The sequence below is a fragment of the Tamandua tetradactyla genome, chromosome X (assembly GCF_023851605.1).
Source record: "Tamandua tetradactyla isolate mTamTet1 chromosome X, mTamTet1.pri, whole genome shotgun sequence".
NCBI classification, from domain to species: Eukaryota; Metazoa; Chordata; class Mammalia; order Pilosa; family Myrmecophagidae; genus Tamandua; species Tamandua tetradactyla.
The window spans coordinates 17,492,312-17,636,490 of record NC_135353.1 but is presented as its reverse complement, the minus strand read 5'-3'; the positions used below and the strand labels follow the sequence as shown (position 1 = coordinate 17,636,490).

General features: G+C 37.7%; 1 long non-coding RNA gene and 1 pseudogene across 1 annotated transcript; both read right to left on the bottom strand.

Annotated features, from left to right (window-relative positions):
• Positions 1 to 29,560: 29,560 nt before the first annotated feature.
• Positions 29,561 to 101,492, bottom strand: LOC143671695 (thiopurine S-methyltransferase pseudogene; annotated as a pseudogene).
• Positions 101,493 to 139,389: 37,897 nt separating this feature from the next.
• On the bottom strand, positions 139,390 to 142,596 carry LOC143671210 (uncharacterized). The gene is made up of 3 exons (XR_013169505.1): positions 142,395 to 142,596; positions 142,166 to 142,252; positions 139,390 to 139,590 (listed from the first exon to the last, which is right to left on the bottom strand). It is a non-coding gene; the product is annotated as an uncharacterized LOC143671210 (long non-coding RNA).
• Between the last annotated feature and the right edge of the window lie 1,583 nt (positions 142,597 to 144,179).

Here is a 144,179-nt window from a genome sequence, read left to right as displayed (position 1 = left end):
GATATTTCATTTAACATATTGTCCTGAAGGTTCATTCGCCTGGGGGTATGCCCCACAACTTCATTCCTTCTTGTAGCTCCTCTGTAGTCCATTGTATATATATATATATATATATATATATATATACACTATAGTTTCTCCTTCCATTCCTCAGTCGATGTACCTTTAGACCACCTCCATCCATTGCAAATCACAATCACTGCCTCCATAAACACCAGTGTGCAAATGTCCATTCATGCCCCCACTCACATTTCCTCCATGCATACACCTAGCAGTAGAGTTGCAGGATCATATGTCAACCGCACCCCTAGCCCCCCTGTGGGACCACCACACTGCCCTCCAGAGAGATTGCACCACTCTGCTTCCCAACCAACAGTAAATAGGTACATCTCCTTGTCCACATTTTCTCTAGAACTTTTAGATATTTGCTCATTTGTAAACAGTTTTATTTCCACATCATACAAAAAAAAAAAAACCTAAGTAAAAAATCAATGGTTCCTGGTATAATCACATAGTCATGCCTTCACCACAATCTGTATCAGAACATATAATTTTCTTCCTCAAAGAATCCCATACACCTACTCCAAATGCCAGTTTATTATTTTTTTGAGGATAAACACAGGAACTTTATTGTAAGGTATTTCTCATCCCATCCCTTATAATATTGCTGTCATACATTATATGATTCATAATCAATAATCATCTAATGTGTTACAGTTACTATTATTTAGAGCAGTTATTTTTATATCAGTTAATAAGAAAACTTAAAAAAATATATTTTATTTTCACTCATTCCCTCTCAAATGCTCTACCATTTTTTTTCAGATCTGAGCTTCTGACCCATGTCATCATTTTCTTTCTCTCTGATGAACTTATTTTAACATTTCTTTCAAGGCAGGTCTACTGGTAACAAATTCCCTCAATTCCATTCACTTTAAAAGTCTTTATTTCTTCTTCACTTAAGAAAAACTTTTTTATTGAGAAATCTTCACACACAGTCCATCCATAGTATACAATCAATGGCTCACAATATCATCAGATGGTTGTGTGTTCACCACCATGATCATTTTTAGGACATTTGCATCAATCCATAAAAAGAAATAAAAAGAAAAAAGTAAACTCTTGTCATGGTCAGGTTCATGTGTCAGATTGGCCAGGTGGTGGTACCTCTTTGTCTGGTTGCGCAAGTTCTGGCCTCTGTTGCTGTGAAGACATTTCATAGAATTAAATCATAATCATGTAAGTTGCATCCACAGATGATTCCATTTGTAATCAGCCAAGGGGAGTGTCTTCTTTAATGAGTGATTAATCTAATCACTCACCTACTCTAATTACTTAATCTAATCACTGGAAGCCCTTTAAGGAGGATTCAGAAGAGACGGGCTCTCTTCTATTCCTGCTTCGGCTGGCGAGCCTCTCCTGTGGAGTTCATCCAGAACCTCCAGTGGAGTCATCAGCTTCATAGCCTGCCCTACAGGTTTCGGACTCTTTGTTCCCATGGTTATGTGAGACACTTTTATAAATTTTATATGTACAGATATTTCCTGTTGATTCTGTTTCTCTAGAGAACCCTAACTAATACAACTCTCAGAACCTATCCCCCTTATCCCTCCCTCTCACTGACCACTAGTACTGCAATCTACCCAAGTTTTTTATCCTTTATCCCACCTGATTACTCATTCATTTATTTTTCCTATTTCTTTACCCATCTGCCCATACCCTGGAAAAAACACATCAGGCACAATGTTTTCACAATCTCATGACCACATTTAAAAGCTATATAGTTATACAATCATCTTTAAGAATCAAGGCTACTGGAATAAAGTTCAACAGTTTTAAGTACTTCCCTCTAGCCACTCCAATGCACCACAAACTGAAAAGGGATATACATATATTGTGTAATAATAAATTCCAGGATAACTTCTTGACTGTTTGAGAGCTCTCAGCCACTGAAACTTTATTGTGTCTCATTTCTCTCTTCCCCTTTTTTGTCAAGAAGGCTTTCTCAATCTCATTATGCTGGGTCCTGGCTCTTCTTGGAGTCATGTCCCACATTGCCAGGGAGATTTACACTCCTGGGAGTCATGTCCTACATAGTGGGGAGGGCAGTGAGTTCAACTTCTGAGTTGGCTTAGCGAGAAAGGCCACAGATGAACCACAAAAGATGTTCTCTGGGGGTGACTGTTAGGCATAATTGTAAGTAGACTTGGTTTCTCCTTTGTAGGAATAAGTTTTATAAGGTCGAACTCCAGGATTTAGGGCTCAGCCTATTGAACTGGTTGTCCCCACTGCTTGCTAGCATATCTGGAGTTTCCCAGATGGCGAAGTTTAATAATTTCTCCTTTCTCCCCAGTCCCCCAAGGGAACTTTGTAAATACTGTTTTATTTTCTGCCCAAATTACTCTGGGATATATTGTAGCATCACACTAACCTGTACAAACCAACAATATCTCACTCCCTATCCAAGATCCCATATACTTAATGGTGTTCAAATAAACTGACCATACAAGCTAAATTAGATAATGTGCTGCCCAACATATAAATTTTGTACCAAATAAACATCTCTCCCTTTGGTCTCACATAGAAGTTGAAGTTTTAAATTATGGCCCTTATCATCCTTTACCCCGCATTGTGTTTTACCCTTGTCCTATCCAGATAAGTTTCATTCATATCTCTCATAGAAGTCTGCCCACTTTTTCATCTTTTATTTAACATTAGCTGTATGGGTTAATGTTAATTTCAGAGCTTCTGTGCTCTAAATCTGAGTCTCAGGTGCCATGTAAATTCCCAAAGTTACAGGGAATGATCAGGTCATACAAATAGCTCAGTATCTCAGAATTTGGAAATAACAGTTACAACTGCTGAATATATGTGCCTGCTGTAATAGCCTACAATTTAGGACCCTTTACTATAGGCTCCACATGATAACCCATGCTCTCAACTTCAGTTCTCTGAGTTTGTATATTATAGCTAGTCCTTATGATTGAGGTATGATAATATTTGTCTTTTTTCATTCAACACACTACGATCAAGGCTTATTCACCGAGCTGTATGCCTCACAACTTCACTCCTTGAAGCTGCTCTGTAATACAAACTTCCATTCTTCAGTCATTGTACTCTTAGGCCACCTCCATCCAGTGGGAATTGTGAACATCACTGTCATACACACCAGTGTGCAAATGCTCATTCATGTCCCCATTCTTAGTTCTTACAGTTGTGTTTGCAGGATCATATGACAACCCCAGTGGTAGCCTTCTATGGAACCACCACACTGCCCTCCAAAGAAGCTGTGTGTCTCGGCTTCCCTAACAATAGTGAATAGGTGCAACTCCTCCACATTTTTTCTAGCACTTGTTTCTCTTTGTTCATTTTTTAACATATATTATTATTATATATTATATATTCACATACCATGTAATCATCCGAAGAGTACAGTTAGTGGTCAAAATATCATCATATAAACTTGCATTTATCATCACAATTGATTTTCTTTTGTGAAAAAATCATATAAACTAAAGAGCAGTAAGTTTCAAAGCACATCACAGCAATTAGTTGTAAAACAGATTTCAGGGTTTGGTATGGGTTTTATAATTCCAGAATTTTAGGTTTTCACTTCTAGCTATTCTAAAATACTGGAGACTAAAAGAAATGTCAATGTAATGATTTAGCAATCATACTCATTTAGTAAATGCCACCTTCTCTATATAACACCACTGTCACCTTTGATTTTTTTTTAACTTTTAAAAAATTTTATAGTATAACATATATATAAAGCAAAGAAATAAAAAAGCAATAGTTTCAAAGCAGTCTTCAACAAGTAGTTACAGGACAGATCCTGGAGGATGTCATGGGCTACCATATGATCCTCTCAGATTTTTCCTTCTAGCTGCTCCAAAATATAGGGGGTTAGAGGGCTTTAATACCTATTTACCATCACAATCGACTTTTCTTTCCTTCTTTTTTTTGTGAAAAATAACATATATACAAAAAAGATATACATTAAAGTGCAGCACCACAATTAGTTGTAGAATGTATTTCAGAGTTTGACATGGGTTATAATTTCACAATTTTAGTTTTTTACTTCTAGCTGCTCTAAGATAATACTGGAGACTAAAAGAGATATCAATTTAATGATTCAGTATTCATATTCATTTGTTAAATCCTATCTTCTATGTATAGCTCCACCATCACCTTTAATCTTTACATACTTCTCTTTAGGGTTGTTTGGGCTATGGCAATTCTAAATTTTTGAAATTGGAAGGGTCTTTCACTAATATGGGGTAGGGAGATGGAACTATCTGATGTTTTGGAGAGGCTGGGCTAAGTTTCAGGACTAATCAGGACCAGGGAACTATCTGGAGGTTGGAGGTTTCTGGAAAGTTACTCTAGTGCATGGAACCCTTGTGGAATCTTATATATTGCCCTAGGTGTTCTTTAGGATTGGCTGGAATGGTCCTGATTGGGAGTTGGCAGGTTATGATAGGTAGCAAGGTCTACCTGATGCTTGCGTTAAGAACAACCTCCGGAGTAGCCTCTCAACTCTATTTGAACTCCCTCTGCCACTGATACTTTATTAATTACACTTCTTTCCCCCCATTTGGTCAGGATGTAATTGTTGATACCATGGTGCCAGGTTTGGATTCATCCCTGGGAAGACTGTCCCACATTACCAGACAGAATTTCATGCCTGGATGTCATGTCCTACGTAGGGGGGAGGTCAATGATTTCACTTGCAGAGTTGGGTTTAGAGAGACTGAAGTCACACCTGAGCAACAACAGAGGTCCTCCAGAAGTAACCTTAGGCATGCCTATAGGTAGTCTAAGCTTCTATGCTACCTACATAAGCTTCACAAGAGTAAGCTTCATGATTGAGGGCATGACCTATTGATTCGGGTGTCCCTAAAGTTTTACACAGTATCAGGGGATTCCCTGATAAGGTTTAATAGTTCCATATTCTTTCTCCCCTCCCTCAGAGGACTCTGTCAATACTTTTTGATTATCTGCTTAATATACTCTAGGATGTTTCCAGGCAGTATCATAATCTATAAAGGATTAAAAGACCTCTTTCCTGTTCTGTGCTTCCTGTGTTTCAATTGTTCAGATGAGCTATACAGATAGGTTGAATTAGATTATGCGCTACAGAAAATTTCAGTTCCAGATCAAATAAACCTTTCTTCCATTGGTCTCAAAGAATATGTGTGGTTCTAAAATATAGACACTGTCTTCCTTACCCTTATGTTCTGAATCACTTTAACTCCAACCTATTCGACTTTGTTCTTATCTCTAAATATCAGGTTACATATATAATATAGCCTCTCAAAATCCAGAAATATTAATCACTGCTCTGGACTTAATGTGTCTGCTCTAAAAGCTTACAATCTAGGCCCCTGTTTTCTTATAAGCATTTTCTAAAGGTGACCATACTATGCTTGTTCTTTTGCTTCTGGCTTATTTTGTCTCTCCAAATATCCCACATTTTCATTCACGTCATTGCATGCTTCATGAAAAAAGAAAATGGATTTTGTAGCAGCACAACCTTTGTTCATAGGTATACACCATCGTTCACCAGTCTACTCTGTCAGTGCATCCTTCAGCCACCTGCATCCATTGGGCATCATATAGAGGGCCCAACATCCACAGTCCATCAGCGTTCTCAATTTTAGATAACTTCATTGATCCCAAGAGATGGAAAACGAATAAACACACCCTCACCAAGTAGAAAATCTAAACCTCCTCTTAACTCTTGTTCCTCACCCCATTATTTACCTCTGCTGTTGCTGTGGTAGTGCTGATGGTTTCCTTCTGAGCATAGCTCATAGCATGCAATAGCAGTTTTCCCCCTGTACCCTGGACTTAAAAACTATTTTTACAAGAATCATATCTTTGAAGTAATTCTTGCAAGAATTTACAGTTCAGGTGTAAATCATTGGGACGTGTACGTCTATACAACCCATTTCAATATTGTTCATCTTCAGTATGATAATATTACTTAGAGACCCACTGGAGAATGACCTTCACTCCTATCTATCCCCTTACATTGGAATTCAACCTCATTAGCTAATGGTTCACCCATCTCTAGTGTCTATGTATCTCTAAGTCCCCTCTAGTCTGTATTATAAACCTCTGATTATACCTTTATGCCGGTCATAAAAGTGGAATCATACAGTATCTGTCCTTTTGGTCTGGCTAATTTCACTCGGCATTATGTCCTCTAGGCTCATCCATCTTGTCATGTGCTTCAGGACATCATTTTGTTTTACTGCTGCATAATATTCCATTGTATGTATATACTGCATTTTGTTGATCCACTCATCTGTTGATGGGCATTTGTTTTGTTTCCATCTTTTGGTAATTGTGAATAATGCTGAATGAACACCGGTGTGCAAATGTCTGTTTGTGTCATTGCTTTCAGTTCTTCTGGGTATATACCAAGTAGTGCTACTGCTGGGTCATATGGCAACTCGATATTTAGTTTCCTAAGGAACCACCAAACAGTATTCCATAATGGCTGCAACATTATACATTCCACCCAGTAGTGCATAAGTGTTCAAGTTTCTCCACATCCTCTACAACATTTATAGATTCCTGTTTGCTTAAAAGCAGCCATTTTTATAGGTGTGAGGTGGTATCTCATTGCAGTCCTGATCTGCATTTCCCTTATAGCTAATGAAAAGGAGCATCTCTTCACGTGCTTTTGAGCCACCTATATTTGCTGTTCAGAAAAATGCCTATTCAAATCTTTAGCCCATTTTATAATTGGATTGTTTGTTCTTTTGTTGTTGAGTTGTATGATTTCTTTTTATATATAGGATATCAAGCCTTTGTACATCTGATTTCCAAATATTTTCTCCCATTGACTTGGCTGCCTCTTGACCTTTTTGACAAAGTCTTTTGAGGTACAGAAGCATTTGATTTTGAGCAGTTTCCATTTATCTTTTTTTTTTTATTTTGTTGCTTGTGCTTTGGGTGTAAAGTTTAGGAAGCTGCCTCCTATTGTTGGGTCTTGAAGATGCTTCCCTACATTTTCTTCTAGAATCTTTATGGTGCCAGTTCTTATATTTAGGTGTTTGATCCAGTTTGAGTTAATTTTTTTGTAGGGTGTAAGATAAGTGTCCTTTTTCATTGTTTTAGCTCTTGATACCCAGTTCTTCCATGTCTAGTTATTGAAAAGACTATTTTATTCCAGTTCAACTGATTTGTCAAAAATCAGTTGACCATAGATTTGGTGGTCTATTTTGGAACTCTCGATTCGATTCCATTGGTCATGCTTCTATCTTTGTGCCAGTACCATGCTGTTTTGACCACTGTAGCTTTATAATAGGTCTTAAAGTCATGGAGTTGTTAATCCTCCCACTTTGTTCTTTTCTTTTAGGACTGTTTTTGCTATTTTGGGTCTCTTTCTCTTCCAGATGAATTTGGTAGTTAGCGTTTCCAGATCTTCAAAAAGGTTGTTGGAGTTTGACTGTTACTGTGTTGAATCTGTAGATCAATTTGGGAAGAATTGAAATCAAGTATATTTAGCCTTCCTATCCATGAGTAGGGAATGTCTTCCCACCTATTGAGATCTCCTTTAATTTCATTTAGCAATGTTATGTAGTTTTCTGTGTACAAGTACTTTACTTTTAGTGGCTATTTTGAATGTAATGTTTTTACTAAACTGACTCCCCAGCTAGGTTATTGCTTGTGTATAGAAATGTTACTGATTTTGCACATTAATTTTGTATCCTGCCACCTTGCTGAATTTGTTTATTAATTCAAGTAACTTTACTGTAGGTTTCTCAGGATGTTCCAAGTGTAGTATTTCGTCTGCAAATAATGAGAGTTTTATTTCTTCCTTTCCAATTTGGAAGCCTTTCATTTCTTTGTCCTGCCTGATTGCTGTAGCTAGAACTTCTATCATAATGTTGAATAATAGTGGTGACAGTGGACATCTTTGTCTTATACCTGATCTTAGGGAGAAGGCTTTCAATCTGTCTCCATTGAGTATGATGCTGGCTATTGGTTTTTCATATATTTCCCTTATCATATTGAGGTAGTTACCTTTGATTCTTATCTTTTGGAGTGTTTTTATCAAAAAAGGATACTGAATTTTATTGAATGTTTTTTCAGCATCAATCGAGATGATCATGTGATTTTTCCCTTTTGATTTGTTAGTATGCTGTATTACATTAATTGATTTTCTTGGGTTGAATCATCCTTGCTTTCCTGATATAAACCCCACTTGGTCATGGTGTATAATTCTTTTAGTGTGCTGTTGGATTCGATTTGCTCATATCTTATTGGGGATTTTTGCATTTATGTTCATTAGGCAGATTGGCCTATTATTTTCCTTTCTTATAGCATCTTTATTCAGTTTTGGTATTAAAATGATATTAGCTTCATAAAATGGGTTAGACGGAGTTCCTTTTTCCTCAATTTTTTGGAAAAGTTTGAGCAGGATTGGTGTCAGTTCTTCATAGAATGCTTGAGAAAATTCCCCTGTGAAGCCATCTGGCCCTGGGCTTTCCTTTGTAGGAAGATTTTTGATGGGTGATTAAATTTCTTTACTTGTGATTGATTTGTTGAGATCTTCTATTTCTTCCTGAGTCAGTGTAACTTGTGTGAGTGTCTCTAAGAATTCATCCATTTCATCTAAGTTGTCTAGTTTGTTGGCATATAGTTGTTCATCGTATCCTCTTATGATTTCTTTTATTTCTTCAGGGTCTGTGGTAACACACCTCTTCTCATTTCTGATTTTGTTTATTTGCATCCTCTCTCTTTTTCTCTTCATCATTCTTGCTAGTGGCCCATCAATTTTATTGATTTTCTCAAAGAACGAAGTTTTGGTTTCATTGATTCTTTCTATTCTTTTTTCGTTCTCCCATTCATTTATCTCTGCTTTAATCTTTGTTATTTCTCTTCTTCTGTTTGCTTTGGGGTTAGTTTGCTGTACTTTCTCAAGTTCCTCCAGGTGGGCAGTTACGTCCTCAATTTTTGCTCTTTCTTTTTTTAAATATAGGCATTTAGGGCTATAAATTTCCCTCTCAGCACGGCCTTTGCCATATCCCATAAGCTCTGATATGTTGTATTCTCATTTTCATTCATATCCACATAGCTACTGATTTACTCTAACAATTTCTTCTTTGACTCACTGGGTGTTTAAGAGTGTGTTATTTAATCTCCATATATTTGTGAATGTTTTCATTCTTTGGTGGTTATTGAGACCCAGCTTCATTCCCTTGTGATCAGAGAAAGTGCTTTGAATAACTTCAATTTTTAAAAAACTTATAAAGACTTATTTTGTGTCCCAGTATATGATCTATCCTGGAGAATGTTCCATGAGCACTAGAGAAGAATGTATAACCTTATGCTTTGGGGTGCAATGACCCATATATGTCTGTTAGGTTTAATTCCTTTATCAAATTATTTAACTTCTCTATTTTCTTGTTGATCTTCTGTCTGCTTGTTTTATCTATACAGGAGAGTGGTGTATTGAGGTCTCCTACTATTATTGCTGAAACATCTATCACTGCCTTCAGTTTTACCAATGTCTATCTCATGCACTTTGGAGCTCCTTGATTGGGAGCATAAACATTTATGAGTGTTATATCTTCTTGATGAATTGACCCTTTAATTACAATATAGTGTCCTTCTTTGTCTTTTATGTTGTCTTTATATTTAAAGTCTATTTTCTCTAATATTAGTATAGCTACTCCTGCTTTCTTCTTATTTTTATGGCAATTTCACTGAAGCTTTAATTACCTCTGTTGGAAAAGTGACAAGAATTGAAAGAAACACAAGATAATCTTGGTCTCAAGTAACTACCTTTCCTCTGCCTTTCCTCTGAAGAACTAACAAAATAAATCCCCTTTTATTAAAAGCCAATTCATCTCTGGTGTGTTGCATTCAGCAGCTAGCAAACTAGAACAACTATAGGTAGGCTTAACTTTTCTGCTAAGCCTAAATAAGCTTCATAAGAGAAAATCTCAAGATAAAGAGCTTGGCCTAGTAATTTGGGAGTCCATAATTTTGACTTCCTTTTACAGTCAAATATCTGAAGAAAATCATTTAGACTTCCTCTCTCCAATTCGTCTTCTCTCTTTCTCAGTTGAACCTCCTCCAGTCAGGTTTTCCCCCTACCACTCCAATGAAAGTACTGAGGTCAAGGTCACTAACAACATCTACATTGCTGAAGCTAATGGTCCTTTCTCTGTTTTCTTTTTCTTACAGGATGCCATTTGATAATCTTCTGGATATTCCTCCTACCTCACTGGCTGCTTCGCCTTAATCTCATTTTCTAGCTCTACTTTTCCAGCATCACCAGAAAATAAATGTTGGCATGCCCCACTCCTGTTCCTCAACCTTTTCTCCATCTATTGCCTCTGATTCAGTCATTCAGTGATCTGATCCAGTCTTGGACATTAAATCTCACCCAACCTCCACTCGCTTGTTGAGAATTTCCTATGCTACAGAGTGTTGTCAGTGAAGGTCCTGAAACATTGGTGGAGGAGTTACTCAGGCTGCCTAACTATACTTCTGTCCCCTACCTGATGGTCTTGTTCTTTCCCTCCCATGGACCCCCTTCAACCCTTTCCCAGTGGCTTCTACAGTCCTCCTCTTTAATCAAGTCCTGGCCTCACTCTGCCCCTGACCTCCAGCAGATGTCTTCAGTGTCTACTTTACTGAGAAAATCATGCACCCCCCAATTTCTCTCCTATACTGCTTTCCCAAACCTATGCCTTCAAGTCACTGATGATCTCCTCCAAAGCCAAATGCAATGGTGGCATTTTTTTTTTCTTTTGGGGTTAGATATGATTTAGGGAGGAGAGGAATGTTCAAAAATCAGTCAGCACCCAGCCCTGTGGACAAATATAAGGAACAGGTTGTGTTTTGGTTTCCTGGGCTGCTCAAGCAAATACCATGCAATTGATTGATTTAAACAATGGGATTTTATTGACTCATGAATTTAAGGCTAAAAGAAAGTCCAAATTCAGGTGTCATCAAGGCAATGCTTTCTCCCAGAGGAAAATTGTGTTCTAGAGCTGGCTCCTGGCAATCTTTGGGCCTTAGCTTGTCACATGGCAATGCACATGGTGGTGTCTCCTGGCTTCTCCCTTCTCTCCTGTGTTCTATTGATGTTTGGCTTCTGGCTACTCACTCTGTGGCTTCCTCTCTTCTGTCTGAATGTCATTTTGCTTATAACAGGCTCAAGTCAGAGTTTTAATACACATCCTGATCGAGGTGGATCACACCTTAACAGAAGTAACCTCATCAAAATGTCCTACTTACAATGGATTCATACCCACAGGAATGGATTAAATTTAAGAACATGTCTTTCTGGGATACATACAGTTTCAAACCACCACAGTTTAGGTCAATTGTAGTTAAACAACCAACCAACCATGACTAAGAGTGACCATTCATTCATTCATTCATTCTTTCACTAACACCATAGAAGCACCACCTCTTGGAGGAGATTTAAAGATGAATAAGGGATAACCCTAACTGGTGGCTCTTGGTATAGTAAGGCAGATGTACCTACAATGGCAAAGCAATATGTTGGGGACAGTCTTATGAGCATTGTGAACATAATTAACAGCACCGAAATATATTTCTGAATATGGTTAATTGGGAAAATGTTAGATTGCCTATATGGTAATAGAATAAAACATTTAAAAAACTCTATGGAATTGCACTGCACAAATAGTGAATCCTAAGTTAAACCATGGATTATAGTTAATAGAACAATTATTAAAGGTGCTTTCTTAATTGTAACAGATAAACCATTTCCATGCAATGTTTTAATAATAGGGTGCTATATGGGAATCCTGTATTTTATGCGTAATTGTTCTGTAAAACCCACAACTTCTCAAATTAAAAAAAAAAGTACTATCTTAGGACCCAATCAAATGTGAGCTAAAACCTTACCTCTTTCTTACTAGTTTTGTGACCTTGGGGAAAGTTACATCATATCTCTGAGCCTCAATTTTCTCATCCATAAAATGAATATCATGATAATTACCTCTTGGGATCTTTGTAGGGATTAAATGACATAACACATGTAAAATACCAGACACATAGTGAGAACCTGATAAATATTCGCTGTTATGATCTTTATGAGACATATCATTATATGACACTTTTCAGCATCAGTACAGGTGTCCTAAAGTTAAAGGGTGGATCTTACTATCTGCTTAAGAGTTTGCTCTTTTCCCTCTACTCTCTGGGTCTGGCTGTTTTGTCTAGAACCTTGTTAATATGGCGTCTCCCAGCCACATACTGCTATTGAGCACTTGAAATGCACCTGGTCTGAATTGAGAAAGTGAAAAAAAGAAAGAAATGCAAAATATGCCATAAAAACAAATGATTAATTTGTTTATATTGATTGCATGCAGAATTGATAATTTTTTGATATATTGGATTAAATAAATTCTATTATTTTTCCTTTTTGTTTTCAGTGTGAATACAGATAAATTTCATTACAGATGTGGCTTGTGTTGGTAGCTCACATTTTGTTTGATTGGACATCGCTGACCTAGAAGGAGTTACTGCTTTACCTGCCCTGCATCTGCCTTGCTTTGGGGTCTGATGTGATTGCCCTCATTCCATTAGACCTGGTGCCAGTGCATTCTCCCGGTCCCTTGCCCTTTGCCACGAGCAGACAGTTAGCCATTGCTTTAGGTCCAACCTAACCCTTCACTTCCAAGTTGTGCTGACTCCCATGATCCCCAACAAGTAACAGGCAATGAAGGATGTCTGTCACCAGGCCTAGCCTATTGGTAAATGTTCCTCCTTCATCTCTTCACAGCATTTGGTTTGCCCCTCTTCTTCATATTTGCACATGTTGGTTTCTAATTAGAGTTGCCTAAACGGTCTCTAATTTAATTCTGATCTCCAGTGCCCTGGTTAGCATCTTGCGTACTCAGTCATTGCTGCAGGGATGTGCAAATAATTTTCAGGCTGTGCTTCCTCCTGCCAACTGCCTCCACCAGCTCCACGCCAGTGTTTCATGATGCCTTGTATTCTGGTGAAATTTCACCCATGGCTACTCCTTCCTGACTTACAACCAGGCTGAATGAACTTGACTCTCTCTGGTGTAGGCAGGCAAAGCTGGATGACCACAGGTCTAGCAGCAGTTCTGGTATGCAGTCTGGATGGCAAGTGTCACAGATGGATAGGAAAGCTTTCTTGAGGGGCAGCTAGCCATTTGGTCAGTATGTAAAGAGCAGCGGTTGGCTGAGACCTTGGTCACTATTGCCTACCTGCCTTGGTTGCAGGGGATTTGCCCGCCCTGCCTTGGAGTGGGCATCTTTCCAACTTAGTGGGTGATGCTCCTGTGTCATTTGTGGTGAGTAAATGAGGCACAGAATGTAGAGTGGGTAGATCCTTGGCAGATATGGGTCTCCTAGCAACATTATTAGCTAAGCTGGACCACCATTCAGTCAGCTTTGCCTCCTGTGGCCTGATACCATGGTGACACCACACTCTCTCTGGCCACTTCGTAAACCTTGCACTTATGGTTCTCTTTCTGTAGATGGGCTGGGGAGAAATATCACTTAGCAATGTGTTGCTAAGAAGCTAAAATCAATGGCAACTTTCAACTTCCTTCCTTTCTCCCCTGAGGCCTTTGACTATCTACTTTGTACAATTTGTTTCCTGGGGACAGAAAGCCTTGTAACCTTTCTGTCTTATTAATGTAGTCTTAGCTGAAGCATCCCACATTTCTCTGACCACAGTGGCTGGGTGTAAAAATTTGTTTCCAGTGATGGAAATAAGATTGTATTTCTTAGGCTTAGGTTCCACATATTCTTTAGGGATCCCAGTACCTAGTCAATCACTTTTACAACTTTCTAGAAATTGTCCAGGGATGTTTGGTGCTTCTTGTGAACTAGTCCTTCTGGCAACCAGAAATGGCAAGGTCATTTGCCATTTTCTTCTGTCCATTCTGGTCCATTTACTGTAGTGATTTCTGTGACTACACAACAAAGCCATCTTTGCATCACCAAAACTACGGGCAGACCACCTAGGAATGAGGGGCTCTTTGCTTCTTCTTCACTCCACATTGGGACTGGCCTCATTCTTGTATATATGCTGCTGCTTCTGTGTTCAAGAGACTTTGGTCAGTGTGATCTATGTGTCTCTGTTTCTGTCTCTCCTTGATTCAGATATATTAGGTTTCCTGATGATTCTGTGCCCTACCTGATAGTCTTTTCAGTAGATTCTCATTTGCTTACACCAACCAGAGTCATTTTCTTCAGCTTTGCAACTAAGAATCCTGAATGATGCAAGTTCACGTTAAACATGAACTCAATAAAAATTCCCTGTCCCTGACATGAATCTCCGTTAAACTAGATCTGCCCACCATCCTGTCAAAAGGCATTTGATATCCTGGAACCTGATATAAGGGAATGCTATTTGGCTTTTGTTAGATTTCATCTTGTTTTAGGCATAATTGCAGATTGTCTGGAACGTTGATTCTGCTACATCATGGATATGGTTATCTCACTCTCTGGTTTGGTATTATTTGCAAATTTAGCAATCCAGTCTCTGATACCTAATTTAAATCAGTTAATTTCTGAGGCCTTTTTTAGGAGGGAGTGGGATGGGAGAGAAACATATGATTTCTACACATAAGGACATGAAGGGAATTCTTTCGGGCATAGTTTGAAGTCACTGGTCTAAATTATTCACAGACTTTTGAGAGAAGGATGGCCCAAAATAAGGTCATTCACCATACCTATACAGACTGCTTGCTAGTTTGAGATTCAGCTTCTGATGAGTAGCTTTGAAATGCAGATGTACACCTGCTACTATGCCAGCATATGTCTTTAGCTTGCCCACAAAGTTACACTGAGAGATTTTTCTAAATGCTTGGTTGAAATCAGACAACTTGAGTCTGGAGCACCCATGGCTGCATGCAGCACACACATAACTGGACAATAGAATCACATGATGTACTTTAACAGAATCCCAGGGCCCAGATCACATCCCATACCAGTTAAGTCAGAATGTTTTGGGGTTGAAGCAAGGCATCAGAATTTTTTAAAGATTCCCCAGATGATTCCAATGTGGAGCAAACTTTGAGAACAACTGGTCTGTAAAATTTCTCTCACTTACTATTCTCACCCTATACTAAACAGTCTGAGTCATACACACACAGACACACACACAGACACACACACACATACACACACGGTTCATTTGAGAAGTCATAGTGATACCAAATGATAATGTGCTTAATTATACTCACATGCTATCAGTTTCAGAATTTATTCTGGAACGTATTAGAGGATCCATATTAAGCTAGCCAGTGTGAAGTTTCTAGAAGCCTCCTTTTTAAGAAACAAAACAAAACATTTTATTGTAGTTATATATATGTCACTTTCAGTAAAATTTAGATATTTGTTTCTGGCCTGAAATATTGTGAACCCCCTCCTAATTCTGTATTAATTATCAAAGTCTACAGACTAGTTGTTTTTGTCATCAACTTATTGAGGAATGGTTTTTATGCAACAAAATTCACATATTTTACCATATATTTTAGTTTTGAGAAATGTATGCATGCCTATAACCAACACCTGAATCAAGATATGTAACAGTTCTCTCACTACAAGAATCCTTTCACACACGTTTTTAATTACTTCCCATCTCCAACCTCAAACAATCACTGATTTTCTTTCCATGACTACAGATTTTATTTATCTGTTTAACATATTGCTCGATTCAGTATGTCAGGGCCAGAAAACTTTTTCTGTAAAGGGCCAGGAATCATATAATATGTACTTTTTTTGTTTCTAGTTTCTTTTGGTCAGTATACTGTATTTGAAATTCATTCTTGTTGTGTGTATTGTGGAGTAGCATTCCATTGTATGGATAAAACACTTTTGGTTTATCCATTTACCTCTTTTCTTAAAAATGTTTTTATTGAGATATCTTCACACCCATGCAATCCATCCAAAGTATACAATCAATGTCTCACAATATCATCACATAGTTGTATATTCATCACCATGATCATTTTTAAAACATTTGCATCATTCCAGAAAAAGAAATAAAAAGGAAAAATTAAAAAAACTCACACATCCCAATACACCTTTCCCCTCCCTCTCAATGACCATGTATTTCAATCTACCCAATTTTTAAACTCTTATTCCCCACTATTATTTATTTATTTTTATTCTTTTTTTTCTCATCTATACATACCCTGGATAAAAGGAGCATCAGACACAAGGTTTTCACAATCCCAGTCAGATTGTGGAAGGTATATAGTTATGCAGTCTTCTTGAAGGATCAAGGTTACTGGAACACAGTTCAACGGTTTCAGGTACTTCCCTCTAGCCACTCCAATATGCCATAAACTAAAAAGGGATATCTATATAATGTGTAAGAATAATCTCTAGAATAACCTCTTGACTCTTTTTGAAATCTCTCAGCAACTGAGGCTTTATTTTGTCTCATTTCTCTTGTATCCTCCACTTGTTGACATTTAGTTTTGGCATAATGCCCTTGTTACACTAAGTGGAAGCATAGTACAATGTTACTGTTGACAATAGACCCTAGCTTGCATTGACACATGTTTTCCTGCATACCCATTTTCAACACCTTGCAATGTACTTTAATTTTTTCTCTCTTATGCAAAGACATTTTTATATTTGTATATTTAATAACCACCCTTGTCAACTCTAGGCATTTCTAAATGATACCATCTCGGTCTTTGTCCTCTATCTTTCCTTCTGGTGTCATACATACCCCCAGTGCTTCTCCCTCAACCATATTCACATTCAGCTTCATTCAGTGAATTTATATTATTGGGCTACCATCAGATAGTATTGTGCTATCCTTTTCTGAATTTTTACAATCAGTCCTGTTGCACATTCTGTACTCTTTCAGCATCAAATGCCCAATCTCTACCCCTTTTCTATCTCCTGATAACCTGTGTTCTTAATTTTAAATTACAAAGTTCATTCATCAATGTTAGTTCACATTAGTGAGACCATACAGTAGTTGCCCGTTTGTTTCTGGCTAATTTCCCTCAACATAATATCTTCAACATTCATCCATGTTGTTACATGTGTCATGACTTTATTCTTTCTTACAGCTGCATAATATTCCATCATTATGTATGTACCACAGCTTGTTTAGCCACTCATCTCTTGATGGACATTTGGAATGTTTCCATCTCTTGGCAGTTGTAAATAATGCTGCTTATAAACATCAGTGTGTAAATGTCTGTTTGTATCCTTGCTTTCAGTTCCTCTAAATATATACCTAGTAATAGGATTGCTGGATCATATGGCAATTCTATATTTAGCTTCCCGAGGAACCACCAAACTGTCTTCCAGAGTGGTTTCATCATTTTACATTCCCACCAGCAGTGGATAAGTGTGCCTCTTACACATCCACTCCCACATTTGTCATTTTCTGTTTTTTTTTTTTTTTAAATGGCCATTCTGGTAGGTGTTAGATGATATCTCATTGTGGTTTTGACTTGCATTTCTCTAATAGCAAGTGAAGCTGAACATCTTTTCATGTGCCTTTTAGCTATTTGTATTTCCTCTTCTGAAAATTGTCTGTTCATTTCTTCTCTCCATTTTTTAGCTGGGTTGTTTGTCTTTTTGTCTTTGAGTTGTAGAATCTCTTTATACATTCTGGGTATTAAACCCTTATCTGATATGTGGTTTCCAAACACTGTCTCTTATTGCATAGGCCACCTTTTTACTTTCCTGATAAAGTTCTTTGATGCACAAAGGTGTTTAATTTTGAGAAGATTACATTCATCTATTTCTTTTTCGCTGCTCAGGCTTTGGGTGTAAAAGGGCTAGGAAACCACCTTCTATCACAATGTTTATAATTTATTTCCCTACATTTTCTTCTGAATGTTTCATGGTCTTAACTTTAATGTTTAGCTCTTTGATCCACTTTGAATTAATATTTGTATAGGGTGTGAAATATGGATCTTCTTTCATTCTTTTGCATATGGGTACCAGTTCTCCAAACACCATTTATTGAAGAGGCTGCTCTGTCCCTGTAGGGTGGACTTGACCACTTTATCAAAGATCAGTTGTTCATAGATGAGAGAGTCAATTTCTGAGCACTAAATTCTGTTCCAGTGGCCAGTATATTTGTCTTTATGCCAGTACCATGCTGTTAGGGCCACTGTAGCTTTGGAATATGGTTTAAAATCAGGTAGTGTGAGACCTCCCCCTTCATTTTACTTTCTCAAATACTTTTAGCTATTCGGGGCACCCTTTCCTTCCAAATAAATTTGGTTACTGGTTTTTCTATTTCTGAAAATTATATTGTTGGGAATTTAATTGGTATTGCATCGAATCTACAAATAAATTTGCATAGTATTCAGCGATCTTAACTATATTTATTCTTCGAATCCATGAACATGTTATGCCCTTCCATTTATTTAGGGCTTCCATGATTTCTTTTAGCAATTTCTTGTAGTTTTCTGTATATAGGTCTTTTGTGTCCTTAGTTAAATTTGTTATGAAATATTTGATTTTTTGGTTGCTTTTGTAAATGGAATTTTTTTCTTGATTTCCTCTTCAAATTGCTTATTACTAAAGTATAGAAGCACTACTGATTTTTGCATGTTGATCTTGTACCCTGCCACTTTGCTGTACTCATTTATTAGTTTTACTGTGGATATTTTGGGATTTTCAACTTATAGTGTCATGTCATCTGCAAACAGTGAGAGTTTTACTTCTTTCTTTCCAATTTGGATTCATTTTATTTATTTTTCTTGTCTATTTGCTCTGCTTAGAATTTCCAGCACAGTGTTAAATAACAGTGCTGATAGTGGGCATCCTTGTCTTGTTCCTGATCTTAGAGGGAAGGCTTTCAGTCTTTCCTCATTGAGGATGATGTTAGCTGTAGATTTTTCATATATTCCCTTTATCATGTTGAGGAAGTTCCCTTCTATTCCTATCACTGAATTGTTTTCATGAAGAAAGGATGTTGAAAATTCTCAAATGCCTTTTCTGCATCAATAAGATGTTCAGGTATTTTTTCCTCTTTGATTTATTGATATGGTGTAGGTGTATTACATTAATTGATTTTTGTGTGTTGAAACAGTCTTGCATACCTGGAACAAATCCCACTTGGTCATGGTGTATAATTCTATTAATGTGCTGCTGGATTCACTTTGCAAGTATTTTGTTGAGGATTTTTGCTTCTATTCATTAAAGGTATTGGTCTGTAAGTTTATTTTCTTGTAGTGCCTTTGTCTGGCTTTGGTATTAGGGTGATGTTGGCTTCATAGAATGAGTTAGGTAGCCTTCCCCTCTCTTCAATTTTTTGAAGAGTTTGAGCAGGATTGGTACCATTTCTTGAATGCTTGGTAGAATTCACATGTGGAGCCATCTGGTCCTGGACTTTTCTTTTTTTGGGAGTTTCTTGATGACTGATTCAATCTCTTTCCTTGCAATTGGCTTGTTAAGGTTATCTATTTGTTCTCAAGTCAGTGTTGGTTGTTCATACCTTTTTAGGAAGTTGTCCATTTCATCTATTGTTCTAGTTTGCTAGCTGCTGGAATACAACACACCAGAGATGGGTTGGCTTTTAATAAAAGGAGATTTATTTCATTAGTTCTTCAGAGGAAAGGAAGCTAACTTTCATCTGAGGTTCTTTCTTATGTGGGAAGGCTCAGGGTAATCTCTGCTGGCCTACTCTCCAGGCTTCTGGGTTCCAACAACTTTCCCCGGGGTGATTCTTTTCTGCATCTCCAAAGTCCTGGGCTGAGCTGCAAGTGCTGAGATGAGGTATGCCAAGCTGCTTGGGCTGTGCTGTGTTGTGCTCTCTCATTTAAGTACCAGCCAATTAAGTCAAATGTCATTCATTGCAGCAGGCACGCCTCCTAGCCGACTGCAGATGTAATCAGCAACAGATGAGGTTCACGTAACATTGACTCATGTCCACAGCAACAGAACCAGGTTCCTTCACCTGGACAAGTTGACAACTGAATCTAACTACCACATGTCTACCCCTTGTCAACTTGGCAACTACATGCATCACCTTAAACAATTTTAAGGTGAAAAAAAATTCTCTTCTGGCTGTGGACCTGTGAATCTCAAAATATCTGGTGCTAATGTGCAAATGCAGTCACAGGATCCATGGGGAAAAATTGGAAGGAAAACCTGCAAGGCAAACAACACTGGATTTCAAAGTCTGAAAGTCATTCATCCTTCAGCTTTAGAAAGTGGCAGTCCCACCCTTTCCAAGGGCCTATGCAGTGGCTGACCTCTTTCCAAATCAACCTTGGGGAACATCGAGGAGACCACCTCTGGGCTCCACTCTCTCCAGGCACCAGGGCCATTCCTGAGCTTTCTGCCATTTCTGGGGCACATGCTCAACCCCTCCATGTGGTGGCAGCCATGCTCTCCCCAGTTCCCAAGGAGCATGCTATACCTTTCCAAGGCCTGAGGCTGCACAACTCTTCCATTGCAATGAGATGGGAGACTCATCATCTGCCCTCAGGGCAAACTCACCCTCTCCATGTATATGGGTGGGTTCACTCTCCTGGCTGAGGTTTCTTGGCTTCAGACCCGAGCTTCCACGGTTCTCACTCTGCAAACTCCAATTTGTCCCTTTTGTTCACCCCTTTGTCCAGATTTGCTATGGTTCCATTTACACCAACGGTCTCTTCAAACACTCCAGGACTTCTCCATCATTCTCTTCACAGTTCCTCCAAAATCTTCTCCTTAGCCATCCAAAAAACCATTCCAACTAGATACCTTCATCTGGCCAAGTTGACAACTGAATCTAATCATCACATCTATGTTATGTAGTTTATTAGCATACAGTTGCTTATAGTGTCCTCTCATTACTTCTTTTATTTCTGTAGCATAAGTGGTTATGTCCCCTCTTCCAGTTCTGATTTTATGTATTTGCATCCTTTCTCTTTTTTCTGTCAGCCTAGCTAAGGGTCAATTTTTTTTTTCTTTTGTATACTGTTATGGTGGGGATTGCATTTCATTCTCTTTCAAGTGAATATCCTCTTATTGCAGTACCATTTGTTGAATTATTTATTTATTTATTGGTTTGTTTTTTCATTCATCTGTTTGCTAGTTTTGGGGAAGTACATGGGCCAGGACTTGACGGCAGGTTTCCTGCATGGCAGGTGAGCATTTTACCACTGAACTACCCTCGTATCCCCAAGTCTATCAATTTTTACTGCTTTTCCCAAAGAACCACCTTCTGGTTTTGCTGATTTTCTCTATTGTTTTCATATTCCCAATTTCATTTATATCTTCTCTAATCTTTATTTCTTATCTTTTGTTTGCTTTGGTATTAGTTTGCAGTTCTTTCTCTAGTTCTTTCAGGCAAACAATTAGTTCTTTGATTTTTGCTCTTTCTTTTTTAATATACGCATTTAAGGCAATAAATTTCCCTCTTAGCATCACCTTTGCAGCATCTCATAAATTTTGATATATTGTATTTTTGTTTTTGTTTGCCTTGAGATATTTACTGATTTCTCTTGTAATTTCTTCCTTGACCCAATGGTTATTTAAAAGTGTGTTGTTTAGCCTCCATAATTTTGTGAATTTTCTGGCCTTCTTCCTGTTATTGGCTTCCAACTTCATTGCATTATGATCTGAGAAAGTGTTTTATATAATTTCACTCTTTTTAAATTTATTGAGATTTGTTTTGTGACCTTGCATATGGTCTATCCTTGAGAATGATCCATGAGCACTTGGGAAAAATGTGAATCCTACAGTTGTGGGATATAATGTTCTATAAATGTGTATTGTCTAGTTTATTTATCATATTATTCAAAATCTCTGTTTTCTCTTTGATCTTCTTTCTAGATGTTCTGCCCATTGATGAGAGTGGGGAATTGAAGTCTCCAAATATTATGGTAGAGCTGTCTACTTCTTCCTCCAATGTTGTCAGTGTGTACTTCATGTATTTTGGAGCACTGGCTTGGTGTATAAATATTTATGATTGTTATGTCTTCTTGTTTAATTGTTCCTTCTATTAATACATAGTGTTTCTTCTTCTTATGTTTTAATTGTTTTACATTTGAGGTCTAATTTGTTGGATGTTGGTATAGCTACCCCACTGTGTTCTGGTTGTTGTTTGTGTGAAATATCTTTTACCAAACTTTCACATTCAATCTTTTTTTTGTCCTTAGGTCTACAGTGAGTCACCTAGAGACAGCATATAGATGGGTACTGTTTTTAAATCCATTCTGCCAGTCTATGTCTTTGATTGGGGAGTTTAATCCATTAACATTTAATCTTAGTACTGTACAGGAAGTAATTTCTTCTACCATTTTTTTTTTTTGGTATGCTGTATGGCAGGAGTCACATTTCATTCTTTTTCCATGTGAGTATCCCATTATTGCAGCACCATTTGTTGAATTTTTTTGTTTGTTTTTTCTTTGTTTGTTTTGGGAAGTGCATGGGTCTTCTACCCTTTTGTCTTTTGGATATTATATGTCCTATTTAATTTTTACTGATTTTACATTACTGATACTTTTCATTTCTACATTCTTCTCCAGACCTCTGTCCTGATTTTCTTATCTGTGGGTAGTGCTTCCTTTAGTATTTCTTGTAGAGCTGGTCACTTAGTCACAAATTCTCTCAGTGACTGCCTGAAAATATTTTAATCTCCCACTCATTTTAGAAGGACAGTTTTGCTGTATATAGGAGTCTTGGTTGGCAGTTTTTCTCTTTCAGAATCTTAAACACATAACACCACTGCTTTCTCTCCTCTGTGGTTTCTGCTAAGAAATCTACATATAGTCTTATCGAGCTTCCTTTTCATGTGATGGGTTTCTTTTTTCTTGCTGCTTTCAAAATTCTCTTTGTCTTTGGCATTTGACATTTTGATAAGTAAGTGTCTTGGAGTAGATCTATTCAGATTTTTTTTCTTGGAGTACACTGCAGTTTCTGGATTTTTAATTTTATATCATTCATAGAAGATGGGAAATTTTCAGAGATTATTTCCTCCGTTAGTCTTTGTCTTCCTTTTACCTTCTCTTCTCCTTCTGGGATACCCATAACATGTATATACATGTGCTTCATATGTCATTCAATTCCTTGAGACCCTGTTCATATTTTTCCATTCTTTTCCCTATATTTTCTTTTGTACATCTGATTTCAGATGTCCTGCCCTCTAGTTCATTAATCATTTCTTCTGCCTCTTCAAATATATTGCTGTAGGTCTCCATTGTTTTTCATGTTTTCTATTGTGCCTTTCATTCTCATAAGGTCTGCAATTTGTTTTTTCAAACTTTCAAGTTCATCTTTATGTTATTCCAAGTCTTATTTATATCTTCCTTCAACTTGTTGATTTGATATTTGATGAGATTTTGCATTTCTGTTCAAACATCCTGAATTAGTTCCTTCAACTTCTGTATCTCATATGAACTGTTGGTTTATTTCTTTGTCTGGGCCATGTCTTTGATTTTCTTAGTATGTGTTGTTATTTTTTCCTGGCATCTAGGCATGTGATTTCCTTAATTAGTTTATTCTGGAGGTTATCTTCTCTCTTTTACCAAGGGTTTTCTTGTTGGTTCACTTTGTTCTCTATCTGTTCTTTGGCATTCAGTTCAACTTATTCTAGACCTCTAGCATAGTTTCTGTTTAAGTGATCAGAATTTTTCAGGTCTTGTTTTCCTAATTTTTTCCCTGCTTATATGAAACCTTTCTTTGAAGAGGGTCTCCTCAGGTATGATTAACGATAGTCAAATTTTCCCAGACCAGACAAGCAACATGTCTCAGAATGTGTGAATAGCCAGTATCAAGTTTCCCTGAGGGAAAGACCTAGCAGGTTGTCAGGCATTTTTATGAATCCTCTAGATTCTGTGCTTAACCTAATCTGCCCAGCATGTGGCACGTGTCTTCCCACAGCTTTGCCATAGTGTAAATTAATGTGGTGCCTTTAATTGCAGCAGCCTCTCCCTGCCAGTGGTGTGGTTGAGACAGAGGCTGAGGTAGTAGGTGGTCTCTGGCTCCTCTGTTTTCCAGTCCCTGTGGCCTGATATCTCTGAAGAAGTACCTCCACTGGAGCTGGAACCTGCCCCACTTTTCTTGGGGAAGATATACCATTTATGGAATTGTCCCTATCCACCTGACTATTTACTTTTTCTCTCAGACATATCTTAATTCTGTCCTAACCTGGGGCAGTGCAGGAACCTGAGAGTGCTTGCAGTTCTATCTAATGAGCTGTTAAGAAGTTACAAAAAATGCCTTGTCAGAGCCAGATCCCTCCTCCCTGGGTTTGACAATCAAAACCTGAAGTTTGTACATGGCTCTATGTGTTCCCAGGCTCTGTGTTCTGTGTTCTTGGGGTCCAGTCCTTTCCCAGTATTTTTGTGCTGTCCAACTCAAAAAGCTTCTGTTTTTTTTTTTTGTTTTTTTTTTCCCATCTTCCCTGCCATGTCTCTGCCAGGCTGATAATTCCTCATTCCTTTAGTGCTTACTCCGTTTTTTTCTGTGCTTGGGACCTGTTTTCTGCAGTATGAATTTTTAAATTAATTCCACACTTAGAACTTGCTTGAGCTAACCTTTTGCTACTAGTAATGTATGTTTCTTTTCCCCTCGGGGAACCAGCCTGCTATGCCTGTGGGGGAGGGACACTGGAACCCTTTGCTTGGGAAACTTACAGTTCTGTGTGGGATCTCAGCTGTTCCATCCATCCCAGACTGGTGTACAATGTTTTTCTGGTCACTGAGCTCCACCTTGCAGTTGTTACATACAGTTCCTGTCTAGTTACCAGTTCTTCTGGAGGGCAAACTAAGTTCCACACCTCACTGTGCCATTATCTTGTCCACTTCCACCTTTGATGTACATTTGTGTTGGTTCCACTTTTTTGCATTTGCACTGCAATAAAAACTCATGTACACAGCTTTTCTTGACGATTTATTTTCATTTTGCTTGGATAAAATACCTAGGATTGGGATTTCTGGGTCCTTTGTTAAGGGCACGGGTTTAAATTAAAGAAACTACCAAATTGTTTTCCAAATACAAGCATTTACACTGTCCAGCAATGTGTGGGCATTTCAGTTGTTCCACATCCGTACTCACACTTGGTATTTTAAGTCTTTTAAAAGCAATAATTTTAATGTGTATATTGGCACCTTGTGGTGTTGATTTGCATTTCCCTAATGATGTTGAGAACCTTTTCTTGTGCTCATGAGCCATTCTATATCTTCTTTGGTGAAATATTTATTCAAACTTTGGTCTATTTTTCTAAACTAAGTTTTTAATATTAGATTCACCTGGAGTTATAAGAAATAATACACAGAGGGCTCATGTACCCTTTACCCAGTTTTCACAAATGGTTACATCTTGGAAAACTGTAAATCCAGGAAATTGACCTTGATACAGTCATGATACAGAACATTGTTGATGTTCTGTATCTTGTTGATGTTTTTTAGGCACACCCATTTCCTTCCCACCAACACCCTCTCCTTACCACTGGCAACTAATAATCTGATTTACATTTCTATAATTTATCATTTCAGGAATATTCTATAAATGCAGTCATACAATATGTAACCTTTTGAGATTGGCATTTGTCATTCAGCATAATTCCTGGAGATTCATTCATGTTATTTTGTTTATCAATAGTTCATTCTTTTTTAGTGCTGAGTAATATTCCATGGTATAAGTGTACCTGTTTTAGAATCATTTACCATTGAAGGACATCTGTTTTTTTTTTCTTCCAGTTTGGACTAGTTTGAATAAAGCTGCTATGATCATTCATATACAGGTTTTGTGTAGAAATAAGTTTTAATTTTTCTGGGATAAATGCTCAAGAGTGCAATTGTGGGTCATATGATTTAGTTTGTAAGAAACATCCAAACTGATTCAAAGAGGGGCTGTAGCATTTTATGTTCCCACCGGAAATGTGCAAGTAATCCTATTATTCTCCATCCTTGTCAACACTTGGTATTGTCAATATTTTTTAAATTTAGCCTTTTTAATAGTTGTGTAGGAATATTTCATTGTGGTTTTTATTTGAATTTCTCTAATGGTTAATGATGAACATTTGTTTTTCATGTGCTTATTTATCATCTGTATATACTTTTCAGTGGTATTTCTTCAGGTCTTTTTCCATTTTCTAATTTGATTATCTTTTTTTAAATTATGTTTAATTTTGAGAATTCATTATATATTCTAGATAATAGTCCTTTGTCATATATATGGTTTGCAATCTTTTCTCACATTCCATAACTTGTCTTTTCATCCTGTATACATGGACATTCATGGAGCAAAAGTTTTCAATTTTGATCAGCTCCAATTTATCACTTTTGCCTTTTGTATATTGTTTTTAATGTCCAGTCTAAGAACTCTTCTCCTTGCTCTAGCTGTAAAGGTTTTATCTTTTGGTTTTGTTTTTTTCCTAAAAGATTTTAGTTTAACATTTTGCATATAAGGTTCTGATCCATTTTGAATTAATTTTTGTACACAAAGTGTAGTTTAAGTTAGAGTTCATTTTTCTTATTGCTGACAAATGCCTAATTCTTTCAGCTCTGTAGGTTAAAAAAGATAACCTACACTGAAATACTTTTGCATCTTTTTTTTTTGTATGTGGGTCCATTTTTTAGTTCTTTAATTCTGTTCCATTGACCAATGTGTCTCTCCCTATCCCCATACCACACTATCTTGATAACTGTAGCTATATAGTAAAACTTTTTTTTCAAGGCAGTTTTATTGATATAAGTTCACATACCATGCAATCCATCCACAGTGTATGATCACTGTCTTCTAGTAAATTAACCTAGCTGAGTATTCATCACCACAATAAATTCTAGAATATTTTCACTCTGAAGAGGTTTCACTATGTTATACTGTCCCATGTTTCATTCTTTAATCTTCCTTCTAGTGACATACATGACTCTAAACTTTCCTTTTCAGCCACAATCATGCCCATATATAATTGTAATTAACTGCACTCACTGTAAGGTGCTACCATCACTGCTATCCATTTCCAAAATTTGCAATCAGCCTTTTTACATATTCTGTATAAATAATGCATAAGTTCCCCATTCTCTCCCCTTATTTTATCTTTTGGTGACCTATGTTCTGGATAGTAACACCATGACCTTGCTAGTTATATTTAGCGAGGACATATTTTATTTATGTCCTTTTGTTTTTTACTTACTTCACTCAACATAATGTCCTCAAGGTTCATCCATTCAGACTCATGGTTCATGGCTTCATTTCTTCTTAAAGTTGCATAATATTCCATCATATATATCACATTTTGTTTCTCCCATCATTGGTTGATGCCTAGGTTGTTTCCATCTTTTGGTAACTGTGAATAATGCTGCTATGAATATCTGTGTGCAAATGTCTGTCCACAGTGCTGCTTTCAGTTCTTCTGATATACATCCAGTGGGATTGTTGGATCACATGGTAGTTCTATACTTAACTTCCTGAAGAACTTCCAAACTGTCTTCCACAATGGTTGGGCCATTCTACAGTCCCACAAACAGTAAATAAGTGTTCTTATTTCTCCATATCCTCTCCTACACTTGCAGTTTTCTATTTTTTTAATTAGTAATTACTGGACATTCTAGTAGATAATATCTCACTGTAATTTTAGTTTGCATTTTCATAGTAGGTATTGATGTTGAGCATCTTTTTATGTACCTTTTAACCATTTATATATCCTCTTTGAAAAATATCTGTTCTTCTTTTGCCTATTTTTAATTGGGATGTTTATCTTTTATCATTCAGTTGTATAATCTCTTTACATATCATGGATATTACATCCTTGTGGAATATCTATTTTTTGAGTATTTTCTCCCATTGAGTAGACTGTCTTTTCACCCTTTTGACAAAGTCTTTTGAAGCACAAACATATTCAATTTTGAAGAGTTCCCATTTGCCTATTTTTTCTTTCACTGTTGGTGTTTTGGGTGTAAGATCTAAGAAACCATCTCCTACCACATGATCTTTAAGATGCTTCCCTACATTTTCTTCAAGGAGCTTTATCTTGTATATTTAGGTCTTTGATCCATTTTGAGTTAATTTTTGCATAAGGTGTGATGTAGGGGTTCTCTTTCATTCTTGGACATGAATATCTAGTTCTCCCACCACCATTTGTTGAAGAGACCATTCTGTCCCAGTTGGGTGGGTCAGCCTTGTCAAACATCAATTGGCCATAGATATGAGGATCTATTTTTGTACTCTTGATTCAATTCCACTGGTCAATATATCTATCTTTATGCCAATACCATGATCTTTTTACCACTGTAGCTTTGTAATATGCTTTAAAATCAGGAAGTGAGAGTCCTCCAACTACATTTTTCTTTTTCAAGAAGTTTTTGACTGTTAAGAGTCCTTACCTTTCAAAAATAAATTTGGTAATTAGCTTTTCCAATTTTGCAAAATAGGCTATTCGAATTTTGATTGGGTCTGCACTTAATCTGTAAAACAATTTGGGTAGAATTGACATCCTAACAATACGTAGTATTCCAATTCATGAATAGGGAATGTCATTACATTTATTTATGTCTTCTTTGATTTCTTTTGGCAATGCTTTGTAGGTTTCTGAATATAGGTACTTTACATCTATGATTTATTCATAGATATTTGAATTTTTTAGTTGCTATTGCGATTGGAATTTTCTTTCCCGATTTCCACCTCAGATTGCTCATTACTAGTGTATATAAACACTACTGATTTTGGTGTGTTGATCCACCATCTTGCTGAACTAGTTTAGTAGCTCTAGTAGCTTTATTGTAGATTTTTGGGGACTTTCAATATATAGGATCATGTCATCTGAAAATAGTGAAAGCTTCACTTCTTTCTTTCAAAGCTGACTCCTTTTATTTCTTTTCTTAACTAATTACTCTGGCTAGAACATCCATTACAATGTTGAATAACAGTGGTGACAGTGGGCATCCTTTTTTCAATCCAGAGGGAAAACTTTCTGTGTCTCACCATTGAATATGCATTTCTCTTTTACATATTAATTATACAAGTAATACACGGTGATGGTAAAAAATTTTTACAGTCTGAAAGTAAAACAGACAGGTATAGCTGTTTTTATCTTTACTTAGTTTCCTCTCCAAAAGTAGTCACTTTAACATTTTAGTACGCATCTTTTTCTAAAAAGTTGTATGCATTTTTGAACAAAGATTTGGGATGTGATTTTTAAATGATGTTTTTTAGTCATTCATTGTGTTTTCATGCCTCGGAATAATTTTCAATCATTCAAAAACTTGTTGATGTACTATTTTACATTTCTCATTTATTTCTCTGTAAATCAGTACAACTTTTCAAATATGTAGCCAAGTCTCTAACTTTTGTGTCATTCTTCAAATACATCAAACTTCTCCAGACCATGACTATTGCATATTGTACCAAACGATCATTTTTTTCCCTTGAGGTGCATGGACCGGGAATCACACCCTGGTCTCCTGCATGGCAGGTGAGAATTCTACAACTGAACCACCTGTTCACTCTTAAACAACCTTTTAATTTCAGTGTCTGGAACATAAACAGGTGGGGTTTCATGTTAAGTCCAAGTTTCTTCCCTTTTCCAGAGTGGTATTCTCAGTCACCATTCACAGACAGAACCTGCTCTTTTTTTCCCCCTTATAAACAGGCCCTTACTTAGGTTTATAAGAAAAAACAGACCCGAGATAGTGCAAAAATTTTCTTGTTAGAGAGAACATTATATCAGCATAGCATTCTTGATCACCTGGGTTTATAGTAACTAATGCTCCTTTATCCGAAATCTTGTTTAATTTGCCAATATTTACTCTGGAAAGTTTAAAAATACTGCCACAGTATAATGAAGTTTTCCCTGAAGAACTCTTAAATACTTTGTCTCAGGAATTTCAACAATTGGTTCTTCTGAGTAGGAAATATTCTGCTCTGTAAAAAATTATTAAATCCCAAGTTCACTGATCTCCATACCAACTACACTGTCTTCTCCATCTGAAAACCATCTCATCTCAACTGATTATCCACAAAGAGGAAAAAATGTCTTCAGTCCACTCTTGTCATTAAGAAAGGTATTCAAATGCTTCTTTAATAGCTGATGTCCTTGTTCTTGATTAAATCCAATTTTGCAGCTATTTTGGTTTGCTAAAGCTGATGAAATGCAGTTTACCAGAAATGGGTTGTCTTTTACAATGGGGATTTGTTAGCTTACAGATTTAGTTTTAAGGCCATGGAAATGTCCCAATTAAGGCACCAACAGGATATCTTCTCTAAAGGCTAGTTACCAGTAAGTTTGGGCTCCTCTGTCAGATATCCAGAAATATGGTGGCATCTACTTGTCCTTCTCTCCCGAGTTTCATTGCTTCAGCTTCTGGTTTCTCTGCCTGTGGCTTTTCCTCTAAACTTCTCTGGGTATTTTTCCATGAGCTTCTCTAGATTTAATCTCTTAACTTCTCATGTGTTTTATCCTTTTCTAAAGGAGTCCAGTAAGAGGATTAAGACCCACTTTGAATGAAATGGGTCACATCTCAATTGAAATAATCTAATCAAAAGGTTCCACCTACAATAGGGTGCACCTACAAGGTAGGATTAACAAAACGTGGCCTTTTCTGAGGTACATAACAGCTTCAAACTACCATGCACTTTTCTTGCCATTCTTCCAGACTTAGAAGACTTTGTTTTCTTATACTTCATTATAGGGGTATGCTTTAATTTGAGTAAAGTTCTTGTATCATTCATAGTTTTGTAGACACCTTTGTTTTAGAAGCAGTTATCTCCAATGCCTCTTCAGCCACCTGCTGCTTGATGCTATCTTGGCCACTACCATAGGCCTCTACATCACATACCCATGCCCCTACCTCTCTATTTTTATATTTTCAATTTCATTTATTTCTGCTCTGATCTTTGTTATTTCCTTCCTTCTGCTTGCTTTGGGATTAGTTTGCTGTTTTTTTTTCTAGTTCCTCCACTTGTGCAGTTTGGTTTTTTATTTGAGCTCTTCTTTTTTTTTTGTTTTTTTTTTCACTCTGGGATTTATTGGGGCATCACTCTGGACAAACCTACAAAATCTCATGCCCTACTCAAGGTTCCATGTATTTATGGTGTTCAGTTAAACAGTCCACGTAAGTTATATTAGGAAATGAACTAGTCAAAATATAAATTTTATGCCAAATAAACTCTTTTTTTGCTTTTGTCTCCCACATAAGTTAAAGTTTTAAAATATGAATTACCATCTGTTTTCAACACCCTGCAGTATTGACATTCCTTTGTTCTTCCTCATGCAAAAACATTTTTTAATTTGTACATTTAGTCACTATCATTATACATTCTAGGCATCCCAGTCTTTATCTCAGTCTTTATCATCTATTTTTCCTTCTGATTTCATTCGTGCCCCCAGGCCTCCTCCCTGTACCATTCTCACATTCAGTTTCATTCAATGTTCTAACATTATTGTATTACAGTCAGGTAGTATTCTGGATTTTTTTCAAATAGCTCTTCTTTTTGGATGTAAGTGTTTAGGGCTTTACATTTCCTTCTTAGCATTGTCTTTGCTGTATCCCGTAATTTTTAATATATTGTGTTCTCATTTTTATTCATCTCAAGATATTTTCTGATTTTCCTGCAATTTCTTCTTTGGTCCACTGATTATGAGGGTATTATAAAATTTCCATATATTTGTGGGTTTTCCAGTTTTATATCCATTATTGATTTCCAGTTTATGTTACATTATGTTCAGAGAAAATGCTTTGTATGATTTCAATCTTTCTCAATTTATTGGGACTTGTTTTGTGATGCAACATCTTGTTTATCCTGGAGAATGTCTCGTACACTTGAAAAGAATGCATATCCTGGTGTTTGGGGCTGCTATGTTCTAATCATAACTCTTAGGTATAGTTAATTTGTAATATTATTATTCAGGTACTCTCTTTCCTTATTGATCTTCCATCTAGATGTTTGATATATTGACGAGAGTGGTGTATTGAAGTTTCCAACTTTTGTTGTAGAGCCATCTATTTCTCCATTCAATTTTGCCAGTGTTTGCCTCATGTATTTTGGGACACCATGGTTAGGTGCGTAAATATTCATTTTTGTTATTTCTTCTTGGTGGATTGTTCCTTTTATTGTTATATAGTGACCTTCTTAAATATAAGAGTGTTCAATGTGATGGAAAAGATTTCTTAATGGATCATGGTGATAGTACCACATCATGAATATGATTTACTCAATTATATATTTGAATGTGGTTAAAAGGGGAAATTTTAGGTTGTATATATACTAATAGAAAGCAATTTTAAAAATCACAGTTTGGTTGCACAGGTGGTTCAGTGGTAGAATGCTTGCTTTCCATGTGGGAGACTCAGGTTCGATTCCCAGATCATGCACACACACACAAAAAAATCAGAGTTATCAGAGTTTACAACACAAACCATGAATTGTTAATGTAAACTTTGGGCTAAATTTATTAGTATTATTTTAGTAATATTGCTTTATTGATTATAACAAAGGTCTCACACAAATGAAAAGTGTTAATAATAGGGAAAGCTGTGCATGTGAGGGTGATTTCTATAGGAACTATGCATTTTCTGCATGATTTTTCTGTAAACCTACAACTTCTCTAGTTAAAAAATTAAGATAGGAGGGTACAAGGATAGTTCAGTGCTAGAATTCTTGCCTGCGATGTGGGAGACCTGGGTTCAATTCCTGGTCCATGCACATCCCCCAAAACAAACAAACAAACAAAAAATTCAACAAATGGTGCTAAGATAATGGGATACTCACATGGAAAAATAATGAAATGTGACCCTGCCATATGGCATACCAAAGAAAAAAGAAGAAATAAATGAACAGCAATGCACCAATATATGCATTATGGGAATCCCAGAATGAGAAGGAATAGAAATAAACAGAGAGAATATTCAAAGAAATAATGGCAGAAAATTTTCCAAATTTAACAAAGACTTAAATATACACATCCAACATGCTCAATGAAATCCAAAGAGGATAAACTGAAATAGATCCACACCGTGATGGAATATTGAATACCAATAGTAAAGAGAAATTTCTGAAAGCCACAAGAGAGAGGCGATGTGTCACATACAAGGGAAACTCAATAAGATTAAGTACTGATTTCTCATCAGAAATCATGGAGAAAACATGGGATGACATTTAAACCACTGAAAACAAAAAATTTCCAAGAAAGGATTTCATATCCAGCAAATTGTCTTTCAAATATAAGGGAAAGAGTAAGACATTCCCATATAATAAAAACCTGAGAGAGTTTGTTAAAGAGAATTCTTCGAGTTGAAAGGAAATGTCAATAGACAATACACCAAAGCCACATTCAGAAATAAAGCTCTCTGGTAAGGGTAACGATGTGAGTAAATATAAATGCCAGTCCTATTGTATTTTTTATTTTTAACTTCACTTTTTACTTCCTACAGGATCTAAAAGAAAAATATAGAAAAATGCAATCATATGTCAGTGGATTTAGACTTATAATAATATTCAATTTTTAACAAGAACTACATAGAAGTGGGGTGACAGAAGTATATAAGAACATAGTTTTTATATACTATCGAAGTTAAGTTGGTATTAAAGCAGAAAATTGTTCAAATTTAGGATTCTAAATTTAAACTTCATAGTAACAATAAAGAAAATATCTGAGAATGTGGAAGCTCATAGAGATGGAAATTACTGCACAGGTTGCCAGAAGTGAGGTGCAAGGGGAATGGGGAGTTAAGGCATAATAGATGTGCTTGTTTGAAAGTATTATGTACCCCAGAAAAGTCATGTTGTAATCCTGATTCTGTCTTGTGGAGGCAGCTGTTTCTTTTAATCCTGATTCAATATTGTATAGCAGAAACTTTGATTAAACTATCTCCATGGAGATGAGACATGCCTAATTGTGGATATGAGTTTTGATTACATGGAGATGTGACTCCACCCATTCCAGGTGGGTCTTGATTAGTTTACTGGAATCCTTTAAAAGAGGAAACATTTAGTAGAGAGTCAGAAATGACAGGAGCTTCAGAGCCAACAGAGAGAGCAGATACACAGATGTTTGGAGATGCTTGGAGCCTAGCAGACATTTTCTTGTGCCTTCCCTTGAAATGTTAAGCCAGGCAGAATCTGGAGAGAGCCAAAGAAAGCCAACCCCAGAGATGAAAAGTGAGGAAACCCTACAGGAACAGAGGCTGAAAGCAATGGAGCCCAGGAGCAAGGGACCAACAGATGCCTGCCACGTGACTTCCCATCTGGCAGAGCTGTTCCAGACCCATTGACCTTTCTTGTATTAAGGTATCTTTCCTTGGATGCCTGAGTTTGGACATCTTATAGGCTTAGAATTGTAAACTTGTAACTTATTAAATTCCCCTTTTAAAGTCTTCTCCATTTTTGGTGTATTGCATTCTGGAAGCTTTCAAACTAACACAATGGGTGTAGGGTTTCTGTTCAGAGAGATGAGAAAGTTTTAGTAGTGGAAGTTGGTGAGGGTACGGCAATATTGTGAATGAGATTAATACTGCTGAATGGTATGCTTGGGAGTAGTTGAGGTAGGAAAGTTTATGATATATATATATATATGTTCCCACAATTAAAAACCACAAAAGAGGAAAAAAAAGACACTGATTGGCAAAATAGACAAAAAGAACTATGATCCAACTATGTGCTGTTTAAAGAAACCAAGCTTAGACACAAAGACATAAACAGGTTGAAAGTGGAAGGGTGGAAAAAGATATTCCATGCAAATAGTATCCAAAAAAGAGCTGGGGTGGCTGTACTAAAATGTGACAAAAAAGACCTAAATCAAAATCTGTTACAAGAGACAAACAAGTACCTTCTATGGTAATAAAAATGTCAGTTCCCCCAAGAGTATGTCAGAATTATGAACATTTATGCACCGAATTATATCCCCAAAATACACGAAGCAAACAATTATTAAACATACAGGAGTAATCTACATGTGTACAATAATAATTGGAGGCTTCAATACACTGCTTTTCAATAATGGAATGAACATATAGTTAGAAGTTCAAGAAGGAAACAGAGGGCTTGAACAATAGTACAAATGAAATAGACCTAACATACATGTACAAAACAACCCACACAGCAAAAGTAGAATATGTTCTTCTCAATTGCACATTGCTCATTCTCCAGGACAGATGATGTATTAGGTCACAAAACAAGTCCCAATAAATCTGAAAAGATTGAAATTATACAAAACATCTTCAACCAAAATGGATTGTAGCTAGAAATCAATAAAATAAGGAAAACTGTAAAATTCATAAATATGTGGAAATTAAACAATGCATTTAAAGAATCAATTGATCAAAGAAGAAATCACAAGGGAAATTGTTAAATATCTTGTACTGAATGAAAGTGGAAAGAAATATCAAAATTTATGGGCTACAATGAAGACAGTACACAGAGGAAGATTCATAGCTATGAATGCCTTTCTTCAAAAGAGAAAGATCTCAAAACAAAAACCTGTCTTTACATCTGAAATAATTTAAAAAGTAGAGCAAACTAAACCTAATGTTAGTAGAAGCAAAAGAAATAATGAACATTAAAGCAGTGACAAATGAAATAGACAATAGAAAAACAATTGAGAGAATCAATGAAACCAAATTTGGTTGTTTGGAAAGATCAATAAAACACAACCCTTTAGCTAGACTGATGGGGAAAAAAATGAGTAATGATACAAGTAACTGAAATCCAAAATTAAAGGGTCAGACTAATACCACTACTCTTGCAAAATTAAAAATAATATAAGATGATACCATGAACAATTATATACTAACAAATTAGATAATCTAGGGAAAATGGACAAGTTCCTAGAAACACACAACGTACTGAATCAAGTAGAAATAGGTCTAAGCACACTTATAATAAGTAAGGAGATTCAATCAGTAATCAAAAAAAAAAAAGTCCTGGACCAGACAAGTTCAATGGTGAATTCTATGAAAGATTCAATAAAATATTAACAACAATCAATTTCAAACTTTTCCAAAAAGTTTAAAAGAGGGGAACTCTTCATAACTCATTCTATGAGGTCTAACATGACCTGAATACCAAAGCCACATAAGGGCATGACAAGAAAATTTTAGACCAATTTTCCCCAAAGAACATGAATCCAAATATCCTGAATAAAATATTAGCAAATTGAATTTATCAGCATATTAAAAGAATTATACACTATGATCAAGTGGGATTTATCCCAGAAATGCAAGAGTATTTCAACCTAAGAAAATCAAGGACTGTAATACACAACATTAATAAAATGCAACATCCTTTCATGATAAAAATGCTCAGAAAAACATTTTCCTACATGATAAATGGCATATATGCAAAACCCACGTTATGCTCCATGGTGAAAGAGTGAAAGTTTTCTCTCTAAGATCTGGAATGAGACAAGTATGCCCACTGTCACCACTGCTATTCAACATTGTACTAGAAGTTCCAGCCAGAGCATTTAGGAAAGAGAAAGGAATAAAAGGCATCCAAACTGGAAATGAAGAAGTAAAACTGTCTGTATTTGCAAATGATGTGGTCCTTTATATAGAAAATCCTATAGAATCCACAAGAAAGCTACTAGAACTAATAAATGAATTCAGCAAAGTTTCAGGCTACAAACTGAAACTAGAATTACCATATAATCCATTAATCCCACTTCTTGGTGTACATCTAAAAAAATTGAAGAGGACTCAAATACATATATGTACACCAATGTTTATAGCAGCATTCACAACAGCCAAAGGAAGGAAGCAAACCAAGTATCATCAACAGATGACTGGATTAAGAGAAAATAGGAAGAGAGGAATTGGAGATGGCAATAAAGTATGGACATTTTCTGAGGAATTTTGCTGTAAAAGAAACAGGGAATTTGGGGTATAACTGGAATTAAATGTGAGGTAAAAACATTGTTGGTTTTAACGTCATAAAATACAATATATTTGCATGTTGAGTGGAATGATCTAGTAGAAAGGGAAAATTGATACTCAGAGTGAATGTTCAAGAAAGATGTGGCAGTTTGAAGCTGTTATGTACCCCAGAAAAGATCATGTTTGTTTAATCCATTCCTGTGGGTATAGACCTATTGAGGGTGAGACCCTTTTGATTAGGTTATTTAAATTGAGATGTGACCCACCTCATTCAGGGTGGATCTTAATCCTCTTGCTGGAATCATTTATAAGAGGATAAATACAGAGAAAAAGCCCCAGAGTTTAGAGAAAAAGTCTCCACAAGAGCTGAGAGAGGACACACGGGAAACAGAGAGGACAACATTGAAGCTGAAGGTTGAAGGCTAGGAAATCCAGGAGACAAGGACCAACAGACATTGCCAAGTGCCTGAGGAGTCCCAGATTGCCAGTGGCCTTTCTTCAGAGAAGGTATCATCCCGTTGATGCCTTAACTTATATATTTTCACAGCTTTAGAATTGCAAATTTGTAAGCTAATGAATTCCCATTGTAAAAGCCAACCCATTTCTGATTATTGCATTCCACAGACAGTGATGTCCAGAGAGTGTGGCACTTAAAATTGTGATTGTGGAGGGGTTGCAATTGTAATACATCATTATGCATATATAAAAGTAGTTATGTAAGATAGATACCTAGAAGTAAAATTTAATACAAATATGTATTAAGTCACTTATCAAAAAGTAGTACTTCCAAGAAAGTATTTGCCACTTACAGTTCCACCTATAGGTAGTTGAATATTACTTTCCACATACCATTGCTATTAACTGTTATCATATTTTAAAACTTTTTGTCCAATTGATATTTCAGGTATATCTAATTTTAATATTTTATTTCCATGATTACTAATAAGTTTGTATGTATTTCATAAGTTTCTCAGGTGTATTTTTCCATTTGCCAATTGTCTGATCTATTCTTGGCCCATTTGTCTTTGGGATTTTTTCTTTCTTTCTTTGAAATTTTAAAGAGCCTGGAGATTCTTAAAGCTACTAAAAATATTTTCATATATGTAACTCTGACTCATAAGTTTATTTTTTAATATTTACCTATTTAACCCTTTTGAATTGTTCTTATCTATGGAGGTAAAGCCCTAACTTTACTTTTTTTCCAAATTGGAAGTAAATTGTCCTTTTATCATTTACATTAAGTATATATGCTTTTTTCCCCTGTAATTCCACAAATTTTATATATTAAATTCCCATATGTACCATGCTGTTGTAATTACTATAAGTTTATAATATATTTGATATCTGATAGGGCCATTTGCTACTCTAGTGGAAAGTTGGGAGAAGTTTTATTAACAGCTGACAGACAGATGCTATGATAAGTCAAAATTCATTCTAGATTTCTTCTGAAGTTTGATTTTGTTCCCTTGTGAGTCACCATAAATGAGCAGTAGTACACACTTGTGTTTTTATATTGAATTAACAGGCAATGTATTACTATATGCAAAATATTTTAACTTTTTTTAGTATAATATAATGTATATACAAAGCAAAGAAAGGAAAAAACAATAGTTTTCAAAGCACTCCTCAATAAGTTATAGGACAGGTCCCAGAATTTGTCATGAGCTACCATATGATCCTCTCAGATTTTTCCCTCTAGCTGCTACAGAATATAGGAGGCTAGAAGGAATAAATATTTTTATCACCACAATCTTTACTTTCTTTTTGTGAAAAACAACATATATACAAAAAAGCAATAAATTTCAAAGCACAGCACCACAATAACTTGTAGAACATAATTCAGAGTTTTCCATGGATTAAAATTAAAATTCCACAATTTTAGGTTTTCACTTCTAGCTGTCTAAAATACTGGAGACTAAAAGAGATATCAATTTAATGATTCAGCAATCATATTCACTTGTTAAATCCTATCTTCTCTTTATAACCCCACCATCACCTTTGATATTTGTATCCCTTTATTTAGGGGTATTTGGGCTTTGGCCATTCTAACTTTTTCATGTTGGAAGGGGCTGTCAATAATATGGGGTTGGAAGATGGAAGTAGCTGATGTTCTGGAGAGGCTGGGCCCTCTACATTTCAGGACTTACCTGGTCCAGGGACCATCTGGAAGTTGTAGGCTTCTGAAAAGTCACTCTTATGCATAGAACCTTTGTAGAATCTTATATATTACCCTGGGTGTTCTTTGGGGTTGGCTGGAATGGTTTTGGTTGGGGTTTGGCAAGTTATGATGGGTAGCAATGTCTAACTGAAGCTTGTGTGACAGCAACCTCAAGAGTAGCTTCTCAACTCTATATAAACTCTCTCTGTAACTCATACTTTCTTTTTTAACTTTTTTTATTGTATAATATAACATATACAAAGCAAAGAAATAAAAAAAGCAATAGTTTTCATAGTACTCTTCAAAAAGTGGTTGCAGGAAAGATCCCAGAGTTTGTCATGAGCTACTATACAAACCTCTCATATTTTTCCTTCTAGCTGCTCCAGAATGTAGGAGACTAGAGGATTAAATACTTTTTTATCATCACAATTGCCTTTTTTTTCTTTTTTTGTGAACAATATATATATATACAAAATGGCTATAAATTTCAAAGCACAGCACCACAATTGGTTGTGCACCATATTTCAAACTTTGACATGGGTTACAATTTCACAATTTTAGGTTTTTACTTCTAGCTGCTCTAAAATACTGGTGACTAAAAAAAAGAGATATCAATTTAATGATTCTGCCTTCATATTCATTTGTTAAGTCCTATCTTCTATGTATAATTCCACCATCACCCTTGATCTTTTGAAACCTCTCTTTGGGCTATGGCAATTCTAAATTTCTGATATTGGAACAGTCAGTCACTAATATGGGGTAGGGAGATGGAACTATCTGATGTTCTGGAGAGGCTGATGTATCTGGACCAGGGATCTATCTGGAGGTTGTAGGTTTCTGGAAAGCTACTCTAGTGCCTGGAATCCTTGTGCCACTGATACTTTATTATCTACACTTCCTTTCCCCTTTTTGGTCAGGATGGAATTATTGATTCCATAGTGCCAGAGCCAGAACTATCCCTGTGAGTCATCTCCCATGTCACCAGGGAGACTTGCACCCCTGGATGTCATGTCCCACATAGGGGGGAAGGGCAATAATTTCACTTTCAGAGTTAGGCTTAGAGAGAGTGAGGCCACATTTGAGCAACAAAAGAGGTTCTCCAGAAGTAACTCTTAGGCATACCTATAGGTAGGCTAAGCTTCTCCACTTCCTACATAAGCTTCACAAGAGTAAGCCTCAAGGTCAAGAGCTTGGCCTATTGATTTGGGTGTCCCCAATATTGGGAGATTCCTTTATGGTAAAGTTTAATAGTCAATACATTTTGATTATCTGCTTAATATACTCTGGCATGTATTCAGGCATTACATTAAGCTATACAGGATTAAAGGCCCACTTTCTTATTCTGTGTTCTCTGTGTTTCAATTTTTCAAATGAGCTATACAGATAGGTTGAGTTAGATTATGTGCTACAGAAAATTTAGGTTCCAGACAAAATAACCTTTCTTCCTTTGGTCTGTGTGATTCTAAAACATAGACAATGTCTTTGTTACCCCTGTGTTCTGAATTACTTTAAACCCGACCTGATTGGCTTTATTCTTATCTCTAAATATCAGGTTAGAGATATAAAAAACAGCCTCTTAAAATTCAGAAAAATAATTACCACTTCGTACTAAATGTGTCTGCTATAAGAGCTTACAATCTAGGCCCCTGTTTTCTTATAAGCATTTTCTAAAGGAGACCATACAACAATTGTTCTTTCATTTCTGTCTAATTTTGCCCCACCAAATGCCCCAAAGTTTCATTCATATCATTGCATGCCTCAGGACATTGTTCCTTTTTGTAGGAGCACAATATTCAATCATATGTATCCACCATCATTCACCAATCTACTTAGTCAGTACATCCTTCAGCAACCTGCGTTCATTAGGCATAATGTATAATACCAAAAGTCCACAGTCCATCAAAACTCTCAATTTTAGGTAATTTCATTGTTTCCAAGAGAAAGATAAACAATAAACATACTCTTACCAAATAGGAAATCTGAACCTCCTTTTATCTCTTGTCCCACCCTCCAATTCTTACCTCTGCTGTTGCTGTGGTAGTGCTGAGGTTTTACTCTTAAACTTAGCCCATTGCATGCAGTAGCAATTTTCCCCCTCACCCTGGACTTAAACACTCATTGTACATTGTGGTAGTTAGATTCAGGGGTCAACTTAGCCAGGTGAAGGTGCCTAGTTCTATTGCTGTGAACATGAGCCAATGGCATGGGAACCTCATCAGCTGCTGATTACATCTGCAGTTGGCTAGGAGGGGTGCTTGCTGTAATGAATAATGTTTGATTTAATTGGCTGGTGCTTAAATGAGAGAGCTCAATGTAGCACAGCCAAAGTGGCTCAGCATACCTCATCTCAGCACTCCCTCAGCCCAGGCCTTTGGAGATGCAGAAAGGAATCACCACGGGGAAAGTTGTTGGAACCCAGAGGCTTGGAGAGAAGGCCAGCAGAGATCTCCCTGTGCCTTCCTACATCAGAAAGAAACTCAATTGAACTTTAGCTACCTTTCCTCTGAAGAACTATACGTTAACTAAATAAATCCCCTTTTTATTGAAAGCCAATTTATCTCTGGTGTGTTACATTCTGGCAGCTAGCAAACTAGAACATACATGAATCCTACCTTTGAAGTAGTTCTTTCAAGAACTAATTTATATCTTTAGTGTTGATCAGTGGGACATATAGGTCTATACTACCTCTTTGAATTATGTTCACCATCAGCATGGTTATATTACTTATAGGCCCTCTAGAGAACCATCTTCACTTCTCTCAATTCCCTTGCATTTGAGTTAAACCTCATTAACTAACCACTCATTGATCTCTAGCTTCTATGTATCGCTAAGTCCCCTATATTCTGTATTATAAGTCTCTGATTTTACCATTACCAGGGTCATAAAAGTGGAGCCATACAGTATCTATCCTTTTGTGTCTGGCTTATTTCACTCAGCATTATGTCCTCAAGGCTTGTCCATCTCGATTTGTGCTTCAGGATGTCATTTTGTCTTATTGCTGTATAATAATCCAATGTATGTATATAACATATTTTGTTAATCCACTCATCTGTTGATGGGCATTTGGTTTGTTTCCATGTTTTGGTGATTGTAAATAATGCTGCTATGAACATTGATGTGAAAATGTCTGTTTATGTCACTGCTTTCAGCTTTTATGGGTATATACCAGGTAATGCTATTGCTACGTCATAGGGCAGCTCGATATTTAGTTTCATAAGGAACCGCCAAACTGTCTTCCATAGTGGCTGCACTAGTATACATTCCCACCAGCACTACATAAGTGTCCCAATTTCTCCACATCCTCTCCCACATTTGTAGTTTCTGGTTTGTTTAGTAGCAGCCATTCTTATAGGTGTGAGGTGGTATCTTATTGTAGTCTTGATCTGCATTTCCCTTATAGCCAATGAAAATGAACATCTCTTCACGTGATTTTGAGCCATTTGTATTTGCTCTTCAGAAAAAATGCCAATCATATCTTTGGCCCATTTTATAATTGGGTTGTTTGTTCTTTTGTTGTTGAGTTGTATGATTTCTTTGTATATACAAGAAAGCAAACCTTTGTCTGATATGTGATTGCCAAATATTTTCTCCCATTGAATTAGCTGTTTCTTCACTTTTTTGACCAAGTCTTTTGAAGTGCAGAAGCATTTGATTTTGAGGAGTTCCCATTTATCTATTTTTTTTCTTCTGTTGCTTGTGCTTTGGGTATAAAGTTTAGGAAGCTACCTCCTATTACTGGGTCTTGATGATGTTTCCCCACATTTTCTTCTACAAATTTTATGGTGCTAGTTCTTATATTTAGGCATTTGATCCACTTTGAGTTAATTTTTGTATAGGATGTAAGGTAAAGGTCCTCTTTCATTCTTCTGGTTATTGATATCCAGTTCTCCCTTGCCCATTTATTGAAAAGACTTTTTGTCCTAGTTCAGTGGATTTGGGAACCTTGTCAAAAATCAATTGACCAGAGGGGCCAAGATGGAGGCTTAGCAATGTGCACGTTTTAGTTCGTCCTCCAGAACAACTACTAAATAACCAGAAACAGTACAGAACAGCTCCCAGAGCCACGATAGTGACCAGACACACAGTGTACCCCAGTCTGGACCAGCGGGACCAGCTGTGAGTCTCTAGAACTGTGAGTTCCTCAAGCCGTGAAAGCTGGCGCCCAGCGCCCCTCCCGCATAGGTGGCTTCCTAGAGGGAAAGGAAAGAGACTCTAACAGTAGCAGGGACTGAGTCCAACCAAACACCAATTGTGGCATTAATAAACAAATTCTGACTACTTAAAATAGGCCCTCAGCTCAGGTGAAACTGTCAAGGTGGAGGTCGCTTATTGGGCTAACTGAAAAAGAGGAAAGGGGATGAAACAGGTTTTTGTGGCTGTTTCTACGGAGGCTTGGCTGCCTCTGGATTGAGCAGGGGGACTACTCGGGCTGCCACTGTCCCAGGAATAGGCAGAAACAGACTGCTTTCAGGGCTATCTCCCACGTGTGCCTTCCCCAGGGGAGGGGTGAAGCCCAACTTAGGTGGAATCCCTCTCTCAAGGAATTCAGACCGCAGGGCTTGGCGATTTGAAGCCATTAAAACCAGCCTACAACCTCCCCTCTCTCTCCACCACGCCCCCAGCAGGGAGAGCCTTCCAAAGTTAAAGGAGCCACAACATCTTTTGCTGGTGGGACCTGCAGAGAGACAAGCGCCACATACTGGGCAGGATAAGAAAAACAGAGCCCAGAGACTTCACAGGAAAGTCTTTCAACCTGCTGGGTCTCACCCTCATGGAAAACTGATGCAGGTGACTCCTTCCCCCTGATAGGAGGCCAGTTTAGTCCGGGAAAACCTGGCTGGAGTCTGTAATACCTATGTAGACCCTCCTAAGGGTGGGGAGGGAAAAGGCACCTTACAAGCAGGACAAGAAACAAGAAAACAAGAACTGAAAAATTACCCTCTGTTAAACAAAACTTAAGCTAGAGGCCCAGGAAAAGCTGAACTGAAGGTCAAAGAACAGATAGACAACAAACTCATCTAGCAAGAAAATCCCAGGTAAGATAAGTGAAAGCAACCTCCAGAATAAACTAATTAAGGTAATTAAATGTCTAGATGCCAGCAAAAAATAACAAATCACACCAGGAAAATTGAAGATATGGCCCAGTCAAAGGAACGAACCAATAGTTCAAATGAGATACAGGAGCTAAAACAACTAATTCAGAATATACAAACAGAAATGGAAAACCTCATCAAAAACCAAATCAATGAATTGAGGGAGGATATGAAGAAGGCAAGGAATGAACAAAAAGAAGAAATGGAAAGTCTGAAAAAACAAATTACAGGACTTATGGAAATGAAAGATACAGTTGAAGAGATGAAAAAAACAATGGAAACCTACAATGGTAAATTTCAAGAGACAGAGGTTAGGATTAGTGAACTGGAGGACGGAACATCTGAAATCCAAAAAGAAACAGAAACTATAGGGAAAAGAATGGGAAAATATGAGCAGGGACTCAGGGAATTGAATGATAATATGAAGCACACAAATATACGTGTTGTGGGTGTCCCAGAAGGAGAAGAGAAGGGAAAAGGAGGAGAAAAACTAATGGAAGAAATTATCACTGAAAATTTCCCAACTCTTATGAAAGACCTAAAATTACAGATCCAAGAAGTGCAGTGTACCCTAAAGAGAATAGATCCAAATAGACGTTCTCCAAGACACTTACTAGTCAGAATGTCAGAGGTCAAAGAGAAAGAGAGGATCTTGAAAGCAGCAAGAGAAAAGCAATCCATCACATGCAAGGGAAACCCAATAAGACTATGTGTAGATTTCTCAGCACGAACCATGGAGGCAAGAAGACAGTGGGATGATATATTTAAATTACTAAAAGAGAAAAACTGCCAACCAAGAATTCTATACCCAACAAAATTGTCCTTCAAAAATGAGGGAGAAATTAAAACATTGTCAGACAAAAAGTCACTGAGAGAATTTGTGACCAAGAGACCAGCTCTGCAAGAAATACTAAAGGGAGCACTAGAGACAGATATGAAAAGATAGAAGAGAGAGATGTGGAGAAGAGTGTAAAAAGAAGGGAAATTTAGATATGATGTATAAAATACAAAAGGCAAAATGGTAGAGGAAAGTACTACCCAAACAGTAATAACACTAAATGTTAATGGATTGAAATCCCCAATCAAAACATATAGACTGGCAGAATGGATTAAAAAACAGGATCCTTCTATATGCTGTCTACAGGAAACACATCTTAGACCCAAAGATAAACATAGGTTGAAAGTGAAAGGTTGGGAAAAGATATTTCATGCAAATAACAACCAGAAAAGATCAGGAGTAGCTATACTAATACCCAACAAATTAGACTTCAAATGTAAAACAGTTAAAAGAGACAAAGAAGGATACTATCTACTAATAAAAGGAACAATTCAACAAGAAGACATAACAATCATAAATATTTATGCACCAAACCAGAATGCCCCAAAATACGTGAGGCAAACACTGAAAATAGTGAAAAGGGAAACAGACACATCTACCATAATAGTTGGAGACTTCAATTCCCCACTCTCATCAATGGACAGAACATCTAGACAGAGGATAAATAAAGAAACAGAATTTGAATATTACAATAAATGAGCTAGATTTAACAGACATTTATAGGACATTACACCCCACAACAGCAGGATACACTTTTTCCTCAAGTGCTCATGGATCATTCTCAAAGATAGACCATATGCTGGGTCACAAAGCAAATCTCAACAAATTTAAAAAGATTGAAATCATACACAACACTTTCTCAGATCATAAAGGAATGAAGTTGGAAATCAATAATAGGCAGAGTGCCAGAAAATTCACAAATACGTGGAGGCTCAACAACACACTCTTAACCAGTGGGCAAGGAAGAAATTACAAGAGAAATAAGTAAATATCTCGAGGCGAATGAAAATGAAAACACAACATGTCAAAACTTATGGGACACAGCAAAGGCAGGGCTAAGAGGGAAATTTATTGTCCTAAATGCCTATATCAAAAAAGAAGAAAGGGCAAAAATTCGGGAATTAACTGTCCACTTGGAAGAACTGGAGAAAGAACAGCAAACTAACCCCAAAGCAAGCAAAAGGAAAGAAATAACAAAGATTAGAGCAGAAATAAATGAAATTGAGAACATGAAAACAATAGAGAAAATCAATAAGACCAGAAATTGGTTCTATGAAAAAATCAACAAGATTGATGGCCCTTAGCAAGATTGACAAAAAGAAGAAGAGAGAGGATGCACATAAATAAGATCAGAAATGGAAGAGGAGACATAACCACTGACCTCACAGAAATAAAGGAGGTAATAGCAGGATACTATGAACAACTTTATGCTAATAAATACAACAATGTAGATGAAATGGACAAGTTCCTAGAAAGGCATGAACAACCAACTTTGACTCAAGAAGAAATAGATGACCTCAACAAACCAATCACAAGTAAAGAAAATGAATCAGTCATTCAAAAGCTTCCCAAAAAGAAAAGTCCAGGACCAGATGGATTCACATGTGAATTCTATCAAACATTCCAGAAAGAATTAGTACCAACCCTGCTCAAACTCTTCAAAAAAATTGAAGTGGAGGGAAAGCTACCTAATTCATTCTATGAAGCCAACATCACCCCCATACCAAAACCAGGGAAAAGTATTACAAAAAAAGAAAACTACAGACCAATCTCTCTAATGAATATAGATGCAAAATCCTTAACAAAATTCTAGCAAATAGAATCCAGCAATACAATAAAAGAATTACACATCATGACCAAGTAGGATTCATCCCAGGTATGCAAGGATGGTTCAACATAAGAAAATCAATTAATGTAATACACCATATCAACAAATCAAAGCAGAAGAATCACATGATCATCTCAATTGAAGCAGAGAAGGCATTTGACAAGATTCAACATCTTTTCCTGTTGAAAACACTTCAAAGGATAGGAATACAAGGGAACTTCCTTAAAATGATAAAGGGAATATATGAAAAACCCACAGCTAATATCATCCTCAATGGGGAAAAATTGAAAACTTTCCCCCTAAGATCAGGAACAAGACAAGGATGTCCACTATCACCACTGTTATTCAACATCATGTTGGAAGTTCTAGCCAGAGCAATTAGGCAAGAAAAAGAAATACAAGGCATCAAAATTGGAAAGGAAGAAGTAAAACTATCACTGTTTGCAGATGATATGATACTATATGTCAAAAACCCTGAAAACTCCACAGCAAAACTACTAGAGCTAATAAACGAGTACAGCAAAGTGGCAGGTTACAAGATCAACATTCAAAAATCCGTAGTGTCTCTATACACGAGTAATGAACAATCTGAGGGGGAAATCAAGAAAAGAATTCCATTTACAATTGCAACTAAAAGAATAAAATACTTAGGAATAAATTTAACTAAAGAGACAGAAGACCTATACAAAGAAAACTACAAGAAACTGTTAAAAGAAATCACAGGAGACGTAAATAGATGGAAGGGCATACCATGTTCATGGATTGGAAGACTAAATATAGTTAAGATGTCAATTCTCCCTAAATTGATTTACAGATTCAACACACTACCAATCAAAATCCCAACCACTTACTTTTCAGAAATAGAAAAACCAATAAGCAAATTTATCTGGAAGGGCAGGGTGCCCCGAATAGCTAAAAGTATCTTGAGGGAAAAAAACGAAGCTGGAGGTCTCACGTTGCCAGACTTTAAGGCATATTATGAAGCCACAGTGGTCAAAACAGCATGGCACTGGCATAAAGATAGATATATTGACCGATGGAATTGAATAGAGTGCTCAGATATAGACCCTCTCATCTATGGACATTTGATCTTTGATAAGGCAGTCAAGCCAACTCATTTGGGATAGAACAGTCTCTTCAATAAATGGTGCCTAGAGAACTGGATATCTATATGCAAACGAATGAAAGAGGACCCGTATCTCACACCCTATACAAAAGTTAACTCAAAATGGATCAAAGATCTAAACATTAGGTCTAAGACCATAAAACAGTTAGAGGAAAATGTAGGGAGATATCTGATGACTCATAATTGGAGGTGGTTTTATGGACCTTACACCTAAAGCAAGATCACTGAAGAAAGAAATAATTAAATGGGAGCTCCTCAAAATTAAACACTTTTGTGCATCAAAGAACTTCATCAAGAAAATAAAAAGACAGCCTACACAATGGGAGATAATATTTGGAAAGGACATATCAGATAAAGGTCTAGTATCCAGAATTTATAAAGAGATTGTTCAACTCAACAACAAAAAGACAGCCAACCCAATTACAAAATGGAAAAAAGACTTGAACAGAGACTTCTCAGAAGAGGAAATACAAATGGCCAAAAGGCATGTGAAGAGATGCTCAACGTCCCTGGCCATTAGAGAAATGCAAATCAGAACCACAATGAGATATCTCACACCCACCAGCATGGCCATTATCAACAAAACAGAAAATGACAAGTGCTAGAGAGGATGTGGAGAAAGAGGCACACTTACTCACTGTTGGTGGGAATGTCAAATGGTGCAACCACTGTGGAAGGCAGTTTGGCGGTTCCTCAGAAAGCTGAATATAAAATTGCCATATGACCCAGCAATACCATTGCTATGTATCTACTCAGAGGACTTAAGGGCAAAGGCACAAATGGACATTTGCACACCAATGTTTATAGCAGCATTATTTACAATTGCAAGGAGATGGAAACAGCCAAAATGTCCATCAACAGACGAGTGGCTAAACAAACTGTGGTATATACATACAATGAAATATTATGCAGCTCTAAGACAGAATAAACTTATGAAGTATGTAACAACATGGATGGACCTTGAGAACATTATGCTGAGTGAGACTAGCCAAAAACTAAAGGACAAATACTGTATGGTCTCACTTATATGAACTGACATTAGTGAATAAACTTGGAATATGTCATTGGTAACAGAGACCATCAGGAGATAGAAATAGGGTAAGATAATGGATAATTGGAGCTGAAGGGATACAGACTGTGCAACAGGACTGGATACAAAAACTCAGAGATGGACAGCACAATACTACCTAACTGTAATGTAATTATGTTAAAACACTGAATGAAGCTGCATGTGAGAATGATAGAGGGAGGAGGGCTAGGGACATAAATGAAATCAGAAAGAAAGATAGATGTTAAAGATCGAGATGGTATAATCTAGGAATGCCTAGAGTGTATAATAATAGTGAAATGTACAATGTACAAATTTTAAAAATGTTTTTGCATGAGGAAGAACAAAGGAATGTCGTTATTGCAGGGTGCTGAAAATAGATGATAATTAATACTTTAAAATGTCACCTTATGTGTGAGAATAAAGCAAAAAATGTTTATTTGTTACAAAATTTATATTTTGACTAGAGCATTTCCTAATATAACTCATGTAGATAGTTTGATTGAATGTCATAAGTACTTGGAATCTCAGGTAGCACATGAGATTTTGTGGGTTTGTCCAGAGTGATGCCCCGATGAATCCCAGAATGATTTGATCAGTGACTGGAAAAGTATTTGCAAGCCCCCTTCAGGGAATGGTGAGAGTGGGGAGAAATTCAACTTCCCCAAGTTGAATTCTTGATATTCTCACAAGCAGTGTGGACAACCAAAGCTATAGGCTGAGCCCCCAGGCTTGAGGTTTGTTCACATGAAGCTTAACCCCACAAAGGATAGGTCAAGTCAAATTAAAATTTAGGCCTAATAGTCACCCCCAAGAGAGCCTCTTTTGTTGCTCAGATGTGGGCTCTCTCTCCAGCCAACACGATGAGCAGTCTCACCACCCTCCCCCTGTCTGCATGGGACATGACTTCCAGGGGTGTGGGACATGACTTCCTGGCAACGTGGGACAGAGATCCTGGAATGAGCTGAGACTCAGCATCAAGGGACTGAGAAAAACTCTAGAATGAGCTGAGAATTAACATCAAAGGATTGAGAGCACCTTCTCGACCAAAAGGGGGAAGAGTAAAATGAAACAAAGTGTCAATGGCTGAGAGATTCCAAACAGAGTTGAGAGGTTATCCTGGAGGTTATTCTTATGCATTAAGTAGATATCACCTTGTTGTTCAAGATGTAGCAGAGAGGCTGGAGGGAATTGCCTGAAAATGTAGTGCTCTGTTCCAGTAGCCATGTTTCTTGATGATGATTGAACCATGATATAGCTTTCACAATGAGACTCTGTGAATGTGAAAACCTTATGTCTGATGCTCCTTTTAGCTACTATATCAACAGAAGAGTAGAACATATGGAATAAAAATAAATAATAGGGGGAACAAATGTTAAAATAAATTCAGTTTGAAATGCTAGTGGTAAATGAAAGCAAGGGGTAAGGGGTATGGTATGTGTAGTCTCTTTTTTCTCTATTATCATTTTATTTCTTTTTCTGTTGTCTTTTTATTTATTTTTCTAAATTGATGCAAATGTACTAAGAAATGATGAATATGCAACTATGTGATGATATTAAGAATTACTGATTGTATATGTAGAATGGAATGATATCTAAATGTTTTGTTTGTTAATTTTTTTAATTAATAAAAAAAGTTTAAAAAACATCAATTGACCATAGATTTGGCGGCGTATTACGGCACTCTTGGTTTGTTTCCATTGGTCAATACTTCTATCCTTGTGCCAGTATCATGCTGTTTTGACCAATGTGTCTTTATAATAGGTTTTAAAGTCAGGAAGTGTTAATCCTCCCAATTCATTCTTCTTTTTAGGATGTTTTTAGCTATTCTGGGTCTCTTTCCCTTCCAGATGAATTTAATAGCTAGCTTTTCTGAGTCTTCAAAGTAGGTTGTTGGAATTTTGGTTGGTACTGTTTTGAATCTGTAGATCAATTTGGGTGGAATTGACATCCTAAACATATCTAACCTTCCTGTCCATGGGTAGGGAATATCTTTCCATCTATTGAGATCTTTAATTTCTTTCAGCAGGGTTATGTAGTTTTCTGTATACATGTCCTTTATGTCCCTAGTTAAGTTCATTCCTAAACACTTGATTCTTTTAGTTGCTATATTGAATGGATTTTTTTCTTTAACTGACTTCTCAGTTAGGCTATTGCTTGTATATAGAAACCTCACTGATATTTGTATGTTAATTTTATATCCAATCACCTTGCTGAATTTGTTAGCTCAAGTAACTTTGCTGTAGATTTCTCAGGATTTTCCAAGTATAGTATAATGTCATCTGCAAATAATGAAAGTTTTACTTCTTCCTTCCCAATTTGGATGCCTTTTATTTCTTTGTCCTTCTTGATTCTTCTAGCTAGAACTTCTGGCACAATGTTGAATAATAGTGGTGACAGTGGGCATCTTTGTCTCATTCCTGATCTTAGGGGAAACTTTCATTCTCTCTCCATTGAGTACGATGCTGGCTATCAGTTTTTCATATATTCCCTTTATCATATTGAGGAAATTACCTTTGATTCTTATCTTTTGATATGTCTTTATCTGAGAAGGGATGTTTAGTTTTGTTGAATGCTTTTTTCAGCGTCAACTGAGATGATTATGTGATTTTTCCCTTTGGATTTGTTAATGTGCTATATTACATTAATTGATTTTCTTTTGTTGAACCATCCTTGCATTTCTGGTATAAACCCCACATGGTCGTGGTGAGCAATTGTTTTAATATGATGTTTGATTTTACTTGCTAATATTTTGTTGAGAATTTTTGCACCTATGTTCATTAGGTAGATTGGCCTGTAGTTTTCCTTTCTTATAGCATCTTTATCCAGTTTTGGTATTAAAATATATTAGCTTCTTAAAATATGTTCCTTTTTCCTCAATTTTTTGGAAGAGTTTGATCAGGATTGGTATTAGTTCTTTTTGGAATGTTTGATAAAATTCCCCCATGAAGCCATCTGGCCCTGGGCTTTTCTTTGTAGACAGATTTTTTTTTGCCTGGGCAGGCACCGGGAATCAAACCTGGGTCTCCAGCACAGCAGGTGAGAATTCTGCCACTGAGCCACTGTCGCACCATCGTGTAGGAAGATTTTTGATGAATGATTGAACCACTTTACTTGCGATTGGTTTGTTGATATCTTCTATTTCTCCCTGAGTCATTGTAGCTTGTTTATGTGTTTCCAGGAATTTGTCCATTTCATCTAAGTTGTCTAGTTTGTTGGCATATAGTTGTTCATAGTATCCTCTTATTTCTTTTATTTCTTCAGGGTCTGTGATAGCACATCCCATCTCATTTCTGATTTTGTTTATTTGCATCTTATCTCATTTTTTCTTTGTCAGTCTTGCTAGTGGCCCATGAATTTTATTGATTTTGTCAAAGAACCAACTATTGGTTTGATTATTTCTACGTTCTTTTGTTCTTCCATTCATTTAACTCTGCCTTGATCTTTTTTATTTCTATTCTTCTATGTGCTTTGGGGTTAGTTTGCTGTACTTTCTCAAGTTCCTCAGGTGGGCAGTTACGTCCTTGATTTTTGCTTTTTCTTGTTTTTTAATATAGGCATTTAGGGCAATAAATTTCCCTCTCAGCACAGCCTTTGCCACATCCCATAAGTTCTGATATGTTGTATTCTAATTTTCATTAATCTCCAGACAGCTACTGATATCTCTAGCAATTTCTTCTTTGACCCACTGGCTGTTTAAGAGTATGTTATTTAATCTCTATATATTTGTGAATGTTCTTGTTCTTTCATGGTTGTTGAGATCCAGCTTCATTCCATTGTGATCAGAAAAAGTGTTTTGAATAATTTCAATGTTTTTAAATTTATAAAGACTTGTTTAGTGCCCCAGCATATGATCTACCCTGGAGAATGTTCCATGAGCACTGGAGAAGAATATATGTCCTGGTGTTTTGAGGTGCAATGACTTATATATGTCTATTAGGTCTGATTCATTTATCAAGTTGTTTAACTTCTCTATTTTCTTGTTGATCTTCTGTCTGGTTGTTCTATCTGTAGAGGAGAGTGGTGTATTGAAGTCTCCTACTGTTATTGTTGAAACATCTATCACTCACTTCAGTTTTGCTAATATCTCTCTCACATAGTTTGGAGCTCCTTGATTGGGAGCATAAATATTTATGATTGTTATTTCTTCTTGGTGAATTTTCCCTTTTATTAGTACATAGTGTCCTTCTTTGTCTCTTATGATGTTTTTACATTCAAAGTCTATCTTATCCGATATTAGTATAGCTACTCTTGCTTTCTTTGGGTTACAACTTGTGTGAAAAATCTTTTTCCATCCTTTCACTTTCAATCTATTTGTATCCTTGTGTCTAAGATGAGTCTCTTGTAAGCAACACATGGCTAGATTATATTTCTTAATCCATTCTACCAATCTGAACCTTTTAATCAGTAAGTTTAGTTATTAAAATTCAAAGTTATTACTGAAAAGGCATTTCTTGAATACACCATCTGTTCTAGTTTGCTATCTGCCAGAATGCAACACACCAGAGATGGATTGGCTTTTAATAGAAGGGGATTTATTTTGTTAGTTCTTCAGAGGAAAGGCAGCTAACTTTCCACTGAGGTTCTTTCTTACGTGGAAGGCAGAGGATGGTCTCTACTGGTCTTCTCTCCAGGTCCCTGGGTTCCAACAACTTTCCCCAGGGTGATTTCTTTCTGCACCTCCAAAGGCCTGGGCTGAGCTGTGAGTGCTGAGATGAGGAATGCCAAGTTGCTTAGGCTGTGCTACATTGTGGTCTCTCATTTAAGCACCAGCCAATTAAGTCAAACGTCCTTCATTGCAGCAGGCACGCCTCCTAACCGACTGCAGATGTAAATCAGCAACAGATGAGTTTCACATACCATTAGCTCCTGTCCGCAGCAACAGAACTAAGTACGCTCACCTGGCCAAGTTGACAACTGACTCTAACTACCACACCATCTTATCTTTTGGATTTTATTTGTCAAATCTATATATTCTTTTCTCTTTTTATCCTTTAAGTTACCCTTACTGGTAATCTTTAATTCTGTGCTGTCCTCCAGACTTCCTCTCCTTTTTTTTCTTCCCAATTGGCAGAGCTCCCATTAGTATTTCTTGTAGGGCATGTTTCTTGTTGAAAAATTCTTTTAGGATTTGTTTGTCTGTGAAAATTTTAATCTCTCCCTCAGTTTTGAAGAACAATTTGGCTGGGTATGGAATGTTGGCTGGAAGTCTTTCTCTTTCAGGATCTTAAATATAACATACTACTGCCTTCTTGCTTCCATGGTGCCAATTGAGAAGTCTGAACTCAATCTTATGTGGTTTCCTTTTATGTAGTAGATTGTTTATCTCTTGCTGCTTTCAGAATTTTATGCTTCTCTTCAACATTTGACAGAGTGATTTGTATGTGTTTTTGAGAAAGCCTATTTGGATTTATTCTATTTGGCATTCATTGAGCTTCTTTGACTTGTATATTCATGTCCTTTTTAAAGGTTTGGCAGTTTTCCCCCATTATATCCTCAACTACTCTTCCTAGCCCTTTACTCTTCTATTCTCCTTCTGGGACACCCATGATTCTTATATTTGTCGACTTTGTTTTGTCCAACATTTCCCTGAGATCCAATTCAAATTTTTCCATCTTTTTTGATATTTGCTGTTTTGAGTGTTTCAAATCAGTTGTCCTGTTCTCTAGCTCATTTATTCTTTCTTCTGCCTCTTCAAATCTGCAGTTGAGTGTCTCTAGTATGATTTTTATTTAATCTACAGCATCTTTAATATCTGTAATAACTTCTATTTTTCTATTTATTCTTTCAAATTCCATTTTATGCTCTTCTAGTGTCTTCTGGATCTCTTTTATGTCATTAGCCATCTCATTTATTTTATTTAGTAGAGTTATATGAACATCTTTAATGAGTTGTTCCAATGTCTGTGTCTCCTCTGGTGTTGTAATTTGGTCATTAGACTGGGCTATATCTGTCTGCATTGTGATATGCTTAGTGATCTTTTGTTGTTTTTGCCATATGTAAATGTGTTGATTTACTTTGAAAGTTGATATCCTTCAGTAGTCTAAAGCCTTGTGTTTGTGGGATGGATGTGTAGGAGGATGCAGGGTAGTGGTGCATTACAGCACAAGTATAGGCACAGGTTGGAGATACTACGCTGGTGCTTCCTAGTCCCTGTCTCCCTGTACATGTACTCTTGAGGGCTCCAGCCTTCTGCGTTAGGCTTTTTGCACCAGCTGGATGGTGTCTGGCTCTCTGCTTCTGAGTTCCTCAGCTTTTGCAATCAGGGCCACCCTATGTGGTGCAGAAGACTCTCACAGGTCACTTACACTCTGGAATTGCCATCTTAGTCACCCTCTCATCCCTTCTCTAATTGTTCTTTGGTGCAGGGCTGAATTTGATCTATCCTATTCTGCCATCTTCCAGGAACTCTATACATTTGTTTTTAAAAATCCGTTCTGATAGTATCTTTTATTTAATAGGTATATTGAGATCATTTCAATTTAAAGTTATTATTGATGTAATTGGAGTGATATCTACCATCTTTGAAACTGTCGTTGTGTGAGTTGCTCTTTGTTTCTTTTTTAATATTCTCTTTTTCCTGTCTTTTCTAAAAAAATTGTAATTGAAAATGTTGCATGATTTCATTTTCTCTCCTCCTTACTTATCAATTACACTTCTTTCAAAAAATTGTAGTGGTTACCCTAGAGTTTACAGTTTTCACTTACAATTAATCTAGTCTGATTTCGATAATATTATATTGCTACATGGGGAGTGCAGGTACCTTATACCCGAGAATTCTCAATTCCTTTCTTCTACTCATATTTCTGTTATTAATTTCAATGCTATGATTACCCAATACAATGTTACTATTTTTAGTTTAAACAATTATCCTTTAGAACAATCAAGAATAAGAAAAAGAAAAGATTTTTGTTTACTTATATTTGTTCTTTTTAATATAGACCTGAGTTTCTGACCTATATAATTTTCCTTCTCTCTGAAGAACTTATTTTAATATTTCTTTCAGGGCAGTTCTACAGGCAATGAATTCCCTCAGGTTTTTTTTTTCTGTCTGAGAATGTCTAAATTTCCCTTTCATTTCAAAGAGTAATATCCTTGTATACAAAATTTTAAGTTGGTGATTTTCATCTGTCAACATTTTAAATATTTCACCCTAATTGCTTATTGCTTGCCTGGGTTCTGATAAATTATGCCACTTTGAAACTATTATGTACCTCAGAAAAGCCATGGTTTAATTCTAATCCAATCTTTTGAGGCCAGACCTATTATTTAGGGTGGGACACTTTGATTGGATTGTTTCCATGGAGACGTGACACACCCAGTTGTCGGTGTGGCCTTTTGGTTTGATTACATTTTGGAGATGTGATGTACCCAATTGTGGATGTGGCCTTTGATTAGATGGAGATGTGACTCTACCCATTCAAGGTGGTCTTGAATAAGTTTACTGGAGTCCTTTAAATAGAGGTATATTTTGGAGAAACCTCAGATGCAGACCCTTGGAGAGTGGTTGCTTCAAATCTGACAGAGACATGGATGTTTGGAGATTCTTGGAGTGTTGGTGGAGAAAGAAGATGCCTAGATATGGACAGGGCTCAGCAGACATCACCATTTACCTTCTCATGACATGCTAATCAAGCCAGAATCTGGAGAGAGCTAAGGGAAGCCAAGAGATGAAACCCATCTCTGGAGAAGCCAAGTGAGACACCTCACAGGAAACAGTGGCTGAAAGCAACAGAGCCCAGGAGCAAGGGACCAGCAGATGCCAGCCAGGTGCCTTCCCTGCTGACAAAGGGGCTCCAGATGGCATCAGCCCTTCTTATTGGTGTCTTAATTTAGACATGTTCACGGTCTTAGAACTGTAAACATGCAACTTAATCAATTTCTCTTTTAGTTTTAGCAAGGTAATATATGATGATTCTGCTGTAATTCTTTTTCTTCTTCTGTAGGCTTTTACTTCCTCTGGCTTCTTTCAAAGCTTTTTCTTTGACTTGGTTTTCTAGAATTTGAATATGAGGTGTCTTGTGTAGATTCTTTGTATTTATCCTTCTTGGTGTTCTCTGAGCTTTGAGGGTCTGTGGTTTGGTGTCTGTCACTAATTTTGGAAAGCTCTCAGTAACATTACTTGAAATATTTCTTTTTCTCTTTCCTTTCCTTGTGGGATGTCAATTAACCATATTCTACCCCTTTTATTATGGTTCCATACTTCCTGAATATTCTAATGTTCCATTCTGTTTATTATTTTTTGTCTTTGAATTTCAGTTTGGGACATTTCTATTGAAAAATCTTCAAGCTCACTAATTCATTCATGGCCACATCCAATCTACTAATAAGCCTATCAATAGCATTCTTAATTTCTATTACAGTGTTTTTAAAAAGTATACCATTTCTTTTTTATTCTTTCTTACAGGTTCTATCTCTCTGCTTATCTTCAATTGTTCCCACATGCTGTCTACTTTTTCCATTGGGGCTGTTAACATGTCATAGTTATTTTAAATCTCATATCTGATACGAGATTTAATCTGTGTCATATATGAGTCCAATTCTGATGCTTGTGTTGTATCTGATTAAGGCTGTTTTCTTTCTCCTCACCTTTTAGCATGTTTTGTAAGTTTTTGTTGAAAGCCAGACATGCTATATCAAGTAATGGGTATTAAAGTACATAGACCTTTACTGTGAGGTTTCATGTTGTTCTGGGTAGTAGCTGTCCCATGCTTGTTGTAGATATAGGTGTCAGAGGCTTCCACTTTTCTGGTGTCCTTTTTTTTCTCCCATGTTTTATTTCACTAAGAACTCTTTATTAAATAGCACTTGTTTTTTGCAGCTCTTTCCATTGTAATCCACTATTATTGTATTGAAGCTCTATTGTTGTGGTTGTAGGTTTTTGGGAAGGAGATGCATTGCAATATCTGTTGATTAAATCTCAGTCTTTTAGTGGGCCTGAGTTCATAGACTATGATCTTCAGAAATGTTTCTTATCCTCCTCTTTGTTCCCTTAGGTGAGACAGAAAGGTTAGAAGGGATTGAAGTTGGCTAATTGCCCTTTCTCCTGGACAGATAAAACTTTGGTACAGTATTTTCCCTTGGAGTGTTGGCTTTGTTATAGAAAACTTTCTGGGTGTATTTCAAATGATTACTTTTCCCATCCCCATGCCCGAAATCTGGGGTGATTTTTTATTCAGATCTTCACCTTAAGAACATGGTTGGTCTTCTGGAGGTAAAACCCATGAACAATTGGGTGCCTCCCTAAAATTAGGTCCCCAGGAGTTTCTCACTCAAGCATCTAGCAATTCATTAAATATACCACTTAAGTGTTCTTATCAGTGTGTGGTTCAAGTGGTTTCTGCTCAATATAAGCTGATCACAGCTGTGATTCTCTGTATTCACCTCTGTCTCCAAATTTCAGGGTGATGGTTTACCTTGTGACTTTAATTCTCTGACAGGTCCAAGAAAAGTCATTGCTTTTTAGTTTTATTTGTGTGTGGGTTTTTTTTTTTTTTACTTATAATAAAAATGGGAGTCATGGCTTCTAAACTCTTTACATGTCAGAGCTGAAACTGGAAGTCCCTTTCATTTTTTTTCAATTTTATTCCCATTGTTTAGATTGAATAAATTTTATCGATCTGTCCCCAAGTTCAATGATTCTATCCTTTGTCATATACACTGTATTACTGGGACCAAATAGTGAACCTTTTTTTTTTTTCACTTTCATTGTGTGGTTGTGAGGTTCAGGTGTCAATATGACCAGTTGATGATGGCCTGTTGTTCTGTGTATGAGGGCTTAAATCATCAGTATGTGAAATTCATCTATGGCTGATTACATTTGTGGTCATCTGAAAGGGGAGTGCCTTCCATGAGTGAGGTTTAATTTAATTAGCTGGAGGCTTAAAAGAAAGAGGTCAGAAGAGAGCTCAGCAGCTCAGGATGCCTTGCAGCACAGCCCAGCTCTTTAGAGATGCAGAGAGGAATTGCCGCAGGGAAAGCTGTTAGAACCCAGAAGCCAGGAGAGAAGGCCAGTAGATGTCACTGAGTGCCTCCCATGTGACAGAGAAACTCAGATGAAAGCTAGCTGCCATTCCTTTGAAGAACTATACATTTTAAACTAAATAAATCTCCTTATTAAAAGCTGACCATCTCTGGTGTATTGCATTCTGGTAGCTTTAGCAAGCTATAACATATTTTGGTATCAGAGAAGTAGGGTGCTACTGCAGTTTGCAAATACCAAACATGTTGGAACTTTTTTTTAAATGGATAAGGGGAAGAATTTGGAGGAATTGTGAGGTGCTTGACAGAGAAGGTCTAGCGGTCCTTTGAAGAGACTGTTGGTTTAAACAGAACCACTGCCAGTCTTGGCAAAAGGGGACAGAAGAAGGACAAATTGTAGTCTGCAGAGACAGAACTGTGATGGTTAGGTTCTGGTATCAACTTGGCCAAATGATTATGCCCAGTTGTCTGGTCAGGCAAGCACTGGCCTGACCATTTCTGCAAGGATATTTCGTGGCTGGTTGATTAAATCATCAATTGATAGCATCTGTGATTGATTACATCTGTGATCAACTAAGGACTGTTCTCCCACAATCCTATCAATTGCAGGCTTTTAAGGAAGAAGAGAGACTCTTTCATTGCTTCTTCAGCCAGCAAGCTTCTCCCGTTAAAGTCATCCAGACCCTTCATCAGAGCTGGCAGCTTCAAAGCCTGCCCTACAGATTTTGGACTGTTCCGTTACCACAGTTGTGTGAGACACCTTTAAAAATTTCACATTTACAGATATCTCTCAATGTTTCTGTTTCACTAGGGAACCCTGACTAACTCAGCTTGGTACCAAGAGTGGTGTGCTGCCACAGTTTACAAATACCAGACATGTTGGAACAGTTTCTTTTTGGATGGATTAGGGGAAGATTTTGGAGGAACTGTGAAGAGCTTGATGGAGAAGAGTGGAGTGCTTTGAAGGGACTGTTGGTGTAAATGGAACCACTGCCAGTCTGGATAAATGGGGACAGAAAAGGAACAAATTGGAATTTGCAGAGTAAAAACCATGGAAACTAGGGTCTGAAGTCAAGAAACCTTGGGCCAGGACAGCGGACCCACTCGTATATGTGGAGAGGGTGAGTTTGTCCCAGGAGCAGAGTGGGAGCCTTCTGCTTCATTGCTCAGGAAGAGTTGTCCACCCCAGGAATTAAGAGGGTAGAGTGCCTAAGCTGGGGATTAGGGGGAGCCTGGCTGCCACCCATTTTTCTTGAGGGGTTGAGCATGTGCTCTGGAGATGGCAGAGATCCAGGGTGCTTCCCTGAAGCTTGGAGAGGGTAGAGCTGACACAAAGGTGGTCTCCCCAATGTTCCCCAAGATTGCAACCACCCCAGTGTTTGGAGAGAGCAGAGCCACTGCATAGGCCCTTGGAAAGTATGGGACACTGCTTTTTAAAGCCCAGAGGATAAATGACTGTCAGACTTTGAAATCCAGTGGAGTTTGCCCTGCAGGTTTTCAGAACTGTTTTGGTCTGGTGACCTCTGTGTTCCTTTCGATTTCTCCCTATGGTAATGACAGCATGTATCCTATAACTGTACCTCCTCTGTTTTCTATCTGTAAATAAGGATTATAACACCTGTCTGGCTTTCTTCAAAGGGTTGTTGTAGAGAGCACAGCCGTATAACTGAAGTGAAATGTTGTGTTTGTGTGTTCAAAGGCTCTCCATGTCATGTGCTCACTCATATTTCTGTATCTAGAGTTTAATTGCTGTCTCCAGATTGGCTTCAAAGGTTTTGCAACATATAGGCTTCATATCAGTCAGCAACATGTGACTGTAACTGAGTACAGTGGTTAATAAATCTCTGTGAAAGGAGACAGGCCCCATTTGCCTCTATGCCTCTGTCTGTGCTCAAGATCTCCACTGAATGCAACAAAAGTTCTTCAAAGATCATATGAATACATCCTTTCTTCATTCTCTGGGTACCCACTGTGTCATCCATCTTTTCAGAGACTCTTTGTGGATATTCCCTGTGGGGGTTTCAAAGATCTCTCCCACTCCTAACCTGTGTTCCAGTTTATTTTAGACACCCATAACCCTTATCAAGAGTCTCCTTTGGCCCACTTGATTAGTTTACAGATGACTGGCTCAAGTTTTAGGATACACAGCTTATAACTCTTCCTTCACATGCCTTTATTCCCAGAGTTGAGGCTATTATTTGTTGATTCAAGTCTGAAGTCTGTTCATTGCTTTGTTAAAGGAAAGATGGCTCTGAAGGCCGACGGCTTTAGGGAATTGATATGGGGCATTCGTGCTGCATCCTCTTACCATATGACAGGTTTTGTGGAGATATGCCAATAGCTGAAATTCACCCCAACTGGGGCCTCAGAAATTTTCCATCCCTGCCTTTCTGTCCTCATGTTTTTACTACTAGGGAAGCTGTGCCAGAGATATAATGCTCTGTTCTGCTTTGGTATCATTGAACGAACCCATAGAGAACCACTGGAGACTCAGAAACAAGATGGTTAGGAGATTGGAACTCCAGCCGTACCTAGGGTCAGGCTCAAGAAGATTTCTGTGCATAAAGTAGTTTCAAGGACATTTGGCAATGTCATCAGTCATTCTCTCCCTTCTTCTATCAAATACCAGCTTTTTTTTTTTAGGACATTAAAGGACAATTTTCCTGCACAGAAGACCCATTCTCTAGCTTCAACCTTTATGTGAAGAATTGAACTCCAACTCTGAATGGGAGGGCAGGTGATGGAGAACACTCACCCCACCAGAACCTTCAAATTCAGAAGTTCTTCCATATCCCAATCTGTTCCTCCAGGTTTGCTTCAGTTGATCATCATTCTCCCCTACATTGTGTAAGGCTGTGTACTTTGAAAGTATTTTCATTTACAGAAACGCATCTGGTTCCCACCCCAGAATAGATATAGTTATCCCCATCTTATATATGAGGAAACTTTTTTCTGACATATTAAGAGTTGCTAGAGTTCACTCAACTAGAAAGTGAGAGAACAAAGAGTACCCATGACGTCTACCCATAGTTCAGTGATTCCTCTCACTCTTCCACGCTGCATGTCTTCATCCTCCTGGTCAATTACTCTCCAGATTCCATCTTTTGCTGTGACACTTGAATTTGCGCCTTCCTATCCACTTCCCATGGCATTCATTTCCCTAGGCCTTTATTGCCTCACCTGGATGGGTTCAGAGATGCATTAGGGAGGGCACAGACAATTGAATTGCTGTCATTCTGCTCTGAAGTCTGACCTTTAAAAAAAAAAAAACCAAAATCTGACCCTTACCTATATTTGGAATAGATCATATCTCTGATTTAGATATATACATTTTTAAAAGTCTGGTTGCCTTTCCTCCCTCTGGTATTGCTGCTACCAAATATATATGTATATATGTGTGTGTGTGTATATATATGGATGTGTGTATATTCACCCAGTGTCTACACAGAGATTCAGAAATTTTTAAAATGAAAATTACCCAAATAGCTAAATGATCAGCCCCCCTCCCAAAGGTGTAGCAGGGGTGTTTTGAGTTTAGTCATTCTGAACCTTTCTTTAGTCTCTGATTGTGGTTCAGTCTCTGTTTTGTGTTCTCTCTTCATGCCTGGTCCCATTTCAGTTTTGAAATAACTTAGTATCACTTAACTCACTTTCCCTTAAATGTCATTTTGTAATAATATGTCATTTATATGTAAACTTATGACCTTTTCTTGTTTTCCATAAAAGAATGCTCATTGGTATGTATCAGCTGAAAAACGTTTTTTGTCGTTCTACTAAGAAGAGTCACTAATACGGTCTCTTAGTCCTAAAAGACTTTAATACTTCTTTGCTTATCTTTGATCAACTTGGTTATAGAACTCTAATTATATATAAGAAATGTAACTATCCTAATGTCAACCACATTTAACCTTCTTGATATCCCATGATTCCTTGCACTAAGGGCGTAAGGCCAGGTCTTTGCTGACTGCTTGATAACTGAATGAGTGATTATTCCCCTTGTTAATGGACAATGATATAGAAAACTCTTCCATATGTACAGAATATTAATGAGAAGCTGCACAAGCTGAGATAAGACTATAAGATGCCGCAAGCAATCACTTATAAGAACATTATAAAAACTATTACTCATCAGGGATGTAGCCAGAGTGGGCATCTCTGTGTAATGAATGAGGAGGAAGAGGGCCGGGTATACTCTCACCCACATGAATGACCCAGTAATTTGTAAACAATATTTCCTGTCTGTTTCATGATATTGAGTTTTTAATTTAAATTAAAACAAACACACAAACTTTGTGGCCAATGTAGTGTGCCAAGAATTGTCCTTCGTGAGAGATGCTGTCGAGAAAACTGCCCATGATATTACAACCAACCCCAAGAAATTGGCCCGTGCTGAACACTGTGCTGTTTTTCTCAACTTTGTTTGCATTGGTATGTTGTCTTTAACTGGACAATTTATGAAAACAGTTCTTCTAGTCTGTATTTATGGATTATATACTAAAAAGGGGGGAGGATATTCATTGGATATTGTTTAATCCTCCAGTTCAATTCACTTGGACTCTGTAAGTAGGATCACAGAGTCAATTTTGTAATAAACTCATAGAATGCCATAGCCACAGGGGCTTAGAGGTTATCTGAGCCTATCTTTTTTCTCAATTGAGCAATGTAGAGACCACTTTTAAAGGGGAAAAATTCTTATTTTCCCTCAATGTCCACTAAAAGTATTTTTAGAATGTATTGAAGGAAGACTGTAACATAATAATGAAATATATAAGGCAAAATTATATGTAAAGTAATATACATAAAACTAGACATAAACTCCTTATACTTAGAGCACCTGTGATAATATTCTTCTCCCGTCCCTTTTTTTCCGGGTCAAACAAAGAGACCTGTATTGTATACAGGGCTTTTGTTTGGCAGGTATATATTTTTTGTCTCGTATGTCTATTTTTGTGGGTTTTCTTTTTGTCTTATAACAGTTATGGAAGTACTCTGATGTCCATTCACAGTTAACACAAGCACGTAAGGGGGATAATGAAATAACATGGCAGTACTTGGTTATAAGAATGTATCTATGGAAAATTTAAATATGTTATCATAGGGATGAGTACACAAAATTAGAATATTCCAATAACAATGGCAAACCATGTCCTCCAATATATCTGAAGAGCCTAGTTTGAAAAACATCCGTCTAGGGCAACCATCTCATTTTACAAAAGGAGAAATGGCTAATCAATGTCATAAAGAAGCCAGAAGTAGAGCAGGAACCCAAATTTCTTGACCCTTAGTATAGCACATTTTCCACAAAACTGTTCTGCTTTTTATTTGTATAACTTAAATTTATCCTGCCCAAGACTAAAATCAGAATAAAGCCCCTTTGAGTGACTTCCAGTAACCCTTTGTGTTTTATATCACTTGAGCACCAGGGAAGGTTTGTTGATACACTGTTGTTAGTTTTTTGTTTTGTTTTTACTGGAAATTTTATTTGTTGTGACAAAAGTAGGGTGTCATAAGTTCATGCTGGTGTCATCAGGGATCAAAATATAAGGAATGGGAAATAATAGAAAAAATTTCATTATGATATTAAAAATAAATTAGGAAAAAAGATCAAGCCTCCTCGATGCAATGCATTTGGCCGGTGCAACCTGAGTTTAGATGGTTAAATCAGTGTTCCCCAAGTTCTCAGATTTGTAGATAGCTGTTATCGTTGAGGTCCTAAGTCCCGCCTTGTCCTTGATGGAGGATGTTTTGATTAGTCAAAGCTGACCAAATGCAATAGTCATGGACAGGTTTTTAACAATGGGAATTTATTAGGTTACAAGTTTGCAATTCTAAGGCTGTGAAAATGTCCAAATTAAGGCATCAACAGGATGATACCTTCTCTGAAGACTGGTTACCACCAAGCTTGGGCTCCTCTGTCAGATAGCAAGACACATGGTGATGTCTGCTGGTCCTCTCCTGGATTTCATTGCTTCCAGCTTCTGGGGGTATATCCTTGTCTCTCAGCTTCTCTGAGGCTTTTTTTGTGAGCTCTTCTTAATTTCATCTCTATGTTTTTTATCCTCTAATAAAGGACTCTAGTAAGAGGATTAAGACCCAGCTTGAATGAGGTAGGTCACATCTTGATTGAAATAACCTAATCAAAAGGTCTCATCCACAATAGGTCTATTCCCACAGAAATGATTAAATTTAAGAACATGTTTTTCTGGGGTCCATAAAGCCTCCAAGCCATCACAGAGGGCATTATCAATAAAAAATAAAAGGCACTGGATGAGGACACAATTATATTACCTCCCTGGAACTTGGTTTCCCCATATGTGAAATGAGGCAGTGGGCAAAATGAGCTCTAAGGGCCTTTCAGTGCTGACATTATGTGCTGTTAAATTGCTGCCCTGCCTTTTTCACTTTACTTTCCTCCTATAATTCAACTCCAGATTTTGCCCAATATACCATCTAACCAAGCGAATACAGTTTGCTCTGAGCCTTTTATGATGCCCTTAAAATCAGAGAGATATTTATATGTTACATTATTAGGTAGATTAATTATACATTAATTGATTCCAATTTTATTCAATGTTCCATTTTATTTTAGGTTTTGTGCAAATTACCATGTTGTACAAGTATAAAACTGTGAAGGCAGAAGTTACAGGAATGATTTTTTTGTTGCTTTTAACATCAAATGAACATGTAATGATGTTTATGTGACATATATAGTAACCTTAAATGATGGATAGGATTCAGAACGCCAGAAGATAAAATTGAAGGGGGCTGGTTGGGGAGTGGGAGCTGGTGGTGGGAGTGGCTGGATGAGTCTGGCTTATTCATAGAACACTGAAGAAAGAGCAAGGGAGTACTGAGGAGTAGGGAGAAAACCAGCAGAACTGGCAGACAGGGGCCTTGAATGGCAGGCAGGGAAGTTTGAACCTGATAACAGACGAAGGATGTCTGCTGTCTGTGTATAGAGTTTCCCAGCTGACCATTAAATAATGAATGTCAATCAGGTCTATTGATTTTGTCCATCCTTTGGAGAGCACGTGCTCCTTCACTCCTCTTAAACTCCCTTAGTACTTTGTCTACTCTTGGTGACTACTTGAGTGACCTCAAAAAACTCACTGGGCTTCAGATTCATCATCTGTAAAACTAGCTGAGATGATCATCACTCATTCATTATCTCCCTCTTTCACTTTCTCTATTGCCAGTCTCTCTCTCTTGCTCTTACTTCACCCAAGTGAATGTATAATCTCATCAGTGGGTTGTCTTATTATACCAGTGATTATCTACTTGATTGGACTGTGGGAGGATGTATATAGTTTGTTTATTTTTTTGGATGTGTACAGTTTGAAGAAGCAAATCCCATAGATAATTCTCCCATCAAATTAAAATCATTAGACCTGATACTTTCTAAAGATTTTCCCCCTGTTTAGGCATTTTGATTTATATTTCCATCTCATGAAAAAGAAAAGTCAATCTGGTGATTTTGGAGAATGTGCAGGAAAAATTAATGATTGTTTTTAACAGCTATCATCCTTTTGGCTACTAGTAATAGAATACCCAACTAAAAGTCACTGGAAAATGAAGACTAAAAGTTTATCATCTCACATCCAAAGTTAGGATGGCTCTAGGATTACTTAATTCAGTGGCTCAATAGTGAATAGTGTCATCAGAGACAAGGGTTTTTTCCATCTGTCTACTTTGTCATCCTTAGCATGTTGGCAGTGTCTACCCTCCAGGTTGCAATTGGCTGCAGCAGCTCCAGACATCATATGCAGATATACTATGCCCAGTAAAGAGGAAGAGGAAACATTTCTTCCTATTTCTTTTTATTATGAAGGAAAACCTTCCCAAGTCAACTTCTATCAGATTCCACCGACCAAATAAGAGAGAGTCACATAGCCACTTCTCAGAAATTTAGCATGTCTAGCTTCAATAGTGGGAAGTGGTTTGGCCTATACAGGAGAAAGGAGGAGGGGAATGGCTATTGGTAAAGCAACTAAGAGCTTTTGCCACATATGTCCTTTTTCCAACATTCCTCTTACTACCCACTCTTCCTTTATGTAGCTGGGTAATTAAAGTATTTAGTATAAATCAGGGCTTTTGTAAATTATCTGAATAATTAGAATCATTGTCAGCCCAGGGCCCTTACTTTATTTCATCTAAAAGTTTACTGATAAATGGGCTTCGATTGTCCAAAATGAGCTTCTCAGGTGCCGAAACCAGATGCATTTTTTTTTTTATTGAATTGGGCTTTAGGAAAATAACTTAAAATGTACAGGGATTGTGATGAAGGGCAGCTTAAATGCTCAATTTTTTTATTATTATTATTTGCTTTTCAAATCTCCATCAGCAACCAAAAATAAGACCAGTTTAAAAGGGTACGTGAATATTTAACATAAAATTAGGAATATGTTGCTAAAAATCAGGAAAGAGTTTAGAGCTATGACCATGAATAAATTGTGAAATATCAGCTTACTTCTCTGCTACAACACTGCCCTAAAGAAGCTTTTCTGTTTCCCCAGCAACCTCACTCGCATTAGCTTGCTTCCCTCAGAGTAAATTAAATGTGATTTTCAAGTACTACACTTCATTATTTCAGAAATCACAATACCTTGCAGAAATAAGAACATTTCATAAATCATATTGGAGTTTATTTTTAAGCCAGAGCAGAGAAAGTATTTATTTGGAAAAATGTTTTTTTCTTTTAAATCTACTAAATTTCCAAGGACTTATAATTTATCTCTATGATGAGGTGGTAAATGGGACATGGTATGTTTCATTTATTTAAAATACATTAGCAATTGCCCAATCATATTTAAAAAATAAAAAGAGTTTTAGTTATCGGGGACTTGAGAAAGACAAAAGCCACATCTTAAACGAACAACCTACGTTTATGATCAAAAGCTCCAAAGGGTAAAAATCATATTAATGCTAACAGCCCGTTTTCTTAAGCAAATTCTCCCATTCATGCCTCAGTTCTCTTGTGAACAATGTTTTCTAAAACATGGGGTTATGTTATATATACATTATTCTCACAAACACATATGTATCCACATACACATGTTCCATGCAATGTGTACTCAAAATCGTCATGCTTTAAATTGTGCATAAATGGTTATTTTAAAATCTGACCTAACCAGGGTGTGTGGGTAGTTTACTGATAGAATTCTCGCTTGCCATGCGGGAGACCAAGGTTCGAGTCCCGGCCCATGTACTTCACAAACAAATAAAAAAACCAACCTCCCAAGGGTGGTCCATACCACTAGTGTATGCACCTCTGGGACTGAGGCATGGTTGAGGGGCCATGAGGATGTAGCTTGAACATGTTGGTTACATCTCTACATGTTCAACAAAAGATCCTAGATACAGTAGGTCCACATCCACGGGAATGGATTAACATACTTTTCTGGGGAACACAACAGCTTCAAAGCGTCACACTAACTTAAGCTGGCCTCAAATTAATCCTTTGTCCCTATCCACATTCAAAAAGGTTTGAGTAGATCCATTATTAATGCCAAATTCATGTATCCCATAAAGTACAACAAGGTTAAATAAAATATAAATCACCTTGTTCACTTATTCCTCAAACATTTAGTCGGTCCCAGTCCTCAGCTAGGTTGTAGGTATCTAGAGATGAATGGCATGAATCTTGTCTATTGATACATAGACAGACCAAAGTAAGGAAGTCCTTCAAGATCACCCCAGTTTGCAGATGAGGGAACTGCTATTACTGTTCTGGGTCAGAGAGACCAAACAAGCCCCTCTAACTTGTATTTTGTTGCTTTCTCTACCATGTGACCATCTCGATTCCTGGGTGGGCAGTAATATGATGCATTCCTAAACACGAAGAAATGGTGATCATGAAGCTACTGTGATCTGATTTGTTTAGGGCTATTTCGAATCTTTTAATCTCTTTAAGTGTGCTGTGCAAAATATGGTATCTGTCAGTGTGCCCTGTTGGCAAAATGGCTGAGAAATACTATTCCAGTGAAACCTGCTTCTGCCTGATGAGAAACCATTGGTGAAGCCCTATGGAAAGTGTCAGAATTGAATTCAGAGAAGAGCAAGTTCTTTCTGGCTGGGATAATTAGGGAAGGCTTGGTAGATGGATGGCATTTCAACTAGATATTGAAACCAGTTGCCTAATTACAGAATGGAATAGATGGGCTTGGTAGCAACCCATGTATAAGACAGTAGGTGTTTAGTCAATGAAAAGCCCATACATTAATATATTCATTAAATCTACCAATGCCTTCTCTGTGCAGGGAGCCATGCTAAGTGCTTGAGATAGGAAGACAATCTGATTTGGTTACACCACTGAGTTGGTCACAGTTTCGTTGGGGGAGATATATTCATAGACAGTGGTTATTAGATTTTAAGCATACTTCATACATGAATGCCATTTGGAAAGCCTGGCATAGTGGAGTCAAGGCAGCTTGACTTGAAAATTGAGGCTGGGGCCACACGCAGAGGCCATATCACTGACGTCTTTGTCTAATGTTTTAAAGAGCTCATGCTTAATCATATATAAAGTTAACAGTTTGACACGTGATTGCTCAAGAATTCACCATATTTCCACTGGTTGACTATGCCATGGATTGCAACTTGCATTGTTCATTCAAAAAGAAAGATCTTCAATGGAAAAATGTATGCATTTAATCTTCTCACTTTCAGATCTATTAAAATGTTAAAAGATAATGAACCTTAAAATTGAGGAAATAGAGTGATTTGATGATAGGCTGCATTAATTTAAGTTTAAAGTCTAATGACGGAGATGGTGCTTGCTTTGCTGATCATACTGCATCTTTGTGTGTTTCTGGTTCATTTTAAAGGAACAGCTAGACATACTGAAGTGCATTGGTACAAAGACTTGACTCTACTCTTCACTACATGAAAAAGGTACAGGAATCATCTGTGTTCCTTTCGTACTCTGCCCTTTCATCAATCCATAGCCCTCTCTTGCCATGGGTGATTTATCTGTCTTCTCAGCTAGACTCTACATTTCATAAAGTAGGAAATACTATTCTTTGCTGTATCCCTGGCACTCAGCACAATGCTTGGCATACATTTGGCACTTAATACATCTGGAATGAATGGATGAGTGAATGAGTTGATAAGGTTTGGAGGTAGAGATGGGGAGAGAGTACAAATTTCTAATTTTGAGAAGACTGTCATGTGAGAGTGGTTAACATACTTGTTGCCTGTGGTTGTCTTCATAAAATGAGGACTGAAGGAAATACAGAGAAACTATAGAGAGACAGAGGGGTCTCTAATCAAGGGAGCTATCACCCATGTTACCTAAAATAAAAATAAATATTTGTATTCTGTATCATTTTTTTTTAACAATTATTTTGGAACATTTTGAAGGAAACTATGGCTATTCTTCCCAGAAAAAAATGCATATATACACATGGAAGCAAAGCTTGCAGACAATGGCCTGTTTTTGGATTCCAAGTTAAGAACTAGATTTCTAGCACTTTCTGGTTAACAAAGCACCTTCACATATATTATCTTAGGAGTAGTGATAATTGTGGAGATAGAAAGCTGGGCTATGAAACCCATTTTGCAGGTGAAGAAAAGGAAGCTCAGAGAGGTTAAGTAATTTGCCTGAGGTCACAAAGCCAGTAAAGGCAGAGCTGGTTTGCATGTCTTAAGATGTTTGATACCAGATGGCAGGGCATAGTAGTTAAGAGGGCAGGCTCTGGAGACAGACCGTCCATGTTTGAATCCTATTGTGGCCACTTAGCAGCTACATAATCTTGGGCAGTTTCTTTAACTTCTTTAAATCTTGGTTTCTTCTTCTGTAAAATGGAGATAATAATAATACCTAAGAAGTTGTTGAGAGGCTAAAATGAGATATATCTAAAATGAGATATATGTCTTAGTACAGTACCTGGCACCTAGTAAGCACTCAATAAACTAGATGTTCTCAGTAAATGATTGCTAGTATTGATGCAATTATTGTTATATTATTATTTGTAGTATTTTTATTTCAATAATTAACTTCTAAGGAGAGAATCCTCTCCTTCAGGACCAGTCAGTCCTGTGAAGCAGCTTTATCTGCACCATTATCCAAGCTATGAGGTTACATGGATGTGTTACATGATTATGCCACCCTGTAATTCAAGTTTTGTTTTTTTTTTTCTTTTAATAGCAGGGATGGGGATAAAAATAGTGGAAATGCTAACCATAATTTTTATGGTTTTAGTTGACAAAGGAGGCTTATATGTAATATATGTTTTGACAAAATAATATTCCCATAATTTATGCAATTTCTAGGAGCCTCAAGAAATCGAGAGCAGACAATGCAATCTCTCCTTCAGAAGTAGACATTCTATGAAATTGGCAAAAATTTAAAACCTTGATAACATCAGAGGTTGTCAAGGATACAAGGAAATAGGAATCCTCATATATTTTTTGTGGGAATGTAAATTGGTACAATTTCCTTAGAAAATAATTGGCATGATCTTTCTGGGAAAAGATTTGGCAGTGTCTATAAAATTTACGGCTGCATACTTTTTTGATATAGCAGCCTCACTTCTAGGAGTTGATTCTACAGAAATAATAGCATAAGTACAGAAATAAATATGTGTAGGGGATGCTTATTGCAACTATTTACAATAGCAAAAATTGTAACATAGATACCCATCAATATAGAAATGACTAAATTATAATAAATCCATAGAATAAAATATTTATGCAACCATTAAAATAAATGAAATAAAGCTATAAGCACTTAAGATGCAAATATTTCAATGATATAAATGAAACAAAGCCATGTATAGCCTAAATCCACCTCCTTTTTAAAAAAGTACCTATGTATATGTATATATACCTCAATATAGGTTTGTATATACCAACAAACTGTTAATAAGGGGTAACTCTATGGATGAGACTGGGAGAATCATCTTTCACATTTAACTTTGGTCATTTTTTAGTGTGATCGTGGATGGATTTTTGGTGGGATTTCCAGTATTTTTCAAGTAAAAAATGTTTTAAACATTCTAAAAGCCAAAAAGAAGTCATAATTTTGATGGTGACAAAAGTAGCAGGAACTTTGAAGCACTATTAGTCTGTGAATTCCTTGACGGAGGAAACAATTTCATTTGTTTTGAAATCTTTGGTTTCTAGCAAGGTACTCAGCACATAGTAGCTTTTTTAAAAAATTAAAGAAATCATAGATTTATAGAAAAAAATCACACACATGGACAGGGGGGCCAAGATGGCGGTTTAGTAAGGTACGCGCGTCTTAGTTCCTCCTCCAGAGCAACTACTAGGTGAACAGAAACAGTGCAGAACAGCTCCCGGGGCCATGGCAGGGACCGGACACACAGCGTACCCCAGTCTGGACTGGCTAGACTGACTGCAAGACTCTGCTGCGGTGAGATCCCCGAATGGCACGTGCCTTCCCAAGCCGCGGCAGCTGGCGGCCGGAGCTCGTCCCTCCCTCCTTCCTGGACCAGCTACGAGTCTCGGATCAGAGGGCTACCCAAGCTGCGGTGGCCGGCAACCGGCGGCCCCCCCGCGGGTGGCTTCCTGGTCCAGTGGCGAATTCCCTGGGCCGCGGCGGCCAGCGACCGGCACCCCTCCAGGGAGAGGAGGGAATTTCCGACAGTGGCAGGGACTGGGTCCAACCAAACACCAATAATGGCATTAATAAAGGAGCCACAGGGTCCCCTCAAGCCGCGGCGGCTGGCACCCCCACCACGCGCGGCCCCCGGACCAACTGAGAGAATTGGATCGGAAATCCCCAGGCCGCGGAGAGCGGTGACCAGGGGGATCCCTGCTGGGAACGGTGCACTCTCCTGTGCTGCGGCGGCCAGCGACCCTCCCCACATTCGGAACCCCAGGCCGGCTGGCATTCTTCCAAGACACTTTGGCTGCCGAACCTCCCCTACGGCGAGAATTTTCCAGAGTTAAAGGACCCACAGCAACTTTTACTGGTGGAACCCGTAGACAAACGTGTGCCACGAGCGCCACCTACTGGGCAGGATAAGAAAAACAGAACCCAGAGATTGCACAGAAAAATCTTTCAACCTGTGGGGTCGAACACCCAGGGAAATCTGACTAAATGCCCAGACGCCAGCAGAAGATAACGGATCATGCTCAGAAAATTGAACATATGGCCCAGTCAAATGAAGAAACCAATAGTTCAAATGAGATACAGGAGCTGAAACAACTAATGCTGAATATACGAACAGAAATGGAAAACCTCTTCAAAAACGAAATCGATAAATTGAGGGAGGACATGAAGAAGACATGGGCTGAACATAAAGAAGAAATAGAGAGACTGAAAAGACAAATCACAGAACTTATGGAAGTGAAAGATAAAGTAGAAAAGATGGAAAAAACAATGGATACCTACAATGACAGATTTAAAGAGACAGAAGATAGAATTAGTGATTTGGAGAATGAAACATCTGAATTCCAAAAAGAAACAGAAACTATCCGGAAAAGAATGGAAAAATTTGAACAAGGTATCAGGGAACTCAAGGACAATGTGAACCGTACAAATATACGTGTAGTGGGTGTCCCAGAAGGAGAAGAGAAGGGAAAAGGAGGAGAAAAACTAATGGAAGAAATTATCACTGAAAATTTCCCAACTCTTAGGAAAGACCTAAAATTACAGATCCAAGAAGTGCAGCACACCCCAAAGAGATTAGACACAAATAGGCGTTCCCCAAGACACTTACTAGTTAGAATGTCAGAGGTCAAAGAGAAAGAGAGGATCTTGAAAGCAGCGAGAGAAAAACAATCTGTCACATACAAGGGAAGCCCAATAAGACTATGTGTAGATTTCTCAGCAGAAACCATGGAAGCTAGAAGACAGTGGGATGATATATTTAAGTTACTAAAAGAGAAAAACTGCCAGCCAAGACTCCTATATCCAGCAAAATTGTCCTTCAAAAATGAGGGAAAAATTAAAACATTGTCAGACAAAAAGTCACTGAGAGAATTTGTGACCAAGAGACCAGCTCTGCAAGAAATACTAAAGGGAGCACTAGAGTCAGATACAAAAAGACAGAAGAGAGAGGTATGGAGAAGAGTGTAGAAAGAAGGAAAATCAGATATGATATATATAATACAAAAGGCAAAATGTTAGAGGAAAATATTATCCAAACAGTAATAACACTAAATGTTAATGGACTGAATTCCTCAATCAAAAGACATAGACTGGCAGAATGGATTAAAAAACAGGATCCTTCTATATGCTGTCTACAGGAAACACATCTTAGACCCAAAGATAAACATAGGTTGAAAGTGAAAGGTTGGGAAAAGATATTTCATGCAAATAACAACCAGAAAAGAGCAGGAGTGGCTATACTAATATCCAACAAATTAGACTTCAAATGTAAAACAGTTAAAAGAGACAAAGAAGGACACTATATACTAATAAAAGGAACAATTAAACAAGAAGACATAACAATCATAAATATTAACGCACCGAACCAGAATGCCCCAAAATACGTGAGGAATACACTGCCAACACTGAAAAGGGAAATAGACACATATACCATAATAGTTGGAGACTTCAATTCACCACTCTCATCAATGGACAGAACATCTAGACAGAGGATCAATAAAGAAATAGAGAATCTGAATATTACTATAAATGAGCTAGACTTAACAGACATTTATAGGACATTACATCCCACAACAGCAGGATACACCTTTTTCTCAAGTACTCATGGATCATTCTCAAAGATAGACCATATGCTGGGTCACAAAGCAAGTCTTAACAAATTTAAAAAGATTGAAATCATACACAACACTTTCTCAGATCATAAAGGAATGAAGTTGGAAATCAATAATAGGCTGAGTGCCAGAAAATTCACAAATACGTGGAGGCTCAACAACACACTCTTAAACAATGAGTGGGTCAAAGAAGAAATTGCAAGAGAAATTAGTAAATAACTCGAGGCGAATGAAAATGAAAACACAACATATCAAAACTTATGGGACGCAGCAAAGGCAGTGCTAAGAGGGAAATTTATTGCCCTAAATGCCTATATCAGAAAAGAAGAAAAGGCAAAAATGCAGGAATTAACTGTCCACTTGGAAGAACTGGAGAAAGAACAGCAATCTAATTCCAAAGCAAGCAAAAGGAAAGAAATAACAAAGATTAGAGCAGAAATAAATGAAATTGAAAACATGAAAACAATAGAGAAAATCAATAAGACCAGGAGTTGGTTCTATGAGAAAATCAATAAGATTGATGGGCCCTTAGCAAGATTGACAAAAAGAAGAAGAGAGAGGATACAAATAAATAAGATCAGAAATAAAAGAGGAGACATAACTACTGACCTCACAGAAATAAAGGAGGTAATAACAGGATACTATGAACAACTTTACGCTAATAAATACAACAATTTAGATGAAATGGACGGGTTCCTGGAAAGACATGAACAACCAACTTTGACTCAAGAAGAAATAGATGACCTCAACAAACCAATCACAAGTAAAGAAATTGAATTAGTCATTCAAAAGCTTCCTAAAAAAAAAAGTCCAGGACCAGATGGCTTCACATGTGAATTCTATCAAACATTCCAGAAAGAATTAGTACCAACTCTCCTCAAACTCTTCAAAAAAATCGAAGCGGAGGGAAAACTACCTAATTCATTCTATGAAGCCAACATCACCCTCATACCAAAACCAGGCAAAGTTTTACAAAAAAAGAAAACTACAGACCAATCTCTCTAATGAATATAGATGCAAAAATCCTCAATAAAATTCTAGCAAATCGTATCCAACAACACATTAAAAGAATTATAAATCATGACCAAGTAGGATTCATCCCAGGTATGCAAGGATGGTTCAACATAAGAAAATCAATTAGTGTAATACACCATATCAACAAATCAAAGCAGAAAAATCACATGATCATCTCAATTGATGCAGAGAAGGCATTTGACAAGATTCAACATCCTTTCCTGTTGAAAACACTTCAAAAGATAGGAATACAAGGGAACTTCCTTAAAATGATAGAGGGAATATATGAAAAACCCACAGCTAATATCATCCTCAATGGGGAAAAATTGAAAACTTTCCCCCTAAGATCAGGAACAAGACAAGGATGTCCACTATCACCACTATTATTCAACATTTTGTTGGAGGTTCTAGCCAGAGCAATTAGACAAGAAAAAGAAATACAAGGCATCAAAATTGGAAAGGAAGAAGTAAAACTATCACTGTTTGCAGACGATATGATACTATACATCGAAAACCCAGAAAAATCCACAACAAAACTACTAGAGCTAATAAATGAGTACAGCAAAGTAGCAAGTTACAAGATCAACATTCAAAAATCTGTAGCATTTCTATACACTAGTAATGAACAAGCGGAGGGGGAAATCAAGAAACGAATCCCATTTACAATTGCAACTAAAAGAATGAAATACCTAGGAATAAATTTAACTAAAGAAACAAAAAACCTATATAAAGAAAACTACAAAAAACTGTTAAAAGAAATCACAGAAGACCTAAATAGATGGAAGGGCATACTGTGTTCATGGATTGGAAGACTAAATATAGTTAAGATGTCAATCCTACCTAAATTGATTTACAGATTCAATGCAATACCAATCAAAATCCCAACAACTTATTTTTCAGAAATAGAAAAACCAATAAGCAAATTTATCTGGAAGGGCAGGGTGCCCCGAATTGCTAAAAACATCTTGAGGAAAAAAAACGAAGCTGGAGGTCTCGCGCTGCCTGACTTTAAGCCGTATTATGAAGCCACAGTGGTCAAAACAGCATGGTATTGGCATAAAGATGGATATATCGACCAATGGAATCGAATAGAGTGCTCAGATATAGACCCTCTCATCTACGGACATTTGATCTTTGATAAGGCAGCCAAGCCAACTCAACTGGGACAGAACAGTCTCTTCAATAAATGGTGCCTAGAGAACTGGATATCCATATGCAAAAGAATGAAAGAAGACCCATATCTCACACCCTATACAAAGGTTAACTCAAAATGGATCAAAGATCTAAACATTAGGTCTAAGACCATAAAACAGTTACAGGAAAATGTAGGGAGATATCTTATGAAACTTACAATTGGAGGTGGTTTTATGGACCTTAAACCTAAAGCAAGAGCACTGAAGAAGGAAATAAATAAATGGGAGCTCCTCAAAATTAAACACTTTTGTGCATCAAAGAACTTCATCAAGAAAGTAGAAAGACAGCCTACACAATGGGAGACAATATTTGGAAATGACATATCAGATAAAGGTCTAGTATCCAGAATCTATAAAGAGATTGTTCAACCCAACAACAAAAAGACAGCCAACCCAATTACAAAATGGGAAAAAGACTTGAACAGACACCTATCAGAAGAGGAAATACAAATGGCCAAAAGGCACATGAAGAGATGCTCAATGTCCCTGGCCATTAGAGAAATGCAAATGAAAACCACAATGAGATATCATCTCACACCCACCAGAATGGCCATTATCAACAAAACAGAAAATGACAAGTGCTGGAGAGGATGCGGAGAAAGAGGCACACTTATCCACTGTTGGTGGGAATGTCAAATGGTGCAACCACTGTGGAAGTCAGTTTGGCGGTTCCTCAAAAAGCTGAATATAGAATTGCCATACGACCCAGCAATACCATTGCTGGGAATCTACTCAAAGGACTTAAGGGCAAAGACACAAACGGACATTTGCACACCAATGTTTATAGCAGCGTTATTTACAATTGCAAAGATATGGAAACAGCCAAAATGTCCATCAACAGAAGAGTGGCTAAACAAACTGTGGTATATACATACGATGGAATACTATGCAGCTTTAAGACAGGATAAACTTATGAAGCATGTAATAACATGGATGGACCTAGAGAACATTATGCTGAGTGAGTCTAGCCAAAAACTAAAGGACAAATACTGTATGGTTCCACTGATGTGAACCGACATTCAAGAATAAACTTGGAATATGTAAAAAAAAAAAAAAAAATTCTTATGACAACACAAAAAGCAATATTTTAACCAGTGTAATTTTAAAGATAAACCACAAGGGGAAGAATTTAATCTAAAGAAAGCGAGAACTATAATAAATCTGTAATAATTGAGAGTTTTGTACAGTCACAAGGAAAGAATACTAAATCAGTGGAATAAAGAATCCAGAAATACATTCAACACAGAATTTTTATCTGCTTTGCAACAATGGTAGTATTATGTAACAGTTGGAAAATGGTTATCATTTCAATAAATACTTTTGTGCCAATTAAACAGAAAAAGAAAACAGGAAGAAAAATAGGTGCCCCATCTAGTAGGGCCAAGAAATACAGAAAGAGGAAACAAAGAAAATGGAGAAGAAGAAATAAAATTTAAAATATTAAAAATCTTCGCAGAATTAAATAGTAAGAGTTTCCAAAATAAAAGTGACCACTAGGTCTCTAATATGATTGTTTAAAAAAAAAAATCCACATCAAGACCCACTACTGTGATATTTGAGAACACTGAGGATAAGGAGAAGATCGTAAAAGTCTCTGGAGGGGGAAAGGGAGGTGTGCCAGATAGCTTTGCTTTGTAACAAATCACCCCAAAAGTTTAGGGGCCTAAAACAATTCTGTGGTTGGTGGTGACTCTTTCAGTCTCGAGAGGGGCGCATGCTGGTTGTATGAGGTGAGATGGCTTCATCCAGGCATCAGGAACTTAAAGGCAATGGCTGGGGCTTCCCTCTACTTGGTCTCTTGGCTTCCGGGAAGCTAGCCTGGGTTTGTTCACAGGGTGAAAGATACCCAGCAGCAAGTTAGAGTGCACCCAATGCACAAGCACTTTTCAAGCCCATGTTTGCATCATATTTATTATTGTCCTGTTATTATCCAGCCCAGAGTCCAGGTGGAAGTAGAGGATCCCAGAGTCTAGATAAAGTGAGATGTGATTCTCTGGGGCCATTTTAGCAACCGTCAATCATGAAGGTATGTGCAAGAATTAAAAATCAAAAGGTAATCAGACTTCTCAACAGCAACTCTGAAAGCTGGAAATTAGGAGAGGGAAAAGTATTTCTAACCTTAAAATTCTAAGAGAAAATTTCCAACATGGAATTCTCTATCTGTCCAAACTCTCAAACACTGGTAAGGATAAACAGTTTCAATTTTTTCATCTCCAATTCTTCTGAAGGATGTGCTCCTAGTTTGTTAGGTAATAATTTGGAGAGGATGGTAGGTTAAATTATGCCAGAAAAAAATGTTCTTAATCCAAATCCATTCCTGTGGGCATGAACCCATAGTAAACAGGACTTGCTGCAAATGTTATTCTTAGATGAAGTATGGCCAACTAAATCAGTTTGGGCTTCAATCCAGATTACTGTAGTCCTTTATAAACAGTTTGAAATTCAGACCTCAAGGGAGAAAGCCACTGCTTCCACCAGATGCTGGAAGTCAACAGAACCTGAAAGAGAAAGCAGAGGACAGCGCCATGTGCATTGCCATGTAACAGAAAAGCCAAGGAGCCAAGGATCACCAGCAGCCAGCTCTGGAATGCCACAGGCTTCAGGGAGAAAGCATCGGCTTGCTGACAGCTCTATTTTGGACTTCTGCTAGCCTGCAAACTGTGAGCCAGTATATTCCCATTGTATGGTGTGCTGGTTTGAAAGGATGTATGCACCCTAGAAAAACCATGTTTTAACCCTAATCCCATTTTGTACGGGCAGCAATTTCGTCTAATCCCTATTCAGTACTATATGTGTGAATCTGTAATTAGATCAACTCCTTGGAGATGTGACTCAATCAAGAGTGGTTTTTAAACTAGATTAGGTGGAGATATGTCTCCACCCATTAGGGTGGGTCTTAATTAATTTACTGGAATCCTTTAAAAGAAGAAACATTTTGGAGAATGTGAGAGGTTCTGAGAGAGCAGAACGATGTAGCCACGAGAAGCAGAGTCTACCAGCCAGCAGTCTTTGGAGATGAAGAAGGAAAATGCCTCCCGGAGAGCTTCATGAAACAGGAAGCCAGGAGAGAAAGCTAGCAGATGACACTGTGTTTGCCATGTGCCTTTTCAGATGAGAGAGAAACCCTGACTGTGTTCACCATGGCCTTCTCACTTGAGAGAGAAACCCTGAACTTCACTGGACTTCTTGAACCAAGGTATCTTTCCCTGGATGCCTTAGATTGGACATTTCTATAGACTTACTTTAATGGGGTCATTTTCATGGCCTTAGAACTGTAAACTTGCAACTTATTAAATTCCCCTTTTAAAAGACATTCCATTTCTGGTATATTGCATTCTGGCAGCTAGCAAACTAGAACATATGGTATTAGTTTTAGCAGCCAGGAAACTAATACTAGGGAGGATGAAGAAGAAAAAATTCATGCATGTGTACATGTGGTAAGAAGATGACATTTTATAAGAAGCTAGATCCTCACCTTTGTATAAGAAGCTGATTCCTCAGAATATGGAATCAATAATTAAAGTCTAAAATTGAAAAAGGAATGTTAGACAACAGTATAAGCACATTCTTTAGAAATATAGAAACAAATCTGAAGGGATTGTCTGGGAGAGAAGGCATCAGAGTTGAGGCAGAAGAGCAGGGAATTCCAACTTTCTATTATAAGCCTTCAAATGATTTGACTTTGCAAACTAGGTATTGTGTTTATTTAAAAAGAAAACCTAAACTCACCCCAAAAACTAGAGGGCAGAATGATGTGAATGGACCAATGTCATCAAGAAAAGCAAAGGAGGATCCAGGACTGTTTGGAATTTATACCTGCAGAAATGGAAGAGTTCTGCAAGGCTCCCCCATCCTTTCCCTCTGAAACAGCCTGCTGGTGATTGCAAAAGAGCTTGTCTTTCCAGAGATATTTCAAACAACTCACTCCCTGGTTACCAAATATATTTATTAAATGTTTCCTCGAGGTTTTTCAAAATTGATAAGATCCTCGGGGAATGAAATGTCTTTAAAAGGAAGTTGGCTGTCCTTTAAGAATACAAAAAAAGCTCATAAACTTCCCGTATCACATGCAGACAGTGTTGGCTAATTGTACAGACCTAGGGTGCTGTCCCTGCATATTTACACACACACACAAACACACACACCCATGTAAGCATGTGCAAGCAGCTGGTCCAGACAGAAAGAACCTCCTGACTCAGCTTCTGTTTGTCCTCACACAACCTGAAGTAAAGAAGACAACGCCTGTCAAAATCATGAAGCTTATTTTCTTCAACCCAGCTCATTTTCAGTCTTTTTTTCTACCCACCTCAGAAAGAATATGGATAATTGTGAGGTGCAAACTTAATTCTTTTATAGAATTACTACAGCAGCATACCTACATTTCTTTAATTGTATCAGCTACACGAATGCCACTGCTCCAAATATGCCTTGAACTAATGCTTCTCAATCAAACTGTAAAATGCACACAAATCATCCAAGGGCCTGGTTAAAATGTGGATTCTGATTCAGCAGGTCTGGGAAGAGATCTGAATTGCTGCATTTTCGAACATGCTTCCAGGAGATGCTGATCCTGCTGGTTCATGGACTGTATTTTTAGCAGTGAAACCTTAAACTGATTTTGCCATTTGCCAAGCATGTGCTAGTGAAAACCAGAAGCTTCTCGATGGCCTAGCTGATTCACTGAATAGTCATTTCTGGTTGGTCAGAGACTTTGGCAGTGTGCCATTCTCTGTAGATTTTCCTCTGTTTGGTTCATATTAGATATTTAAGTCTGTTCTGCCTCTATAGACTGCAGATAACAAAGAGGATGAGAAAGAAAAACATGACCAAAATCACAATCTTATAAATAAGCCCATTTCCTCATAATTTGTAGAGTTGGCAAGAAACCAGAGTTACAGACATCAGAGATAAAGAAAATTAACCACATTAAATACTTTGTTCCTTTGGTTAAAACATAATGCTTTTAAGAGTTATCCTGCTAAATGACATCAATGTATAGATAAATACCTATAGAAAGAAGTTAATATCATAAATAAAATTAAAAGGAAAAAATGTTGGGGAAAAAGTTGCAAAAAATAATCAGCCACTCTAATTAAGCTTACTTAAATGGTAGTTCCTTTCTGGGAAGTGCTATTGTGGACCCTCAGGGAGACAGACAGATGGCTCCCCATGGAACTTCACTCTGGCCCTGACTTGGAAGAGGGCAAGCTTGTCTTTGGAACCTTCTTTTTCTTTTTCCCCTTCTTGGCACAAGTCACCGCTGGCTGTGGGCCCTGACCATACTCTTGGCCAGTGGGGATCCTGGGGAAAATGGGCTCCTTCCATTTCACACCCACACCATCATCACCACCACCAAAAACACTCATGAGTAGCACTCACATTTTTAAAAAAAAATTCCACCCAAATCAGTCATCCCAATCCTATATATTTTTCTTAAACTTTCACTACCTGTTACTAACCTTTCTTCTACTTCTTGGAGAAAGTACAAGGGCAAGAATCAAATGAACACCAGTGGGAAAATGTGGGAGCAGTTGGACATGTGTAATGATCATGAAAACTAACAGCTAATGGGGCTTCTGGTATAGTAGGGCTTAAACATTTGACATGAATAACGTGCTGACCTCCAGCCATCCTGAGAAGTGAGATGCTTCTCTGCTGGGAAGGAGCACATACATGTCTAACAGTCCACACGTATGGTTCTTTGTAGATGTTGCCTGCAGATGTGTTTTTATTTTATATATGCATAAGCCTATATTTCTTCGTATTAAAAATTATTCCTGGTGGATGAACCTGGCCCTGGCATTATGGAATTGAGAATGCCTTCTTTACCAAAAGGGGGGAAAGACAGGAAGCAAAATAAAATTTCATTGGCTAAGAAATTTCAAATAGAGTCAAAAGGCTATTCCAGAGGTTATTCTTATGCAAGCATCAGCCAGAAATATCTAGCTAATGCCATGATATGCTAAGCTCCAACCAAGGGTATTCCTGAAAACCCTGTAATACCCAGGGCTCTATCTGAAACTCTACAAAAGTTTTGTTTAGTAAGTTTATTTTTTCAGAAACTTAAGCCCTCTATATTGTCCTGTGCCAGATGAGCCCTGAAACCCAGAGGTAGCAGTCTCTCCAAGAACATCAATCAGTTTCATTCCTCTACCCCAGCATGATAACCCCTTCCAGCATGAAGAAGTTAAAATGGTCTTTGCCCAGATATCCCTGAAGATTGAGAGAATGATCAAATGAGGAGGTGTAACTGAGAAATTCAGATTTAACAAATAATTATGACTACTGACTTATGTATAGATATTTCTTTTTAGTTCCTAGTGTATTGGAATAGCTAGAAAGAAATTCTGGAAATTTTTGAACTGTAATCCAGTAGCTTTGACCTTTGATAATAATTGTATAGCTATATAGCTTTCATCATGTGACTGGGTGATTGTAAAACCCTTGTGGCCAACACTCCCTTTATCCAGTGTATGAGTAGATGAGTAATAAAGACAAAATAATAATGGGGGGGGGAATAAGGGATATGTGTTGTTTTGGGTTTTCTTTTAATTTTTTTTTTAAGTAATGGAAATGTTCTAAAATTGATTGTGGTGATGAATGCACAGCTATATCATCATGCTGTGAGTCACTGATTGTATACTTTGAATGGATTATATGGTGTGTGAATGCATCTCAATAAAATTGCATAAAAAATTTAAAAAAAATCACACACATATACAATGTTCACATATTCCACCTTATTATTATCACCTTGCATTAGTGTGGCACTTATTACAATCAATTAAAAAACATTTTGAAAATGTACTATTAACTATAGTCCATGGTTTAAATCTGGGGTCATTGTTTGCATTATGCAGTAGTATTTTTTTTTTTTTGATTTATAGTTTAGGAACATATGTATAACCTAAATTTCCCCTTTTAACCACATTCAAATATATAATTCAGTATTGTTAATTATGTCCACAATGTTGTGCCATCATTACCACCATCCATTACCAAAATATTTCCATCAAGCCAAGTAGAAATTCTGTACAATGTAAACATTAATTTCCCATTCCTTATACCCATCCAGGTCCCTGTAACCTACATTCCAGTTTCTGACTCTATGAGTTTGCTTATTCTTTTTATTTCATTTCAATGAGATCATACAATATTTGTCCTTTTGTGTCTGGCTTATTTCACTCAACATAGTGTCCTCAAGGTTCATGCATGTTGCCACATGTATTAGAACTCCATTCCTTTTTATGGCTGAGTAACATTTCATTGTGTGTATATACCACATTTTATTTATTCATTCATCACTTGATGGTCACTTGCAATTGGGTGGCTTCTATCTTTTGGCAATTGTGGATGATGCCACCATGAACATTGGTGTGCAAATATCTATTTGATTCCTGCTTTTGATTTTCTGTGGTATATACCTGGAATTGGGAATGCCAGGTCATTTTCCTGCGAAAATGCCAAACTGTCTCCCACAGGGTCTACACCATTTTATGTTCCCACTGACAATGAATGACTGTTCCTATTTTGCCATTATCTCCAACATTTGCAATTTTCCACTTTTAATAGTAGCCATTCTAGTGGGTGTTAAATGTTATATCATTGTGGTTTTGATTTGTATTTCCCTAATACCTAATGATGTGGAGCATCTTTTCAAATGCTTTTGGGCCATTTGTATATCTTTGGGAAAATACCTATTTAAGTCTTTTGCCATATATAGTTGTTTATTTTTTTGCATGGGCAGGCACCGGAAATCAAACCCGGGTCTCCAGCATGGCAGATGAGAACTCTTCCTGCTGAGCCACCATGGCCCACCCTTTTGCCCGTATTTTAATTGGGCTGTTAGTCTTTTTTGTCAAGTTGTAATGGTTCTTTATCCATTCTGGGTATGAAAACTTATGTGATTTCCAAATATTTTCTCACATTATGTAGGCTTTCATTTTACTATCATGATAAAGTCCTTTGATGCTCACCAGCGTTTAATTAAATCTCATGTATCGTATTTCTTTTGCGGCTTATACTTTGCATAGAAAGTCTAAGAAACCATTGCCAAACACAAGGTCTTGAAGATGCTTCCCTATATTTTCTTTTAGTATTTTTTATAGTTCTGGTTCTTATATTTATGTCTTTCATCCGTTTTGAGTTGATTTTTGTAAATGGCATGAGGTAAAGGTCCACCTTCATTCTTTTGCATGTGGATATTTGATTTTCCCAGTACCATTTGTTGACAGACTACTCTTTCTCAGTTGAGTGGATATGGCACCCTTGTCAAAAATCAATTGGCCATAAACATGAGGGTTGATTTCTGAACTCTCAGTTCTAGGCCATTGATCTATATGTCTATCCTTGTGCCATGCTGTTTTGATTATTGTGGCTTTGTAATAAGCTTTAAGATTGGAAAGTGTGATTTTTCCACCTTCATTCTTTTTCAAGATGATTTTGGCTCCTTGGGCTCCTAACCTTTCCATATAAATTTTTGATTGGCGTTTCCATTTCTGCAAAAAAGGTTATTTGAATTTTGATTAAGAATGCTTTGAATTTGTAAATACCTTTGGGACGAATTGACAGCTTAACAATATGTAGTCTTCCTTTTTTGAGAGCTGTTCCGTTTCTGGTATATTGCATTCTGGCAACTTTAACAAAATAAAATACCTTTTTATTTCTTTCTCTTGCCTAATTGCTCTAGCTAGTACTTCCAGTGCATGTTGAATAACACTGGTGACAATGGGGATCCTTGTCTTGTTCCTGATCTTAAAGAGAATCTGTCAGTCTGTCACCATTGAGTACAATGTTAACTGTCAATTTTTCACATACGCCCTTTATCTTGTTGACGAAGTTTCTTTCTATTCCTAGTTTTGAAATGTTTTTATCCAGAAAAGCTGTTGGACTAAGTCCAATGCCTTTTAAGTTTGAAGCTTACTGGTATTTTTCACAATTCACCATCCTCTTCTTCCCACTCCTCCCTTGATGTTGCACAGTGTTCTACTGGGTTCCAGAGTTTCAAATTAGTTGATTCAGACAGTTCCTGAAAGTTCAATAATTGTTTTTTTGGAGGGACTGATTCCTGGAGCTTTTTTTTTTTTTTTTTTTTTTAAAGTATTTTTTTATTTTATTATTTTTTGTTTGTTTGTTTGTTTCTTACATGGGCTGGGGCCGGGAATCGAACCGGGGTCCTCCGGCATGGGAGGCAAGCACTCTTGCCCGCTGAGCCACCGCGGCCCGCCCTTCCTGGAGCTTTTTAGTCCACCATCTTCTCACAATCCTCCTTATAGTAGGTGTCTTGAAAATGTTTTTGCAATGTGACTCAGAAATGAGTGAAAGATCAACTGAACATGACTGATTGCTGATAATATGCATGGACTTGAGGGATGTGGATAAATAAGATATGCATGGCCTAGTCAACAAGAATTGACAATACATTTAGGGAAATGTTTTGCTACAAAATATTATAAGTGCCTTAAGGCAAGTGAAGACATAGGGTTGAGGGTTTCAGTGTAAGGAACACTTTTATTCTGTTTGGAAAATCAAGAAAGTCTTCATCTAGAATGTAAGACTGGAGATAGACCTGGGAAAATAGCTTAGATTTTCAAAGGTGAAAATCGAATAGAGCTAAAATGGGATGGTGAGACCCTACAAGATGTATGAGAATGCCTGGAACAAAGGTTTAGTAGTAGAAAAGCATATTTCAACTAGAGTGTACAGAGCAATGACAGATTTTTTTTAAACAGTTGGAGGTTACACTAGGGGAGATGCTGAATGCCAAGGTTAGGAGTTTGTGATTAATTTGTCAGACAATGAGGAATTTTTGAGGCTTTGAGTAGGGAAATCATTTAAATGGATCTTTCCTTTAGGAAGGCTGTTCTGGCAGTAATATGAATGCTTGGCCTTGAGGTGGTGGCTGATGCAGCAGTTTAAGGTCTTGATTTAGAGCCAGGGATGTAGGAAGGAAAAGATGCAAGTAGGTTGATTACCATTCACTAGCTCATTTGAGAACTGGCTCCATGCCTCATTCTTTTACATATTTTCCTTGGAGTCCAACCTGGTGCCTGTCATGGGTATTTGGTGACTATGTGTGGCTAGAAGGGGGATACTCTGGAGGTAAAATCTTCAGAGGCAATGCAGAACTATAGCAGATTTTCATCAACATGTTCCATATTTTCCCTTTGTTTTCCATGAGGAACTTGCTTTTGTTACACTGACAGTTTCAAGAATATAACCTTCATTTACATCAAAGAACGCTTTAGCTGTTACACCAAGATTTTAGAGAAAACAGTACAGCCTAAACAGCTAGTGACTTTGATTTTCTTTAAAGCAAAGAAGAAACATTTAAGACAGATATTCAGTAGCTATCAAACTTTATCAAGGGATGTGGATAAATAAGATATGTGTATTAGTTAGGGTTCTCTAGAGAAACAGAATCAACAGGGAACACTTGCAAATATAAAATTTATAAAAGTCTCACATGACCGCAGGAACGCAGAGTCCAAAATCCACAGGACAGGCTGCGAAGCCGACGACACCAATGGATGGCCTGGATGAACTCCGCAGGAGAGGTTCACCAGCCAAAGCAGGAATGAAACCTGTCTCCTCTGAGCCCTCCCCTTTGGTTGATTACAAATGGAATCAGCTGTGGATGCAGCTGACGTGATCATGACCTAATCCTATGAAATGTCCTCATTGCAACAGACAGGCCAGTGCTTGCCCAATCAGATAAACAGGTACCACAATTTGGCCAAGTTGACACGTGTCCCTAACCATGACAGTATGCATGGTCTAGTCAACAAGAATTGACAATACACTTAGGGAGATGTTTCCTTCAATAAGGTGTTGGTCTTTTCTACCTAAAGCCATCATCCTCTAACACAGCTGACTGCTCCCAACTTCTGAAAATTCTTCTAATTGCTTTCTCTGATCTCTGAGCATCTCCCTCACTGCCCATTTAAATGTGATACATATGACAGCAACAGCTAACCCTTAATCACTTACAATTATTGTGAAATTAAAAAAAAATGTCTAAAACATATGTAGTTGACAATTTGAAGCTCAGAGAGTTTATGTGACTTGCCCAAGGTCCATCAACTAGTAAACAGTAGAGCCACTTTTTTGAATCTCATGTATTTTTCTGAAGTACCTATTCTGATATTTGCCTGTAAAGTGCAAAAACAATGCTGGCACCTTAGCACAAATCAACGTAGTATCACTAAATTCAATTGGTTATTGTATTCTTCCCCACCATGTATTCACCAAAAAAATATGTGTGGTTTATGTGTATGTGTGTGTATACACCAGTTTCACTTAAGAATGTCATTGATGAAAAAGTAAAGATTATTAGTTTTATTAAATATTGACTCTTGTGTTCATGTCTTTTTAATAATCTGTGTAACAATATGGAAACTATACATAGAGTAGTTCTGCTGCATACCAAACTGTAAGAGTTGTCCTGAGGACAGGGCCTTGTTTGATTTATTCTGTTCTTACCATGCTTTGTATTTCTTAAACTTTTGGGGGGGGGTTCCATCTTGATTTATTTACACTGTTTTTGATTGCATCACTTTCTTTAATTTTAATAATGGTCATTCTAGAGAGTTCAACATACCTATGTGATTATCACAGTCTACTGGTATCATTTTTTTAAAGTGGAAAAACTGTGAGGCTTTTTTCTGTGGGTAATAGCAGTACTATTACCAATTTTATCACTTTGAGTGAAGTATGGAAAACTTACTTCCACTTAGGTCCTTTTCCCTTATCCACTTTCAAATATTCAGTCTTGAGTACTAGATGGTGTTAAGATGTTTATGTCTATCATCAAATGTGATTTTTAAAAGTAATGAAAGAAAGGATAAACTATCGTATGTACCCATGTTTCTGCTCTTTCTCTTGTTCTTTCTTCCTTCTGTATGCTATTTGTTGTTCCCTTTACATTTGAAGATTTTTGTTTAGCCAATTTTTAAGGGTAGGCCAGATGGAAACAAATTCTTTTAGATTTTCGTTATCTGAGAATTTCTTTATTTCTCCTTCATCCCTGAAGCATATTTTTCCCGGATATAGAATTTGCTGCTGACAGTTCTTTTCTTTCAGCATTGGGAAATTGTTGTTCTACTTGCTTCTGGTCTCCATGTTATCAGACGAGTAATCCACATTACTTTAATCATCTTTCCCCTGTAGATAATGTGTCATTTGGGACTATTTTCAGATTTTTATCTTTGTCTTTAGTTTTCAAAATTTGAATTATCAAGGGTCTTGGTGTGGATTTCTTTGGGCTTATTCTATTTAGGTCATTTATCTTCTTGCTCTGTAGGTTTATTTCTTTTGCCAAATCTTGGAAGTTTTCAGCCACTATTTCTTCAAATATTCTTTCAGTCCCTATATCCTTCTCTTCTCGTTTTAGCACTCCAATGACATGGTTGTTGGTACATTTGATATTTTCCCACATTTTTGAGACTTTAATTTTTTTTCAGTCTCTTTTTTCTCTGTTGTTCAGACTGCATAAATTTGATTGATCTGTCCTCAACTTCACTGATTCTATTTTCTCCAATTCCATTCTACTATTGAGACTTTCCATTGAGTTTTTATTTTTTTTAACATGGGCAGGCACCGGGAATCGAACCGGGGTCCTCTGGCATGGCAGCCAAGCATTCTTGCCTATTGAGCAACCGTGGCCCGCCCTCCATTGAGTTTTTATTTTTAAATTTCTACTATTGTATTTTTTCAGTTCTATAATTTCTTTTTTACGATTTTTAAGTTTTTATTGATATTTCTACATTTCTACTTGTTTCAGAATAATTTGTAATTTCTTGTTGAAGCATTTTTATGATGACCACTTCAAAATGCTTGTCAGACAATTCTAACAACTGATTCATCTTGGTGTTGGCACCTGTTGATCATCTTTTTTTTCATGCAAGTTAGGATTTTCCTTGTTCCTGGTAAGATGGTGATTTTTTTATTGTAACCTGGACATTTTGGCTACTATGTTTGGGTCCTATTGAAATATTTTATTTTATCAGATACATGTCCTATCTATAGGTTTAGCATCCAGGTCCTGGTATACTTTTGTGCACTATGGAGGCAATGACAATTTAATTTTAGAGTCTTCTCAGACTTCTTGGTTTATCTGGTACCACAGGGGCTTCCACTGGTTCCCTGCTGTGCTAAGTGGTCAGAAAGAGTTTCCCTAGGCTGGACCACCTTGTACCTGTAGTTAGGATGAGGTAGTATCCAGCATATGGGGATGAAGAGTACTTCTCATGCCGGGCAGCTGGTTGTGGTAGGATCTCCTTTGTCAGTGTTTCCTAGCTACCTATAGTCTCTAGGTGGTGGAAGGGATTCTTTGACCCCATGGGGAAGAAGAGTCCTTCCCAGACTGGACACTTCTTGTGAGGGACAGAGAGTGCTTCTGACAATCAGGCTCTTATGGCAAGATCCTCCTCGTCTGTGCTACCTGGCTCCCCAGTGTTTCTGAGAGGGGGGAGGGAGTTTTAGGTCTGTGGGGGCAAAAGACTTCTGGGCAGGACTGCTTGTGGTAGTAGGGGGCCCCTTTCCAGTGCTACCCAGCCTCCAGGTATTTTTTAATGGGGAAGAAGAGTCTCAGAACTGTCAGGGACGGAGAACACTTTCTTTGGTGTTTATGGTTAGTGGGGCTTCCAGTTGATTCCCCTTCCCAATGCCACTGGCTCACCTGATATTTTAGTTTCCCAGGCTGCTTAAAGCAGTGCCATGAAATGGATATGCCTTAAACAATGGGAATGCATTCACTTATACTTAGAATGCAGGAAAATGTCCAAATCAAAACATCATCAAGGCAATGCTTGGTCCTACTGCCACATGGCAAGACACATGGTGGTGTTTGCTGGTCTCACCCTTCTCTTCCAGGTTTCATTGATTTCAGTTTCTTGCTCCTATGGCATTCTCTCTCTCTCTCTCTCTCTCTTTTTCTCTCTCCATTCCATTTGTTTATAAAGGACTCTAGAAAGAGGATTAAGACTCATCCTGAGTGAGGGAGTTCATACCCTAACTGAAATAGTCTCATTAGAAGGTCCTACTTACAATGGGTTTACACCCACAGGAAAGGATTAGATATAAGAACATGTTTTTCTGGGGTACATACACCTGCAAACTACCATACTCTGACACGTGCTGTTGTCAGAGATATCCTATTTGATCTGGGGCAGAAATGTATCTACCTGGGCCTCCTTCCTTTGCTAGGTTGGGGATCAAAAAATGTCAGGTCAGGGTCACGTTATTGTGCAAGATAAAGGGTAGTAACACACTTGTCACTTTGGTGTTCCTCCAGTCCTGGGGTCAGTAATCAGTTTACCTACCTCTTTGCACTTTTCAGGGTTCTCCTTTGTCTCTAGCCTTATTTTCTGGGTTTATAGTTGTACTTAGCCGGGGGGTATAAGGAGAAATGTGTCTATATTCAGACCAGAAATCAGACCAATGGATTTTAATGTAGCAGGGTATGAAAAAGTTCACTTATTTAGCCTTAGAGTCCATATTGCAGCTAACCTTTAAGAAACCACCCCTTGTTGAGTTTTGGTGTAGTATCAAAGAAGAATATCCACAGTTGTATGAAAAAGGTATTAAAATCCTCTTCCCTTTTTCAACTACATATCTGTCTGAGGCTGGATTTTCTTCAAAATACTTCCACCAACAAATGTTTTGCAACACATTGAATGCAGAATAATATATGAGAATCCTTCTGTCTTCTGTTAAGTTTATTAAAGAGATTTGCAAGCTCTACCACTCTTCTATTTATTTTTGTTTAGGAAAACAGTTATTTTTATAAAAATATGTTATTTATGTAAATACACAATGTTGTTTGTCATGAGTTTCAAATGAATAAATAAATATTTTAAATGTATTAGTTTTAATTTCTAACATGGAAAATATTGATAACTATTACCCTAATGGACAAGAAACTCTTTGGAGGAGTCCAATAACTTTTAAGAGAGTAAAGTGGTCCTAAAATCAAAATGTTTGTTATCTACTGAGTTAGGATAATGTAGATCATCCTATCTTTTCCTGTACTGTTTTTTTATGGGATAATTACTTTTGACTTATGCTTTTGTAGTAGCATGCTGCCTTTTTCAAGGACAGAGCCTCATATTAATCAAGGATTAACAGCATAGCAAATAAGACAAATGTCCAAGTCACTATCTAGGTTAAAAAATATATTTGAAGAAGCAAGGTATTGTATTGGTTATGAGCTTGACCTCTGCAGCCAGATATCTTGATATTGCTTGTCACTGTTCTCTTGTGCAAGTTTCTGAAACTCTCTGTGCTTCCATTTCATTATCTATGAAAGTGGATAATAACAACACTTGTCTCATAGAGTTGTTATGCGAATTAAATGAGTGTATGCATATGTATATGTGTACAATGATTGGCACATAGTAAGTGCCCAATTATTGTTAGCTATTGTTATTATTTAGCAGAAGGAAGGAGAGTGATTAAGAACCAATAGAACAGAGGGTGGGAGATCAGTCAGAGAGGTAGGAAGAGAATCAGGAAACTACAGGTCAAACTATGAAAGAAAAGTGTCAGGGATACCAAGAGAAGAATTTCTAGAATATTGACAAGGTCAGTGATGTTAAAAGATATAAAGAGGATGGTGGGGATGGAGGAAAAGGGCTTGGAGTTAATTTAGTAATGGAGAATAGGGGAATGAGTACAGAAGCCAAATCTAAGAGTTTGGGAAGTCAGAACAGTAAGTATGGTCTCTTTTCAGATATTTGATGGTGAGATGCAAGTAGGCTTAAAATTTGAAGGGGGTGTAGTAGAACCAAGGGATATTATAAGATAAGATAAATCAGAAAATTTGTAAGTAAAAAGAAATGAAGCCGGAAGATAGGAGGATACTATAAAGCAATTCATTGTTCTGAGTATGGCAAAGTGGGTGGTGGAAAAAACTGAAAATCATTTGAGTATAAAACATCTAAAACAGTATATAAAATATAACAAACACCCTTGTAAATGTATGGCTGGGCTTTCAAGGACTTGGAGAAATAACCAGGGCCTCAAAACCAAGAAAGTACTGAAAATAGAGTGGAAAGCAGGTGTTTTGGTTTGCTAAAGCTGCCGAAATGCAATATACCAGAAGTGGGTTGGCTTTTACAAAGGAGATGTATTAAGTTACATTTCACTTAGGCCATAAAAATGTCTAAATTAAGACACCAACAAGAGGATACCTTCTCAGAAAAAAAGGCAGCTGGCATCTGAGGTTTCTCTGTTACATGGGAAAGCACATGGTGACATCTGCTTTTCTTCTCTTCTGGCTTCTGGTTTCAAATGCTCTCTCAGTTCCTGTGAGTACTTCTTACTTTTTCTTTGGGGTGTTTTCTCTCTGAGCTCTCTCTCTCCATGAGCTCTCTTAAAGGAGTCCAGTAAAGGATGAAGACCAACCTGGAATGGGCAGGGTTATATCTTCATTCAAACAACCTAATCAAAGGTCCCACCCAACAATAGGTCTGCCCCCACGAGATTGGATTAAAAGAACCTGGCCTTTCTAGGGTACATAACAGTTTCAAACCAGCGCAGCAGGGAGCTTTCCCAGGGGAGGGTCTGTGACAGCTTGTTAGGGACTTGGTTTTAAGCTACAGTAAAGGACAACACAGGCCTTGAGCTCTTTTTAGGTGGGGATTTGAAAATGAGACCCCTATAAATCCAGAGTCTTTGTTAGTCCTAAACTAGAAAAAAAATCTGCCAGTGACCTAGAGATATTACAAGAATACTTTTCTGTTTTAGGTTTTCCTCTAGTCAGAGAAGGAAAAGAGAAGAACTCCCCCCTGTGCATCTCATGGGTTTAGGGACTGTGGTCTGGAAAACCTCAAACTGAGGGATTAATTTGATGAAACCTCTTGGCATTCAGCAGAGTCACATCTTTCCTGGAGAAACACTCCTTCCACCCAGGTTGCATAGTGTTCCCAGAGACAGTATTTCACTAAAGATGAATTCACAATTCACAGTTATAAAATACACAAATAAATATTCCATTGTGAACAGGTGACAGGAGACACAGTGAATGTGAGGATTTATCTCATATTATTATCTATATTTTTCCCTATGCTTAAGATATTTCTGAATAAAACAAAACAAAGAATATACAATTGAGAGAGGGAGATAATTGTAGAGCAGTGTTCTAGAGAGTACAAGTGAGAATGGGAGTAAGAGGTGGGGGTGTTAATTTGAAAAGAGATGGACACTACTTCCTTTGAGATTGCAGGAAGAATGGGGGGGGATTATAAGGTGATTTTTCAAGGTGCAAGCATAGGAGTTTGAGGAGACTTACCTCAGATGATTTGTTTTAATGAGATAGCTGGCAGGGTCCTTTGGAACGTATAACAATAGTACTGAGGTCTTTGGAAGAGAAGAGATTTGAACTGCACCTTCTTCAAATATGTTACCTGTGTTTAATAATGGGCTCAGTTACTGAACAGGATTAATTGATAATCAGCCTAAGGTGCACTTAGGAAGACAAATTTGATTTTTCTCATGGCAGAGTACTTATGTACTTTGGGGGAAGTATTTTATAGTGCTTAGGAGAAAGGGCTGTGGAGCTGGACTTTCTGGGATTAAATCCAGGATCTGCTGCTTAATGGCTTTGTAATTATGGCAAGTTCTTGACTTCTTAGTCTTTCAGATTCTTCATCTGTCATCAGCGGAATGATAATATTATGTATTAAGGGGGAAAAAACCTCATAGTGTTGTTTTGAGGATCAAATGACTTGGTATATGTGAACCCTGGCCCAGATTAATTGTCCAATAGATGTTAACCAGTGTTATCAATTTTAGCTATTAATGGGGTGTTAATATTATGAATAAATACTGTTTTATTTTAAATTTCTTTTGTTTGAACAATTTGGACTTCCTTTGAAATCTATCTTTTTTTTGGCTGAATTTTAAAAAGATCTATAGAAGGCATCTCCATGGAGATGGTCTTTGCCTAGGTCAAGGATTCTTAATTGTGGAATGCTGGGCACTGGGCAACAGGGGGAGATAACAGGTGGCAGAACTGCTAGCGTGTGGTAATTGTGAAAGACCCACAATTCTGACATCCTACAGTAAAATAGAAGCAGCATTGGATTTTCCTTGGTGGTTTTGTCCATGCCACTGATATCTGTGAATTTCCTTCTTTGGCAGATATTAGATTGGGAAAGACAGTTAGCAAATATGCCCCTTCCTGATTTAAATGGCAGATAACATTTGAATTGAAAACGGGCACAATTATGTTTTAATAAAGCAGCTTCAAGAAGGTTTATCCTTGTATTTGTTCCAGTAATAGATCTTTCCAAGCTTTTTTCTTTCCCCCCAATAAAAGCAGCTTGAATGTAGTAGTATAGTAGGTGGGGTACCTTTAAGAATAAATAACCTACTCTTTTTTATATATATACATTACTGAATTGTAAGTTTAAGCATACTATAAAAAATCCATTTGGCTTTCGTTTTGACTACCTTTCATTTTTTTTACAATTCTTTTAGACTTTGCTTATTGGAAACCACCAATCAAGAGGTCAAATTGATCATTTACACCTTAGTTTTCTTTCCAGACAGCAGGTTTTCTTCGATTTCCAAAGAACCCTTGAAAGGGATATAATCAAAGACTTAAATTTATCCATATATATATTATATGCTGTATGGAAGGGTCAACACGTCATTATTTTTCCATGTGAGTATCCTGTTACTGAGCACAATTTGTGGAATTTTTTGTTTTACTTATTTTTTTTATTGTTTGTTTGGCTTGTTTGTTTGTTTTTTGGGAAGTACATGGACTGGGAATCAAACCCCTGTCTCCTGCATGGCAAGTGAGAACTACCCTTGCACCCCCTATGCATTTATTTTTAAAGGCAAACAGTGGATTGGAGACTTAAAACTTTATAAGTGCTGGTTATTAAAATGGTTATACAGATTTGATCTTTGCATTGAAAGTGAGGTGGAGAGTTGAGGCAACTATCTAAGCTGGTGTAGGGATGGGGGGATGTCTCCTATTCATGTCAATTATTGGGTTTAAAGGCTTGTTTACTTCCCTAGTTGAGCGTTGTGATCTGGATTTCTCTTTGTAAAGATCAACTTTGCTTCTTCTGTACTATAAAAGCTATGTAATCAACTCAGCTATGGGCTCAGAATTCAGTGCCTTTCCTAGCTTTATCTTGGTTTTTGAGTTGTATAATGGGAATAACAAGACGGCTCAAAATAATGGCTGCTTTCCTAGGAAAAATGGCCAGTTAGCAGAAATTTGGTATTTTCAAGCTCCCTGTATAAGTAGTACTTGAAAACCCAGGGTACTAGTGTTTATATTGGTTTATTTTGGTTATGTTCCCTACCACACGCAAAAAAGAGGGATGGTATTTGGAATTAAGAAATGCCTGACTTTGACATATGTCTGAAAAATCCTTGAAGCATTGTTGTTATTAAAATGACTGTCCTTAGATGCTTTTTCATTTCTCCCAGTTTCCAAATAGGGGTGTGTGTGTTTTTTCACATGGGCAGGCACCAGGAAACAAACCCGGGTCTCCGGCATGGCAGGCTAGAACTCTGCCTGCTGAGCCACCATGGCCCACCCTGTGTGTGTTTTTTTGGCATTACAAAAGAGAGTAAAAGGTTGGAAATGGGGAAAAATTAATACATTTGCTTTTTCCCACCATTTTTTAGGTCTGGTTGCCAAAGTACTGCACTGAATAAAATGGAAAAGTACTGCCCCAAAGATGCAAATATCAAAATTATTAAACTAGAGTCTGTATTACAGACAGGAAGGCAGCTTTGGGAGCCGAGCTGGCAGACCAAGCTGACTGGGGAGGTATTTCTTTGTGATATTTTAACATGAAATGATGTGAGTGGCAATTTACAATAGAGAAGGGACTGCAGCTGAGGAGATTCCAGTACTACAAACAGAGGTATCTTCTGCTATTGCTGCTTGCAATTATTTCTTTTTAAAAGGAGATTGTACTCATTCAATATGAAGACATTGGTGTTCCATAAAGGTGTTGATTGAGAGTATTAAAAAATAAAGTCCTCTATTTTTGCATGAAATAACAGGCAAAAAAGAAGAGGTACTTAGAGATGAATGGGCCCTGGGCTTGTTGAGTACAGCAGCATTTTGTTCCCTGGCCCTATTTAATTTTCTGTTTCTTATACAATTATTAAATAGCATAGTCATTGTCTTCTTCATTTTCTTTCTTTTTTTTACCCCCCCCCCACTTCAAATTTTGGTTCATCATGGGTTTGCCCCTTATTAGACCACTTAAAACTCACTCGACTGATGTGGTGAGGTGGCTTGTCCAGAAGTCCCACATGCCTTTAGGAGATTTTAGACAGAGACTAAAGTTCTGATTCTCTTCCTCTTCAATTTGTGAAAGAGCTATGGGGTTGTTTACTTTGGTGGAAAAGCATGGGATCTTGCCAATCTGCTGTGCCATCCATGTTGGGAATTAAATTTAATTCACTTCAGCTTCTTATCCAGCAATTCCAGAGGATGGTGGGCCATGCCCTAAGCAGCTTCAACCCCTGAAAGGTGAGGCAGTTAGTGGGATAGTTGCCCAAACTGAGTCCTGTGGTGAACATTAGTGCCTCTTCCCACCCCATCTGCAAAAATGCCTACTGCTTGCTGGGAGAAAGTGTTTGTTACCCTGCAGGGAGAGAGCGAGAGTTGAGATGGGGGTAGGAAATTGTTCCTGGGCCAAGACTCCTTAAGGATCAGGATAAAAGGGAGGAAGGTGTCAGGACAATGCTGGGAGTATGTTGGGTGAATGTCAACCTGCACTCTCATAGGCTACTCCCATGGCCATGGGGTATGGACTGTGGCAGAGCTCTCAGCTCTTGGAAATAGAAGATACTTCATCATGTTGTGGGAAAGCAGCATGGAGTTGTGGGAAGACCTTGGACTTGGTAGTCAACTGGGCCTGTACCTGAGTGCCTGCTGTGTGACTTGAAACAAATTACTAGCTGTGCCGGTTTGAATCTGTTGTGTACCCCAGAAAAGCCATGTCCTTTAATTCTCATTCAGCATTGCTGGGTGGGAGTTTTGTTATTATCCAAGGAGATGTGACCCACCCAGTTGTGGATGGTAACTTTTGATTAAATGGTTTCCATGGAGATGTGTCTCCCCCTGTTCCAGGTAGGGTTGCTTACTGGAGCCCTTTAAAAGGGACCCATTTTGGAAAAAATTTTACAGCCACCAGAACCGATAGAGCCACCAGAATGGACAGAGCCCCGGGGAAGCCATTGAAGAGAAAGCTAGGACATCTCACCATGTGCCTTTCCAGCTGAAAGAGAAACTCTGAACATCATTGGCCTTCTTGAACTAGGGTACCTTTTCCTGGATGTGTTAGATTGGACATTTCTATAGCATTGTTTTAATTTGAACATTTTCACGGCCTTAGAATATGTAAACTTGCAACTTAATAAATTCACCTTTTTAAGAATCATTCTGTTTCTGGTATATCACATTCTGGCAGCTTGAAAAATTAGAACACTAGCCCTCTCTGATCTTTACCAATTTGGAGAGCTATTATGATCATCTAATCCAGTAATAAGCTTTGAAACATTTTCTAAAACTACAGAACACTAATTACTTTAGTTACTACAGTAACCAAATCAATGTTACTTGTTTTCTGAAAGCTCAGGACCAGAAAGGAAGATTTGAACCGTCCATATAAATGTGAGATGTAAAGCTTGAGAGAAGCCTTATGAGATTTCCTGCCAATTTAACTCCTTAAATTATTAGATTTCATAAAACCAGATTTCCTTATATTTGTTTTAGTTTTCCTGGTGTCGAATTTCATTCACATGCTCTTTTCAGGGAGCTGTCTCCCCTTGATGGTGAATGTTGGACCCCACTCTTACAATCCTGGCAGATAGAAGATTCCCCTCACAGGTCCAGTTACATTGATCTGTTAATAGAAATAGACTTTTACTCTTTGGCTCTGCCAGGCCTTCTGTTTATTGTATGGGACATCTCTTCCTGAGCCTCCAGAGCTCAACTGGAGAGACAGCTACTCTCACTGGCTTTCTTTGCCTTGACAACATCTGAGTGGACTTGCCCAGCACTGTAGGTCATCAGAGAATTACTTGCCCCAAAGAGGGCTGCAACTCTAGGGAAGCCCAAATAATACTTGGATAACAATGGCAAAGTTCCCACCTCATTGAAGTACAGTTTCAGGGACTGGGGCTCTGCCTGGGAGGAGGAGGGGGGAGGGAAGTGCGGTTACTTGTCACTTCTAGGAGGTAGGGACCCTTCCAGTCTCCCTGGGCTTGAGGTGGTGGTGGGAGAAGTGGTGGGAGGTAAGAATGAAGGTGGGAATGGAAAATTAAAATTCACTTCCAAAGTTGCAAACTTTAGATTTTGGCTCATCCTTATTTGGGAGAGAGAGGAGGCACTGAAAAGTCAGAACTATAACTAGATTAAATTGTTTGCCATGCACAACTTCATGTGAGGGCTTTCCTCACCTAGTAGGTGATAATTTGTTTTGTCAGCTTTCAGAAAACATCATAAATCCGTAATGTAAACTATTTAAAATTGCCAAGCAGGCAAAGCCTCCCATAAAAAACTAAACAAAACTAAACCAAAATCAAACAGACAAAATACCTGGTACATACTCATGAACAATTACAAAGGTTATAGCTCTAAGTATAGACACATAAATAAGAGTTAGAACAATAGGTACTTTATTCCTTGTCATTTTTACATGCCACAAAGATTCAGACTGGTATTATTTGGCAGGTGTTTGGAGGCAGGTGTTAGACATGCAATTATCATAAAGACTCCATGAAGAGGATGACCACATGATACAAATCTATCTTTATTCTAATATAGTTTATAGAGTTTTTTTCTGACAAATTACACTATGTTTTATGGAAATGTAACATTTTGTATGAATGGGAAGGATAAGCTTTGTTGCATGCTAATGAGGGAGACAAAGTAGCCTCTCTCTTATTTGCAACTGGCCTAGACCTTTCCATTAGCAAATTAAAATCTGTTCAAATTTATTTACTAATATATTAGGAGAAGCTTCAGGCTCACCCCTCGACCCATATTATATAACAAACAACTGTAGCAGTGAAAATAATTAATAGCATGTAATGCACCTCCTGTTTATTTCGTCTTCGTGCCCAGGGGTCAGCGGTATAGTGGGTTTACCATCTGCAATCGGTTACAAGGGTATATTTACTTAAAAATTATCAATTATAGTTTTAAATGGCTTTCCTTAATTGCACTCTTCTTATTCAACTGCGATACCTATCATATATATGCTTTGTGTTTATTTGTATATTATATCACCTGCTCCTGACCAATTCCGAGAGGAGTCTATTCATTTGAAAATAGTCTCCTGAAGTCTGTTGTGGTGTTTGTGTTTACAGCATAATCACCAGAGCTATGGCTTTGTTTGTCCTCATTATACCAACACTGAAACGATTACTGTTCACCCTTTATATCTAGGAGAAACTGTCCCTCAATTATCTTGTGGATCCTTATAAGGGAGTTTTGGCTGCTAATGGACCTGAAATTTGCAATACGCAAGTCAGGGTCTGTAAGGCTTCCCAGGAGTAGATGAGTGGTCTGGGCTTTGCTGACCTCTGCTGTCTATTTTAAAAGGCAGTGGTGGCTTTTCTTACAGTAGAGGGTGGTTTTGAGGCACCATAGAGAGTCTCATTCTGTTGAGAAGCTGATCACAACTTGGAGCAACTGGCAATGAAAAGGTGCTCTTCGGGTAGCCAGTACATGTAGACAGTCCCAGAAGGACACAGTCTTTGTTTATCTCATCCAAGAGTCAAGCTCATGCACCTTTCACAAATAAAATTCAAAATCTGGGGCGAGGGATGTTCACACATGCTATGCTATGCTGTTGCATTTTTTTTTCGAAGTCTTAATCAGAAAATTTCCCACCTGGACCCCCTCCCCTTGTTTTTAATTTGGTTCAAGATAATATCTGTGTTGGGATGGTCTTATGATGAAACGGTCTTCCAAGTAATAGTAAGACTCAAAGAAAAGGGTTGGAAATGCTATAACAAATCATGGGAGTGGTTTGGGGTAGAGAGGTACAAAGTATCTGGGTGAGTTTGGGTGATTTCCATTTGACAGAGTTCAAAGGTGAGTTTCTGTATATTTAGGATCTCAGGGATTGTTATCGCCCTTTCTCTCTTAAATCCTCCAACAGGATTTAAGAAAAACATGAAGTTTTTCTGATTGTAGTCTGCCTGCGAACCTCAGAAGTAACCATAAGTTGGGGTGATGAAATATCAGGACAGGTTTGTGGATGAGGTCTTTAGTAGCCATTGTGTAGACATCCTCCAACTTCTAAATACTAAACAGCAGAGCTGAGAAAGGTTGTTAATTTTCTTGGTTGCTCAAGCATTCTCCCAGAGTAGGGTGAGGATAGATGTATCTCTGTTTCCTGTTTCTACATGAGCCAGATTGGGCAAATGGCTTGCATCACAGCTGTCCCTTCTTTTTGTGTAGCACTCTCCATCTACAGGGGTCTCTCAAATAACTCATGATGAGGAAACAGGTATGGGAAGTAAGTGACATGATAAGAGTCAAAGCCAATACTTCAAAATCCTCAAAATGCAATTAGCTCTGGAAAATTTTCTGAAGTAAGAAATCCTCATGCAATGCCTATCACATGCTAACACCATCTCTTTACCTTGAATTTCCATCCCATTCCCATTTTCCTTTACCATTTTCCAATTCCTGTGCCCAAATTCCTGGCACATACCTTTCATCCTTTCCTTGTTTCTTCTTGCTAGCCACCACCATGTCTCCCCTTGCTGCTAACTGTACAAAGCCTGAGGAACCAGATCATGTCTCTTTCAGGTTTACATCCATCTTTTCCTGAAGTGAAGCTAAAAGACTTACTTATTCTACGAGAAATGAATCTTATGATCATTAGAGTAAATTACACTGCTGATGCTGTGAGAAAATGCCATATGTCATGCTGGCGCCATAGTATTTTGGCCTGAAAGATGTAGCTCCCTTTCCCAAATGACTCTCAGCTTCCTCCTTCCCCATAGGATTAACATTTCTCTACAGAGGTGGAGTAGGTCTGTAAACTCTCAGGTAGTTGTTACTTGACAGGTTGCAATCAGTCTTTTGATTCTGCTGGCTGTGTGCTTTCTTTGGGTTAACAAGCTGGAACATTGCCCATATTTAAGTGGTTCTTACATGTATTAGGATTCTCCAGAGAAACAGAACTGATTATATGTATATATATATATATATATTTATTTATTTATTTATTTATTTATTTATTAAATAAATTGGCTCATGCTACTCTGGGGATTGGTAAGTCCAAATTCCATAGGGCAAGCCATAAGTTGGTGATGTTGAATTTGCCAGGAGAAGCTGCAAGTTGGGAGCTCTGATGAAGGTGATGAAGAGTTCCCCAGGAGAAGCTGGCTGGCTGATGCCAAGATAGAAACTCTTCATTTTGATTGATGAGAACATCAGTTCTCCCTTTAAGGCCTTCACCTGATTGGATGAGACTTCTCTCATTGCTGAAGGCAGTCTCCTCTGTTGATTATAGATGTAACTAGTCACAGATGCTGATTCAACCAACTAATGATTTAAATCCACAAAATACCCTCACTGTGACAATCAGGCACAGCGCTTGCTTGACTAAGCAACTGAACACCATCACCTAGCCAAGTTGATGGGTGAAATTAACTGTCCCACTACACAAGGGGCTGCACCAAGCATTTACTGCGGACTGAGTAATGATATCTCAGGAATATACACACTGCCATTTAAAAATGTATTAAATACTGTTATGCTTAATTATATATACCTTGACTGTAAGACATTACTGAATTTATAGGAGCAACTTAATCAATAAAGTTTCTTAATGAACGAACATTCGTATCATGTGGTAGTCAATGAAAACTATCAGTGCTAAAATAGTCTTGTAAGATTTAAAGAACTGAGAATCTACAGGAAAAAGAACTGAGCTACTACTTAGAGAATTTGGATCCCCTTTCTGGTTCAGTTATACATTGAGTAATTTGGAAAAGTGAGTTGTTCTCCAGTTCTGTATTTTCTCCATCCAATAAAAAATCTTCACTTGTTACTAAATATTTATTGAGTTTCTGTTATACTGCTAATACATATTCAGTGCTTATTCATCAGCCTTAATTCATTATGGCATGCAGTTAAGATTTCACTTAATTTTATATTTCCAAATAAAATTGATTCTCCAATCACTAATTACTGAATCCTTTCATCACTTATTTTCTAAAATATTTTTTATTGTGAAATATAACATAAATGCAGAAAAGTGAAAAATTTCACAATACATTTTAACATGTAGTGATAGAGCAAATTTTGAAGTATGGTATGAGATACAGTTCCACATCTTAGGTTTTTCCTTCTAGCTGCTCCAAGACACTGGAGACTAAAAAGCAATATCAATATAATGATGAAGTAGTCATACTCAGTTGTTAAATCCCATCTTCTGTGTTACAACTCCTCTCTCTCTCATTTGATCCTTCTCCAGATCTTTAGGGATATTTTGAGAAATGTCTACTCTAACTTCTTCCTGTTGAAAAGGAGTGTCAACATTATAAAGTAGGGGATCTAACAGGTTGATGTTCTTGGAGAGACTAGTACCTCGGGTTTCAGGGCTTATTTGGCATAGGAAGAATTTGGAGGATTTAGGTTTCTGAAAAATAAACTTAATGAGTAAAATTTTGATAGAATATCAGATAGAGTCCTGGGTATTCTTTAGGGTTTTCAGGAATACTGTTTGTTGAAGTTTGGCATACTGTGGCAATTTGCAATATCTAGCTGAAGCTTCCATAAGAGTAATCTCCAGAATAGCCTCTCAACTCTATTTGAAATCTCTTAGACATTGAAAATTTTATTTGTTACATTTTTTCCCCTTTTGGTAAAGAGGGCATTGTCAATCCCATGATGCCAGGGCCAGCCTCATCCCCAGAAGTCATGTCCCACCTTGCCAGGAAAACACCCCCTGGAAGTCATGTCCCACGTACAGGGGAGGGTAATGAGTTTATTTGCAGAGGTGGGCTTAGGGAGAGAAAGGCTATGATTGAGTAGTAAAAGAGTTTCTCTGGAAGTGATTCTTAGGCATAATTATATGTAGGCTTAGATTCTCTGTTACAGAAATAAGTTTCACAAGAGCAAGCTTCAAGATTGAGGACTTGGCCTATTAACTTGGGAGTCCCTAATATTGAGAGAGTATCATGAATTTCCCAGGTGGGGAAGTTTAATAGATCAGTATTTTCTCCAGGCTATGAGAACCTTTGCAGGTATTTTTTTTTTTAATTTTTTATTGTAAAATATAACATGTACACAAAAGCAATAAATTTCGAAGTACATTGAAACAAGTAGTTATAGAATAGATTTCAAAGTTTGGTGTAGTTTGGTTTGGTGTAGGTTGCTGTTCCACAATTTCAGAATTTTTCCCTCTAGCTGCTCCAAGTGCTGGAGACCAAAAGAATATCGGTATATTGATACATAGTCATACTCGTTTGTTAAATCCTATCTCCTCTGTTATAACTCCTCCTTCTCCTTTGATCCTTCTCCTAATCTTTAGGGGTATTTGGGCCCTGCCCTTTCTAACTTTTTCATATTGAAAAGGGGTGTCAACAATATGGGATAGGAGGATGGAACTAGTTGATGTTCTTGGAGAGGCTGGCCCCTTTGCATTTCAGGACTTATCTGGCCTAGGAAAAATCTGGAGGTTGTATGCTTCAGGAAAGTACTTTTAGTGCATCAAATTTTTGTAGAATCTCAGATAGAGCCCTAGGTGTTCTTTAGGGTCAACAGGAATGGTGTCGGTTGGGGTTTGGCAAACCATGGTAATTAGCAACATATAGCTGAAGCTTGTGTAAGAGTAGCTCCCAGAATAGCCTCTCGACTCTATTTAAACTCTCTTAGCCATTGATACCTTATTTTGTTACATTTCTTTTACCCCTTTTGGTCAGGAAGGGGTTGTTGTTCCCACGATCATTAATTATTTTAAGTGGAATCTTTATCATTTGTTGAATTTCTGTGTATACAGAATCTGTTTCTGGACTCTGTTCTAGTCCATTGATGTATTTGCCTAGTCCCATGCCCTTTCCTTGTTTCAATCAGTGTAGTTTATAATGCTTTATAATGTAGTTTATGATGCAAAACATAATGATATTTTATAGCATGTGTGTCCTCTCATTTTTCCTTAATATTTTCTAAATGCTAGAAAATCTGGGTCATTCTTGCCCATTTTCTCTTCTGGATGAAGGATTAGACTGATTTTTTTTTTCAAGTTTTATAACAAAAAAATTAATTTTTGGAGAACTGAATTTTCTAGAACATGGTGTATTTCTTCATTTATTCTCATAATGTTTCATCTCCTTCAGTAGTTTTATAATTGCCTTCATGTTAGTCTTACACATTTCCTGTTAGGTTTATTTCTTCAGATTATTATTTTGATTACTACTGTGAATAGGTAGAGCTAACTTTTGAATGATGGGTAAAATTTGGATTTGAGAAGCAAAAATAGCAAAAGCAAAGACTTAGTGGAGGAAGTGGGCATATAGTGTTCCATAGCAGATGACAGTTTATATGGGCTGCTAGAGACTCTCTGGTTGACTCCCTGTTATCTCCAGGATAAACGACATTGATATTACTTGTCGAACCTCCTTTGAAAGAGATATTTTGAAAATTCTCAAAGTGTGTGAAATATGCAAAAATTAACCTTCTAGTCGAATGCAAAATAAGCAGAATCAATTCAGGATTATGTAGGCATTAGATGAGCACATTCTGACACCTTGTGGTCATTTTAGGTTATGTGTGCTGTCGTAATTCCATTCTGTTGAAGTGAAAGCATATGGATTGTCCACAAAATTGTATTTAGAGCAAAGAAGGGGCTTAGAGATAATGTAAACCACCCTTCTTGTTTTTCACTTGAGGAAAATGAGGCTGAAGGAGGAAAGGGATCGTACTCAAGCTCACATAGCTGCTTAGTTGCAGATCCGGGATCAAACTTGGGTTCTTGCCTTTTGCTCTTTGTGCTATATATGTTCTATTTACCAATTTCCTACAATTATAGGAAAGAAAAGCAAAAGAAGATTAATATGATTTTATATCTCAGAAAGACATCTCTCCATAATTTTAAACCCATCTCTGCAGCATTTAAAAAGTTTATGTGTATGTGTCAGTGTCTGGGGGTATTTTATATAGGAAAAGTAGGGATGATTTCTGGCTATTCCTGAAACTGATCAACTGTAGGCCGTAAAAGATTTGGTCATTCCAATTCAGTGTAACTCTTTGTACATCAGGATCTAGAATGTCTTTCATGTCATATGAGGATTTTCGTAATTTTCATAATAAGCTTTTTGAAGCTTATCAGACACATTTGTACAGCAGTGTTCAGTTGTTTCATATCTATTATTTGACGTATCCTGTTGGCAACCATCTGAGGGGTAATGTCTGCTGACTTTTATTTTTCTTTTACATGAAGAATAACACATGTTCTAGAAATATCCAAACTTGCTTAGAGACACACATTATTAATGATAGGGTCGCGATTGTGACTTCTGTTTTCTGACTTTCTGCCCATTAAGATTTCTGATGTTCCAGGCTATGATTCAGTTGGACATAATTTTTCTACATGAAACTGATTTAGAAACTACTGTAATTCTTGCAATCTTGGATCAACTTCTTCCTCCCAGTAATCTTTCCTCAGGCCACGCAGTCATTAGGGAAACTATTAGATAGTATGGTGTGGTCGTTTGAAGCTGTAGGTACCCTCAGAAAAGCAGGCTCTTAAAGCTAATCCATTCCTGTGGGTGTTGACTCATCGCAAATGAGTAGGATCTTTTCATTTTTTAATTTAAATTACTGTTTTATTCAGTCATTTAACCTCTTGTCATTTAGAATAAATAGGATTTTTTAACCCGTTACAGGACCCCTGCCCCATGCATATATCATGCCTCTAAATGTTTTGAAGAGAAAATGAAAAGAACAGGTTTATTTGTTTGTGACCTTTAAAAATAAGTCATCTTTTTTCTTTGCTTCAAGTATTTACTAAGATAGAAAATAACACTGCTTATTTTTATTGGCCACACTAAAAAAATAATCGGGACAGGGACCACAGGATAAGAAAGATGTCCTTTAATCCTGTATAGATTATTGTAATGCCTGGAAGCATCCTAGAGTATATTAAGCAGATAATCAAAAAGTTGGCAGAGTCCCCTGAGGGAGGGGAGGAAGACTATAGAACTATTAAACCTTACCATCAGGGAATCCCCTGATACTGTGTCAAACTTTAGGGACACCCAAATCAATGGGCCATGCCCTCAACCATGAGGCTTACTCTTGTAAAGCTTATGTAGGTAGCAGAGAAGCTTAGACTACCTATAGGCATGCCTAAGAGTTACTTCTGGAGAACCTGTGTTGTTGCTCAGATGTGGCCTCAGTCTCTCTAAGCCCAGGTCTGCAAGTGGAATCATTGCCCTCCCCCCTATGTGGGGCATGACATCTAGGGGTGAAAGTCTCCCTGGCAATGTGGGCAGTGACTCCCAGGGATGAATCCAGACCTGGCACCATAGGATCAACAATTCCATCCTGACCAAAAAGGGGGAAAGAAGTGTAACTAACAAAGTATCAGTGGCAGAGAGAGTTCAAATAGAGTCGAGAGGCTACTCTGGGGGTTGCTCTTACACAAGACCTTGCTACCTATCATAACCTGCCAACCCCCAGCCAGGACCATTCCAGCCAGTCCTAAGGAACACCTAGGGCAGTATATAGGATTCCACAAGTGTTCCACGCACTAGAGTACTTTTCCGGAGGACTGCATTCTCCAGATGTGTCCCTGATCCAGATTAGTCCTCAAACCGAGAGGGCCCAGTCTCTCAAGAACATCATCTAGTTCCATCTCCTTACCCCATAAACCCTTCCAATATCAAAAATTAGACTCGCCATAGCCCAAACAACCCTAAAGAGAGGCAGGGAAAGATCATAGGTGATGGTAGAGTTATGCATAGAAGATAGGATTTAAGATGAATATGAATGCTGACTCATAGAAGTAAAAACCTAAAATTGTGAAATTGTAACCCATTCCAAAGTCTGAAATATGTTCTATAACTAATTGTGATGCTGTGCTTAGAATTTTATAGCTTTTTTGTCCATACATTATTTTTCACAAAAAAAGAAGGAAAAAAAGTTGAATGTGATGATAAAAAAATATTTAAGCTCTCTAGCCTCCCCTCTTCTGGAGCAGCTGGAAGGAAAAATATGAGAGGATCGTATGGTAGCCATGACAAACTCTGGGACCTATCCCGTAACCACTTGTTGAAGAGTGCTTTGAAAAGTATTGCTTTTTTATTTCTTAGCTTTGTATATTTATTATACTATACAATAAAAAAGTTTTAAAAAATAACTGGGAAACAAATGTATTATCAGTCAATAAATTCTTGCTGAGTATCTTATTGGTACATTGTGCTAGGTATTGATTTTTTTTAATGCAATTTTATTGAAATATGTTCACATACCATATAATCATTCAAAATATACAATCACTGGCTCATGGTATGATCAAATTGTTGTGCATTCATCACTACAATCAATGTTGAGTATTTCCATTACTCCAAAAATAAAAATAAAAAAGTATACCCAAAACATCTCAAATCCCTCATCCCTCCTATTATTTATTTACATTTTTGTCTTTATTTTCTTACTCATCAGCCCATACAGTGGATAAAGGGAGTGTTAGTCACAAGGTTTTCGCAAACATGTGATCACACTGCAAAAGCCATATGGTTATACAGTTATCATCAAGAATCAAGGCTATTGATCAGCTCAACAGTTTCAGATCTAGCTACTCCAATACACCAGAAACCAAAAAGAAATATCTATATAATGCATAAAGAATAACCTCCAGAATGACCTCTTAACTCTATTTGAAATCTCTTAGCCACTGAAACACTAGTTTGTTTTATTTCTCTTTCCCCTTTTGGTCAGAGAAGGCTTTCTCAATACCACAATGATGGGGCCAGGGTTATCCCTGGGAGTAATGTGCCACATTGCCAGAGAGACTGAAACCCCTAGGAGTCATGTCTCACATAGGGAAGGTGGGTAGTGAGTTTATTTGCAGAGTTGACTTTGAGAGAGTGGCCACATCTGAACAACAAAAGAGGTGCTCTAGGGGGTGACTCTTAGGCATAATTATGAGTAGGCTTAGCTTCTCCTTTGCAGGAACAAGTTTCATAAGGGCAAACCCTTAGATTGAGGGCTTGGCTTTTTAAATTGGGAGTCAGTAATGCTTGGGAGAATATCTGAAATTCCCTTGGTGGGGAAATTTGATATTTTCACATTTTTCCCCAGTTCCTCAAGGGGACTTTGAAATACTTTTTTTTTAATTTTCTGCCCAAATTACCCTGGGATGTATTGGGGTATTAAATTGACCTGTACAAAATAACAAAATCTCATTTCCTATTCAAGTTTCCTTGCAATTATGTTGTTTGAATAAAATGACCATGCAGGTTAAGTTAGATAGTGTGTTACATAAAATATAAATTTTGTCCCAAATAAATATCTCTTCATTTGGTCTCCCATAGAAGTTGAAGTTTTAAAATACAGTCAATATCATCCTTTACCTTAGTTCTAACCAGATCAGCTTCATTCATATCTCTATATATCTCAGGTATCACATAGACAACCAAAGTTCCAGGGAATTACCAGGGTATCTACATAGAGCTCAGCTTCTCAGAATTTAGAAATAATTGCTATATTGGAATAGATGTGACTGCCGTAAGAGCTTACAATCTAGGAACATTTACAATCAACATTACTGAACATTCTATACTCCTTAATATTTGATTGCACAACTCTATTCTCTGTCTCCTGATAACATGTGTTTTCAACTTTAATTCTTAGAGTTTACTCATTGTAGCTAGTTTATATTAGTGGGATCATATATTTGTCCTTCCATTTCACCTAGTTGCATGTGTAACAACTTCATTTCTTCTTGCAACTACTCAATATTCCACTGTCTGTATACACCACAGTTCTCCCTTCCATTGATCCCTTGATGTATCTCCTGATAATCTATGCTAATTTAACTCTCAAATTTCCTCATTAGTATTAGCTATTAGTGAGACCATACAATATTTGTCCTTTCATTTCTGGCTGATTTCACTCAACATAATGTCCTCAAGGTTCATCCACATTGTTACATGTGCCATGAATTTATTCTGTCTTACAGCTGCTTAATATTCCATCATATGTATATACTACAGTTTGTTTATCCACTTCTCCATTGATGGACATTTGGGCTGTTTCCATCTCCTGGCAATCATGAATAATGCCACTATAAATATTGGTGTCCAAATGTCTGCTTTGTCTCTGCCTTTAGTTCTTCTGAGTATATATCTAATAATGAGATTTCTGGATCATATGGCAATTCTATACTTAGCTTCCTGAGGACCTGCCAAACTGCCTTCCAGAGCAGTTGCACCATTCTACATTCCCAACATCAGTTAATGTGTGCCCCTTTCTCCACCTCCTCTATATCACCTGTGATTTTCTTTCTTGATAATGGTTATTCTAGTAGGTGTGAGATGATATCTCATTGTGGTTTTGATTCGCATTTCCCTAATCACTACTGAAGTTGAGCAACATTTCATATGTTTTTGAGCCATCTGTATTTCCTCTTTGGCATTGTGTCAGTCCAAGTCTTTTGCCCATTTTTAAATTGGGTTCTTTGTCTTTTTGTTGTTGAGTTGTAGGATTTCTTTATATATTCTGGATATTAAGCCCTTACCCGATATGTGGTTTCCAAATATTGTCTCCCATTGCATAGACTATTTTTTACTTTCTTGACAAATTCCTTTGATGTGCAAAAGTGTACAATTTTGAAGAAATCCCACTTATCTATTTCCTCTTCATTGCTCGTACTTTGGGTGTAGGTCTAGGAAACCACCTCCTATCACAAGATCTTTAAGACATTTCCCTATATTTTCTTTGAAATGTTTTAACTTCTTAGCTGTAAGGTTTAGATCTTTGATCCATTTTGAGTTAATTTTTGTATAAAAGATGTGAGGTATGGATCCTCTTTCATTCTTTTGGATATGGATATTTAATGCTCCAAACATCATTTGTTGAAGATCCTGTGCTGTCTCAGTTGAGTTTATTTCACCACCTTATCAAAGATCAATTGGCCATAGATGAGACGGTCTATTTCTGAATACTCAATTTGATTCCATTTGTCAGTAAATCTATCTTAAGGCCAATGCCATGCTGTTTTGACCACTGTACTTTCATAATATGCTTTAAAGTCAGGTAGTGCAAGCCCTGCCACTTCATTTTCTTTCTCAGGATATTTTTGGCTATTCAAGGCATGCTGCCCTTCCAAATAAATTTGATTATTGTTTTTCCATTTCTGCAAAGTGAATTATTGGTATTTTAATTGATATTGCATTGAATCTATAAATCAATTTGGGTAGACTTGGCATCTGAACTATATTTAGTTTTCCAATCCATGAAAATAGTATCTACTCTCATTTATTTAGGTCTTCTTTGTTTTCTTTTAGCACTTTTTGTAGTTTTCTGTGTACGTGTCTTTTGTGTCCTAGCTTAAATTTATTCACAAATATTTTATTTTTTGGTTACTATTGTAAATGATTTTTTTTCTTGATTTCCTCCTCAGATTGCTCATTACTGCTGTATACGTTGCTGGTTTTGCATGCTGATCTAGCATCCTGCCTCTTTGCTATACTCTTTTATTAACTCTAGTTGCTTTGCTGTAGATTTTTTCAGATTTTCTACATATAGGGTCATGTTATCTGCAAACAGTGAGACTTTTTACTTCTTCCTTTCCAATTTAGATGCCTTCTATTTCTTTTTCTTGCCTGATTGCTCTAACTAGAACTTCCAGCAAAATGTTGCATAACAAATGGTAACAGTGGCATCTTTGTTTTGTTCCTGATTTTACAGTGAAGGCCTTCAGTCTTTCCCCATTGAGTATGATGGTGGCTGTAGATTTCATATATTCCCTTTATCATGTTGAGGAAGTTCTCTTCTATTCCTATCCATTGAAGTGTTTTCATTAAGAAAGATGCTGAATTTTGTTAAATGACAAAATTTTTCATGCATTTTTTTATATGACCATGTGTTTTTTCTGCTTTGATTTATTGCTGTGTGCACTGCCTTAATTGATTTTCTTGTGTTGAGCCAGTCTTGCATTTGTGGAATAAAGCCCACTGGTCATGGTGAATAATTCTTTTAATGTGTTGTTGGATTTGATCTGCAAGCATTTTGATGATTTTTGCATCTATATTCACTAAAGTGATTGGTCTGTAATTTTCTTTACTTGTAGTATCTTTGTCTGGTTTTGGCTTTAGGGTGATGTTGGCTTCATAAAATGAGTTAACCTTCCCTCTGTAGTAGTTAGGTTCAGATGTCTACTTGGTCAGATGATTGTGTCCAGTTGTTCTGTTGCCATGGATTTAAATAATCAGCCTGTTGAACTCATCTAAGGCTGATTACATTTGTGGTCAGCTAAGGGGAGTCCCTTCCACAATGAGTGACATTTAATTTAATAAGCGGGAGGCTTAAATGAGAGAGGTCAGGAGAGAGCTCAGCAGTTCATACCCAGATGTTTGGAGATGCAGAAAAGACACATCTTGGGGAAAGCTGTTGAAACCCAGAAGCCAGGAGAGAAGGCTAGCAGACATTACTATGTGCCTTTCCAGATGTCAGAGAAACTCTTGAAAGCTAGCTTCTTTTCCTCAGAGGAGTTGTAAACTTGTAACTAATTAAATCCCTTGTAAAAGCCCATCCATTTCTGGAGTGTTGCATTCTGGCAGCTTTAGCAAATTAAAACACCTTCCTCTTCAATTTTTCTTTTGAAAAATTTGAGCTGGATTGGTACTATTTCCTCCTTGAATGCTTGGTATTATTCATATTTGAAGCCATCTGATCCAGGGCTTTTCTTTGTTGGGAGGTTTTCGATAACTAATTCAAACTCTACTTACGATTGGTTTGTTGAGGTAATCTATTTCTTTTTGAGTCAGTGCTCATTGTTCATGCTTTTCTAGAAAGCTGTCCAATTCGTCCAAGTTGTTAGTTTATTAGTATATAGTTTCTCATAGTATCCTCTCATTATCTCTGTTTCTACAAGGTCAGTAGTTATGTACCCCCCTCATTTCTGATTTTATTTATTTGCATCCTCTCTCTTTCTCTTTGTCAGCTTAGAAAAGGGTCCATTGATTTTATTGATTTTTTTCAAAGAACCAACTTCTGTTTTTGTTGATTCTATTGTTTTCATAGTCTCAATTTCATTTATTTCTGTTCTAATTCTGTTATCGTTTCCCTCTTGTGGTAGTTAGATTCAGGTGTCAACTTGGCCAGGTGAAGGTGCCTAGTTATTTTGCTGTGGACATGAGCTGATGGCATGCGAACCGTATCTGTTGCTCATTACATCTGCAGCCAGCTAGGAGGCATGCCTGCTACAATGAATGATGTTTGATTTAATTGGCTGGTGCTTAAATGACAGAGCTCAACATAGCACAGCCCAAGCAGCTCAGCATACCTCATCTCAGCACTCACAGCTCATCCCAGGCCTTTGGAGATGCATAAAGAAATCACCCCGGGGATAGTTGTTGGAACTCAGAGACCTGGAGAGAAGGCCGGCAGAGATCACCCTGTGCCTTCCCATGTAGGAAATAACCTCAGTTGAAAGTTAGCTGCCTTTCCTCTGAAGAACTAATGAGATAAATCCCCTTTTATTAAAAGCCAATCCATCTCTGGTGTGTTGCATTCCGGCAGCTAGCAAACTAGAACAGATTTTGTACCTGAGAAGTGGAGTGCTGCTGTGGGTTGCAAATACCAGATACGTTGGAACAGTTTTTTGGATGGATAAGGGGAAGATTTTGGAGGAACTGTGAAGAGAATGACGGAGAAGTCCTGGAGTGCTTGAAGAGACTGTTGGTGTAAATGGAACCACTGCCATTCTGGACAAAGGGGGGCACAAAAGAGACAAATTGGAGTTTGCAGAGTGAGAACCATGGAATTTCGGGTCTGAAGCCAAGAAACCTCGGGCCAGGAGAGTGGAACCGCCCATATACATGCATATGGTGAGTTTGTCCTGAGGGCAGAGGATGACTCTCCCATCTCGTTGCAGTGGAAGAGTTTGTGCCGCCTCAGGTCTTGGAGAAGGTACAGCATACTCCTTGGGGGACTGGGGAGAGCCTGGCTGCCACCACATGGAGAGGTTGAGCGTGTACCCTGGAAATGGCAGAGAGCCCAGGGGTGGCCCTGATGCTTGGAAGGGGTACAGCTGAGAAAAAGGTTGTTTCCTCAATGTCCCCCAAGGTTGATTCGGAAAGAGGTGGGCCACTGCATAGGCCCTTGGAAAGAGTGGGGCTGCCACTTTCTAAAGCCGAAGGTTAAATGACTTCCAGACTTTGAAATCCGATGGAGTTTGCCCTGCAGGTTTTCAGAACTATTTGGGTCTTATGACTCTTGTGTTCCTTCCAGTTTTTCCTTATGGAAATGAAAAGCTATATTCTGTGCTGTCTTTCTTTGCATATTGGCAACAGATAACTTGTTTTGAGATTCATAGGTTCACAGCTAGAAGAGAATTTTTGCACCTTAATATTGTTTAAGGTGATGCATGTAGTTTCCAAGTTGACAAGGGGTGCACATGTGGTAATTAGATTCAGATGTCAACTTGGCCAGGTGAAGGTGCCTAGTTATTTTGCTGTGGACATGAGCTGATGGCATGCGAACCGTATCTGTTGCTCATTACATCTGCAGCCGGCTAGGAGGCATGCCTGCTACAATGAATGATGTTTGATTTAATTGGCTGGTGCTTAAATGACAGAGCTCAATGTAGCACAGCCCAAGCAGCTCAGCATACCTCATCTCAGCACTCGCAGCTCAGCCCAGGTGTTTGGAGATGCAGAAAGGAATCACCCACGGGATAGTTGTTGGAACCCAAATGCCTGAAGAGAAGGCCAGCAGAAATCACCCTGTGCCTTCCTATGTAAGAAAGAACCTCAGTTGAAAGTTAGCTGCCTTTCCCCTGAAGAACTAACGAAATAAATCCCCTTTTATTAAAAGCTAATCCATCTCTGGTGTGTTGCATTCTGGTGGCTATCAAACTAGAACACCTCTGTTTGCTTTGGGGTTAGTTGGCTGTCCTTTCTCTAGTTCCTCCAAGAGAGCAGTTAAGTCCCCCTTTTTTTTCTTTCTTCTTTTTTAGTATAGACTTTTAGGGCAATAAATTTTCCTCTCAGCACTGCCTTTGCTGCATACCATATTTTTTTATGTTGTGTTCTCATGTTCATTTGCCTTGAAATAATAATTTCTCTTATGATTTCTTTCTTGATCTGCTGGTTGTTTAAGAGTCTGTTATTTAGACTCCCTATATTTAATTTTCCAGTCTTCCACCTTGTGATTTCCAACACCATTCTATTATGATATGAGAATGTGTTTTAAATAATTTCTAACTTTTAAAAAAATTTATTGAAACTTGCCTTGTAACCCAAAATGTGGTCTTGGAGACTGACCCATGAGCACTTTAGAAAAGTGCATATCTTGCTATTTTGTGGTGTAATGTTCTGTAAATGTCTATTAATTCTACTTCATTTATAATACTATTAAAAATCTGGTTCCTTATTGATCCTCTGTGTATATGTTCTCTTGATTGATTAGTCTGATATATTGATTAGTCTGATGTATTGAAGTCTATCTATTACTGTAGAGGTGTCTACTCCCTTAGCATTGAAAGTGTTTGCATTATGTATTTTGAGGTACTCTGGCTTGGTGCATAAATATTTATGATTGTTATTTTGCCTTGATGAATTTTCCCTTTTATTAATACCTTGTTCCTTCTTTGTCTACCTAAGACATTGTTTTTCATTGTTTTTCATTTGAAGTCTAATTTTTCTGATATAAGTTTAGCTACCTCTACTCTTTTCTGGTTGTTATTTACATGAAATATCTTTTTCCAGCCTTTCACTTTCAACTTGTTATTGTCCTTGGCTCTAAAGTGAGTGTCTTGTAGACAGCATATAGATGGGCCCTGACTTTTAAATCCGTTCTGTGAGTCTATGTCTTTTGATTGGGGAATTTAATCTATTAACATTAAATGTTATTACTGTACAGTCACTACTTTCTTCTACCATTTTGTCTTTGGGATGGTATATGGTATATCTTATTTTTTCTCTCTTTTTTACTCTTCCACAATCTTCATTTCTACACTCTTCCCAAAACCTGTCTCTTGTGTCTTTTCCTAACTGTCTCTAGCACTCCCTTTATGATTCCTGTAGAACAGGTCTTTTATTCATAAAATCTCTCAGTGTCTGTTTGTCTGAAAATGTTTTAATCTCTCCCTCATATTTGAAGGACATTTTTCCCTGGTAGAGAATTCTTGGTTAGCAGTTTTTCTCTTTCAATATTTTAAATATATTATACCACTGCCTTCTCATCTTTATGGTTTCTGCTGATAAATCTGCAATTAGTCTTATCAAGCTTACCACTCTTTACCCTATCTGTTCTTTTGTGTATAGGATTTCAGATGTTCTCTCTTCTAATTCACTTATTCTTTCTTCTGCCTCATCAAATCTGCTGTTTTAAGTCTGCCTTGTATTTTTCATCTCTTTTATTATGCCTTTCATTCCCATAAATTCTGCCATTTTTACATGCTTTTGATTTCTTCTGTATGGTCCCACAGTTTCTTCTTTATATTCTTTATCTCTTGCCATATTGTCCTTGACCTCATTGATTTGATTTTTCATTTGATTTGGAAGATTTATTTGAACATCATTAATTAGTTGTTTCAACTCCTTTATCTCATTTGAAGTGTTAGTTTGTTTCTTTGGGACATATTTTTATTCTTTCTAGAATTACTCATGATTTTTGCTGATGTTCAGGCATCTTATTTCCTTGATTAGTTTATTCTGGAGGTCATTTTCTCTATTTTACCTAGGGTTTTCATGTTGGTTGACTTAATTGTCTATGTGTCCTTTGACATTCAGTCCAACTTATTCTAGACCTCCAGCATAGCTTCTGTTTAACTGACCAGAATTTTTCACCTCTTGTTTTTCAAGTTCTTGCTCTGCCAAATAGGATTGACCCCAATCAGGGTTTCTCCTTTTCATTCAAGAGGGTTTTCTCAACCAGTGCCAAGCTCATCCCTGGGACTCATTTTCCACATTGTCAGGGAGACTTACACCTCTGGGAATCATGTCCCATGTAATGGGAGAGGGTTGGCTTAAAGAGGGGAGTCACATCTGAGTAACAGGAGGCTCTCTGGGTGGCACTTGGTCATAATTACATGCAGGCCCAGCTTTGCCGTTTCATAAATAATTTTCATAAGGGAAAACCTTATGACTGAGGGCTTCATTTCTTAATTTGGGAGTCCCTAATGCCTGAGCGAATATCAGAAGTTCCCCACATGGTGATGTTTATCAATATCACGTTTTTCCAAGTCTCTTAAAGTGATTTTGCAAATACTTTTTTTATTCTCTGCTTAAAACACTTTGTAATGTATGCTGATATTACATTAACCTGAACAGAATAATAAGATTTCATTCCATATTCTAGTTTCCAAGTAATTAAATTGTTTAAATTAACTGAAAAGACAGATTAAATTAGGTAGTGTGCTACAGAAAATTCAAATTTTGTACCAAATAAACATCTCTTCCTTTCATCTCCCACAGAAGTCGAGGTTTTAAAATATAGACAATATCATCCTTGACCCTACATTCTGATTCACCTTAGGCCTCACCAGGCCCATAACATTCATATCTCCTATTGGAGTCTGATCTCTTTTTCAACTTCTTTAACAGTTGCTGCATGGAGTAATAATGACCTTCAGAGCTGCAGAATTCTATTTCTGAGTCTCAGGTGTCACACAGATACACAATGTTCCAGGGAATGACCAGGTTATACACAAAGAACACAGCATCTCAGAATTTAGAAATAGCAGTTAAAACTCAGATATAGATGTGACTGCTGTAAGGACTTACAATCTAGGAAACTTTACAATCAGCCAGCCATATTTGAACATTCTGTACTCCTTAGTCATCAAATGCCCTGTCTCTGCCCACTTTTTATCTCCTGATAACCTGTGATCTTGAATTCAATTCTCAGAGTTTGTTCATTATAGTTAGTTTATATTAATGATACCGTATGTTATTTGTCCTGGCTTATTTCACTGAATATAATGTCCTCAAGGTCCATTTTCCTAGTTGCATGCCACATCACTTCATTCCTTCCTGTAGCCACTTAGTAATCTGCCATATGTACATACCACAGTTCACCCTTCTGTTCACCAGTCGATGTACACTTGGGCCACCTCCATCCATTGCAAATTGTGCATATGTAGCCATAATTACCAGTGCACAAATGCCTATTTCCATCCCGGCTTCCAGCTCTTCCAAGCCTTTGTCTAATAATGGGGTTACAAGATCATGTGCCAATCCTGTACCAAGTCTTCTCGGAACAACCACACACTTCCATCTAGCAGTTTTCCACCATTCTACTTCCCTACCAGTAGTGAATAGGTATAGCTCTCCTTTCACATCTTCTCCAGCACTTATAGCCTTCTGTTTATTTTTAAAATAGTTTTATTCTCACATCACACAGTCCATTCTTTGGCTTGAGCCATTGTACAATCACTGATTCTTGGTATAGTCACATGGTTATGCATTCACCACCACAATCTATATGAGAACATTTACATTTCCTCCACAAAGAAAGAAAAACAGGAGGCAAGAAAAAATAAAAGGGGGGGTGCATGGGTGGTTCAGTGGTAGAATGTTCACCTTCCATGTGGGAGACGTGGGTCTGATTCCCAGACTATGCACCAAAAAAAAAAAAAAAAAAATGAGAACAAAACAACAAAAATCCCATACCCTCCATTATATACCCCTTTTATTAACATTTAGCTTTGATATATTTCCTTTGTTACAATTAATGAAACAACACTACAGTGTTACTGTTATTAACCATAGACTCTAGTTTGCATTAATTGTATTTTTTCCATATACCAACCCATTTTTAACACCTTGCAATGGTGACATTCAGTTGTTCTCCCTAAGGTAAAAACTTTCTTATCTTTGTACATTTAATCATCATCATTGTCCACTCTAGGTTTCACTATGTTATATAGTCCCAGTTTTTATCCTCTATCTTTCCTTATGATGTCATACATGGCCTACCCTTCCTCTTTCAACCATACTCACACTCAGCTTTGCTTATTATACTTAAAATATAGTGCAACCATCACATAGCTGTGGTATTCATTTCTCTATCTTTACAATTAATCTGCTTAAACATTCTGCACTCCTTCAGCATCAAGTGCCCAAATTCTATCCTTTCTCTATCTCCTGATAATCTGTGTTCTCAGTTTTAACACTCAGAGTATGATCATTAATTTCAGTTCATATCAGGGAGACCATACCAGTTTTCTCCTTTTCTTTCTGGCTTATTTCACTCAACATAATATCCTTAAGGTTCATCCATGTTGTTGCATGTTTCGTGAATTTATTCTGTCTTAAAGCTGTTTAATATTCCATCATATGTGTAGATCACAGTTTGTTTATCCACTTGTCAGTTGATGGAAATTTGGGCTGTTTCCATCTTTTGGCAATTGTGAATAATGTCACCATAAACATCAGTGTGCACTTGTCCATTTGTTTCGCAGCTTTCAGTTCATCCAAGTATAGAGCTAGTAATGGGATTGCCAGATCATATGGCAATTCTATGCTCAGCTTCATGAGGAACCACCGAACTGCCTTCCAGAGTGGTTGCACATTCTCACCAATAGTGAGTGAGTGTAACTATTTCTCCACATCCTCTGCAGCACTTGTAGTTTTCTATTTTTTTGACAGTGGCCATTCTAGTAAGTATGAGATGATATGTCACTGTGGTTTAGATTTGCATTTCCCTGATTGCTAGTGAAGTTGAGCATCATGTCATATGCTTTTGAGCCATTTCTATTTCCTCCTTGGAAAACAGTCTATCCATGTTCTTTGCCCATTTTTTAATTCGGTTGTTTGTCTTTTTGTTGTTGAAAGTAAGATCTCCTTATATATTCAGGATATTAAATGCTTTCCTAATATGTGTTTTCCAAATATTGGTCTCCCATTATGCAGGATGCCTTTTTACTTTCCTAACAAAGTCCTTTGATGCAGAAAAACATTCTGTTTTGAGAGGATCCCAGTTATATATTTCCTTTTTCATTGCTCACACTTTGTGTATAAGGTCTGGGAAAATTCCTATCACAAGATACTTATGATATTTCCCTACATTTTCTTCTAAATGTTTTATGGTCTTAGTTCTCATGTTTAGGTCCTTAATCCATTTTGAATTAATATAGGGTCTATACCTTTCAAGATAGATATCCAGTTCTCAAGCGCCATTTGTTGAAAACCTTTTTCTGTCCCATATCTATCTCTGTCTATCTCTATCTATCTCTATCTATATATCTTTATGCCAGTACCATGCTCTTTTGACCAATACAGCTTTGCAGTATGCTTTAAAGTCAGGTATCTTTTTCAAGATACTTTTGGCTATTCACACCACCCTAACCTTCCAAATAAATTTGAATAATGGGCTTTCTATTTTTGTAAAGAAAGTTGTTGGAATTTTAATTGATATTGCATTGAATCTATAAAATAGTTTTGATAGAATTGACATTCTAACTGTATTTAGTCTTCTAATCCATGAATATGATATGTTCTTCCACTTATTTAGGTCTTCCTTGATTTCTTTTAGCAATGTTTTGTAGTTTTCTGTGTATACGCCTTTTATGTCTTTGATTAAATTTATTCCTGAATATTGTATTCTTTTGGTTCCTAGTGTAGATGGAATATATTTCTTGATTTCCTGCTGAGATTATTCATTGCTGGCATATAAAAACATTACTGATTTTTGTGTGTTGACCTTGTATCCTTCTCTTTACTGTACTCAATATTACTTCAGTAGCTTTACTGTAGATTTTCCCAGATTTTCTACAAACAGGATCATAACATCTTCACACAGTGAATGTTATCCTTCTTTCTTTCCAATTTGTATGAATTTTATTGCCTAATTTCTCCAGCTAGAACTTCCAGCATGATGTTGAATAACAGTGGTGACAGTGGGCATCCTTGGCAGTTCCTGATCTTAGAGGTAAAGGTTTCAGTCTTTCCCCATTGAGAATGATGCTTGCTGTGTGTTTTTCAGATATTCCCTTTATCATGTTGAGGAAGTTTCCTTCTATTCCTATTCTTTCGAGTGTTTTCATCAAGAAAGGATGCTGAATTTTATCAAATACCCTTTCTGAATCAATTGAGATGAACATGGATTTTTCCTCTTTAATCTATTGATGTGGTGTATTACATTAATTGATTCTCTCGTGTGGGACCTCCCCAGCATACCTGGTAAAACACACTGTCACCATACATAATTCATCATGTATAAATCCAAATTTTACAATCAGTGGTTCACAGCATTATCATATAGCTGTGCATTCATCAACACAATAGATTTTTGAACATTTTCATTCTTGCAAAAAGTAAGAATAAAAGTAAAAAAAAAATTAAAAAGAACACCCAAAGCATCCCGTATCCCCCTCCCCTCCTATGTTTTTTTCTCTTGTTCCTTTGAATCTGTTCATACACTGGGTAAAGAGAGTGTCAGTTACAAAGTTTTCTCAGTCATGCAGACACACCTTAAAAGCTCTTTTTTTTTTTTGCATGGTCAGGCACTGGGAATAGAACCCAAGTCTCTGGCCTGGAAAGTGAGAACTCTGCCTGCTGAGCCACTGTGGCCTGCCCAAGATGGAGGGCCACAGGTAATAGGCAATGTGGGCCATTTACTTTTTTTTTGCATAGGCAAACACAGGAATAGAACTCAGTTCTCCAGCATGGCAGGTGAGAACTCTGCCTGCTGAGTCACCGTGGCCCACCCAAAAGCTCTTTAGTTATACCATCACCATCAAGAATCAAGTCTATTGGGGGCCATTATGAAAAAAAAAAAACAGAAAAGGACAAGTACTGGAGAAGACGTGGGAAAAGAGGCAAACTTATCCACTGTTGGTGGAATGTAAAATGGTACAACCGCTGTGGAAGGCAGTTTGGTGGTTCCTCAGGAAGCTAAGTAGAGAATTGCCATATGATCCAGCAATTTCATTGCTAGGTACCTATTCAGAGGACATGAGGGCAAGGATACAAACAGATATTTGCATGCCAAGGTTTATAGCAGCATTATTTACAATTGTCAAGAGGTGGAAACAGCCCAAATGTCCATCAACAGATGAGTGGCTAAACAAGCTGTAGTATATACATACAATGGAATATTATACATCTGTAAGACAGAATAAAGTCATGAAGCATGTAGCAACATGGATGGACCTTGAGGATTATGCTAGGTGAAATTAGCCAGAAACAAAAGGACAAATATTGTATGGTCTCACTAATATGAACTAACATTAATGAGTGAACTTGGAGAATTTCTGTTAAGAACACAGGTTATCAGGAGATAGAAATAGGGGAGAGATTGGGTAACTGGAGCTGAAGGGGTACAGATTGTGCAATAGGACTGATTGTAAAAATTCAGAAATGGATAACATGATACTACCTGACTGTAGCACAATAATGTAAGTGTGCTGTATGTGAGAATAATAGAGGGAGAAGGGGTGGGGGCACATATGAAACTAGAAGGAAAGTTTGATGATAAAGACTGAGATTGTATAATCTAGGAATGCCTAGAGTGTACAACGATAGTAACTAAATGTACAAATTTAAAAATGTTTTTGCATGAAGAACAAAGGGATGTCAATATTGCAGGATGTTGAAAATAGATGGTCCTTCATATTTTAAAACTTCAGCTTCTGTGTAAGACTAAAGCAAGAAATGTTTATTTGGTGTAAAATTTGTATTTTAACTAGTACATTTCCTATTTTAACCTATATGGACAGTTTAATTGAACACCATAACTACACGGAACCTTGAATAGGGCATGAGATTTTGTTGGTTTGTCCAGGTTAATCTAATGCCCCAATAAATCCCAGAGTGATTTGAACAGTGAATTAAGAAGTATTTGCGAAGTCCCCTGGGGAGAATGGGAAGAAAGGGGACGACCATATCAATAGGCTGAGCCCTCAGTCTTGGGGTTTGCCACTATGAAATTTATCCCTGCAAAAGATAGGCTAAACCTACTTAAAATTAGGCCTGAGAGTCACCCCAAGAGAACCTCTTTTGTTGCTCAGATGTGGCCTCTCTCTCTCTCAGCTGACACAGCAAGTGAAATCAATGTCCTGCCCACCTCTACATGGGACATGACTCCCAGCAGTGTAAACATCCCTGGCAATGTGGGACAGAAATCCTAGGATAAGCTGGGACTCAGCATAAGGGATTGAGAAAACCTTCTTGACCAAAAGGAGGAAGAGAGAAATGAGACAAAACAAAGTGTTAGTAGCTGAGAGAGTTCAAACAGAGAGGTTATCCTGGAGGCTATTCTTATGCATTATATAGATATCCCCTTTTTAGTTTATGGTGAATTAGAGTTGCTAAAGGGGAGGACCTGAAACTGTAGAGCTGTGTTCCAGCAGCCATGTTTCTTGAAGATGATTGCATAATGATATAGCTTTTGCAATGTGAATGTGTCATTGTGAAAACCTTGTGTCTGATGCTACTTTTATCTATGGTATGGGCAGATGAGTAAAAAGTATGGATAAGAAATATACAAATAATAGGGGGAATAAAGTTTAAAATAAATTGAGTAGATTGAAATAGTAGTGGTCAACGAGAGGGAGGGGTAAGGGACATAGCATGTATAAGTTTTTCTTTTTCATTTCTTTCGCTGGAGAGATGCAAATGTTCAAAAAATGATCATGTTGATGAATCCACAACTATGTGATATTATGAGCCATTGATTGTAACCATGTCAAGAATATTTGTATGTTTGCTTATTGTTTATAATAAAAATATCAATATCTATCTATCTATCTATGTATCTATGTATCTATCTATGTATCTATCTATCTATCTATCTATCTATCTATCTATCTATCTATCTATCTATCTATAATCAAGGCTATTGGATTTCAGTTCAAATATTTCCCTCTGGCTACTCCAAAACACCAAAAATCTGAAAGCGGGTATCTATATACTGCATAAGAATAACCTCTGGAATGACCTCTTGACACTCTTTGAAGTCTCTCAGGCTCTGAAACTGTAATTTGCTTCATTTTTCTTCCCCCTTTTGGTCAAAAAGTCTTTCTAAATCCCATGATTCAAGCTCCAGATTCCTTCTGGGAGTCATGTCCCACATAGCCAGGGAGATTTATACCCATGGGAGTCATTCCCCACAAAGCAGTGAGTTCACATGTGGATTTGTTTTAGAGAGAGAGGCCACATGTGAGCAAGAAAAGTTTTCTGGGAGTGACACTTAGGCATAATCATAAGTATGCTTAGATACTTCTGTGCAGGAATAAGTTTCATAAAAGCAAGCTCTAAGATTGAGGGCCTGGCCCATCAAATTGACAGTCCCCAATGATTGCGAGAATATCAGATCTTTCCCAGGTTAATATTTTAATCTTTTCCCCGAGTTCCTCAAAGGGATTTTTTAGAAACTTTAAAATCTTATATCCAGATTACTCTGGGATAGATTAAGGCACCAATCAAGCTGTTCAAACTAACAAGATCTCACTCCCTATTCAAGGTTCTAAGTAGTTCTTGTGTTCAAATGGGTTGACTATATGAGTTAGATTAGATAGTATACTACCAAAAATATAAATTTTGTACCAAATAAACATTGCTTCCTTTTGTCTCACACAGAAGTTGAAGTTCTAAAATACAGTCAATATCATCCTTTACCCTTTAGTCTGATTTACCTTACTTCTATTCAGATCAGCTTCATGCATAACTCTAATTGAAGTCTGATCACTTTTTTGGTGTTTTTAATGGTTGCTGTATGGGATTATGCTGACTTTCTAGCTCAGAACTCTGGCTCTGAGTCTCAGGTGTCAGATAAATCCCAAAGTACCAGAAAATGACCAGGTTATACATAAAGAGTAAAACATCTCAGAATTTAGAAATAAGAGTTACAAATCTGGAATATATGTGACTGCTTATGAGCCTACAATCTAGGAACCTCTATACTAGGCCTTTACCTGATAGCCTATGCTCTCAAATACAATTCTCAGAGTTTGTATATTACTGTTAGTCCTTAATAGTAAGGCATTATAATATTTGTCTTTTCATTTCTGGCTTATTTCATCATCATACTGTCCTCAAGATTCACTTGCCTAGTTGTATGCCCCACGACTTCATTCTTTCTTGTAGCCATTTGGTAGTCCACTGTAAACATACAAAAGTTACCCCTTCCATCCTCAGTCAATGTACCCTTAGACCACATCCACTCATGGCAAAACACAAACACTGCCACCATAAACACCAGTGTGCAAATGTCCATTCTCTTGTAAGCAGCATGTATCTGCATTATATTTCTTAATCCTTTCTGCCAACCTGTATCTTTTAATTGATACATTTAGTCCATTAACATTCAAAGTTATTATGGTAAAGGTATTTCTTGAATCCACCATGTTATCCTTCAGATTTTATTTGTCAGATCTATATATTCTTTCCCCTGCTTCTCTTTTTATCTTTTAAGTTATCCTTATTGGTGCTCTTCAAATCTATGCCCTCCTCCAGACCTTCATCTCTTGTCTGTTTTTTTTTTCAACTGGCAGAACTCCCTTCAGTATTTCTTGTAGAGCCAGTCTCTTTTTCACGTTGTCTTTCAGCCTTTGCTTCTCTGTGAAAATTTTAATCTCTTCCTCAGTTTTGAATTTGGCCGGGTACAGAATCCTTGGCTGGAAACCTTTCTCTTTCAGGATCTTGAATATATCATACCACTGCCTTCTTGCCTCCATACTGCTAGTTGAGTAGTCTGAACTTAGTCTTATGTGGTTTCCTTGTATGTAATAGACTGTTTTTCTTTTGCTGCTTTCAGGATTTCTGCTTCTCTTCAACATTTGATGGACTGATTAGTATGTGTTTTGGAGTGGGACTATTTGGATTCATTCTATTTGGAGTTCGTTGGGTTTCTTTGATTTGCATATTTATGTCTTTTATAGGGTTGGGAAGTTTTCCGCCATTATATCCTCCATTAATCTCCCTAGCCCTTTAGTCTTCTCTTCTCCTTCTGGGACACCAATGATTCTTATATTTGTGTACTTTATTTTTTCCATTATTTCCCTCAGATCTAATTCAAATTTTTCCATCTTTTTCTTTGTTTGCTCATTTGCGTGTTCAAAATCAGTTGTCCTATTCTCTAGTGTGCTTATTCTTTCTTCTGCCTCTTGAAACCTGCATTGTTTGTCTCTAGTATATTTTTTATTTGGCCTACAGCATCTTTAATCTGTGCGATATCTGTTATTTTTCTATTTATTCTTTCAAATTCTTCTTTATGTTCTTCTAGTGTCTTCTTGATCTCCTTTATTTCATTAGCCATCCCACTGATTTTATTTAGTTGAGCTTTATGGAGATCTCTGATTAGTTGTCCAAAGTCTGTGACTCCTCTGTTGTTTTACTTTGGCCACTAGGCTGGGCTATATGTATCTCTATCTTCACATGGGCAGTGTCTTCCATTGTCTTCATGGCATATAAATATTTTAAAAAGGTTACATTGGTATTTGACTTCCTTCAGTAGTCTGAAGCTTTGTGTTTGCAGGATGGATATGGAGCAGGATGTGGAGTGGCCCAACAGTGTGGTTACAGATTGCGGTACAGGTATATGAACAAGTCAGGGATGTTACACTGGTACCTGTGAGTATGGTGTGTGGGTCATGGGGTTGTGTAGGTGTGGTGTGGGGACTGAGGAGGTGAAGTGCAGCTCAGTTATGACTTGGAGCACAGGAGTAGGGTGCGGTGTGGGGGAAACAGAGGTAGGCTGTGGGGAAAGGCAGATGGGGGTGTTGAGCAGATGTGCTGGTGCTGGTACATGGGCAGGATGTGTGTGGGTGAGTGAAGCCTGTGGGTCATTGGTGTCAGGGTGTGGGGTACAATGCACAGAAGTCAAGGCACTGAGAGGGCATGGTGCAGGTGTATCCCTGGGCAAGGGTAGGGCTCCAGGGGGGCCAGAAGCAGATGCTCGAGTGTGTAGGAGTGGGGCACAAATTGCAGAGGTTGTGGGATGTGCGCCAGGGGTGGGTGATGATAGGTGGGTGGGGCCCTGGCCCGGGTGCACTGGTGTAGGGCCGGGTTGGGGAGGGGTACATACTCATGCAGGGCAGAGGCTATGTGGCAGAGATATGCATGAGAGCACCTGCCAGGTATGGGAGAAGGGCAGTTGTGCCATTCAGTGGGGCAAGGGTCTGCACATATGTGGAGTTGGGGGGGGTGCATGGGTCAACAGGTCAGTGCACTGATACGTGGGTGCCTGGCGGAGAGGATGTTGCTGTTTTGGTGCATCGGTCTGTGGGGTGGAGCCCTGGTTTATGAGCACACACAGCTCAGGAGTAGCAGGGTGGGACTACACCTGTGTGGGGTGGGGGTGGCCCACATGCATAGGTCAGCACTTGCCCAGAGCTGAGGGGGTATGGCATGAGTGGGCATGTGCACTTGCATGCGTCTGGGGGGCCGGATGCTGATGTGAATGTTTGCAGAGCTCAGGTGGGCCAGGCAGAGTTGAGTGATTGTATGGGCTGGGTGTAGGCATGACCCGGATATGAAGGTAGGTGCCTGCAGCCCAGATGTGCAGGTGACTGCCTGAACTGGGCAGAGAGGGGCTGGACACGGGTACATGTGTCTCTGGAGGGGTAGGGTGAGCATGTGGGGTGAGGTGGATCAGGCTGGGACAGGCTTGTGTGCATGTATGGGGCAAGGGTGTGGGGCAGGGATGCATGGGGTTGGGGGTCAGGGCAGGGGTGCTGGGAGCATGGTGGGGGGTGTGGGTGACAAGGTTGAGATGCATGGGGTGTGGGGGGAGTTGTGGGTTGAGGGGCAGTGGTAGCGCGTGTGAGGGTAGCACTTTCAAGGCCCACAGCTTTGCTTACTCCCATGTCCCTGTCTCCCTGTCCATGCTCTCCTATGTGCTCCAGGCCTCCGTTTGGAAATGGGGGTGTTAGGCTGTTTGCACTACCTGGATGGTCTCCTATTCTCTGTGTCTCAATTATTCTGCTTTTTCAACTAGGGTCTCCTTGTGTGGTTTAGAAGACACTCCCAGGTCACTTACACTTGGAACTGCTCTCCTAGTTGATTTTCTGTCACTTCACTAGCTGATCCTTGGAGCAGGGGTGAACTCAACCTATCCTATTTCACCATCTTTCCAGAACTCACCAGATTTTATGATTTTAATAGTAAAAAGATTTATTTATTGAATGGATAAACCATAATGTAAGCAAATGCTATGAATGATTTTAAAATTTTATAGCTTTATATGTAGCTTTACACATTGAATATGTAATTCAACTGTCACATTCTCTCTCTCTCTCTCTCTTTTTTTTTTTTTTTTTTAGGTGCATGGTTCAGGAATTGAACCTGGGTCTCCTGCATGGTACGTGAGCGTTCTACCACTGATCCACCCATGCACCCTAGACATATTTTTGTAACGCCTCAAAGACTGGAAGAGTCAACAAGTGAGACAAGGATACAACATCCCAAATATTTAAGTCCATATTCCCCAGGATCCAACTGAAAGTGAGAAATTCTGTATTGATTCACACATGAATAACTGAAGGTCTGCTTACAAAGTTCACATGCTGAACACCTACAAGCCATAGAACAGAGTTAATGGGTTTGTGATCCAATCTATTCCTTTCATGGTATATAAAATGAACGTTACCTGAGAAGGCAACTTCTTGACCTCTTTTCATTCCCAATCTTTCATACATTGCTCTTTCAGTATCAACATAGATTTCATGAGAATACCCAGTCAATTTGCAGAAAGGTTGTAAAAAAACTCATGGGGATTTTGGCCAGATATTCTACATATTTCTTGCAGCTGTACCATAGGAAATACCACACAAAGACCATGACAGCCCAGTGCTCAAGGAACAGTGTGCCAAATGGCACCTGCTTCCTGGAGGACTCCAGCATATGCAACTCAGCTACTTCAACAGCCATGGGCTGTCCATGCTTGGGGCCAGTTAGAACCCGGGCTGTGTGGGCATGGGCCCCGGGTCCACACTGGTCTCTTGTTTGGTAGCATTTTATCCATAGTAGAACTTCTGTCAAGACTGAAGTCAATCCTCTCAAACCCTGCTAGTGCTTTATCAACTAAGTTTATGAAATGTTCTAAATACTTTGTATCATTCCAACAATGTTCACACATTTTGACCAGGAGTAGATTCCTTCTCAATAAATAAATTTCTTTTGCTCATCCATAAGAAGCAATTCCTTACCCATTAAAATTTTATCATGAAATTGTAACAATTCAGTCACATTTTCAGGCTCCACTTCTAATTCTCATTCTCTTGCTATTTCTACCAAATCTGCAATTACTTGCTCCCCTGAAGTCTTGAAACCCTCAAAGTCATTCCTGAGGGTTCAATCAACTTCTTCCAAACTCTTGTTAATGATGATATATTGACTTCCTTCCATGAATCACAAATGTTTTTAATGGCATCTAAAATAGTGATGATAGCATCTAGAATAGTGATTCCAGAAGATTTTAAGTTTCCTTTGTCCAGATCCATCAGATAAATTACTATCTATGGCAACTTATGAAATGCATTTTTAAAACAATAACACTAGAAAATAAAAATTGCTCCTTGATCCATGGTCTTCAGAATGGATGTTGTGATAGCAGGCATGAAAACAACATTAATCTCATTGTACATCTCCATCAGGGTTCTCACGCAATGAGGTGCATTATCAATGAGCAGTAATATTTCAAAAGGAATCTTTTCTCTTAGCAGTAGGTCTCAACAGTGGGCTTGAAATGTTCACTAGACTAAGTTGTAAAGAGATGTGCTTGTCATCCAGGCTTTGTTCCATTTATAGAGCATAAGCAGAGTAAATTTATCATAATTCTTAAGGGCCTTGGGATTTTGGGAATGGTAAATTCAAAAATTGGCTTTTTGGAAATTGAAGCATTGGCTTCAATTTAAAGTCACCAGCTGCATTATCCCCTAACAAAAGAGTCAGCCTGTACTTTGAAGCTTTGAAGTCAGACATTAACTTTTCCCCTCAAGCTTTGAAAGTCTTAGGTGGCATCTTCTTCTAATATAAGGCTGTTCTGTCTACATTGAAAATTTGTTCTTTGGCCAACTTCATCAGTTATTGTAGCTAGATCTTCTGGATAACTTGCTGCAGCTTCTACATCAGCACTTCGTTCTTCACCTTGCATTTTTATTTATGGAGACAGCTTCTTTCCTTAAACCTAATGAACCAACCTCTGTTAGCTTCAGATGTTTCTTCTGTAGCTTCCTCACCTCTCTCAGCCTTACATAGAATTGAAGAGAGTTAGGGCCTTGCTTTAGATTAGGCTTTGGTTTAAGGAAACATTGTATCTGATTTCATCTTCTACCAGACCACTAAAATTTTCTCCATATTAGCAATAATATTGTTTCACTTTCTTATCAATTGTGTGTTCACTGGAGCAGCACTTTTAATTTCCTTCAAGAACTTTTCCTTTGCATTCACAACTTGCCTAAGCATTTGGTTCAAGAGGCCTTGCTTTCAAACTGTCTTGGCTTTCAGAATGCCTTCCTCACTGTGCTGGTTTGAAAACATGTATGTTCCCTAGAAAAGCTGTGTTTTAATCTAAATCCCATTTCATAAAGGCAGAATACCCTCTATTCAATATTGTATGTTTGAAACTGTAATCAGATCATCTCCCTGAAGATATGCTTTAATCAAGGTGGTTCTTAAGCTGGATTAGGTGACAACATGTCTCCATCCATTTGGGTGGGTCTTGATAAGTTTCTGGAGTCCTATAAAAGCAGAAACACTTTAGAGAATGAGAGATTCAGAGAGAGCAGAGAAGAACGATGTAGCCAGATGAAGCAGAGTCCCCCAGCCAGCAACCTTTGGAGATGAAGACAGAAAATGCCTCCCGGGGAGCTTCATGAAACAGGAAGCCAGGAGAAGAAGCTAGCAGATGATGCTGTGTTCACCATATGCCCTTCCAGATGAGAGAGAAACTCTGACTGTATTTGCCATGTGCCCTTCCACTTGAGAAAGAAACCGTGAACTTCATAGGCCTTCTTGAACCAAGGTATCTTTCCCTGGATGCCTTAGATTGGACATTTCTATAGACTTGTTTTAATTAGGACATTTTCTCGGCCTTAGAACTATAAACTAGCAACTTATTAAATTACCTTTTTTAAAAGTCATTCTGTTTCTGGTATATTGCATTCCACAGCTAGCAAACTAGAACACTCACTAAGCTTAAACATTTCTTGCATTTGATTTAAAGTAAGAGATGAATGACTCTTCTTTTCACTTGAAGACTGAGAGGTATCTGAAGAATTATTGATTGGCCTAATTTCAATACTGTTGTGCTTCAGGGAACAGAGAGGCACAAGGAGAGAGAGAGATGGGGGACTGGCCAGATTATGGAGCATTCAAAACACAACATTTATCAATTAAGTTGCCATCTTATATGGATGTGGTTCCTGGTGCTCAAAAACATAACATCAATGATCACAAATCACTTATCATCATAACAGATACAAGAATAATGAAAAAGTTTGAAATGTGAAAATTACTAAAATGTGACACAGAAACCTAAAGTGAGCACATGCTAAAGGAAAAATGGTGCTGATAGACTTGCTTGATGCAGGGTTACCACAAAACTTCAATGTGTTAAAATGCAATATCTGCAAAGCACAATAAAGTGAAGCACAATAAAATTAGGGACATATCTGCACTAGCACTTACTAGGGAAATGTGGGCCTTCTCTGCAATCCCAGAGGATTCAGGGTGGTGGTGGGAGTCTGCAGAGCCAACATCTTCAGGACTTCCATCCAGATGTTCCCATTGCAGTCACAGGTTTTGCCCATTGAAGCCCTAAACTTCACATAACTCACATTCCTTGGTTGAGCATTCACATATCTTTGACTCTGTAATTTTTGGGGGGGGGGTTTAAAGAGGGGAATTTAATAAGTTGCTAGTTTACAGTTCTAAGGCCGAGAAAATGTTCCAATTAAAACAGATCTACAGAAATGTCCAATTTAAGGCATCCAGGGAAAGATACCTTGGTTTAAGAAGGCCGATGAAGTTCAGGATTTCTCTCTCAAGTGGAAGGGAACATGGCGAACACAGTCAGAGTTTCTCCCTCATCTGGAAAGGCACATGGTGAACACGGTCAGGTTTCCTCTTTCATCTGTAAGGGCACATGGTAAACACAGCGTCATCTGCTAGCTTCTTTTCTGGCCTCCTGCTTCATGAAGCTCCCTGGGAGGCATTTTTCTTCTTCATCTCCAAAGGTCGCTGGCCGGTGGACTCTACTTCTTGTGGCTATGTCATTCTTCTCTGCTCTCTCTGAATGACTCTGTAATTTTAACAGTTACATCTTTAGCTTACCAGTCAGTTGTGTTTGCTGTGCTCCACAAGAGATACGGACCTCTTTGGGAGCTACCAGTGAGGCCCTCTTGTTAAAGCTGGTGAGGGGCCCACAGTTTCTCTTTATCCCTCTTCATGTCATCAATACAACATATGATTAACTAGCTAGCTTCCCTGTTTTTTTGCATGTATTGCTATCCCCATAGATCTCAAAATGCCAGAATCACCACCTCAAAATCTCCTAATACCCAAATCATCACCTGGAAAAGGATTCCTATCCATTAGGACATGTCCTAGGCCAGCACTGGTGAAATCTTTAGCAACTGCACCATCAGCTTGCGCCCAAGACTATTTGTGCTCCAACTACCAACCAGGATGGTGTTCTCTTCCCCCATCAGGGTAGTGATTCAGAAAGTCCAGACTTCTTGTTTTCTCTAGATGCATGGATGGTTCAGTGGTAGAATGTTCACCTTTCATATGGGAGACCTGGGTTCGATTTCCTGACCATGCACCTAAAACAAAAAAACACAAATCCAAATGTACTATTTTCTCAAGCAATAGGTTCTCCCATTTGTTTTAGTTCAGTTTCTCGAGAAGCAGATACCAAGATGGCATTAGAAATGTGAGAGAGAAATTAGGGAAAATACTGATAAGGGAAAATAGGAAGGTTGCCATAGGAACCTGGGAAAGCTGAAATCATGAGGCAGATTTGACTCTTGTGAAGGAGAGATGGGAGGAAGGAAAGTTGAGAGGAAGAATCTTAGTACAGTTCCAAGGAAGTTTCGCAGGGCTAATGGGGAGTGCCTGAAACAAAGATGGCTATCAGATGTCCTGCATCTCCTAGGAATGGGCCTACCTTAGTATCTCTCTCTTGCTCAGTCAGTGCCTAGGAGCATCTCTTGGGGAGTATGGCTTCAGTCAAACCCAATAATAGATTTGAGAGCACAGTTGCCAGGATCATTGGTGAACTACACTCCCTGTAACATCTGAGAAGCATGACAAAGGGAAGCGATTTCCTAGCTATTTAAAGCATTTTTTATTTTCCTTTCTTTACTAGCTTTTCCAGTTTTTCATTGTTACTTGTTCCCTTCATTTCAACACTGACCTTCCTTTTTGCTTCATAGCTAATATTTAGACAAAATTATATTTACACACTAATGCTTGAGGAGTGAAACTGGAGACCAAAAGAAAAAAAAAAAACCCAAGATAAAAGCTTGGAAAGATCAAGGTGTGAATAGTGGAATTCTGAGGGACTAATAATAATATATGTCTAAAACTGATGTTGAGAATTGAATTTTAATATTGTTTTCCCATCTCCTCAAACTTAGTTATTAACCTATTCTAGAAAATGATATTACATTTTTTTCTATGTGGTTTGACAAAAACTATCTGCATCAATAGTGCTCCCTTATCTCTTTGTCTCTTGGGCCCTTTATCCCTCCTTCCAAATGTCTTTTTGTATATGCCTTAAAATATCAGAGAGGTTTTCTATTTGTAACTTTGTTGCTGTCTCAGTAGTGAACTTCACTATATAATTTTTTTTGCTTTAGATTTTCTTAAACAAGTATTCAGAAATATGAGAAGTTTTACAAAACCAGGCTTATATTATCAGGTGATGTTAAACTTGTCTCACTTTTATATGCAGAACACTCCTATTAAAGGCATCTGTCTAAAGCAAGGGTCTTTCACTGATGCTGTCTGCACAAGGACACATGAAAGTGGGCCTGGACCAGACTGAGGAAGCTGGTATGAGCGGGAGAGGTACCCATCTGTGTTTTAATTGTCAGGAAGGCAACATTATGTGCATGCTTAAAGGAAATGTTTTGTCTGTGAAAACGGTTTATTCCCAGAGCTTTGTTTTTATTCCTTGGAATTTCCCTGCAAAATGAGCCAAGCAACCAAATAAGCTGTTTGCCCCTCAATATAATTTGATGGAAAATAGTTCCATTTCTGTAGGTGTGACCTGGGATATTATTGACTTTTATTATCTCTTACTCCATGTCATCCCATTTAGCTTTGCTCTTAGAATTCAGTCATCATTGCCAGCTTGGTTTTCATGTGACTTTGGATCTGACAAATTAAATTGACATATTATCTACCTGAGAGAAAGAACTTTTGTAGTACCTTCTGTTTCTGTTGACACATCTGTGTACTCCCAGCTATCTTTTTCCACTGCTGAAATATTTTTTCAGGATTTTTTCTTTATTGGAGAAGTTGTGGGTTTACATAGTAATCATCCATAAAAAAATACAGAATTCCCATAGACCACCCCACCAGCAACAGCTTGCATTGTTGTGGAACATTTGTTACAATTGATGATAGCACATATTATAACTGTACTATTAACTAAAGTCTATGATTTAACTTAGGGTTCACTGTTTCTGTAGTGTAATTCCATGGATTGTTTTAAATTTTATTCTGGCACCATATATATGACCTAAGATTTCCCCCACTTTAATCACATTCAGGTACATATTTCAGTGCTGTTAATTATGTTCACAATGTTGTGCTCCTATCACACTATCCATGATCAAAACATTTCCATCGTTCCAATAAAATGATATTTTAGCATTTTGATAGTCAGTAAAGTTGTTGCCTTTCCTCAAACTGTTCCAGACCACTAGAAATACTAATAAATATGAATTTAGGAAAAAGTATGAATTTTGGAATGAATTTTAACTGTGAGCCATTGTGTCTTAATCACGTGACCAAATGACTGGATTGCTGGACAACCATCTATCTATAAGAGTTTCTTGTGAGCAGGTATAAGTGGACAAAGAAGGGAGAAATGTACCTTGGAACCTGGGCTGGTTTAAAAGGATGTACGTCCCCTAGAAAAACCATGTTTTAATCAAAATCCCATTTTATAAAGGTAGAATAATCCCTATTCGATACAGTATGTTTGAAACTGTAATCAGATCATCTCCTTGGATGATGTGATTTACTCAAGAGTGGTTGTTAAACTGGATTAGGTGATGACATGTCTCCACCCATTTGGGTGGGTCTTGATTGGTTTATTGGAGTCCTATAAAAGAGGAAACATTTTGGAGAATGGGAGATTCAGAAAGAGCAGCACCACAAAGCAGAGAGTCCAAGAGTCAGCGACCTTTGGAGATGAATAATGAAAATGCCTGCTGTGGAGCTTCATGAAATCAGAAGCCAGGAGAAAAGAAGCTGGCAGATGATGCCATGTTTGCCATGTGTCCTTCCAGATGAGAGAGAAACTCTGACTGTGCTCGCCATGTGCCCTTCCATTTAAGAGAGAAACCCTGAACTTTATCAAACCAAGGTACCGTTCCCTGGTTGCCTTAGATTGGACATTTCTATAGAGTTGTTTTAGTTGGGACATTTTCTCGGCCTTAGAACTGTAAACTAGCATCTGATTAAATTCCCCTTTTTAAAAGCCATTCTGTTTCTGGTGTATTGCATTCTGGCAGCTAGCAAAGTAGAACAGAACCAAAGCAATTATAATCAGTTCTCAAATTTCTGTGCTGATAAGTAAAAGAGGACTGGCTCTGGTTATCCCAGAGTGGATCATCCAACAGCTCTTTCCCTCTAATGTGGAAATAGATAATGAAGTGGTTTCTTTTTTTCCTAACATACTAACCTCTTAATTCTTTTTGATTTCTGTAAAGAACAGTAAATTTTGTTTTAGCTTATTAGTCTTACAAGTGGCAGAGGTGGGGAGAGAGAGGGCATTCCAGATATATGCCAGTTTGGCAGGATGGATTTGGCCTGTATTAAACTTTGTTAAAGGCAATCAAGAAATCAGATAACTCACATATGAAAACTATGAGTGTTTTCTTTAGCTCAGCTCATTAACTGAGTAATGGATGATCAAGGAGATAGTCTTTCTATTTATGCTTTAGAGAGTTACTTGGAAAATCTTCACGTTTGTTTTCATATTTAAGTATACTAGCGTGTTTTGGTTTGCTGGAGCAGCTGGAATGCAATATACCAGAAATGGAATGGCTTTTACAATGGGGGTTTATTAGCTTACAGATTTACAGTTCTAAGGCCATGAAAGTGTCCACATTAAGGCATGAACAGAATGATACCTTCTCTGAAGACTAGTTACCGGCTCCTCTGCCACGTGGGAAGGCACATGGCAAAACCCTCTGGTTCTTCTCTCCTGAATTTCATTGCTTCAGCTTATGGTTCCAGTGGCTTCCTCCTGAGTTTCTGTGTGTACACTCTTAGTTTCTCTGGGGTTTTTCTCTATGAGCTTCTCTGAGCCTTTACTGTCTTTTGTCCTCTCATGAAGGACTCCAGTAAAAGAATTAAGACCCATCTTGACTGGGGTGGTCACATCTCAATTGAAATAATGTAACCAAAAGGTCCCACCCACAATAAGTTTGCAACCACAGAAATGGATTAAAAGAACATGGCCTTTTCTGGGGTACATATCAGTTTTAAACTAGCATGCAATGAAATAAGGAGAAATTGTACATTTAGCTCACCAAAATGGTAGGTTGAATTATGTACCCTTACAAAAAAGCATGTTAATCTTAATTTACGTTCCTGTGTATGTGAAACCATTTCTAAGTAGGACCTTTTGAAGATGTTATTTTTAGTTAAGTTGTCGCCCAAGGAATGAGGGTGGGTCTTAATTCATACTATTGGAAGCCTTATAAAGAGAAGAGCACAGAAGCCAGGAATAAGAGAAGATCACACGGGAAAAAGCTGAAATCAGCAGAAACCAGATAATTTTTATTTTGGAGCTTAATTTTATTAGCTTACAGATTTACATTATTATCCTATTTTATAGGATATTATCCTATAAAACCTATTATCCTCAAAACCACGAGCCAATAAATTCTTATTGTTAAGTCAAAACCAGTTTGCGGTATTTGTGATAGCAGCTCTGGGAAATGAAGCAATAGATAACCCCAAAACAAACATTGTGGTAACTTTTTCTTGGTGGCATAATTCCTTTGATTCTGTTTTCCATCTCATTTTGCCTACACTTTACATATTCCAAGGTGTTAATAAAATGGCTACATGAAAAAAATGCATTTACTTGGCAATATATTCCCTTTTCCTACTTAATTTTAGTAGAACAAATAAGTTTGTCTTTTTCAATCTCTTTATGGTGTGATATATTTGCATGCTGGAGTAGAAATTAGAATATGTCATTTCTATTCAAAATTCTACCTCTTCCTGCTAGTAATGTGATTATCCATTGTGTCTCCCTTTGTCTATGATTAAGTTAAACAGTATATAATGTGAAAGAGCTTGAGCTTGACCAAAAGCTTGATATGTATAAACAGTGTGATCTATGTGCCTGAAAAGCTAGTATTATCATAGGTTAGGATGATAAGATTAAGCATCTACAGAATAAAAGATGGCAGTATTCCTTTTCTGCTCTGCATTGTTCACAAATCATCTGGAATAGTATGCTTGTTTCATGACCTCACAGATTGGGTAAGATGTTAGGACAGCCAACATCTGAACAGTGGCTTTGAATCATTTCTAACTCTGAAATACATTTTATATTACAACATAGCATGTGTATTTGTGTGTGTGTGTGTGCATGCATGTGTGTAACAGAAATGTTGCATTAACCATTTTATATACATGATGCATTATGTAGTTTCTATTCAACTAAGTTATATTGTTTTGGCTCATTTAAAAATTAATATCATGACCCCACTCATGAGAACACCCCACATTTTGATGAACACTAGTCAGAAAACAACTATTTGACTGTAATAATTTAGTAGTTATTATGATGGTCATTGTATTAGTTAGGGTTCTCTAGAGAAACAGAATCAACAGGGAACACTTGCAAATATAAAATTTATGAAAGTGTCTCACGTGACCGTAGGAATGCAGAGTCCAAAATCCACAGGGCAGGCTGCGAAGCCGATGACTCCAATGGATGGCCTGGATGAACTCCACAGGAGCGGGTCACCAGCCAAAGCAGGAATGGAACCTGTCTCCTCTGAGTCCTCCTTGAAAGGCTTCCCATGATTGGATTTAGCATCACTAATTGCAGAAGACACTCCCCTTTGGCTGATTACAAATGGAATTAGCTGTGGATGTAGCTGACGTGATCATGACCTAATCCTATGAAATGTCCTCATTGCAACAGACAGGCCAGTGCTTGCCCAATCAGATAAACAGGTACCACAACTTGGCCAAGTTGACACCTGTCCCTAACCATGACAGTCATCATCATCACAGGTTGAAAAGAAGTAACACCCTAGTAAATGTGTACTTGCTTGCTTGAAGGATATTGGGTGCTATTAAGTATATACTTATGTTTGTAAAACAATAGTCATTCCTCCCATTAGTGAAAGCTAAAAATAGCTGTATACACAATTAAAAGTACTTGAACAAAAGCTGTTCTATACAGAAACACTGCTTAAAATAGATAGAAAAGAGGTTCCAATGAAAAGTTTGTTTCAGCATTGGTTTGAATCTGTTGTGAACCCCAGAAAAGCCATGTCCATTAATCCTTATTCAGTATTGCTGGGTGGTATCTTTTTTATTGTTTCCATAGAGAAGTGACCCACCCAATTGTGTGTGGTAACTTTTGATTAGATGGTTTCCATGGAGATGTGTCTCCACCCATTCAAGGTGGAGTTGCTTGCTGGAGCCCTTTAAGAGGGAACTATTTTGGAAAAAGCTTCAGAGCCACCAGAACCGACAGAGCCAACAGAACAGACAGAGCCCCAGGGAAACTGTTGAAGAGAAAGCTAGCAGATGTCACCATGTGCCTTTTCAGCTGAGAGAGAAACCCTGAACGTTATTGGCCTTCTTGAGCCAAGGTATCTTCCCCTAGATGCCTTAGAGCAGACATTTTTATAGCTTTGCTTAATTTGGACATTTTCATGACCTTAGAACTGTAAACTTGCAACTTAATGAATTCCCCCTTTCAAAAGTTGTTCTGTTTCTGGTATATTGCATTTCAACAGCTTGCAAACTAGAACATTGTCTAACACATAATATATGTTATTCATATAAGAATAGAGGAGAAAAACATATACCTAGAGAAGTCAGAAATAAAAAAAAAAGAAGTGAGACTAGACTGCAAAGTCTGTGTAAGCAAGTATAAACTTAATCCCCACCAAATCCCTAGCTCCCTTATTTCATCTGTCTCCTAGCCTTAGTCAAAGCATCTCTTTCTTACTATGTAGAAAATCTGAATTCCTGACACAGATTGCAAACATCACTATGCTATTTCGTTGAAAGAAGAGTGGCTGCACTTTTCTGAATAAATCATTCATTTATTGCATCAATATGTGTAGTACTATAATGAAAAGAAATAATGGGGCAATTTTGGATTGCATTTCATAAATCCAAATTTTCTATATTCCATTTGATGTATCTTTTAGGTATAGCATATGCTATATCATAATCCCTCCACATTTTAATACGTGGGATGCTACTTTCATTTTTCTTTATGTCTGGAATAAAATAAAACAAAAACAAAGAGTTAGTGTTGGTATAAATTGAATAAAAGAGCAACAGATAATAAGTATATCATATATTCATTTTTTAAATCTGACAATTTTGAGTTTATTGTTCATCACCCCGCCCTTTGCTTTCCCTCACTTCTGCCCCTTCATTGGTATAGATTGAGGTGGTTCAGCCCCATTAGAGTTGAAAAATGCCCCAGTGGTCCTGATGTCAATACTAAGGGAGCATGATATGATGAAAATAACATGAACTGTAGAAGTCAGGTATAGTAAAATGTTTAATTTTAGTATCTAGATGATGAGTATAGGAGTGTGCAAAGTACAGTTCTTTCAATTTTTCTGTACATTTGAAAATGCCCATAATAAAATATTAGATCAATAAGGTACATGGTTCAGGTAAAATTAGAACTCAGAATTGACTATGGAGGGGCAATGTGGAGGTAATTTGAGACCTCAGAAAGGAAAACTTTGGTGAAGTGGTGGGAATGCATGCCTGGTTGGAACTGATTCATGAGAGAAGGGGGGAAAAGGAAATTTAGATAGCAAATTTTGGCAACTTTTTTGAGGAGCTTAACTGTAAAGGGGGGCAGAGAAATGGGGCATTAGCTGGAGGTGCTGAGGGAGAAAGATGATGGGAGAAATGACAGGATGTTTAGATGCTAATGGGAATAATGCAGTAGAAACATAAAGTATGATGATATAGGAAAGGAAAAGAATTGCCCCTGAGTTGGCATTGGTGGATAGAATTTTGTGTGTAGGTAGAGGAATCGCATTTAACCTGGAAAGTTCATCTATATCAGTAGAAGGGAAGCAGAGAATATGGATACAGATTCGGGTAGATGGAGGAATGAAGTGGTGGGAGCTTGTGAAAGTCCTCCTTTGATTACTTGTATTTTATCAATGAAAGAGGAAACACAATCATCGATTGAGGGTGAGGCTGGCAGGGTGGGGGATGGATATTTTTAGGATTTGTGACAAGAGGAAAACATGAAATAGTCTTCTTGGAGAATGGGAGACTTGATGGACTAGGAAAATGGAAAAGAGTTTTTTAGGAAATATCCTAGAAGTTGAATTGCTGGGTTAAACAGTATGCACATACTTTTATTTAGATTTGCCAACTGACCTCTATAGAAGTTGTATTCATTCATACTTCTACAAATAATATATGAGTGTATAGGTTTCCCTGCTTTTTTGCCAACATGCTGTATGTTATCAAGCATTTTGATATCTTTCAATTTGACAGTTGAAAACCCATATTTTTGCTTATTTTTAATTTGCATTTCTCTTATTATGGAGAAGGTAAGCATCTTTTCATATGATTAAGTCAAAGGTTGCCCAAGAAAATTGGATATTTCCAGGTAATCACCTCTCAGTCTGATTAGGGAAAAATTCTCCCTTCTTCATCCATGACTAAACCTACACTGGGACCTAAAGCCAGTGTCAGAGAAGCATGGGGGTGGAAAAGGTCTTAGAAGAAGTCTAAGAGGAGGTCATAGGTTTTGCTTAAGTTCACACACACACACACACACACACACACACACACACACACACAGACACACTCAAAGAAGCAAGTTAGTGATAGATTAAGAATTGTAACCCAGGGCTTCTGATACCCACCCAGGCCCAGGAGCTGTTCTCAATGCTTGTTAAAGACACAGGCTTTGGAGCAGGCAAGAGAAACATTCATACCTGAGCTGCAGGAAGATGAATGAGCCCATGGGTTTGTGATGGATGGGAATGAATGAGGAGTGGTATGGCCCTACCAGGTGTTTATTAAATATGGGAAGGAGAAAGAAAGGGACTCTTTCTAGGAGGGATGGAAGCTGAAAGACACAGTGATGACCTTCTGGTTGATAGAGTTTTGATTCAAGTGGTCTTGCCAGTTACAGGAGAGAAAGCCAAAACAGAGGAAAAAACTGCTAGAAATGCTGCACACAGGACTCCACGTGTGATTGTACAATTTATGGATGGCAGTGGGTAATATGGACTGCACTTCAGCTTGTGTTCTGGTTGCTGAGCCATGAGACCACAAGAGAGGGTTCTCATTTCTAATATGTCCCATGAAAAGTTAACATAATTTGTTAACATAGAGGGGTATCTTTTCCTAATCCCTCACTCCAGAGGGACCTCCTTTATTTAATGTGCACAAAGATGCTCTGTAGGCTATGGTAACCCCATTGGTGCCCTCTGGAACCAGGCCACACAATGTCCCTGGCATTAGCAATGGGATCTCATCCCCTCCTAGATCTTCAACTTCACAGCCAAAGTCATATAGTCATGTTTGGACGATATGGTTGGAATCAAGGTTTTCAGTTGTGCCAACCAAAATGAAAAGAAAGCAGCAATCCCTAAAGAGAAAGTTCAGTTTACAGAGATGGAAGAGTATAGTATTTAATTTTGGAGCAAATGCTCCTTTAATTATTGTGCTTTATGGACATGGTTGATAATCCACAATCAAAGACATTCACACAGTGTACAAAAGGAGCCCTGGCCTGCATTTTCCTTTGAAAACATTCTAATCTCATTGAATGTGAGTGAAAAATGTCAGTAATGCATCATTTACCTGAGTGTTTTGAAGAATATCCTTGTTTTCGTTGCTCTCCATTTTTACTATTTGCCTTGGTTAGTGATCCATTGATGTTTATGGGTTCTGCAAAATATTTGTGAATATTTGTTATTTCTAAAAAGAGACTTGTAACAGTGAAATCCGAGTACCTCAGGATGAAACTTTGCCTTCCCCAAAGGTTAACATTCTCTTAAGCCCCTTAGTTTTCATGTTACTTTTCACTTACCTAAATAAACCAAGTGAAAATGAAGTTGGCATTCCATTAAAAATACACAAATAAAAAAATAAAAGAACTTTGGGATCTTGTCCATTATTCAAATATTTTTAGCGCTTTTGTCATACATATAAAAACAGATGTTTAGCTTGTGTGGCTAACAGCCTTGTCTATCCGTTGAACCAAAATGCACTGCTTCCTTCAGAATTCTTAAGATGAGCTTCTAATATGAAGTCAGCACCTGTCACCATGATGATATTATGTCATAGACCAAGGCAGCCAATGGGTGATGAAAAAAATGAGAGGGAACTACAGGGTTGTTTAGGGGGGGCCTGTGTATATAAGGAGGAGTGTTACTAGGTCTTTGCTTTCAGGGAGACTACAGTTCAGTAATTGGAGGCAGTCAGAAAACTGATCATTCAGAGTGACACAAATCACAAGAAGCAAATAGAGGAAGCCGTAGAATGTAAAGAGTGGGGGCGTTCTGTTCAAAATTCCAGTCCTCGCTCTCCCACTTTAGTTGTTGTTCATGAGCATGTTACTAGCTCTCAGAGCCTCAGTTTTTTTATCAGTTTTTTATCTGATAGTACCTCTCTCATGGGGTTATTGTGATTGTTACATAAGACAATTGAAGTCAAGTTTATAGAGCAATGTCTGGCACTGAACAAATGGTAGCTTGCTATTATATATGGTAATATTTTTATCTTAATAAAGTAACAACTCAGTATACATGTAACCTCTGAGATGCTATCCTGAGACCTAGACCCAAGTGGCTGCCTCCCAGAGTTTCCTTTAAAGAGACAAATAAAAGAATCCAAAACTGTGAAAATGAGAATAAAAGGTAGATGACATAGAAAGAGGTTGCTAGCCCTTAAGCTTGTTCCTGTCCCATCCAGAAATTCTGACTGTACACAAGGCTGTTTCAAGCTGCCCCTCTTCCACAACCACTTAGAAGACTGTGGAGCAGTAAATGTTTAGACCCTTCCAAAATCTACTGAGATTAGGTAGAACACCAAAAGTCAAGTCTATTCTGCAGAATGTATGGATGGTCAGTATAGGATCCACCTGACAGTTGAATATGGAAGCTTCCTGCTTTATTCCTGCTACACCCTATTCCTGGTTTCCTCCCATCTTCTTTTAACTGTGAAGGACCCATGTTAAACTTGGTCCTCACTCTGTTTTTGCCCTGAATTCTCAGAGTTCTGTCTCTGTCCCACTCCTTCAGATTTCTTTGTCTTAAGACTTGGAACGTCCTTGCTGTTTCTTGTCCTTTCTTTTTGACTTGGTTTTGGATTGGTGATCTGCCCATGGGTGCAACCAAAGAAACCGAATATATGTATGTAATTGTGTGTGTGTGTGTGTGTGTGTGTATACACAATTTTAAGGAATTGGTTCACATGATTGTGATGATTGTCGGAGCTGGCAAGTCTGAAATCTTCAGGGCAGGCTCGCAGGCTGGAAACTCATGCAGGAGCTGACTCTGCAGTCTGCAGGTTTCTTCCTCAGGAAAACCTCAGTTTTGCTCTTAATGCCTTTCAACTAGTTGGATGAGGCCTACCCAGATTATCAAGGTTAATCTCCCTTTCTTAAAGTCAACTGATTATACATGCTAATCACATCTTCAGAGCAACATGTATATTAGTGTTCAATTAATTAACTGGGTACTGTAGCCTAGCCATGTTGTCAAATAAAACTAGCCATCACATCCAGTTTCCTAAAATTATCCCAAAGTCTAATGAGAACCTTGCTCTCTTCGACCTGATCATTCCCTTGGATCTAATATGCTATGCACCCAGC